Source organism: Hibiscus syriacus, unplaced genomic scaffold (assembly GCF_006381635.1).
Source record: "Hibiscus syriacus cultivar Baekdansim isolate YM2019G1 unplaced genomic scaffold, ASM638163v2 tig00111022_pilon, whole genome shotgun sequence".
NCBI lineage: Eukaryota > Viridiplantae > Streptophyta > Magnoliopsida > Malvales > Malvaceae > Hibiscus > Hibiscus syriacus.
The window spans coordinates 3516360-3660538 of NW_024062956.1; the positions used below are offsets into that span (position 1 = coordinate 3516360).

The window sequence follows — 144179 nt, forward strand, 5'->3', positions numbered from 1 at the left end:
GGACTCAACGTGTCAAAGCGAGTCTACCGACACAATTTGGGATCAAATGGATTCCGATTCTAAAGGCCAACGGTGGTTGATGATGACGAGAAGGTGTGGATGGGACGATGAGTGACAAAATAGGAGTAATTTGAAAGTTTAGTGACCAAATTGAAAAAATTAAAAGTATAATGAATAAAATAAGAAAGAGAGTAAAGTTAAATGAACGATTTATTTTAAACAAAAAGTGAACACATGATTGCCAGTGATTCTTTCTGACAACCGTGTTCTATATTGGAAAAATTTGACCTTTGCACGTTTTAACTCAACATGGCCAACCACAAGTCGATTGTATATATGTATGGCTCACAAGCTCATATAGATCACTCACAAGCGTAGAAAAAAGCTAAAAAGATTATGAAAATGAATGTTGTGTTTGTGTTTTATCTCACGATTCTTCTTCCTCTTGCTTTAGCGCAGCTAAAAGTAGGGTTTTACAGTGCTAGTTGTCCACGAGCTGAATCCATAGTTCAAGCCGCTGTCCGGAAACGGTTCAACACTGATAAATCCATCACTGCTGCTTTGCTTCGCATGCATTTTCATGATTGTTTTGTCAGAGTAAGATGCTTTAACATTTCCATATCCTTTCCTTTAAAGCTATTACGTACAGATTTGAATTGCGGTTTCGGTTACATTTTCGATTACGTTTGCTTATGAGATTCTACTTTTATGCAGGGATGCGATGCATCGATTGTCATAGATTCAGCAAGGCAAAACCAAACAGAGAAAGTGGCAGGCCCCAACTTGACGGTACGAGGGTATGAGCTCATCGACGAAGCAAAGAAAGCACTAGAATCGGTTTGCCCTTCCAAGGTCTCATGTGCAGACATTATAGCACTAGCCACCCGAGACTCTGTCGTTCTTTCCGGCGGACCGTTTTACGCTGTTCCGACAGGAAGAAGGGACGGTCGGGTCTCGAATCGCGATGAAGTTAACTTACCAGGCCCATCGTTGCCGGTTGCACAGGCTTTCCAATCATTTAGGAACAAAGGCATGACAATGGACGATATGGTTACACTGCTAGGTGCTCATACAGTTGGTGTGGCTCATTGTGTGTTTTTATCGGGTCGGATTAGTGGGAACGGTGACCCGACTATGGATCCGGCTTTGGTGGCTAAGATAAGGGGGATTTGCGGTGCAGCCGGTGGTTCGAACCCTGACCCTACTGTGTTTCTGGAGCAGGGCACTTCTTTCGGTTTCGATAACGAATTTTTCAGGCAGATTCGTTTGAAGAGAGGGGTGTTGAAGATTGATCAAGATCTGGCTAATGACAGATTATCGAGGAGATCCGTTTCGCGTTTTGCTTCAAATGCAACTTTGTTTGCAAACAGGTTTGCTCAGGCTATGGTGAAGATGGGAAACATTGAAGCTCTTGTGGGAAATGCTGGGGAGATCAGGAAAAATTGCAGAGCTATTAATTAATCCCTATTTTTTAAGTGTTTTTTTTATTTCATATAAGGGTGGTCGGAAAAAAAAGAGTTTGGACTAAATAAATGAGTCCAAACTTGAATCTTCAGAGTTTTGTTCCACATCCATTAGCTTTTAAAGAGTTTTCTTCCCTCTTTGTTCAAAGACTGTATTAATGTCTTATTTTCCTTGGTAGAACAACTGTAACGTGATTGGTTTAGTGACTTGGATTTTTTAAAGGTATTGTCTCATTTGTGATGATTTCCAGGTATATGAATATGAAATAAATAATAGACTAAAATACACAAATGGTCCATCGAATATATTATGTTGCTTTGTTAAGTCTTGCTTTGTTAAGTCACTCTACTATTAAAAGTTACAAAATGGTTTATCGACTATAGGGTGTTGCTCTGTTGAGTCCCTAACTATTAAAAATTATAAAATGGTCACCTAACTATTAATATATTCCAAACTCGCCATTTTCTGTTAAACAATTGACGATCGCCTGATTTAAATGATTATAGGATCATATGTTATCATATCCAGGCAGCAAGTTAACGTCTAGCTCAAACGACCGTCAATTTTATAGCAGAAAATGACGAGTTTGAAATATATGAATGATCAAGTGATCATTTTGTAACTTTTAATAGTCGAGGAACTCAACAAAACAATATCTTATAATCGATGGACATTCTATAACTTTTAATAGTGAAACAACACGACGCGTAGTCTATGAGTTATTTGTATATTTTATCCTATTTTTATTTACTTCAAAATACAACAATCAAAATGAACACTTAAGTTAATCTCTAATATGCCTCTTTTATTAAATAAATAAATAAATCAACTAGCTAGTTATGTTTATGGTTTATTTTAAACAAAAAGTGAACACATGAATCATGATTTCCGGTGATTAAATCTTTCTGAAAACCGTGTTTTATATTGGAAAATTTTGACCTTTGCACACGTCTCAACTCAACATGGCCAATCACAAGTCGATTATATATGTGTGTAGGGCTCACAAGCTCATATAGACCACTCACAAGCGTAGAAAAAAGCTAAAAAGATGATGAGAATGAAGGTTATGTTTGTGCTTTATCTCATGATTCTTCTTCCTCTTGCTTTAGCCCAGCTAAAAGCAGGATTTTACAGTGCTAGCTGTCCACGAGCTGAATCCATAGTTCAAGCCGCTGTCCGGAAACGGTTCAACACTGATAAATCCATCACTGCTGCTTTGCTTCGTATGCATTTTCATGATTGTTTTGTCAGAGTAAGATGCTTTAACATTTCCATACCCTTTTCTTTAAATCTATTAGGTACAGATTTGAATTGCAGTTATGATCGCATTTTCGATTACGTTTGTTAATGAGATTCTACTTTTATGTAGGGATGCGATGCATCGATTCTCATAGATTCAACGGGGCAAAACGTAACAGAGAAAGTGGCGAGTCCCAATTGTTGGTTTTTTTGGCAAAGTCTCACATTGGTTGTGTATAAGGAGGAGGGGAAATTCTTTTGTTATAAATAAAGTCATCCTCGTCCTTAGTTAAGTATCCAACAAATATAAGTCTTCTTCACTATTAAAGGCTATTTGTATTATTTCTCTCTTTGTAATAATATTATTTTACTAGTGTTCGAGGAGGTAGGCATAATTTTGGCCTAACCTCGTTAAATTTTGGTGTTCTCTTTATGTCTATTTAATAGCTATTGTCGGGTATAGTTGTTGTTAATTATTTCCTATTAAAATTACTTGTCTTGGTAGTTCTGTCTAAAGAAAGTGGATTTTAAGAGGGACCATTGTGACCCCTCCTCTTTCCTAGGAATCTATTTTGGTGTGATTTTTAGTACAATCGTTTTCACACTAGTCACCTAGATAATAGTTTTCAATGTGAATTTGTTATTATTGGTGGAAATTAACCCGAATTCCACAATAATTGGTATCAGAGCTCTTGGTTTATTTTAGTATGCTCTATGGTTGCGGCTTAGGCTGATCTTCCACATCAAAAAAATTTCCTTAGAATAATTGGCATTACGCATTGACAGCTATTAAATAGAATTTGTAGCAGAAATGGAAGACGCAACAAAAACATCCACATCGTCGTCAACAACTGTGACAAATGTTAGATTTGCAGTGGAGATTTTTGATGGCACCGGTCATTTCGGCATGTGGCAAAATGAGGTTCTAGATGCCCTATTTCAGTAGGGTCTAGACATTGTTATTGAAGGAGAGAAACCAGATGATGTTGAGGAGAAAGAATGGAAGAGGATTAATAGATTGGCATGTGGTACTATTCGATCGTGTCTTTCTAGAGAGCAGAAGTATGCATTTTTTAAAGAAACTTCTGCAAGTAAATTGTGGAAGGCACTAGAGGAGAAAATTTTAAAGAAAAGCGGTCAGAACAAGCTCTATATGAAAAAGAGATTGTTCCGCTTCAACTATGTACCAGGTACCACTATGAATGATCATATTACTAGCTTTAATCAGCTGGTGACTGATCTGATGAATATGGACTTGACTTTTGAAGACGAAGATCTGGCTCTGATGTTGATGGGATCATTTCCTGATGAGTTTGAGTATCTTGAAACTACTCTACTTCATGGGAAAGTTGATGTGTCTCTTAGTGAAGTAACTGCTGCCTTGTATAGTTATGAATTGAGAAAGAAAGACAAACAAGAAAAACAAGTGTCGAAGCAGAAGCTCTTGTTGTTAGAGGTTGTTCGAAGAGTCAGAATAAAGGAATGAAAGGGAGATCGAAGTCAAAGTCCAGATTGAGCAAAGATGAATGTGCCTTTTGTCGAGAAAAAAGGCACTGGAAGAATGAATGTCCCAGGCTAAAGAACAAAGGCAAACCTGAAAGGGGAAAGGCTGTCTCAGAATCAAATGTGGTCGAGTATGATGATGCTGATTCAGATTTGCATTCGCTGCTACGCCATCAACCAGCTGTTCCAGTTCATGGCTGTTAGATTCAGCTTGTAGCCACCATATGACCCCCAATAGAGAATGGTTCTTTGATTTTAAAGAACTAAAAGGTGGAATTGTCTACACAGTAAATAATTCCCCTCTTGACACACTTGGGATTGGTTCAATTCACTTGAGGAATCAGGATGGATAAATCAGAACCTTAACAGGTGTCCATTATGTACCAGATTTAATGAGAAATCTCATCTCTGTGGGAACCTTAGAGTCAAAAGGTTTAGAAGTGAGGGCAAAAGATGGGATTATGAGGATTATCTCTAGTGCACTGGTGATAATGAAGGGAATCCAGAAAAGAAACAATGTGTATTACTTTCTGGGTAGTACAATTGTTGGGACGGCAGCAGTGGCAACTTCTACTGATGAAAAGGAGTCAGAAGTAACCAGGTTATGGCATATGCGCTTGGGGCATGCTGGTGAAAAATCCTTGAAATTGCTGATAATCAAGGATTATTGAAGGGTGCTCGGGCTTACAAATTAGCTTTTTGTGAGCATTGAATCAAAGGGAAGAAGACGATGGTGAAATTTGGAACAGCAATCCATGATACTAAAGGTATTTTGGATTATGTTCATTCAGATGTATGGAGGTTTCCAAGACAACTTCATTGGGAGGAACACACTATTATGTCACCTTTGTTGATGATTTTTCCCGGAGAGTTTGGGTGTATACAATGAAGACAAATGATGAGGTGCTAGGATTTTTCCTTAAATGGAAAAAGATGGTGGAGACTCAAACAGGCAGAAAAATCAAACGTCTCCGTACAGACAATGGTGGAGAGTACAAAAATGATCCATTTATAAAAGACTGTGAAGAAGAAGGTATTGTCAGGCACTTCACTGTCAGATCTACACCACAACAAAATGGGGTGGCAGAGCGAATGAACCGGATATTAGTGGAGAAGGTTCGGTGTATGTTGTCTAATGCTGGGTTAGGCAAAGAATTTTGGGTGAGGCTTTGGTCTATGCTTGTCACCTTGTCAACCACTTACCATCGACTGCTATTGGTGGTAAAACACCATTAGAGAAATGGTTTGGAGTACCTGCTATAGATTATGATTCCTTACATGTGTTTGGTTTCACTGCATACTACCATGTTAAGGAGTCAAAGCTGGATCCAAGAGCAAAGTAGACGATCTTTATGGGGATTACCTCTGGTGTGAAAGGCTGTCGTCTTTGGTGTCCAGAAACAAAGAAAATAATCTTTAGCATGGATGTTACCTTTGATGAATCTACCATGTTGAGAAAGGTGACTTCAGAAAAATTGGAGCAGACAGATGGAACTCCCAAACAGGTGGAGTTTGAAGGAAGCAAAATTGACCCAGCCAGTAAAGAAACTGATGATGACTCTCCTATGGTAGAAAAGAGTCAGATGAAGAAGAGGTTCAGACCTAAGAACCTCCACAGCAACATGAATCAATTTCACTCAGAAAAGGAAAGAGGACCATTAGACAACCTGCTCGTTATGCTGATATGGTCTTTTTTGCATCACCAATTGCAATTGATGACGTTCCTGCCACTTTTAATGAAGCATTCCAAAGTTCAGAACATAAAAAGTGGAGGATCGCCATGAATGAAGAAATGTAATCCCTTCAAAAAATCAGACGTGGAAACTAGCTAGTCTTCTTAAGGGAAAGAAGGCAATTGGGTGCAAGTGGGTATATGCAAAGAAAGATGGATTTCCTGACAAGAATAACATCCGCTACAAAGCAAGATTGGTGGCTAAAGGCTACGCTCAAACGGAGGGAGTTGATTATAATGAAGTATTTTCTCCAGTTGTAAAACATTCCTCCATCAGAATATTGTTGGCTTTGGTAGCACAGTTGGATTTGGAACTAGTTCAGATGGATGTAAAAACTGCATTTTTACATGGAGACTTGGATGAGGAAATCTACATGACTCAGCCAGATGGATTCAAAGTTGCTGATAAAGAAGAGATGGTGTGCAAATTAGAAAAATGTTGTACGGATTAAAGCAATCTCCAAGGCATTGGTACAAGCGATTTGACAAGTTTATGATAGGGCAGAAGTACACAAGAAGCAAATATGATCATTGTGTGTATTTATGCAAGCTACAAGATGGATCATATATATATCTTCTTCTTTATGTTGATGATATGCTGATAGCTTCCAAGAGTCAGACAGAAATTGCAAAACTAAAGACTCAATTGAACAATGAGTTTGAGATGAAGGATCTTGGTGAAGCGAAGAAGATTCTAGGCATGGAGATATCAAGGGATAAGAAATTGGGGAGGCTTTGTTTGTCTCAGAAAGAATATCTGAGGAAGTACTAAAACGTTTTGGCATGAATGAGAAGTCAAAACCAGTTAGTACACCTCTTGCTCCTCATTTCAAGCTCGGTGCATCCATGTCACCTAAGGATGATACAGAACGAGAATACATGTCAAAGGTTCCGTATGCAAGTGTTGTTGGTACCTTGATGTATGCAATGGTGTGTACGAGACCCGATATTTCACAGGCAGTTGGGGTTGTGAGCAGGTATATGCATGATCCTGGAAAGGAGCATTGGCAAGCTGTGAAATGGATTCTGCGGTATATTCTAAACACCATAGATGTTGGTTTGGTCTTTCAGCAGGACAAACAAGATGGTCATTGTGTAGTTGGGTATTGTGATTCAGACTATGCAGGTGATTTGAACAAGCGTCGATCAACTACTGGTTATGTGTTTACATTTGCAAAGGCACCAGTCAGTTGGAAGTCCACCTTACAGTCAACAGTGGCTTTGTCTACTACAGAGGCAGAGTATATGGCAGTTACAGAGGTTGTGAAGGAGGCAATTTGGCTTCAAGGGTTGCTTGGTGAATTGAGAATGGAACAGAATCACATCAAAGTGCATTGTGACAGTCATAGTGCTATTCATTTAGCAAAGAACCAGGTTTACCATGCAAGGATGAAGCACATCGATGTTTGATATCACTTTGTACGAGATTTCTAGAAGAAGGTGGAGTCATAATCCAAAAGATTCGGACCATTGAGAATCCTGCTGATATGTTGACAAAAGTGGTAACTGCGGTCAAGTTTAAACATTGTTTAAACTTGGTCAATATTGTTACAAATTGAAAGATGAATTTGCAGACACTCTGAAGATTGATTTTTTGAGAGATGTGTGTGGAATTTGCCAAGGTGGAGATTTGTTGGTTTTTTTGGCAAAGTCCCACATTGGTTGTGTATAAGGAGGAGGGAAAATTCTTTTGTTATAAATAAAGCCATCCTCCTCCTTAGTTAAGTATCCCACAAATATAAGTCTTCTTCACTATTAAAGGTTATTTGTACTCTTTCTCTCTTTGTAATAAATATTATTTTAGTAGTGTTCGAGGAGGTAGGCATAATTTTGGCCTAACCTCGTTAAATTTTGGTGTTCTCTTTATGTCTATTTAATAGCTATTGTCGGGTATAGTTGTTGTTAATTATTGTCCTATTAAAATTACTTGTCTTGGTAGTTCTGTCTAAGGAAAGTGGGTTTTAAGAAGGACCATTGTGACCCCTCTTCTTTCCTGGGAATCTACCTTGGTGTGATTTTTAGTACAATCGTTTTCACACTAGTCACCTAGATAATAGTTTTCAAGGTGAATTTGTTATTATTGGTGGAAATTAACCCGAATTCCACAACACCAACTTGACGGTACGAGGGTTCGAGCTCATCGACGAAGCAAAGAGAGCACTAGAATCGGTTTTCCCTTCAAAGGTCTCATGTGCAGACATTATAGCACTAGCCACCCGAGACTCCGTTGTTCTTTCCGGCGGACAGTTTTACGTTGTTCCAACGGGAAGAAGGGACGGTCGGGTCTCGAACGTGGACCAAGTTACTTACCAGGTCCATCTTTGCCGGTTGCGCAGGCTTTCCAATCATTCAAGAATAAAGGCATGACAATGGACGATATGGTTACACTTCTAGGTGCTCATACAGTTGGTGTGTCTCATTGTGTGTTTTTATTGAATCGGATTAGTGGGGAGGATGACCCGACTGCGGATCCGGCTTTGGTGGCTAAGATAAAGGGGATTTGTGGCGCAGCCAATGATTCGAACCCTGACCCTACCGTGTTTCTGGACCAGGGCACTTCTTTCGCTTTTGATATCGAGTTCTTCAGGCAGGTTCGTTTGAAGAGAGGGGTGTTGAAGATTGATCATGAATTGGCTAAGGATAGATTATCGAGGAGATCCGTTTCGCGTTTTGCATCAAATGCAACTTTGTTTGCAAACAGGTTTGGTCAGGCCATGGTGAAGATGGGAAACATTGAAGTTCTTGTGGGAAATGCTGGGGAAATCAGGAAAAATTGCAGAGTTATTAATCCCTAATCATCATAAACTCTGATCTGTGTCGGTTTTGGAATTTTTATCTTCCTTTTTTTAATTTATTTCAAATAATGTTGTCCAAAAACAAAGAGTGTTGGACTAAATAAATGAGTTCAAACTCGAATCTCCAAAGTGTTGTTCCAATCCATTAGCTTTAAACATTATTCTTCCCTCTTTGTTCAAAGACTCTCACTTTCCTTGGTGGAACAACTGTAACGGATTGGTTGAGTGACTTGGATTTTTAAAGCTATTGTCTCATTTATTATGATTTCCTTGAATAGGAATATGAAATAAATAATAGGGTAAAGTATACAAATAATCTCCGACTATAGTGCGTTATTTTGTTGAGTACCCGACTATTAAAAGTTACAAAATGATTCTTTGATTATAAGGTGTTGCTTTGTTGAGTCTCCGACTATTAAAATTTAAAGTTACAAAATGGTAATCTGACTATTAATATGTTCCAAACTCGTATTTTTTCGTTTAAATTTGACGGTAGTCTGAGCTACAAGTTAATTTGCTGACTAAGATATGCTAAAATCTGATCTCAAAATCACAAACAAATATCATATCTCAGTTATATGTTATTGTCTAGCTTAAATGACTATAATTTTTTACCAAAAAATGACGAGTTTAAGACATGAATAATCAGATGACTATCTTGTAACTTTTAATAATCAAATGACTCAATAAAATAACATCATATAATCAAATAACATTTTATAACTTTTAATAGTCAAATGACTTATGATTACTTTATAGTATGGGGATTATTTGTGTAATTTATCCTAAATAATATAGTTTTGTAAATCAAAGCACGCTACATTAAACAAAGGAAAAATGTAAAGATTCCTTCATAAATGAAATGTGTACGGATTTTTTCAACGAATTTAATAAGTTAATAGTGAATTGTATATTACTTTAATTGATTCGATATTATACTCTAATTATATAATGAAAAGAGTGGGGACTCAAATTTTAATATGAAATGATTAAAACTTTTTGAATAAATAGTATTATGTATTTACTTTAAATTAATTAATTTAAAAAATGGTCAATCAAAGTACAATACATTAAACAAAAGAAAATGTGTATGGAAAGATTCCTGACATACAGAAAATGTGTACAAATTTAATAAGTTAATAGTTAATTGTATACTATTTTAAGGATAAACTATACATTCTTTCCTCAACTATCTTGTCTCTACTATTTTGGTCACTAAACTTTAAATGCTTTCAGTTTAATCATTCAACTTTTAGATTACTTCTATTTTAATCACTCTACAATGACATGGGATTTTTTATTAGTATTTTTCTATGACATGACATAATTTATCAATATTTTAATTCCATATAAGATTATAATAAAAAATAAAATTAAAAATCATAAATAACCCTCTTAAACTTTAAACTCGTACCCTAAACCTCCAAATCATACTCAAACCCTAAATTCCAAATTACAATTTCCACCTCACCCTCAACACCATTTCTTGATTCTTTCCCTTGACACTTTTGAATCCATATTTATCCAACAAAATTCTCAGTTTATTATTAGTAAATGAGAAACAATTATGGTGGAACAATGATACTGTAGCAAAGCAGCAGCCGACCAAATATGGGAATTCTCTTCAAACAATCTGAACATTCTTTGTTTTCTTTTAAACAACGACTTTGATTTTTGGATTGAAGATGAGCTCCCAAATCAGAAAAACAGTGTGTCTATGGCTAGCCTAAGGTATTCCAACAGCACGGTGACGAGCAGTGATGGTTCTCTTTACGATTTCATCATGTCTCCATGGAATGAGGCTTCTCCCCCACACCGAATCACCATGGATTATCACATTAGTACTTGATATTGATTTTGACCAAAATGGACTTATTGCGCCCATTTTAAGAGGTCATATTTGTTTATGGGTTGGAGATTATGAGAGTTGGTTTCGGTTTAGGTTATGGAGGGTGCCGCCAGTGAGACTCCTGTCGGTGAGAGTGTCGCCTATGAGAATGAAGATTAGCTTTGAGTTTTGTAAATTGCGGATTAAGATTTTATAAATTAGGGTTTGAGTTTGAGATTAGGATATTTTAAAAAAATAATTTTAAATCCTACATGACATAAAAATACCAATAAATTATGCCACATCATAGAAAAATACTAATAAAAAAGTCCATGCCATTGTAGGGTGACTAAACCAAAGCATGAGCAATCAAAAAGTTAAGTGAATAAATTGAAAAAAATTAAAGTTTAGTAACCGAATAGAATATAGAAGATAGTTGAGTGATGAATAGTATAGTTTTCCCTTATTTTAATGAGTTTGAATTATATAATGAAAAGAGGGATCAAGTCAGTTAGCACGGATCTCAAGAAGGAGACCGTGTTTGGCGTTGATATTTGTACCAACCCCAGATTCCGTTTGGGGTCGGCATCGACAACGGCTGCCTTCGCGCCACGCACACGTTCGCTAACCATAACCACTCTTGGTTACCGTTAACTTTCTTCAAGAACAATAATTACAATTATAATCCATCATTATAAATATCCAATTATATAATGAAGTTTTAACAATGATAATAATAATAATAACCTAAAAAGTTTATCGCACGATTTTCTTTATCTTTTAACGCTTTTTCGATTTTCTTTATAAGTCGTTTATTTGTTCTTTGAATTTAATTTTTTCAAAGTTGGATCTGATGTCATCTCATCGATAAGATGATACTTATTTTTTAATTATTTTTATATTGATATTTTCTGCTTTGGACTCTTTGATTGTATTTGGGTACGTAATTTCCGTTCGAATATAATTTTATCATGATATTCGACTCTGATTTGCAATTTTCAGTGGTATTTCAGTAGTTTGATATTCTTTTGTGATTCGTTTTTCAATCTAGTCAGATCTATTTGTATCTATCTTTTGTTCAAATTATTTGAATGAATTTTTAATATTTTCCTTATATGGTTCTTGTATGATATCAAATGGTTAATATATTGTGTTAATATTTATAGAAAAATATCCTAATTATATGTTTAGTTTATGTTTATGATTGTAAATATTCACTATAATTTTGAATATTTTTCTTTTATTAATAAAACTAACGACTTCTCTTTTTTTTTGGAAAGAAAAACTAATGACTTCTATTTGCATAAAAAATAACAAAAAGTATAATGTCAAAATTAATCTTTAATAATTATATAATTATTTTAGTATCTAATTTTTAATAAAATACCTTAGTCTTTGACATTTTATTTCGAATTTAAATGATTTTTTATAAAAATTATTAGTCAACTAATAATTAATATTTCTGACTAATTCGAAAAATTCATTTAAAATATAATATTAATGTAATACTTTTACATATGAATGATTGATAACTTAATATAATACTAAGTTAATAAAAATATTTATTAAATTGATTTTATATGATTAGTTTTTATTAAATGCTTAAAAATTATGGTAGATGAATATCATGTGAATTGGTGAAAGGGCATCATTTAAAAAGTTTTTTAGTACAAACCTTAAAAAAATTCTCTATAGCGAATTGCTTGGCGTTTTTTCTGAAAAATCATCGGTGACCGGTATATTTATCGATCTAACACCGGTCAGACTATATTTCCCGATCTAACACCCTTAGCAGTAAAGCACGCCCCCTGCACCGCGCTATATGTTGATTTGGCGGCACGTGGGGTAAGGTGCGCCCCCTGAAGCACGCCTTATGCTGACATGGATACTCGTGGATAAAGCGCGGGGTAGGTGTGTAATTACACCTAAGGCGCAGGGCAGGGGTCGCGCCTTTCCTGTGAATCTGACACGCGTCAGTAAGGCGCGGCCCCTGCGGCGCGCCTTAAGTGTAATTACACAACTACCCCGACTTCAATACCCCCAAATCTCCCTATAAATACATTCATCCTCAATCACTTTCATCACACCAAATTCTCTCAACTTCTCTCAAATACTCTTATAATTTCTTCTAAGGTATATTTTATTATATTTTTAATATTTTGTATTTAATTTATTTAAGTATTTAATTTATTTAATATTTTACTTATTTAATTTTTTTGAAGATATAAAATAGCAGACGATCTACTTCGCTTGGATGCAAATCATATATCTCGACACTTTGCTGATACGGTAACATTTTAATGTTTTAATTTAATTTAAATTATTAGTAATAATTTGTTGATTTATTTAATGCATGATTATTAGATTAAGAATTAATTTTTGTAATTATTTAATTTTAGGAGAATGATCGTGTATTAGATCCTTTTATTAGGAATCTTAAGTTAGTGATACCTAGCCGTGTCTTGCCGTATTTAGTAGAGGCTGGATTCGGTTATATAGGTAGATATCAGGGTCACTGTAAGATAGAGCCAGACCTGATTTCTGCCTTAGTAGACCGGTGGAGGCCGGAGACCCACACATTCCATCTTCAGTGCGGAGAGTGCACGATTACACTTGAGGATGTTTCTATGCACCTGGGGCTTTCGGTGGATGGAGATGTGATATCGGGGATTGCGCATGGTTCCTGGACTGCTTTGTGTCAGGATAATCTAGGACGTGTCCCGGAAAATTTTAACGGTGGTCGGATACCGTTAAATTGGTTAGATGCCAATTTTCGTCATTTGAGCGAGGACGCGTTTGAGGATGAAGTTAAAATGTATGCACGGGCATGTATACTGCAGCTGATAGGAGGGTTGTTGATGCCAGACAAATCGCGCAACCAAGTTCACTGCATGTGGTTGCGACACTTAGCGGCTTTCATCTGGCCGGATCACTCAGTTGGGCCTTGGCAGTTTTGGTTTTCCTGTACAGAGAGATGTGTCGAGCCATTGACTACAGGCGTAATGCTATCGGCAGATGTCTCATGCTGCTACAGTATTGGCATGGTATCGATTGCCCTTTTTATGTCCCGTTGTCAAGAACCCGTTCGTATTTCTACTACTATTGAGATAATTGTAAAACTGATTTGTATATTAATCATTTTATACAATGTATAATAATTTTTTCCCTCGAATATGTAGTCTACTGATAGGAAAAATCATAGGAGCTACCTGATGATTTAGAAAAAAATTAGGGTGCTTATCGATCAGCAAGCTGGCACACATGTATGAATTTTAATGTTTAAAAATCGATTTTAGATTATAGTTATATAATTAGATTATTATTTTAATAAAAATTATATATATTTGTTTTAGTTTGAATGGGTGTCATATTCTACTGATGATGTGATGACGCTGATCCCACCTGAGTTGAGGGGCTCATAAGATGTTTGGATGGCGATGGTCCCCTTGATCTGTTATGCGACCGTCGAGTGGCACTCCACTGATCTCGTGCTCCGGCAATTTGGTTGTTTTCAACCAATTCGGAAGCACCTTGCAATATGGACGAGTTGCATAGCACAGATAGACGCGGCAAGACAGATACAGATTGGCTGGTGAGGCATCATGCGTGGGTCATGTTGTGAGAGGATCGACATCGGCGCCTTCCCCGTAGAGAGCCCATTTTTGATGACCTCTTGATGGTTGCTGAGGGTTATTACGAGTGGTTCAATAGTAACGGGAAACCGTTTCTGCTTCCCAAGGATGCACGAGGGCAGACCTTTTCGTGACGTCGACAGAGACGTTCACCGACACAACACCATCGTCCCCCGACTCGTGGAAGGAGAGCAGATGCTTCTGGTTCATCCTCAGCCGCAGCAGCAGGACCTTCACAGCAACCACCGCAGACATATATGATGCCACCACGCCTTTCCATTACCAGATGTCGCCGTCGCCATTCCCTTACCCGATGTCACCGCCGCCACCATCACCTGGTTTTATGACCCCGTCGCCGCCACCGTCACAGATGACCCATCCTGGAGGCTATTATGGGTCTATGTTTGTAGATCTGACTTGGGGTTCATATATTGGATATTTGGCTAGTTCAGCCTCATCACCCATAGCCACAGCACAGACACCTCATGTACAGTTTTCACACTCAGCGATGTCTGAGTTTTATGAGTTTTCCCAGTTTTCGTAGGCCGGTGGGATAGTCAGTCATACACCTCTAGGTCCATATTCTATGGAGGTGCTTCATCGTCATCAGCTCCTCATGTACCTACTAAGGACGACGACGATGGTGATGGTGATGATAGCGAGGAGTCACAACCAGTGATACGAAGAAATCCTCCTCGAGACCGACAACCATCGCCATGCGGAACACATTCGCGTCGCAGGCATATAGATTTTGTTTTTTATTATATTTGTATTTAGTTTATTGTACTTTTTAATTGTAATTTTTTATTATTTCTCATTTAATACTTACTTTATTTTGTTAAATTTGTTGGACTTTTTTTAATGTATTTCAGTTAATTTTGTTTATTATCATTTAATATTAGTTATTTTAATTTGGTTATCATTTACCATTTAATACTTATTGTAAGTTTGTTTATTTAAAATTATTTTGAAATACCAAATTGTTATTAGTTTGATAAAATATAATGATTTTGTTCGATAACTTTCTTAAGTTTTACACTTATTATCTCTTTTATTATAATCACATATAACGCAAACGTTCAATCTCGTATTATTGTATCTTTTTTTTAATCTTCATCAGCGATTATCGAATAACATTAACTTGGAGTAAATGCAAATTGAAGTACAATAATTATTATTTGATAAACAAATACATCATTTCCTCATCAATTGTTACTTGATGGCAACAGAAGTAGACATGTTTTTCTAGTGTGTCTTGGGTTTCTACAATGCCCACATCTTCTGTCTTGTTTAGATCTTTCTTGAATATCCATATCGCAATGAATTTGATTGGATTTTGGATGACCATCATCCCTAAATAAACTCGGATTTGGTACAATCGGAATCCAATCTTGAACCTCATCAGGGTCTTTGTCATTACCTATGGGGGGAAACTCAAATCCGTATACCTTAAAAACTTCAGATAGTAGGTATACGGGATCCACAAAATGGTTATAGTCGTTACGTGTATGCGAGCAAGATGCTATCACATGAGAGCATGTATACTTCAGAGCTTGAAAAAACCCACAGTCTCACGTTCTGTCCCTTAGATTTACTCTTAACGACACAGCTTCAATCCCTTGAAGAGGTCGCGACAACTCTGTGACACGAAAGATTTCATTCATTCTAGAGAAGCTTCTTACAGACATTCCATTTGATGCAGAAATTTTTTTCTGTATATCTGCAACTAATTAGGGTGATAGACATAACAGCTTTGCATCCAGGTTTAAGCTTGTCCCCCGAGCTTCGCAAAAAGCCCCCCAAACGAAAATATGTAGTCTTTACCAAAGCCGCTACTGGTAAGTGACGTGCACCCTTTAAGGTTGAATTGATTGCCTCTGCCAAGTTGGTCGTCATGTGTCCATATCGATATCCACCATCATATGCGTTCGTCCACATTTCTTTATCGATGAGGCTGATATAATCGTATCATTCCTCATTCTTCGCCCGTAAATCTTGAAGTATTGATTCAAACGTTCGAGGAAGTAGTTCGTAACCTGATAAAAAAAAGTATAACTTACTAACTTGTTTTCTTTGCAAAATTAAAACAATCGAAACAAAACAAACTATATCATTTTCACTTACCCATGCGCACAATTAATTGACGCCATCATTCTTCTTGTACCTTCCATGGTAGTTCGCAGCAATGTGTCGGAGACAATACCTTGTTGGACAAAGGGTGGTTGCCACATTGGACCCAAAGAGTCCATTGTTGCTTTGATCCCAGCTCCGCAATCTGAAATGACACATAATTTTCCATCGTGATAACATGTACACGTAAATTTCGGAGGAAAAAAACCCAAGAATCTGTATCTTCTCCTTCGACAAGAGCTAAAGCAACTGGAAGAATGTTGAGATTATCATCTTGGACAACTGTCAATAATAAAACTTGCTTGTATTTTCCATACAAGAAAGTCCCATCGATCTGGACCAAAGGCTTGCAGTATTTGACAACATTAACGCACTGTGGGTAAGTCCAAAAAACCCGGTATAATTGACATCGATCGCGGAGAACTTGATCATTATGGTATGCATAGGATGTTTTGAAGTCCACAATTGTCCCAGGATTCAACCTCCACACCAGCCTAAACTAGCCTGGAAGTTCATGTAAGATGCATCACATTCGCCATGAAGTTTGACAATGGCATTTTGTTTTGCCAACCATGCTTTTTTATAGGAGACATTGTACCCATACTGCGATTGTATAGCTGAAATCAACACAACAACAACTATATGAGAGCTTGCTTTTACCATGGGCATGGTGGCTTGGCATATCACTTCAGAGTCCAAGTTGGGATGATCTTGGTTGACCCCTCCAACACAACATGTGTGAGGATCGTTGTATACTGTTAGTTCCCATCTGTTGTTTTTCCTCTTCCTTTTCGATACGCGAACCATCCAATTACATATGTTTTCGCGTCGGGCACAGTAGCGTACATATTTTTTCTGTCGTGGAGCGGTCGACTCTCGATTGAACTGAATTACAGATATTGTAATTTTTTATAGCCATCATCGCTTCTTCTTTGCTTGAAAACTCCATGCCTAAATATAACTCACCATTATTTATTGATGAGCAATATCCATAGTCACCGAGATGAGGCATATCCGCAAATTCTGGCCCATACATTGCACCATAATCAACTTCATACATGTGTGCTGGAGGGTCAGATTGTGTCATATTTGCTGGAACATCATCCACATCATCATCATCATCGGAGTTGAATTGCGGTGATTCTGGGTGAATGAATAGTCCAGTCTCAGCACCATCCGCACCAGGCTCACGAAGCGGTTCTTCTACATATTAAGGTCAAGCGGTTCTTCCACATTTAGGTCGAAGAACCTACTACTTGCACGCCTTCCCCTTGAACTGGAAGGCATATCGACATTCAGATCGAAAAAGCTCGCAATCGAATGCCTCCCCTTGGATCTTGAAGCCATCGTGTCAAATGGAAACTGCACAGATGGTAGCGTCGATGGTATCTACATATTAAGGTCAAACGGATTTGCAGATGAATGCCTTCCTCTTGAACTGGACGCGATGTTGCCAAACGGATTGTTCGTCGACCCACCTCAGTACATATCGTAAGGAGTTGCGGATGAATGTCTTCCCATTATGGCATTAAAATCATTACGCATTACTTTCGTCGGGGCTGTCAACTTGATCAACTTGTTCAGCCAGCCCATAGTGGGAGCTTAATGATTGACCCCGAACGGCACGCACTTAAATAAAATTTGCATACATCTCAATATCGGCGTCTGAATAATTACTTTGAGCTTCAACCATCATTTCAACATCATCATTGTTCAAAAGTTCGAATGCTATATAAGTTAATGGCAACAATGATGTTGGAAATCTGTAATGTAACGACGACATTCTTCTACTACTTCCAACATGAATCTTCCTCGAAATCTTCGTTATCAACTCTCAAGAGTTATGTTTCTCTTCAATGATATTTTAACACGCTTATTTGATATGAAAACAACATCGGTTTCATCTTCTCAAATTTCACCATCATAATAAACAATAGCAGTAGTTCACGCCATTCTTTGAGTTTAAAAGTGCGGCAATATTATATCTGCAAAAAAAACTGAAACAATGCTGATTAAATAAATAATATATGAACGAAAATATAACATAATAAAATTTTTACACATAAACGTAAATAATTTAAATAATATAATTTTATATAATTACCTGTACCGCAAAACTATTTCGACATATATTCCCGCTTTCTAATTTTACAAACACAGAAATTAATTGACAACAATTAGTATAATATTTTTTTTCAAATAATCATAATAAACAATAAATATAATAAAAACATTTATCACAAAATTACCTTATAACGAAAAATCGAACGAACTTCTGAATAAAATATGAGAAAATTGTCAGAATTATTGACTCGTTGACGGAATTGTTGTATTAATTTATAAGTTGAGAGGAGAGATATGAGGAGATGTGAGGAACTTAATCGGGGAGAAAGGTATTTATAGCCGGGAAAAGTTACAAGGCGCGGTACCTGTACTGCGCCTTATATAATTATATCAGTTAAAGGTATGGCGCGACCCCTGCCCCGCGTTATATATAAATCAGAATTAAAGGTAAGGCGCTGTCCCGCGCTATACCCCTACGTGGCGTAAGGCGCGCCCAGGGGTCGTGCTTTACACACATGTATCCCATGTCAGCATAAGGCGCGCTTCAGGGGGCACGCCTTACCCCACGTGGCGCCAAATGAGCATATAGCGCGGTGCAGGGGGCGCGCTTTACTGCTAAGGGTGTTAAATCGGGAAATATAGTCTGACCGGTGTTAGATCGGTAAATATACCGGTCACCAGTGATTTTTCGGGAAAAACGTCGAATTGTTTTATGTTTTTTTTAGTTTGGCAGATGACGGACATCAACATTGATGTTAGTTATCGATCATTGTATTTTTTATTTCTTTTATTGTATTTAGGAACATAGGGCCATTGGGGTTCAAAGGGCTCTCGACCTTTTGAAATTTATAAATTTAATTTGTAATCTAGTACAAGAATAGTTAAAAAATTGGATTAACTATAAGTTTAGTACCAAAACAATTATTTTTGTTTCATTTTGGTGCTTAAATTTTATTTTTTTTCCAAATCATATCTAACATTTAGTTTAAATTTCAATTTGATATTTGTCATTAAAGAAATCAATAGAATTGTTGATATGACCTTTTATTTTTTCAATGATGACACGATATTATCTTATGGTGACACATCAATATCATCGTTAATTTTTTAACGACGGAGTACCAAAATAAAACTTAAACTAAACGTTAGATATAGTTTTTAAAAAAAATAAAGTTTTGGTACCTAAACATAATAAAAGTTATAGTTTATATATTAAACGTGCAGTTTATCATAAAAATTGCAAAGATTTTTTCTTTCTAAAAACATAATATAATAAGTTGTAAAGTCTTTGTTCTTCCATCATAAAATATTATGATAGAAACATCAGTTCCACAACAAAAGTAAGCCCCTTCTATTATGATTGTTTGAATTTACTGAAGTGGTCTAAATTTAAATGAGTGTAAATTTATAAAGGTAAGTTATCAAGTAATATTATAATTTATTAATTAGAGTTGTTTGATCATTTATTTAATTTTAGTATATTTAGTACAATATCACTCGTGGATGCATTTCGAAATTTGAAGGAGCAACATGTTTTATTATGATTATGTGATAGTTATGTATTTGACACCTTTTAAAATCGTATATTTTTTATTATTTACTTTGATTTTATTTTTAATTTTTTACTTGTTATTTCATAGAAATAATAGAACCAATATGCATATTTAATGTTATCATTTATATTTTTTAAATAAATAAATAATAAAATTATGTATAAAATTTAAAGCCACTAAAAAGATTTGGCCTATGTTATAATTATGTTATGGCTTCGTCCCTTGATTGTATTATATCACATCTTGTTTTTTCTTTGTTTTGTATTTTAATTTTCAATAACTCTGCCTTTTGGCATATTTTTATTCATCTGATCATTTTTTCATTTACTTTTCTCATGTTTGGATTTGACGACTCTCGACTGATCAATATGACACTTATTCGTTATCATGTTGATACTCCCTGCTTTAGATCCTCGAATTGGATTTGGATACACGGTTTGCATTTGGAAATAATTTTCTCACGACGCTAGGCTCTGATTTGTGATTGTCGATGGTCTTTCAATAGTTCAATTGTTTGTTGTGGTTCATTTTTCAATGCAGTCACATATGGTTTTTTAGATGAGTTTTTTTTGATAAATCACTAATTTTATTCAAAATAGAAAATATCATAAATTATAATAAAAATTACAATCATAATCGTAAATTAAAGACATAATTAGAACAATTTCTTATAATAATTAAAATAAAACTAGCAACTTAAGATCACATAAGGACCATACAAGGAAATATTAAAATCTAACCAATAAAACTCAAACAAAGATATAAATATAAATAGAACTGATCGCATTGACAAACGAACCATAAAAGGGGATCAAGCTACTGAAAGACCACTGACAAACCATAAATCAGACTCAATTGATATGAAAAGCTATCCACGAACACATAACATGTATCGAAATCTATCCCGAGAGTCAAAAGTAGGGAAGATAAACAATATATCAGATAGACATCATATTGATTAGTCGTGGTGATGTCTAATCAATAGTTAGAAAAAGATAAATGAAAACAACGTTCAAACAATTAAAAAAGCGTACTAAAAGACATAAGAAAATGTGACATGAAGGCAAAGGAAAAACTTGTCATATAGGCAGACATATTAAAAAAACAAAAGAAATTAAAAAAGACAATAAAGAATACCAGCGGTCGGCAACCAACATTAAAATTGGTGTTGTCGCGATTAACAAAGACAAAAAGAAAAATAGATGAATGGCTTACCAATGAGAGAAATAATGTACTATTTTTTTAGATGAGTTTTTAACATTTTTTTTTATATGGCTCTTATATGATTTCAAATGCCTAATTTTTTGTGTTAATAGCTATAAAGATGTTCTAATTATATGATTTCAAATGACATTATCTTTTTTTAATAAAACTAATTGATTCTGTTTACATTAAAAAATATTAAATACTTAAAAATTAAAGAAATAAGGATGAAGTTTTAAAGAGACCCGAACCTTGGCAACAAAAAGAAAGAATGCTTAATTTTAACTACTGGATCAAATTATAAAATTAGAATATACATACACCGAATACAGGCAAAATCCTTCCTACTAAACTTGCCATTAATCCTCTAGTATTTGCTTATAAAGCCTGAATTTGACATCAACCTTATGGCTTTTCCATATTAAATTGAATTCAGCCACCCCCCCCCCCCACATTCATTATAAATGCACAATTTATCTCCTAGATTCAATTATCAATCTGAAAATTGCATATTAATCGTACATCAATAATATTTTTATTTTCAGGAATCAATACCACTTTCTCATATGTTAATTTTTTGCGTAAAGTACACAAATGATCCCGATTATAGGGTATAATTTTGTTGAGTCTCATAACTACTAAAAGTTATAAAATTATCATCTGACTATAGAGGATTATTTTGTTGAATCCTACAAACATTAAATGTTACAAAACGGTTGCCCGATTATTCGTATGTTCCAAATTTATCATTTTTCGTTAAAATTTGATGGTCTTTAGATTGTTGATTGAGATATGATAAAATCATATTTTAATGATGTCTATGGCACCATCATAATGTTTCGAGCACTGGACCGACGACATAATATTTCAAGCACTGGCTCAAAGGCATAATGTAAATAGAGAGTTGATACACAAAATGCAACTCACACGATTCTGATATCAAATTTTTTTCATGTCACAATTAGCATGCTAATGTCCCTCAGACGACTGTTAATTTTTAACGAAAAAAGACGAGTTTGGAATATATGAATAGTCGAATGATCATTTTGCAACTTTTAATAGTGAGAGAACTCAACAAAGTAACGTTCTATAACTAAGAGACAATTTATAATTTTTAATAGTTGGAACTCGCAACCATACTTTATACTTTTACCCCCTTTTCTTTTTGAAACAGCTAATCCTAACTACTCTGAAAAGAAAAGAAAAATAATCCTTGAGAAAACATTGGTTTTAGTATCAGATTCCATTCCACTTCCTTGCTTGACTATTCCATCATCCAACAACATTGCAAAATCAAATAAAAATGACCGTAAATATTGTAGAACTATCGATTTCAGTACCCTTTTTTCGTTTAAAAAACATGTTTTAAAGCTAACCTGTTAAAGGTGCACAGGCTGATTAGATCAAAGGTAAGCAGAGTGCGACGTCATTTTTACAAGCATTGGGAAGATGATGAAGTGAGTTACTATCATCTTCGTGACCAAACTATGGAGGGATTAAAGGGTTTTTTTTAATCATAAAATGGTTTATGGAAAGGCATTTAATGATGATCAAAATGAGTTTAAACCACATATTGTTGCATGATTAGGAATATATATTTGAAAACATTATGAAAGTTGTTTCAAAAAGTAATGAAATTTATGGTTTAATATTGAAATTGTATGAATGTATTATGGTATTTTGTTTGTCGACCGTATAGTTGTGAGAAAAAAAGAAGAAAGAAAAGCAATGATATAAACAATGGATAAGGTGTAGTCTAAAGAAATTTTCGGAATTGTACAATCAACTAATGATAAAGATGATGATATTATAAGAAAAAATCGCTTCATGTCTTTGATCAAGAATAAAGTCGAGACCAATTCGTCGAAAATTATGTCGGAAATTGATTGAAAATTTCAATGTCCAAAGTGTAATGAACTATAATAATTATGTTATTCCAGTATTGGTGTAAGTTTTGAGATCCTAATTTATCATATTCTTATTAATAGGTTAACGTCCAGCTCATACGACCATTATATTTTTTAGCAGAAAAGTATAAGTTTAGAATATATGAATAGTAAGGTGATCATTTTGTAACTTTTAATAATTGAGAAACTCAACAAAGTAACACCTTATAGTCTGAGGACCATTGTGTAACTTCTAATAGTCAGAGACACAACAAAGTAACATCTTATAGTAAAACAACACCCACTATACCCTAAAAAGATATCTATAATTTAAAATCAATTAACCCAACCGAATTAAACTAATTAAACTTCTGCTAACTAGAAATCATGATATTGTGCTTTATTTGGTTTTTTTTTTTAGAACTGAATTATCATCTATAATTCCAGCTGCTAACTAGTAAAATTATCCATACAAAAGAAATCAAATGCATTGGTAGCAGCTAACTAATATAAGATTATCAACAAAAAATAATTAAAATACATGTAAGCATGAGACTCTAGCATTCGTAAATTATTTAACTTTAAAAATTAAATTAGATTAAAAAATAATTAAACTAACCCCGTGAATATGTAATAAATTGAACTAGAAAAATCACCTATAAATAAACTTTACAATATTCAATTTAGATTAATTAATTAATTAATTAATTATTAGTAATTAAACTAAATATATATGCATTTATATTTTAACTTATTAATTATATAAATGCTACACTTAATTTGAGTTTAAACTTAAATTTAAATACAATCGAACCTAATTAAACTTGAGTAATTGAATTTGAATAAAAAAATTAATAATCAAATTTAATCATAACTCGATTATATCTCAATTATCAAATCAAAATCAAACTTATATTATAATGTTTTGTCAAACACAAGTCAAATATCGATAAACTTAATCTAAATTTGAATTGAGCTTAAATATAAACGAGTATAATCAAACTCGAGTAGTTGAATTCGAATAAAAAATTAATAATCAAATTTAATCAAATCCGAATGATTTAATTATATCTCGACTCGAATTCGAATAAAACCATGGTTTCTTCTACTATATACAGAGTTTTCAAAGGAAGAATTGATACATTGCTTACCTTGTCAGAGAAAATCATGTGCTCTCTTTGCCTTCTGCTTTGGATTCAACGGCATTGAAAGGATCTTTCTTCTCGAGTTTAATACCTAATGTTGCCCATATAGGACTCCTTGAAGCTTCATTTGGATCATCCATTCTTAGTGTTTTCGGAACCAGAACACACTTTTCCGGTTGCTCATCCTCGACGAAATTTGCTTCCCTGGAATGTTTGCCTAGTGTCGGTGAAACATTGCCAGAGCCGCAACAGTTGCTAGTCGAGGATGATGTGGACAGGCAACTATTGGAGCCATTGAATGATACAATTCCGCCGGGAGCGGTCCATAGAGGCATACAACCCCAATAGGCGGGCACAAACGGTAAGGGTATATTTGGTGGGCAAAATCCAGGAACAGCCACCAATGATGTAGGGCACCATTGAGGAACTGCATTGGAATTATTACTATTTGTTGCACTAATATGATCGGAAGAACACTGAAAGGTTGCCACAGGAGCTACGTTATTCGGTCCTTGATTCCAAGGCAAAATCCAGGGTGGAATGGGATAGCAGTGTGGCAGATGCTGTGTGTTATGCTCATTAGGTCCGGCCAAACCTATTCTCTCTCTTTGTATGACATGTCCGGGAAATTCATTCCCCTGTGTGCTGCAAGGTGTCACTGAAGATCCGCCGGAAAAGGGTTCCTCACGTATTTCTACGGAACCGACCGTTCCAGTCTGGACACATCTCTTCTGGTCTCCAAGGCTAAGGACAGTTTCCATGGATTCACAAAGGGGCGCTTCGGCACCGAATTTCAGAACTGTTCCATTCCCCATGGAAGGCCTAAAGGCAGTTGTAGATTCACGAGGAGATAGAAGCTGTTGATTAGCAGAGTCGGTGGTTTCGATCTGAGTCATTGGTACTCCATCAGAAGAAACTATTATCTGACGGTACTGCAAGGCCAAGTGTTTATTCTTCCTCCGACCTGCACCGATGGGAACATTCCGCATTGTTCCACCAGCAGTCCAATATCTCTGGCAATTCTTACAAAAGTGTCGAGGTTGGTTGACATTGTAGTTATTGAAGTAACAGAATTTCGTGTCTAAGCTGTTGCACCGCGGACATGGAAGGATCTTGTCTGGCTTCTTGAAAACTATCTCTTGATCGGTTCCATTTGTCTCCGGCTGTTCGTCTATTTGCGTCTCAGTCGATTTCGTACACGTTTGGTGTTCTTCCTTATCATTTTCCACCACAATGGACTTATCTGCCTCACCAGACGTGTTCGATTTCAAAGTTTCGATTTCCGGGTTGGTTACCTCACTACTTGAATCCTGAAATTCAAAACCAAAACAGCATTACAAACATGGAGGAAAGCATGACTGTAATAATTACAACACTTTATGCAAAAGAATCACCATGAACAGCTTCTAAGAAATCAAGCTAGACCAACTGGTTTTCCCTTCATCCAAATACAACAAAAAAATATATCTTTATAAAGCTCTTTTAAGATTCAGAAATCGTAAATACCAAAACAAAATGATCCAATGTGGTTTCAGGAAAACAATTTCATCAAAAGAAAACAACAGTCACTTGATTTTGTTACAATGACAAATCTACCTGATAAAAATGGAGTTTTTCTATGTAGAAATGTGCAAGAAAAAATCCAATAAAAGTTAAAGAAACATCAAATGAGTTCCCAAAGCAATCAAACTCTATACAGAAACATGTTTTAGAAAATTCCTGATAAATTATATAACCCATACAGCCAAAACCCCAAAATCATTTAAAAGAACTACAAAAAGATAAACATAATTTGCAAATGTTAAGGCATGAATAGTTCTTTTAAAACTACACAGTATAAAAAAACATGTGAAACCATTAACCATTTATACCTTAAAAGCAAACAGATTTAAAACCCATCACGCAAATACGATGGTTAAAGGGGATGCTATTCTCTATATAAACCCCGGGTTCAAGCAACTGCGTTTGCTACGTGAACGTTGTACAGATTCATTCCAAAATACAAAGTCAATAAATGCTCAATAAAACAAGAAAATATGAAACTTGAGACACCAAGAAAAAAACAAGTCTTTTAAGTCCTAAAGCTTCAACTTTGGGGGCCATAACAGAGCTTCAAAGCTTTACTATTTTTCCAAAAATCATAACAAAAAACCCATAAATATGAAGCCGAACAACAACAACTAAAATTTGCAGTAAACTTCAGGAGAAAGCATAAAAGGAGCAAAACAAAAACATTAAACCAATGTCTCAAAAGAAATGAAGTTTGAATATATGTAAGCTTACCCCAGAATGAATCTGAGGTTCAGACACAGGAATCTTCCTTCCAAAGAGCTTGAAAGCTGGATCTCCACCGTTCATTTTTACATAAAAGTTTTTATGTTTTTGCAAGAATGAAGAGCAAGAACCATAACTTTAAAAAAGAACGTGATTTTAGAATGAGTAGGAGGAAAAAGAAGACTCCTTCGGAGAAGAAAGGAAGCAACTTTTTATAGTGTATTTACTCCTTTTCTCTAAAATCCCAGAAAACCGCTTAAAACACCAAGTAAAAAGAAAGTTAATAAAAGAAAATATATTTTCCTCTCAGATAAACTGATAAAGCATAAAGAACGTGAAGGATCAGAGTACAATTTCTTAAGCTTTTCCACTTCATTTTACTACTATTATTTTGAAAGATAAGCATCAACACAAATAAAAAGAGTTTTAATATTTGAAAGAATAATGATTTAATATTTATTTATTTTTGATACTTTAACCTTGATGCTTTATTTTAGGTTATAAAAGATTTCTATTTTAAAAGTTATGTGTTAATTAATAGTTTTCATTTATAGAGGGAGTTTTATGTCCCAATGTGAAAGTTGAGTCTAAAATACTCTAAAAAAAAGAATATACGTCAAAATGACTATTTTGATAAACCTTAGGGGATTATTTTTAACATTATACCTTTTTTATTTATAAATTAGAGCTTTAAATATGAAAATTTATTTAATTATCATTTATTAAAGTTTAATAATATATTCAATCAAAAATTAATAATATATTATTAATTATCTATTGTTGTAACGAGAATAGATGTTAGATCTTTATATAAGATTAGATATGTACATTTTAATATTATGAATAAAAATAAGATTGAGAAGGTTATCTCTATAATAAAACTACTTTTATTATATTTGGTTCATATTAATTGATTAATAAATTAAATATCAATGATTATATTTAACAATATATTATTTTAAAACTAAACAAATATATTAATTATAATTTTTAAGATTTTAGTTAAAAATTATTGATAAATTCTTTAGAAATATATAATTTATAAAACTATCAAATATATAATTAATTGATTTAATATGTATATTTAGTAACAATTCAAAATTAATACATTGAATATGAAATGAATTTAAAATTTTATAATTTAATATTTTATTAATACATTGAATATCAAATAATGAATAAAGTTAATCTACATTCAGCAGCAGCAGCATTTAATACGTATAACACTATTAAATGATATATTACAAATGTTACCGATAATACCTGACATGGTGTTAAGGTGATATAAATAAATAAATGCTGTTTTTTATTTTAGTAAAATATCCGATGGAAAATTCGTCGAAATAATAAATAAATAACATTTAAAAAGTGTATTGAATAGAAATGTTTTATATATTTTACTTTTTGGCCCTCGGCGTGGTTATAAAATCTAGGCCATGTTATCTTATTGTTTACAATAAAATATTGGCCACCGATAATTTTATTTTTTGCAACTGGGTACGGATAAATTATTTTTAGAATCATTTTAGGATCTTGGAATTAAAAAAACACAAAATTGGAAATTTATATACGACATTTATATTTTGTGCTTGCTTTCCTTGTCTTAAAATTAGGATAAATTATATCCATAATTATTTAATTATGAGAAAAAATATTAAATTTTTAAATTTTCAATCAGGTCATTTGTACATTTAAATGATATTAATCAAATTACATATTAACATTCAACGGAGGAGTTAACAAGACAACTAATAAAATTGATATATTATACATTTGATTCTCATTACTTACACAATCTATCAATATAGATTATTGTGTAGGGTTATCAGGAATTGTGATATCGTTGTCGAATGAATTGCCACGATAAGTTCACTTATTCTGATATTAGACAGAGTTTCTTTGATGTCCTCCAACTATGTCTAACAAAAGACCTAAGATAGTTATGACACAATAATATATGTCTATATGAACCTTGATATGATTATCACCGTTTACGATCACTCCTTTTGATCACCTGAAACACTTCCTTATATATGTCTAAGGTAATTAGTTTTCACCAACTTTCGAATAATGAAAAATTATATTCAAACAATATCTTTCATGAACTTAGCTCTTTCAATACTAAGTAAATATATAAGAATTAAGCATTTATGCCTAAACTACTTAATTCACAATGAGACGCAAATAAACATCAAAATACCATGAACAATAGCATGCATTCACAAAACCATCAACCCGATAAGCCAAGGAAAAAAATCAGTTAATGGGTTGAGCAAATTATTCAAGTTTACAGAGCCAAACATCAAAATACGAAACCAGCAATATTTATATGTACGTGTGCAAAGAGTTGCATGTAATTAATAACTAAGATCCTTATAAAGTTTTAGTTTATTACTCAAAAAGTTGCCCGATAATTGTTATACTACACACTATTCTATTTTTTTTATAAATTTCTGCGGCTTCAACTCATCACAATTACTTTCTTAAACTTGTAGATAAGACTGAGCATACAATGAACCTTAAACCTATTGAGTAGAGTCATTTGTGAAGACTTTCATTTTCTCATACGCATTTAACTATCTTTCCGTGCCGGATTAGGATGGCAGTAAAGTGTCTCGGAATTTTTTTGCCTTCGACAATTTATTACAATTTTGTTCCCGCTAGAGCTAAATAGGCATCTCTAGCTTTTTTTTTCCTGCTAAAACCAGATAGGCACCTTTACGTTTTTTTAATAAGGAAAAAGAATTCTACTACTTGCTAAGTTTATTAAAGATTTAAAACATACAAATGTGTTCATATAATAGGCACAAATGCTTTCTCTAAGATTAGTTCTAAACTGCTCTTCAAATCTAAAGGATTTCAAAATTAAGTTACCATAGCAGTTATTATCATAGGACTTCATCAAATGCTCACATACTGTTCTGAGTTAAAAAATGTCATGGAAATGACAATTTTATTGAAAAGTTAAACTAAAATTAAAATGCATGGTGTTTACGCTAAGAACAACTCCCTCAAACTTGTTAGGAGCATTCACCTCAATGCATAAATTAATCTAAAGGCAATGCATGAAAACTAAAAAGTAAAGGAAGGGTACCTCCCCTAATCCATGGTCTTTATGTGAGGGTTCTTACCACCTCCAATTCAGAAAACAAACTTAATGTTGGTTTTTGATCAATGATGTTTGCCGTTGACTATTACGATGATGATGAGACGATTCACGATGTTGATGTCGCAATCTACGATGACTGGTGACTTGGTGGATGACATGGAAGATGAGCTAAATTGATTTTTTGGTTTTGTTCGAGTGTCAAATTGAATTTTCTAAAAAGTTCAGGGGCTTCTTTAATTTTCTAAAATATATTAAAATTATTTTAAATTTTAAATATAAAATATTCAAAATAAAAACTAAATTACTAAAAAATTAAATATATATATGTTAAAATACTAAAATATTATTAAAAAAATTAAAAATTAAATATATATCACAAGTTATAAAATGATAACTTATAAATTATTTAAAAATTTAAAAATATTTTAAAAAAGATATATTATGCATATTATATACATGTAACATATAGGTATATCATCAACACTTATACAATGGATTTTTATTGGGTTAATCGAGACTTACAAAATTTGAATTAGTCAAGACTTATAAATTTTGGATTAGTCAAAATGTATTATGTTTTCTAATTATATTTAGATACAAAATTTAAAAGTCTCGACTGATATATATATATATATATATATATATATATATTATATATATATATATATATATATTATTTTGTAATAATTTAATATTTTAATTTATTAGTAATTTTTAGTATTTTTATATTTAATTTCTTTTAAATATTTGAATATTTTTATATTTCAAATTTAAAAACAAATTTGTTTTTAAAAAAGTAAATAAGTCTATGCAATTTTTTAAAAGACCAATTCACTCTAGAATAAATCAAGAAATCAATTTAGCTTTCTATCACGTCATCTCTCATATCATCAATCGTAATCGATTACAACGTTAGTATCGTAAATCATCATATTAATACTGTAATAGTCAACAATAAAAAATATTAATCAAAATACCATATTAAATTTATTTTATAAGTTTCATAATTATATTAAATAACATATAATACGATAATTACATTGATTTTTTTATAAAAAAATAATGTAGGGCCATAAGGAGCCTTTTTCCCTAATATAAATAAAGTGATAAAACAATCATAAAACAATTTATTACATAGATGGGGTGGGTGTCAGCTGACATCCTAGTCAGCAAAAGAAGTAGGATCGAAGGGGTGGGCAACAGATGCAGTGGCTAAGAATGATGCTGACGTTAGGAAAACAAAAATAAAGGCAATAAAATGCTAAAAGAGCAAAGTTGTGGGCCCTTTTCGTAATAAAGGGAAACAACAAAATGTCACCAAATAAAATAAAATTAACACTTGCCTTTTACGCCGCCTTCAATGTCTTTGCCTTTCCCCTCCTTTTTCTCTGTTAGCTGACCTCGTTTTCATATATATATATATTGTGTATGGTTACATAAATTTATTTAAATTAGAATAAAATATTAACATAATATTGTAAATATTTCTAATTAAATTAAAAAAAGCTCGAACAACTCGACTCGACTTAAAAAAGTTCTAAATAAAATTTGAATTATAAAATAAGACTCGTCAACTCGAATTTTTTTACTTCACTCGAATTCTACTCGATCGAACTTTCACTCCTAACCATTTATATTCAAATTCATATTAATGTTTTTTTCCAACTTTATATGCTATTTTTATTTAATTTAAGTGGTTTAATAATATGAATAATTAAATTATTTGCCATATATTTAAAAAATAAATTTGATTTAGATAGCATAATTAGAAATTGAGAGGGTAAAGTACACAAATGTACTTTTGACTATAATATACTACTTTATTGAGTCATTCAAGTATTAAAAGTCATAAAATTATCACCTGATTATTCATTATGTTCCAAACTCGTTATTTTTCATTAAAAATTAATGGTCGTTTGTGTTAGAAATTAATATAATAATTAAGATATGATAGTCGTTTGAGATTATGATATCAAATTTTATCATATCTCAGTCAACAAGTTAATGTATAGCTCAGACTGTCATTAATTTTTTAACGGAAAAGGACGAGTTTAAAACGTAATGAATAGTAGGTAATCATTTTATAACTTTTAATAGTGAGGGACTCAACAAATCAACTTTCTCTAATCGGATAATCATTTTGTAACTTTTAACTCGATAAAACACTATTATATAATTGGAGGACAATGTGAATACTTATATGACGTGTTAGTCAAAAGGTGTACAAGAGATTTGTATATCCAGTAACAATTATATGTACACATGAGGGTGGGTATCATTATTGAAATGTTATTGAAATGAAATGATGATCGTGAAATGTGATGTGATTGTGACATGAACTTGAATATATTAAGAGTATTGTATATGACTAAAGATTATATTTGAAAAATGTTATAAACATGATAACGATGTATTAAAAAATAATTGTATAACATTATTTGGAATGAAAAATAACAATAGATTAATATAGCACATATAAAATATGAAAAATAACAATACATGCATGGAATGGAAGATATTTATGAAAAAAATCTATGAATACATGATTACACAAAAATTAACTATTATATATTTTTATATAAATAATTATCCAGAAAAACTATAAATACTTATAATTATATATTGTTAATTATATGAATAATGATACACTTGTTTAAAGCATCCAAAAAACTATGAAAAATTATTATACATATTCAATTATATAAATAGCGGTACATTTGCTTATATAAATTACTATCCAAAAACTATGAAAAGTTATTATGCATTTTCAATTATAGGGATAATATTATATTTCCTTATTCGAATAACTATCCAAAATAAATATTTCCAAATGTTATTATGTTTATATATTTTACTTGACTTTATATAAAATTTAAAATTTTAAACATGTTTTAAATTATACATAAAATTATCATGCGCATATTATTAATATGCAAATTAGTTTTAAAATTAAAATGGCCTACAAAATATGAATTGATTGAAAGAACATGTATCATAATTATGAGAGTATTTCTATTTTAATAATCTTACAAATAAAAAACTAATATAAGAATAAAATACTTAAATATTTTGATAAAAATATATAATTATATTTACTTTTTTTTTCATTTGATCAATTATCGTATTCAATCAATTTTTTATTTGAAAAATATATTACATGCTCAATTTGTCTTTAAATAATTTTATATTTATGTTTTTTTTTCTTTTTCAAATTTCTTAACAATATAACAATTTTGTAACTTTTACCCAACAGATAAATGTGAGTAGAAAATGAGAAAAATTATAAGAAATTAATCCAAAATCATTTGAAATAAGAAGATGAAAAATGTACCAAGAGCATAAAATAAAAACATATTACTTATTTATTTAATGTCCTTACTTACCAGAAAGCAACTGATAGTAAATACTATATATTCATATTTATAGGAACTTTAAATTTGAGCTGAGGCATAATGATTTAACAACATTATCGATTATAAGATTTGTAATCCTATTAATTATTAAGCTTGCAAGTCTTATAGCAGGAACTGGTGATGCTATTAATTTTTCCAGAATCTGCAACATAGAAAATGAAAAAATATTAAGAATGTTATATGGAGGAAAGAAATGAATATTAACTAAATGATGAGAATGAATGCAGTAAATATATACCAGTAGGATTGTAAGTGTTGAGCTTGCTCCTACTTCCATTCTCTTCCATGGCTATAAAAATGGCTATCCCTTGTTCCCATATGTAATGGGGTAAAGGGGAGGTAAGATAGTAGGCTGCTCAACACCAAGTTGAGAGCAACTCCGTAGAAGACCTCCGAATTATGAAATGCCCTCCGTGGGACTCTATCCCACGACCTCAAGATTAAGAACCTTGTGCTCTTCCATGGCTATAACATCTTCTAAATTCTGTATCAATTAAAACATTTTATTATACTTTCGTTCCAAACACACTATTATGGGTTAGGGTTTCACCGTAAAGCCCAACAATAGTATGGGTTTGGGGCTCCTCGATGGCAACAACAGGGACTGGAAGTTGGCAGAACATGAGAGGCACATGGATACTCAACACGAACGAAAACCAAAAGGAAACGAAATGATAGAGGACAAGAAAAAGTAGAGAGGCTGAGAAGCACCTACTACAATCAAACGTTAAGGGGGAAATGAGGAGCATAGCAGAGGAATAACCTTTGAAACTCAAGGGTATGATCTCACTCGGTACACGCTTTTGGTTACCAATGAAGAGATAAAAATATATAGGATTTGATCGGGACGACAAAGGGAGTGAAATGATGACGATTGTGAAATTCCCGGTGGCAACAATTAATTGAAGCAGTAAAAATAGAGAAAATTAAGGGGGGTTAACTGTTGGAGAAAACAAAGAAATGGAAAATAGGGCCAAAGAGCTGCGACAAAAAAAATGATCTTCTTCTTCATCTGCCACTTATATTTCACCTTTTTGTTGTTGGCTTTTATACTAACAAATAACAGTTTCATGTCCAATTTGGTTACACTTGTTACACTTGGCATATGATCTTCTCCGGCACTTGAAAAAAGGGTGATCTTTCTTATCGTAGTGTTGACATGGAGGATAATCCTTCTTTACTTATGGCCTTCTATTTCCAGTTTTATTTTTATTCTCAAATGCAAAGTTCTCTCCACTTGTATCGTAGTGTGAAATTTCTTCTTCCTTTGACCTCCTGTTCTTTTCATCATTTTCATGCTTAACTGGTTGTGCTTGCAAAACACTTAAGAGTTTCACCAAAGTAATCATTAACATATCTTTCGTATTCTCTAAGGTGGTGATGGTAGCCTTAAACCTTTCAGGTACTGTTACAAGGATTTTCTACACAATCCTTGAATTTGGTAGAGACGAACCTACCAGTTTGATCTTATTGACTATGCTAATGAGCCTCCCAAAACATTCCTTGAGTATCTCATTCTTGAGATAATCACATATCTCCTTTGTTGACTTTATATACATAATTCGGGAGAAAATAGTTAATGATACTGCAACAAACAAACATGCTTTTGCCTTTGATTTTCTTGTTTTTTTTTTCTTTTTATACTATGATTTATGCTATGATGAGATTGGTCGGCAACATAGGAATTTCATATTCTTCTTCCACTGCTTCTTAGAGATCTGCAACCTCTAGGTAAGTCTCCATATGTACTATTTAAACCTTAGAATTGTCTCCGTCAAACGTAGACGGTGAGATCGAAGAGACTTTTACGAGGTAGCAAACACTAACACAAGTCCCTTATGAAAAAAATTCTATTACTTGTTGGTATTTTAATGAAAAGAAAACTTAATTGATGAAGAAAATTAAACACATTTTATTCAATAACGTTCATAATTTAAACAAAATAAAATTAATAACCCTCTAACAATATGCTCATAAATTTAAAGTGTACACTTAAATTCAAATAAAAAATAAATTAAAAAATAGCAAACACTAACATCAGTCCTAAACACATTAACTAACACAAAGATTTGCATTTGCCAAAGTTATCTACAGTTGACTACACAGCTTCAAACTTAAGTTTGAGGTCATAGAGGTATGAATCAAAGACGATGATGGAAGACATCGCCTCTGTCTATTACTTACAGTCAGGGCCGGAGTTCAGTGAAGGAGGTATCCTGCTCGATTGGCTTCTCAACTTCAAAAAGTTGAGAGGAATAACAAAATGTCAATTTGAGTATAATTTATTTTTTTATAAACATAAAAAAAATTTAGATGAATAACATATTTTATTTGGCTACTAATAGATCTAAATAAAAAAATGTAGAATTGGATTCATTTATGGATTTTAAAAAAAATTGTTTATGGTACTTTAAGTTACTTCACTCATTTAAATATAAAATTTAAATTTTTATATCATAAAAATTAATATAAACTAAATAAAACTGAAAATTAATTAGGATTGATTTTTTTTTAAATTTAGAAACAAAGAATCAATCCAAACCAAATAATATTTGAATGAAACTAATTTAAAATTATTAAAACTTATTCGAAAGTAAATCAAATATTATAATTGAAATTGATTTTTTATTTTTTTTCGTCAGCATTGTTTTGTGCAATAAAATTTATATTCCATTTTCATTGACATCTTCGGTGTTTTTAAATTAAATTGGAAATGCTGTTTTTATAATAAATTTCTATAAGATTCGTTTAAATAAATTATTTAATAAATTTGATATCGTTGAACAATTTTTAAAGATTGATAATCCTAATATTTTGGAATCAAAATATGCTAAGTATTAATAGAGGTTGTTTTAAGTGATAAGTAACTTAATATCGTTTAAATCGTCAAAACTAGATGTGTGATCTAAGTCAATTCGGATTAATCAATACGAAACCCTGAGAATCGGAGGATAACCAAACAAAATACACTAAAAGTCACAGTTGATTAAATAAAACAATAACCCAAAACACAAACTTAGAAGGAAGAGAGATAATTATATCTTTATAAACAAGTGGACTGATGACAAAGGATAACACAAAGATAGTAATAATCAATATTTAAAATAACACAACACTTAAATTAAAATCACACCATAATGTTGAAATATATTGTGCAAAGAAGGCTAATTTTTGGAGCAATCAGTTGGCTTAAACGACACCGTCTGCTTTTCAGTATCATATCCAACCAAGAAATTCATCTGTGCTAAATTTCCATAGATTGCAAAATCATTGTTTGCAGTGAAAGTGAAGCATACGGTTGTATCAGATACCCTGACGAAGGTGTTCAATGGCTTCAGCTCGACATCGGCATTGGTGAAATGCACGGTGATAGCAGGAACTTCGATGTCGTTTTGAGCTTCGTAGCATAAACTCAGACCCTGAGGACCTTCAGCCCTTGTGGCATTAATCTGACTATCAACAGCCGACTCGAGGTCCGAGTAAAAATCCGATGGGAGTAACGTCAAAGTAGTGCCTGAATCGATGATTATGTTGCCTTCACCTGAACCGGGTGAGGAGCCGGTGAAATCGATTCTCTTGGTTCCGACACTGATGGCCTCAAGGGTCAAGTAGTAGAAAGTGTCGGGTGTGCTTTTGACCAATGGAGTCGAAACAACTCCAGCACCTGAAACTACTGCGTTGGAGCCAAAGTTCAATTTGGTGGACTTCCCTGTTTCAGAAATTGGCAACAAGCAGTAGGAGAATTTGCCTTCAATGGAAGTTCCCAATTGGGAAATAAGTGAAACTTTACCGCCTCCAAGGCCAATAATTCCGGAGGATTTCTCATTGAATGTTCCACCATTGTCGAGTCCACAACCGATGACTGTTTTAGGAACAGCCACAGGCCGACCGGTTGTCGAAGCCAAGTTGAGTGTATCGGCAGCAAGATTGCCTCTCGAAAAAGATTTATCGCCATAACCAACTGAATATTGGCAAGTATCATCAGTAGAACAAGAGCTCTGTTGAAAACTGCCACATTGACTTGCAGAGCAAGAAAGCTTCCTGTAAGTCGACGACTTACTAGGGTCAAATAGTGGAGCTTCCTGTGTGAAACACTGAGAACAAGGCTTGCATTGAGTCCAAATAAGATCACTTCCCGTATCAGCTATTGCAACGATATCGAAACCCGGGGTGCCAATCGATATATTCATCAGATATTCACCGGAATTGACGATAATATCAGCTTCCACCGTCTTTGTCGAGACAGAACTTGGCTTGAAGTGATTAACACGATTGAAGGAACGACGCAAGGCGTTGGTGATACGATCAGAGGCGGTTTCGGAAGGATTGTAAAAGGGAGATTTAACCGAGTCACGGTGGATTAACTCAACACTGAAACCACCATTATGAGCATCAATAAGGCAAAGGGATGATGAGAGAACAAGGATAGCAAACAGAAAAGACGCCATTGTTAGAGTATATTGGATTGAGTTGACAATGGGATGAGTTTATTTTATAGTGTTGAAAGGGAATGTGAACTGAAAGGAAAGAAATCATATTAAGATTCAGAAATTATTAATGGTGAGATAGAGTGACCCGACAGCCAATTAGTTTCCCTTTCACTAAGTATATGGATACATATAATTTGACAGATACATTTTGCGTTTATTTCCGTTTTAGTGTTTATTTCCATAATTTATTGAATTTTTAAGATTCTTTGAATCATAAAAAATTCAAAAGCAAAAGGAATAAAAAGTCCATTTGTTTTCCGACTTTAGTTGGGGACAGTCACTAATGGATAAATTACATGTTTAGCAACTCAACTATTACTTTTATTCTGTTTTGATCATTCAACTATTATTTTTTTTAAAATTCATGTCTAATGTTACATTTATGTTTCATTTTGGTCATCCACCATTAGAAAATCAATAGAACTATTAACAATGGCAGAGCCACATATTGTTGAGGGTGGGCACTAGAATCTAAATTTTTTTCGGTTAGTTACTTATTTTACTAATAACGTTCATCTTGAAATTTTATTTGTGTCTACCTCATCCAAAAATTTTGTATTATTAATATGTGTGTGTCCACCCTAAAAAAATGTATGGATCCGTCATTGACTATTGACGTGGCATTTTTAAAAAAAATTAATAACGATCATTGTTAATTTTTAATAGTGGGTGACCAAAATGACACTATGAAAAGTTGTAACCCCTAGACCGATACGGGTAACCCGATCCGATCTGGGTTGTCACATCAGGGCCACTGGAGCGACACACTGTAAAAATAGCGAAAAATTTAAAACTTTTTATCATAACATGTAAACTTATAAAATCATTTATCAGTATGCAGAAATAAAACAGATTTTCAGACTCGTATATATAAAACAAAATACAATTACGTGCCCCCTAATCACATGTACCGTACTCTGCAAACAACGTCGGAAAAACTCCCTTACTGATGTTAATAGCTGCACTGATACAATTCTTTTAACCTGCAATGTTGAGTAATAGAGTGAGCTTCGGAAAGCTCAGTAATAGAACTACCAGATGATGCTGAATAACGTGCAGATACAAATAAACATATGTTTTCTTATTGTTTCCGAACATGTACAGATTTTTATGCTAATCGGAGATCCTACTGATATTTTAGATGGTAACAGACAATGAGTTGTGTTCCATAACTTTTAAAGTAGTCCAATACCTATGCTTATTTGGATTCCTTAATTAATCCAAAACATTTACTTAATATAGGCCATAAGGGTATTTTGATCATTTTGGTGTTCAGTTTTATCCCAATCATTACAAAGCTTGAGGATATCCCATCATTCATGCTTGGTGATATTCTTGGGTCATTTCCATTATAGGGTATTCTGGTCATTTTACAGATCCAATGTATTACAATCATTTTCTTCCGTCCGATCTTATTATTGAATTCAAACTTATCATTTATTTCAGTCCCTTCGAACAATTCTGACAAAAGAACATCCCCAATAATTTGTTCTTCAGGTATTTACCCATAACTCGGATATTTTCGGGTCAAATACCTTCTCAGATTTTTACCAACGAAATATCAAGAATTTTTCTTCACTAAGTCAGGATCTTAACAATCAAATCCGTACTTAATCGAGTTAAATACGAATCCTCAAAGTACTTTCCCATTCAGAGTCAACTCAGACTATTTAACTCTCAAGGGCATTTTCATAATTTCTTAACCAAATAATTTCGATATTAGCTCTTAACGAAAATAATTATAATTTAAAGATCCTATGGTTAATTTATTTTCAGAACATTCTCAAATATTAAAAAGATTCCTTAACGGATTTCTAGTATCGTGCATAAACCCTCTTAGAGTTGAAAACCGATTATCCGAATTTCCTAAGCAAACTAGTATTTCTTATGCACATGTAGTTTTATCATATCAATATATCATTTCAGAGTTATAAATCAACTTCCAGGGACAATTCTTGACATATAACAACTTAAGGGTATTTTCGTAATTTTACCCTACCAGGGTATTCTCATAATTTCCCATCCAAGTACCTTTAACATTTGACCTTTGATGAAATAAATTTTAAGATACAGATCCAGGTTGATTTCTTTATTACCAAACACATAACTTGAAATTTAATTCTAACAATCCTCAATTTCTTATAAAAGTTCTCTGAACCATAATCAGTTACCAAATTTCTACTGTATTCGGATCAAGTGTAGAAATTCATTAACTACCCAAATGAGACCAACATTATTTATTCATGCATTTATCAATATTCACATGTTCCATAAAGCATAAAGAGGTAGTAAAGTATTACCTCGATTTCTGTGGCATATTGATCGACATATAAATTCCATTCGAACGTCTTTGATCTTGAAATCATCTTCCATTATTTCCTCGGATCCAAATTAATAGAAATTACATCAAAATTGAGCTAAATTCTGAAAAACGGATCGAATCAGATGATAAACCAGTGAAAAACAACTTACCGGTTCAAATTTGGTGAAAAGACTTCGGATTTGGATTCAGGACGTAGAAAGCATAAAATATGACTTTCCAAAAATTTGGAATTTCAGGTCAAAGTCAACGGGTTTGACTGGTAATTTCGAGACCTTCGGGTCCGAATTTCGAAAAACGGAATGCGAAATAGGATTTGGAATGTCGAAAAACATTAGGATATGTATACTCGATCAAAGTCAAAAGTCGTTTAATGTCCGGTCAACGCTAGTCAAAGTTCCGGTCAACTATGGTCAACACCGGTCAACGGTCAACGCAGGTCAACAGTCGACCATTTTACAAAATATTACTCTAACAGAAATTAATTACAAAATCAACCACTTTCTGTAAATATTTACGAAACTAACACCCGAATTTTACACAAATAGCACCCAAACAGAAATTAATTACAATCAGACGATGCCCACTCTCGGGAGTGGCGCGTGAACAGTAACAATATGTTGGAAAATTCTCGAAAAAATTTCTAAAAATTATTTTAAGGCATTTTGAGACACTTACCAAGCTCGGTTCACAATTTTGAATAACGAAGAGCTCGATTCCGAAACGTCAGAAACTTTGACGGTCTCACCCTTCCACGCGTCGGCGACGACAGAGAAACAAAGAACACCGGTGGACTCAGAACGATGCAAGGAACACGATGGTGCAGGAGGTGTCGTAAACGGATGACCAAATCGTCGTGAATCGATGAAAAACCAACTGAAATCGAGTTATTACCGACGATACTTCTGACTGAAATTAACGACGAACGGCGACGATTCATGACGAAAGGTTTGAGGGGTTTTGTTCCTCGATCGACAACGAATACGATGGTGGTTTGAGTTCATCGATCGAGGTCAGACGGCGAGTAGATCAAAGTTGAAAGGAGGGTTATTGGAGAAGAGAAAACTGAAAAATATGAGAACCTGCGCACGGGAAGGGTTTATAATTCAACTCATAATAAAATTGGGTAACCATGAGTTTAGTCACTGAACTTCCTGTACTTCTTAAAACAGTATTCCAACTTTACTATTTTACAATTTAATCCCTAATTTCTTCCAAAAATACCAATTAAATTCACCACTTTATAATTTCTTAAATTTAACCCCTAAATTGGGGTGTTACAAAAGTTATTATACATTTTAATTATATAAATAATATTATATTTCCTTATTTGAATAACTATCCAAAATAAATATTTCCAAATTTTATTATATATATATATATATATATATATATATATATATTTACTTGACTTTGTATAAATTTAAAATCTTATACATAAAATAATTCTGTGCATATTACTAATATTCAAATTAGTTTTAAAATTAAAATGACTTGCATAATATGAATTGATTGAAAGAAGAAGTAACATAATTATAATAATATTTCAATTTTAATAATAATAAAAATAAAAAGGCTAAAATAATAATGATTTGAATTTAATTCACATTTCTTTATTGGATCCATTATCGTATTCAATCATTTCCTTAATTGAAAAATATATTATATGGTCAGTTTATCCCGAAATAACTTTAAATTTATCTTTTTTTTTTCTTTTTCAAATTTTCAACAAATATAATAATTTTATAACTTTTACCCAACATATAAATGCGACAAAAAATTGATAGAATTTATAAGAAATTAATCCAAAAACATTTGACATAAGAAGATGAAAAATGTATCAATAGCACAAAATAAAAACACTTTTCTTATTTATTTAATGTCCTTACACGAACCTATCCAATTGAAGAAATACTTTATTTTTTAAAGATAAAAACGTTAATATAGAAATTTTATGATTCCATTTGTATTTATATTTTTTAGAATCAATTTAATATGGAATTTTTATCCAATCTTTTCTTTTCGATAATCTAATAGTAAAAAAATACTAAAGCTACTCATTTCTTATTTGCATCATTCTTAGTACGTTATATAATTTAGATACAATGATGTTTTTTACCATCAATTATTTAAAAAAATATTTTAATCCATTTTTTTTCTTTTTTAGTGTTTGAATATTTTGTTCGAATGATCCAAATGACTAAAAACACAACCTTCTTGTTTGGATTATATTTAAATTAAAATTATTTTATATTAAAATTTTATCATGTTTATGATTAATAAATAAATTTTATTAATATATGGCATTAAATTAAAATAATATATTTTTAAAAAAAATCGATAGTTTACCCACAATCTAGGAAAAAGTTGTCAATTGAAAGCTTTTAACCACTCACTAAGGGTGCTTTGATTTACGGAATGTAAGATTACTGACATGAATAAGATTACTGGGAATGTTGCATTATTGTGTTTGGTTCGTTTAGCAGGAATGTAAGATTAAAGTGTTTGGTTAAAGGAATAAAAGATTATTGGAATGTATATTTTACCAAATTATCCTTATTATATATTTTTTTAACAAATTGAATTCTACTATAATTTTTGTCGGAACCGTCTTTCGGTTAGGCCGAAATTGGGCTTCGACTTGGATTAAACGAATTGGAGTCGCCACCGATAATTTATTTTAAAGCAAATGGGTTGATCGGATACCCTATTTCTTACCTGATTTGCGTCTTTCAAAGATGTGTCAGATTCGAGAGTCGGTTACAGTCAAGGAAGTGTTACACCCTTGAACTGCCCTTTCGGTACTACGCAATTTCCAGTTGTCTTAAATTAAGAAAATTATAATTTAAAATTAAAAGGTAAAAATACGATCCCAATTACTTACCTTATATAATTTTAAAGGTGTACCCTTAAGAGAGTCAAGAAACGTGTTAGAAAAAAATGAAAATAAATAGAATAAAGAAAATAAAAAATGACCGAAATAAAGAATAAAAAAAGAGTGAAGATAAAAATGAATACGATAAAAAAAATAAAATGAGGAAAAAAATAATAATGATAATAATATATACATAATAAACAGGTAAATAAAAAATAAGAAGAAAATACAAATAAATAAATAAAATGTAAAGAAGATAAAAAAATAAATATAAGGAATAAAAATAAAAATAAAATAGAGGAAAAAAAGATAAATAGAAATAAATAAAATAGAATAATAATAATAATAATACTAATAATAATAAAAACAATAAGTAAAGAGTAATAAAAGAAAATAAAAATAGAAATGTATAAGAATAATAAATAAAATATAAGTATATATGTAATAATAAATATAATATTTGTAATAGATAAAAAATAAATGGAATATATATACTATAATAATAATAATACATATAGATAAATAATAGAGAGAAAAAATATAATAATGATAGAGAAATTATATAAAATAAGATAAAATATATAATGAATATGTATATAAATAAAATGTTTTAAATAATAATAATAAATAAATAAAATAAAATAAAAAATAAATATAGAATATAATAATGATAATGAAGTATATATAATAATAATAGTAAGAAAAAAAATATAAAAATTAAACTTTTTATAGCTCTTCATCTCCTCTTTTCAAATGTCCGAACGATTTTCAAAAAATAACCTTGGGGTTCTGTAGATCTAAAAAGTTAGTTTCGAAAAAATCCCCTCCGGACATCGGCATTTTGAGTTTTTGTGGTTTTACAAATCGAAAGCAAGAAACAAACGACACTTGCAAGTTTAACAACCGAAAAGGTAAGGTTTTTTTTATCTTTGTTGCCTTCAAAACTTTGCAAAAAAAATGCTTTGATTACTCTAAATTTTCTGTTCGTATTTCGTCTATAAATTGTGTGTTACAATAGTGAGTTACAATTGCTATTTATAATGCTTATGGATCCTATTTTTAGGAGTTTGAATCTTAGTAAAACTTTATCCTATTTTTAGGAGCTTGAATCATAGTAAAATTATCATATTTTTAGGAGTTTGAATAATAGTAAAACTTTAACGTTATGTTTGTTTTCTGAATCCACTAAATCTGGGTTGTTGAGAGTTTTGTACTCGGACGAAAATGTGTGTTGACAATTTTACTATAGTTAATTTATATATTTTCTTTAAAAAATTTAAATTCATAAAATTTATTTAATTTTTTTACAAAATTGAAAAGATAAATAGGTTTAATGAAAGGGTAAAATTTTATTTTAACCCATGAACTTCATATAAAATTCTAATTATGGATTTTTTGTAAATCTAAAATAGTTTAAGGATAAATTTGTTTTTTAAAATTTTTTAGGAGTTTGAATCCTAGTAAAACTTTAACGTTATGTTTGTTTTCTGAATCCACTAAATCGGGGTTGTTGAGAGTGTTGTACTCGGATGAAAAGGTGTGTTGACAATTTTACTATAGTTAATTTATATATTTTCTTTAAAAAATTTAAATTCATAAAGTTTATTTAATTTTTTTACAAAATTAAAAAGATAAATAGGTTTAATGAAAGGGTAAAATTTTATTTTAACCCATGAACTTTATATAAAATTCTAATTATGAATTTTTTTTGTAAATCTAAAATAGTTTAAGGATAAATTTATTTTTTAAAATTCGTAGAATTTTTTTATTTAACGACGGAAGGATGATATTTTTGAAAAAAAGTAAAGACATTTTAGTCCAAAACGCCGGGAATGTAACAATACCTTAGGGAACGGAGATAATCACATTCCCGGTAATATATCCTAAAAATACCACTGTTGGGAATAACTTATTTTCGAGATTGAGAATGTTTGTCAACCCAACGGGGGAATGACATTCTATTTCCTCGATAATCCAATATACCTAAACCAAACGCCTTTAAGAGTAAAATTTCCTTTATTCTCCCACGAATTATTACAAAAATTAGATAGTTTGTTATGTTAAACAATGGGAGTTGTTAAATAAAAATATAATAAAATTAGCCGTTATTGATTTTTATTAAGGAAACAAAAAGTAATTATCTCAATAATTGTAATTATAAAATTATTTTAATTAATTGTTGATAATAAAATTTTCAAGAATCTGTAGATTTTTTACCATTTAATTTCAAACAAGGACGAAATCAACAATCAATTATATTTCCAAAATTATGTTTTTTTTAATTTTGAATTTATAATTAAATCGTTAATATTTTATGGAATGTGTATATCAGATACTTTTAATTGGTAATAAATAATATGATATTATTAACACATTTATAGTCAATCAATACGTTTTTAAATAACATGATTTCAATTTTAATAAATAAATATTTCATTTATTTACTTGTAATACGAAAATTATTGAAAATCTAAATTAATTAAAAATATTTTTAATTCTATTTAGAATAAGAATAATGGTTTACCAACTATTGGTTGTCAGAAGATGAGGTGCTATGCACCTCAAATAATGTTCTGGATTTTGGTTTTGGCAGTGAATGAAGCGTTACTTCAAAGGATTAATTTTATAATATATCTTCATATTATATGATTTAGATTAATCAATTAATAAATTTAATATTGATTAATAAAAGTTGATTCAAGTTGTAATCAGCTTGATATTATTTAATTAGGTTTTGAATTTAAAATTTATATATATAAAAAGTTCTCGTTGGAAGATTCACCAGTAAAATTAGCATGTGACACACAAGTTTATATCAATTAGTCAAGTTAATCTTAGAGTGCCGTTACTTCATAGCAAGGTAACGAGAAGCACCTATAATTATCTTCTCCAACAAGCTCGTGAGAGATTGTCAGGTTGGAAAGGAAGAGCTTTGTCTTTGGTCAGATGTGTGGTCCGAGTTAAATCGGTACTCTCGGCGATTCCTGCCTGTGCTATGCAGTCTTGTTATCTTCCTACGGGATTTTGCAATGAGATGGTGCAACTAATTAGTATTTAGAGCCACTCTGATAATAAGCGAGACCTCAATTAAGTTCGATGGGAGGAGCTTCGCAAACCAAACAATATGGGAGGCTTAGGTGTACGTAAAGTGGATATTCAAAATGAACTTTTAGTAAATTTATAAACTTGAATTGATTTCGAGTTTAATTTTATAAACTTGATTCGACTATAAAATATTTGAAGTTTAAATTGATTTATAAAATATAACTCGAATAACTCAAATTTTTTAGTAATTATTTAATTGATTTTTAAGTTTGAGTTGAGTCTCTCGACTCTGAATGATATATGTATATCAAATATAAAAAAATATGAAGAAATATATATCTATTGTATATGATTATAAAAAAATCATTTAAATCATAATCAAATACAAACACAATATTATAAATATTTACAATTAAATTTAAACATAAATTCGAAAAATCAACTCAATTTGATTCGACTCAAAAATTTCAAATCAAGTTCGAGTTATAAAATAGGACTCGTCAGCTTGAATAACTCGAATATTTTTACTTGATTCGATCGAATGCTCACCTTTACTTTTGATTACAACATAAAATATTATTAACTTTTTAAATTAAACAAAATAACATTTTAAATTAAAAATCACTTTAAATTAATATTAAATTAAATACAATTACAACAGAAACTAAAAAAATTGACTTTACTCTACCCGAATTTTATAAACTCGACTCGACTAAAAAAAATTCAAAAGTTTGAGTTGTAAAATAGGACTCATCAACTCTAATAACTTTAAAAAAATTTACTCGACCGAACGCTTACCCTTATTTTTATTAGAATAAAAAATATTATAATTTTTATAATTTTAAAATAAAAAAATATTTTAAATTAAAAATCACTTTAAATTAATCTTAAATTAAATAGCAGTACAACATAAATACCCTAGAAAAGATAAAATAACGAGTGAATAACACAGTTAGTCGAGAAGGCGACGACGTGGAAAGTGGGACCCACAGCACATCGATTTTTGATCAGATTTGAATTAGTTTTGTTTGGTGGCCTAACCCAATAAATAAATATTAAAATAAAAAATTAAAAATTAAAAAATCTGATAAAGAAAATAGAAGCAAAACTGAGAAGACCTATGAGCCACTCGAAACAACCATATCTGTTATAGACCTTCGACCCTACGGATTTTTTATCCCATTTTTCCTTTTCTTCATAAAGTAAATAAATATTATGGTAAAATTAATAATATATTGCGGGTGAAAAAATCAAGAAAATATGGATGGTGAAAAATTATTTAAGATCTATAAAATTTCATATATTTAGTTATAAATTTTTCACGAACATGATAAATTTTGTAAAATTTAATTTTTTATTAAAATTCGTCATATATTTCCCTAATTTATTATAACAAATATTACATATCCTTAAATAATTTTTTACTAATCGTGTATCCCAAAATAGCTTTGATGGTTGTATTATTATGCTAAATTTGCAAATCAATATAAAGTACAATTACACATTCAGTTTAATGTATTTAGAATTTATTGGGTGATAATATTATTCTATAAAACAATAAATAAATTATATTTTCATGCTATAAAATATATTTTTAAAAAATAAATTACATAATTGTTTTATATTTTTGATTCTTTAGGTTTTTTCCTAATTAATTTAGATTGATTGATTTGTGTTGCATGCATAATTTTGGTAGATATGACTCTCAACAGAATTTTTTTTATATACACAAGAACCTCATTGATTAATCTTTTATATTAATATTTCATCCTTCATAAATTATAAAAATAAAAACCAAAATAAAGTTTTGAAGGTAGGAACAAAAGTTATTAATCACCCAAACAAATATCTAAAATTAAGATTTTTTAAGGTTTTATTAATCCCAAAAAAGGTTTTATGCTTCCTTTTTCTAAAAATATAAAATCGAGAAATTTGTAAGAAAATTGTGGAAGACAAGTTTCAAGTCCTACAGCCTCTTGTTTTGCTAAACGTTCTAATTTCCACACTATAGCATACGTCGTCTTCTTAGTTGTTCCATTTCCTCCTCCTTTAAGCTTTTATCTGCTAGTTTTTTTAGGTAAGCTCCTTTAAGTTTCTTTGTATAAACAATTTGCAGTTCTGGGTTTCATTGATTTATCGGATATTCATGAATGAGTGATAGATATATTAATATTTGATGTTTTACAAGCTTCGAAATATGAGTTTAATATTTTGTTATAGAAATAAAGAAGAAGAAGAACGGGTTAGTTTTCCATTTTTATATGTTTTTGTGAGAGAAAATCCTAACATTGTTTTACCCATTTCTGATTCAGATTGTCTTAAAGGAGATTTAGCCTACAAAAGGTCAATTTTTGTTGGACATGGTAGCCTAATGAATATACGGTTGTTTTGACTGGAGAAGACGCAGTATGATGGCAACAGCTGCTGTTATCGGGCTTACCACCGGAAAGAGGTTATTGAGTTCTTCATTTTGCTATTCTGATATCTCTGAGAAACTCTCATATGCTGGTGATTATGGTGGATTTTCTTATTATCTGACTGCTCCCACAAAAAGTACAATAGTTGCGAAGAAATCATCTAATTGTAGCCAAAGCTTGCCTTCGTCTGATCGACGTAGTAAGTCGATTAAAGCGCTTAAAGAGCATGTGGATACTGCCTCCATTGCTTCAACTGCAGACCCTTTGTTCGGGGGATCCGATGACTTGGAAGAAGAAAGCTACGATCTTGACTACTCTGTGGAGGCTCTTCTTTTGCTTCAGAAGTCTATGCTCGAAAAGCAATGGACTCTCTCGTTCGAATCACCGATTCGAAAAGCTGATGAGAAGGTACCTGTTACTTGTTCCGGGGTGTCAGCTCGGCAACGGAGAGTAAGTACTAGGAGGAAAATTCTGAGCCAATATAAACCGATGATGCAACCTAATGTCAAGCAGGTAAGATCATTGATCAGTCCAGAGTTGCTTCGGAGCCGTTCGAAAGGTTATGTGAAAGGTGTAGTAAGTGCAGAACTGCTAAGCCATACCGAAGTTGTTCGATTGTCGAAGAAAATCCAAGCAGGGCTTTCCTTGGAGGATCAGAGGTTTAGGTATAAGTATCTGATGTGTATTGGATGAATTGTTGTAATTGTTGTGATGAAATTCTGTTCTAATTGTTGTGATTAAATTGTAGATTGAAGGAGAGGCTCGGGTGCAAGCCGTCCGATGAACAGCTTGCAACTTCTTTGAAGATTTCTCGTACCGAGTTACGTTCAATATTGCTTGAATGTTCATTTGCAAGAGACAAGCTGGCCATGAGCAATGTTCGTTTGGTTATGTCCATAGCTCAAAGATACGATAACATGGGAGCTGAAATGCCTGATCTTATTCAGGTAATCCACCTTTGAATACCATATGCAATTGTTCAGTTTTACTGCATCGTGAACTTTTTTGTTTGATTTATGTGTAGGGTGGTTTGATTGGACTATTGCGTGGCATTGAAAAATTCGATTCTTCAAAGGGATATAAAATTTCAACTTACGTTTACTGGTGGATACGTCAGGTAATGTTCGTTCGAGTTCCTACGACTCGGGTGTGAGTGTCGAATATGAATATCTGCGAGAATATTAGTGTCTGTACGCTCTGAAACTTGTTTTGATCTCATTGTACAAGATGTAACATAGTTCACCCTTTTCTTCAGGGTGTATCAAGAGCATTAGTTGAGAACTCGAGAACATTAAGGTTGCCAACACACATGCATGAACGATTAGGATTAATCCGAAATGCAAAATCTAGACTCCAAGAGAAAGGAATTGTGCCGACTATTGATGTAAGTGGCATCCATTACTATTACAAGGATTAAGCTTCAACGAATTACAGTTAGTCCGACCGATGTTTAATATCTGCATCCGAGCCTTAATCGATTCTATTTTACTTGCAGAGGATTGCTGAGAGTCTGAACATGTCCCAGAAAAAAGTTCGTAATGCTACCGAGGTACTGTTACATTCCGGGTTAACGATTGCAGATGCATTTTCCAATCCTCAATCTATAATTACTTTGATGCAGGCAGTGAGTAAGGTCTTCTCGCTCGACCGCGATGCATTCCCCTCTATCAACGGTCTTCCAGGAGAGACTCATCACAGTGTAAGTTATACCACTAATATGAACCAACTCAACCTTGATGGTTATTTACTATTTAATCAAGTTTCGGTTTTATGTTTTCAGTACATTGCAGATAACCATGAAGAAAACAATCCATGGCATGGAGTAGATGAATGGGCACTTAAGGTAAAATGAATAGTTTAATTCACTGATTGAAGGCTCTTAATAATAATGTCTGTGCCACTTTCTACATCGTTTAGCTTGATCACTCTGTTTTACATTGTACTCGTAATCTTCATGAACATTAGATTTGCAGGATGAAGTGAACAGGCTCATCGATATAACACTCGGAGAACGAGAGAGGGAGATTATACGACTTTACCACGGTCTCGGAAAAGAGAGTCTTACATGGGAGGACATCAGTAAACGGTGAGTCTGTTCATCGTATTTTGGTTGCATTCATTTTTCATTCAACAGTTTCTCTTTGGTTTAACCTTTTTTTTTCTATTAATTCTTCAGCATTGGTTTGTCAAGAGAGAGAGTGCGGCAAATCGGCCTCATTGCGCTGGAGAAACTAAAAAACACTGCCAGGAAGAACGAAATGGAGACTATGTTATTGAAACAGTGATTTTCAATCCTTCAAACGTAGACATGGTAGAAATGACTATATATATATATATAAGCAAAATTGTATGTTCAAATACATATATTCATGAAAATTTTCTGTAATTATGATAGTAAACAAGTAGTTTGAATGCATATGGTGATATTAAATTTACAATATTTTGATTAGAGGCGATAATGGATAGTGCGTGTATATTTTCATGATAATGGATGATATATTTTCCAAATTTTTTAGTTATTGACAAAATATATATTATATAAACATAATTGGTCGAACTTGAGTTTGTGTAAACTCGGTCTTTTAAAGAGAATAATTTCCTTTTTTATCACCGAGACCATTTAATGAGTTCATTCTTGTAATATTTGGATTTGGATTTTTTTAATCCTCTTTTATCACTGAGACACTTAATAGATTCAAATTTTTGTAATATTTTGAATTTAGATTTTTTTAATTATAATTTGTAATCATTTAGAAAAGGTGAATATAAAACTTTGAATATTTATCATTAAAATTTGTTTTTATCTTTAGGATAACATATTTGATTAAAATTTACTATTTAAATCTGGTAAAAACTCTGAAATAATAGAATGATAAATTTTTTCTTCAGTAAATGCCCCCACAAATTTAAGCATAAAAAAAGATTGAAAAGAGGAGTTAAATATGTGAATAAAGAGATGAATGGATGATAGGAATCACAACAGTGACAATGAAAGTTGTGGATTGGCTCAAGAAAAAGATATAGAAAAGTTAAACTCAATCATGTAATTAACCGATGTCACAGTAAAAGATCAATGCGGTTAGTATTAACTCACGCTAGTGCTATATCTGTATATCCACATATGCAAATTTACTAAGTATGCTACGACAATTAGTCAGCTAGATCTCTCTACATTGAAACGTTGCTCTCGTAATCATTGATGCTCCGACAATGACAATCATCTCTCGATGTAATGAACTGAGAGAATATGTATCTCTATACTAAATGCCTTAATAAAAACTAAACAAACACCAATTGAATCAATGGACAAAATTAATTATACATGAACTTCATAAAATATATTTAAAAAAAACAAGCATTCAATGTTTAACAAATAAGCACAAATTAAGAGTATTTCAACTAAGCAAAAATAAAACCCCTTTTCTTGAATTTGTCTCATTATTGTTGTTCTTGATGCTCTCGCTGATCACCAGCCACCATCCTCTCAGTGTTGTGACTTTATATTTACGTCCAACTGCTACTTTCCCCCAAAGTTGCCTAAACAACCATGGTTGTTGCGTGAAGAAGAAAAGAATAAAATAAAACCTTAAAAGCTCTCCCTTGATTAAGTGTGGTCGTCTCTTTGCATATTATTTAAAAACTAAAAAGTAGAGTTCGAACCCGCATTAATTCATTAAGATTTCTTTATACTTTTCAATACTTTCCATAATAGAATTTTGTACAGCTGTCAATAGGTGTCAGCTGTCGCGGCAATTGCTACATTAGCGGTTCCACAATCCTACCTCATAGCAACTCTCAGCAACGTTTGCAACATCAGATAATGTCACAACATTAGAGTAGTAATTTCACAACAAGATATCATAATTAACCCAAAATACACCAAATCATTCCCAACAATGTATGTAATGCAAAATTAACTAAAAAAACTCTGAATATGATCCTAAAATGCTACAGTACATATATAAACCTAAGTAAAAAGACCTTAAATAATAACTCTTTTGGAGAGTTATTAGTTGGTTGAACAAAATCCAAACATCCCTTACTAGTGAATAGAAAATACGAAGAAATATCTAAACTATAGGGAAATTCAAAATTTATAGGTGGTGCGATTGCAACCTTTCAGTCCATCACTGAATTATGACATGTGTAATAAAATTTTAAAAATTTCATTTAAATAAAAAATTATTAATTTTTTTTAATTTTAAAAGTTTTCTAAAATTTTAAAAAACTTCAAACCTAAAAAATTTATAATTTCAAACCTCCATTATCATCGTCGGTCTTTTCCAACCATCACCATCGTCATCGAACTACTATCCACCCATCGCTGACAACCCAATGACCGTTAATCACCCTTGCAATTGTCTCAAACCCCTAAATTCTTAAATTACCAATACCCAAATCCCAAACCTTAATTGTAACATCCTCCATACCGGGTTAGTGATTAAAAATTAAAGTTTCAGAATTTGGTGATTAAAGTAGAATGATTGAAAAGTTTAATGACTTATTTGAGCTATATTGTGTAGGATCAATTAACAAAGAAGGAGGATTAGAAGGACAAAATTGTCTTTTCATAGCAAGATAATTATTTGGGCTAGTATTATATTAACTTACGTGGAAGTCTAGGAAACCAAAAACAAGTTTCCAGAGTTCTCATCTTCTTCATCTTCTTCGTACGTGAGACCCAAGCTAAAGGTAAGATCTCTTGTTAGTAATTTTCTTGATGAATTTATGGTTGATTTATGACCATTAGACAATAGCTAAGCTTAAAGGAAGTTTAATTTGTTTTAAAACCATAAGATGAGGAGTATATGAAGAATTAAAGAAATGAAGTAGAAAAGTGAAATCTTGGAATAGAGTTCATAATAAGAATTGGAAGTGAGTTTTGACTTGTCATCAAGCTAATTAAGGAATAGGAAGTGTTAGAATAGGAATTAGAACATGTTGGAATTTGAGTGAGATTATTAAATTCTATATGGAGGATTGGATTTTTAAGTTTTAGAGGTATTGAATGGATAATAATTAGTTTAAGTAAGTGTATGCAAGTTAGGGATATAAAAGGAGGTGAATTATGTAGTGTTGAGAGAATTAGGAAGGGATTTCGTGCTAAAAATAACATTCCTGAGTTATGTGCATCGATACACATTCAATGTGTACCGATGCACTCTCAAATAAATGAACATCGAATGCAATTAGTGCATCGATGCATAAGGAGTGCATCGATACACCCCCTTAAAAAGAAAACATTGAATGTAATTTGTGTACCGATGCACTGGTAGTGCATCGATGCACACATTAAGGAGTGCATCGATACACTGTAGAGTGCATCGATACATACCTTTATTAAGAGATGAAAATAACTTTTCTTTTAACTAAGAAATGATAGTTTAGAATATATTAATTAGTATACTGATAAGTATCAATGTATTACTATGTAGATACAGAGCCTATACAAGTTCCAGAACAATTGTCCAGTAAGATCGATCGAGGGAAAGGCAAAGAAATATAGGTGAGTGCATATGCATAACATGATTATCGTAGTGTATCCAGTTCTAGACTTGTAATAAGTCTAGATTCAATACATTGATGCATAATTCATCTCATATTATGAAACGTAATAGAAATTCATACTATGTGTATTATGTAGTATGTTTAAATGAATATGTATGCAAAGTTATATGAGCTATGTGATGAAGGTGAGTAATTTACATGTCTACGTGATATATTATGTAAGTTGAGAAAAGCCCATGTTATGTAGATGAGAACTATCGGTATAGTTGGCATGCCAAGAGTAGAGGGTCTACGCGGTCCTTTGGGGCATATATGTATTCCTTGGAACATGTGTGATGTCTTTTGAGACACATACTTGATCCTTAGCATATATATATGATTCTTAAGGAATTTTCTACGTGGTCCTTAGGGACATCTTATATGGCACTACGGTACAATTCTACGCGGCACTTCGGTGCAATTCTACGCGGCACTTCGGTGCAATTCTACGTAGCACTTCGGTGCATTTATACAAGCTGTGGTGACAGCATAGTGCACAACCTCACAGTACTCACATACCTTAGGTTCTTAGTATGGTATCATGGGCCAATAAACTTATTAATACGAATTCATGAATGTTAATGTAATATGCTTATAGGTAAGGAACATGGTGATATAACTGCATTGATTAAGTATATGAATTCATTTCATTTCATCTCATTATGGAATTTCCATTACAATTCATTGTTATTATTATTTTACCTCACTAAGTCGATGACTTAGCGTGTGAGTGTTTCACACGTAGGATCCGAGAAAGTAGACGAGACAAGTTAAGCAGATGGACAACATTCCTCTTGCAACTATCATATCAGAAGCAACTTAATCAGTAGGTCATTTTGTTATATAAATGAATGTTAGCATGTAATCAAATGGTCAAGTTGTGAATGCTCTGAGTATTTTGATGAACTTGTATTAACCTATTATATTATCGTATTTTAGTTATATAAGTCCAAATGTTTTATCATTTTTTTAAGAATATTGTTTTTGATAGTCAATGTGACATCCTGGACTCGTATTCGGGTCAGGTATGGGTTAAGGGTGTTACATTTAATAGTATCAGAGCTATGATTTAGCTGATTCTAGGCATAACCCAGAGTCTATAGAGTCTTTAAATGGAATACATGCCAACATATAGTGAGAACTTCTGATATGGTATAGTATGAGTATGCTGTTTTGCTAATAGAATGATATGTTTATTCTTATTAGATGTCCGAACATAGTAGTTCCGAGGTGAAGCGGGAGACGATAGGCCTACTGAAAGTAGTAATTCACCTACCCTGGCCAGGCAAGGTGAAGGACATGCATCTCAGGGAGTACCTATACAAGACCAAGACACTTTCTTTAGGACGTTGGACGCTATTCTGACGCGTCTTCAACCTCCTACCCCACCAACTCAAAGAATGAATGTAGCAAAAGAGTTGAGAAGTTTGGGAGCTCCCAAATTTAAGGGAGAATATGATAAAGGTCCGGTTGCGGCGGATCTTTGGTTAAATGATTAGAAAATCATGTTAGAAGAACGTCACCATGAGGATGTCAAGTGACTAGTTGACTTGGTCTTTGTTTTTAGAAGAATTTAAGAACAAGTATATTGGAGATCAATTCATTCAACAAATGAAGCAGGAGTTTATGAACTTGAAACAAATGAACCGCTCTGTATATGAGTATGAATATGAGTTCAACAAGCTGAGTCGGTTTGCATCTGAGCTTGTGCCTACTGAAAAAGATGCTTGTGATTGGTTTGTGGAGGGTTTACGCCCTAAATTGAAAGAGATGATGATAGTATTGAATTTTTCATCATTCCAAGAGGTTATTAATCATGCTAAAGCTCTTGAAAGAGCTCAGAATGAGAGATTTGGGGACTTAAGACATCAAAGAGGACGGGTGCTTCTTCCAGCTCAGCACCACCAAAAAGATGAAGAGATTCAGGATTTCGATCACAAGTTAGATCAGAATCAGTTACATCATCTACTATGGGAGCAAGTCAAGCGAGGCCTAGACAGGCACATTTAGTAGGATCTGGTGCTGGGAGATCCAATCAGGGTAAGACAGTGTCAGTATTGTGGAAAAACCATTTTGGGATATGTCGGATGACTTTCGGAGCTTGTTTTCGATGTGGAGATGCCATACATTTTATCCGAGATTGTCCATTAATGATTGGAGATTCTGCACCATCTAAGAGAGTTGGTTCTACCTCACAGAGAGGTCGGGGAAGAGGTAGAGGAAGAAACCAATCTGAATCCTCTGCCCAACTTGAAGTTCGGTCAACCGCACGGGTATACAATTTAAAGGCAAGTGAAGATCCTGATGATTCCGATATTATAACAGGTACTTTCCAGCTGTATGATAAATTAGTATTGGTACTGATTGATCCGTGTTCTAATTATTCTTACATTACAAGTAAATTAGTAAAGGAATTTAGGATCCCCTTAGAAGCTACAAAAAAGGAGATTATAATAACTAATCCTTTAGGGTATAGTGCTCAGGTGAACAAAGTCTGTAAGGGGTGTCCCATAAAGATTCAAGGAATTGAATTCCCTACTAATCTGATGAAATTACCCTTTGACGAGTTTGAAGTGATTTTGGGAATGGATTGGTTGTTTCGTTACTGTGGGAATGTTAATTGTAGATCGAAAAAGGTAACCCTGAAGAGCCCAGAAAGAATAGAAGTAAGTGTGATCAGTGAAATATTTAATCCTTTAAAAATGTAATATCAGTGATGTCTTCTAAGAAGCAATTGCTATAAGGATGTCAAGGTTTTCTTGCAAATGTGATAGATACAAGAGCTAAAGAGAAGGGGTTAGATGAGATTCCAATAGTTTGGGAATTCCCTGATGTTTTCCCTGCTGAGTTTCCAGGATTACCTCCAGATAGAGAGGTAGGATTTCAAATTGAAATAATGTCGGGAATAGCTCCGATTGCAATGACACCTTATCGAATGGCTCCGAAAGAATTGCAAGAATTAAAGAATCAATTGCAAGAGTTGTTAGAGAAGGGATTTATTCGACCAAGTGTGTCACATTGGGGAACTCTGGTGTTATTTGCTAAGAAAAAAGATGGGTCAATGCGTCTCTGCATTGACTATCGACAACTCAATAAAGTAACCATTAAGAATAAGTATCCCCTCCCGCACATTAACGACTTGTTTGATCAATTAAAAGGAGCTTCGGTATTCTCGAAGATCGATCTACGTTCAGGTTATCACCAATTGAAGATTCAGGAGAAGGACATTTCAAAGGCTGCTTTTAGAACGAGATATGACCATTATGAATTCATTGTAATGCCATTTGGAGTAACGAATGCACCTGCAACTTTCATGGATCTCATGAACAGAATTTTTCAACCTTATTTGGACCAGTTTGTGGTTATCTTTATTGATGACATACTGGTTTACTCGAAGTCCATGGAAGAGTATAACACACATTTGAGGATAGTTTTGTAAATTCTCAGAGATAAGAAGCTTTATGCGAAATTGTCCAAATGTGAGTTTTGGCTTAATGAAGTGGTTTTCCTAGGGCATGTAATTTTTGCAGATGGGATTCGGGTGGACCCTCAAAAGATAAAATCTATTTTAAATTGGGAGGTTCCAAAGAATGTATCGAAAGTCCGAAGCTTTCTTGGACTTGTCGGTTATTATCGAAGATTCTTTAAGAATTTTTTGATGATATTACTGCCTTTAACGAAATTGATGAGAAAAAATGTATCGTTTGTTTGGACTTCTGAATGTTAAGAAAGTTTTGAAGCTTTAAAGGGAATTTTGATAGAAGCTCCTGTATTGGTTCAACCAGAATCTAGCAAGAATTTTGTCGTATTTAGTAATGCGTCCCACAATGGGTTGGGTTGTGTTTTAATACAAGAAGGGAATGTGGTAGCGTATGCATCGAGACAGTTGAAACCACATGAAAGGAATTACCCCACCCATCATTTAGAAATGGATGCAGTGGTGTTCGCTCTCAAGATTTGGCGTCATTATCTATATGGAGAACGATGTTATTTGTATACGTACCATAAGAGCTTGAATTATCTGATGACTCAAAAAGAGCTTAATTTGAGGCAAAGGAGATGGGTTGAGTTCTTAAGAGATTATGATGTAATAATTTACTACCATCCCGGAAAGACTAATGTGGTAGCAGATGCTTTGAGCAGAAAAACGTTTGCAGCCTTACAAGCTATTAACGCAAGACTATCTTTAACTGGAGACGGCGGTTTATGTGCAAAGTTAAAGCTTAAACCAACATGGTTGGATCGAATTGGAGAATTACAAAGTAAAGATAAATTGTGTTTGAAAATAATAGAACAAGTAAAGAATAAAGAGATTAAGGATTTTGAGGTTAAGACGAATGGCAATTTTTATTATAGAGGAAGAATTGTGATACCAGACGATGAAGATTTAAAGAAAGATTTATTGAAAGAGGCTCATTGCAGTCCATTAACAATGCACCCGGGTGGAACCAAGATGTATATGGATTTAAAGGATCGGTATTGGTGGCCAGGGATAAAACGAAGCATCACATAATTTGTGTCTAAGTGCTTAATATGTCAACATGTTAAAGCTGAACATCAAGTTTCTTCTGGATTATTGCAACTGCTTTCCATTCCTCAATGGAAATGAGAAAATGTGATAATGGATTTTGTTTCAGGGTTACCATTGACTCCAAACAAAAGAAATTCAATCTGGGTAATTGTTGATCGATTGACCAAATCAGCACATTTCCTTTCCATCAGAACTGATTTCTCTATGGAAAAGTAAGTAGAACTGTATATTAGAGAAATTATTAGATTCTATGGAGTGCATGTTTCTATAGTTTCTGATCAAGACCCTCGATTCATCTCAAGATTCTGGAAATCATTGCATGGAGCGTTGGGGCCTCGTTTAAATTTTAGCACAGCCTTTCACCCCTAAACGGACGGACAATCAGAGAGGACTATTCAGATCTTGGAAGATATATTGAGAGCATGTGTTATAGAGTTCAAAGGTGCATGGAGAAATACTTACCACTGGCAGAGTTCGCTTACAACAATAGTTATCAGTCCAGTATTAAAATGGCTCCTTATGAGGCCCTATACGGGAGAAAGTGTCGTACACCTTTGAACTGGTATAAGCTTAAGGATCGAGAAGTTCTTGGTCCTGAGTTAATTCAGGAAGTGGAAGAAAATGTCAAAATAATTCAGAATAATCTCAAAGCTGTCGTAGATAGACATAAATTATATGCATATCTGAAAATGAAAGAAATTGAATTTTAAGTTGGTGATAAAGTATTCTTAAAAGTATCTCCATGGAAGAAGGTGTTGAGATTTGGTCGGAAAGGAAAGTTAAGTCCTCGGTTTATTGGACCATATGAGATTGTAAAAAGAGTGAGACCAGTAGCATACCAATTGGCTTTGCCACCAGGAATGAAAAAGATTCACAATGTATTCCATGTCTTAATGCTTTGGAGATATCAATCAGATCCCTCCCATATTGTAACCCTAGAAGAGATCGAGGTGCAACCAGATTTGACTTATGAGGAAGAACATGTTCAAATTTTAGCTCATGAAGTTAAGCAATTGAGGAACAAGGCTATCCCATTGGTTAAAATCTTATGGAAGAATCACAAGGTAGAGGAAGCAACATGGAAGCGTGAGGAGGATATGAGGAATCAATATCCCCATCTTTTTGCTTATTAAAAATTCGAGGATGAATTTTCTTAAGGGGAAGATTTGTAACATCCTCCATACCGGGTTAGTGATTAAATTGTAAAGTTTCAAAATTTGGTGATTAAAGTAGAATGATTGAAAAGTTCAATGACTTATTTGAGCTATATTGTGTATGATCAATTAACAAAGAAGGATGATTAGAAGGACAAAATTGTCTTTTCATAGCAAGATAATTATTTGGGCTAGTATTATATTAACCCACGTGGAAGTTTAGGAAATCAAAACCATGTTTCCAGAGTTCTCCTCTTCTTCATCTTCTTCATACGTGAGACCCAAGCTAAAGGTAAGATCTCTTGTTAGTAAATTTCTTGATGAATTTATGACCATTAGACAATAGCTAAGCTTAAAGGAAGTTTAATTTGTTTTAAAACCATAAGATGAGGAGTATATGAAGAATTAAAGAAATGAAGTAGAAAAGTGAAATCTTGGAATAGAGTCCATAATAAGAATTGGAAGTGGAATTTGACTTGTCATTAAGCTAATTAAGGAATATGAAGTGTTATAATAGGAATTAGAACATGTTGGAATTTGAGTGAGATTCTTAAATTCTATAAGGAAGATTGGATTTTTAAGTTTTAGAGGTATTGAATAGATAATAATTAGTTTAAGTAAGTGTATGCAAGTTAGGGATATAAAAGGAGGTGAATTATGTAGTGTTGAGAGGATTAGGAAGGGATTTCGTGCTAAAAATAACATTTTTGGGTTATGTGCATCGATACACATTCAATGTGTACCAATGCACTCTCAAATAAATGAACATCGAATACAATTAGTGCATCGATACATAAGGAGTGCATCGATGCACCCCCTTAAAAAGAAAACATCGAATGTAATTTGTGTACCGATGCACACATTAAAGAGTGCATCGATACACTGTAGAGTGCATCGATACATACCTTTATTAAGAGATGAAAATAACTTTTCTTTTAACCTAAGAAATGATAGTTTAGAATATATTAATTAGTATATTGATAAGTATCAATGTATTACTATGTAGATACAAAGCCTAAACAAGTTCCAGAACAACTGCCCAATAAGATCGATCGAGGAAAAGACAAAGAAATATAGGTGAGTGCATATGCATAACATGGTTATCGTAGTGTATCCAGTTCTAGACTTGTGATAAGTCTAGATTCAATACATTGATGCATAATTCATCTCATATTATGAAACGTAATAGGAATTCATACTATGTGTATTATGTAGTATGTTTAAATGAATATGTATGCAAAGTTATATGAGCTATTTGATGAAGGTGAGGAATTGACATGTCTACGAGATATATTATGTAAGTTGAGAAAAACCCATGTTATGTAGATGAGAACTAAAGGTATAGTTGGCATGCCAAGAGTAGAGGGTCTACGCGGTCCTTTGGGACATGTATGTATTCCTTGGAACATGTGTGATGTCTTTTGAGACACGTATTTGATCCTTAGCATATATATATGATTCTTAAGGAATTTTCTACGTGGTCCTCAGGGACATCTTATATGGCACTACGGTGTAATTCTACGGGGCACTTCGGTGCAATTCTACGTGGCACTTCAGTGCAATTCTACGTGGCACTTCGGTGCAATTCTACGTGGCACTTCGGTGCATTTATACGAGCTGTGGTGACAGCATAGTGCACAACCTCACAGTACTCACATACCTTAGGTTCTCAGTATGATATCATGGGCCAATAAACTTATTAATACGAATTCATGAATGCTAATGTAATATGCTTATAGGTAAGGAACATGGTGATATAACTGCATTGATTAAGTATATGACTTCATTTCATTTCATCTCATTATGGCATTTTCATTACAATTCCTTGTTATTATTATTATTTTGCCTTACTAAGTCGATGACTTAGCGTGTGAGTGTTTCACATGTAGGATCTGAGAAAGTAGACGAGACATGTTAAACAGCTGGACAACATTACTCCTATAACTATCAGATCAGAAGCAACTTAATGAGTAGGTCATTTTGTTATGTAAATGAATGTTGACATGTAATCAAATGGTCAAGTTGTGAATGCTCTGAGTATTTTGATGAACTTGCATTAACCTATGTATATTATCGTATTTTAGTTATATAAGTCCAAATGTTTTATCATTTTTAAAGAATATTGTTTTTAATAGTCAATGTGACATCCTGGACTCGTATCCAGGTCGGGTATGGGTTGAGGGTGTTACATTAATCCTTAAATCTTAAACCAAATCACAAACAATTGCTTGATGTTTGGCGTCACCATATCGTACCGAAGATATCTATAGAAACTAGCGACGATGATGATCATTCCCTCTTCCCTATTCGTTCGATGGAGACGATGACAACTGACGAGTTCGAAATAAGGATTTTATGGATTTAGAGTTTTTTTTTGTTTTTTTAAGAAATTTGGATTTTTTTTGTAAACTTTAATAATTATACTTTTTTAAAATATATTTTTTCAAATATTATTAACGTGACACATGTCACGTTTTTAGTGGTTGATATTCTTTTTAACGACCATGATAACCCAAACACTTCAAATGATAATGTTGGAAACGTTAAGCACATAATTTGACAAAAAAAAACTTTAGACACTTAAAGTGAAAAACACAGTTTAGACACTTATTTTTAAATTAAGCCTTTTATCAATAAGTTGGATTTGAAGTTGAAAAAAATAGAGTAAACTACATGTTTAATACCTAAACTATTGCTTTTGTTCCATTTTGATACCCAAACTTTATTTTCTAAAATCATATCTATTGTTTATTCTAGGTTCAATTTTGTACCCTTCTGTTAAAAAATTAACAAAATTATTGATGTAATATTTTTTTATTTTTTAATGATGAGGTGATATTTTCTTATGGTGACACGTCAAAATCACTGTTAAATTTTAATGGCGGTTACTAAAATGAAATTTAAACTAAATGTTAGGCATGATTTTGAAAAGAAATAAAGTTTTGGTACCAAAGCGGAATAAAAGTAATATTTAGATAATAAAAGTATAGTTTACCCAAAAAATATGTAGACGTTCAGGGTAAAAAGCGTATTAAATCAACAAAAATGGAAAACTTTTTCGAAGTCTCTTCAACGCTCCTCAGTTCGCTGCACTCCCTCGTTCGTTCTGCTTTAACTTTAAGCCGTCTTTTAAGAAAATAAAAATAAAAATAAGAAATCACTCTCTAAAATTATTATTTATAAATCATTTCCTTTCCTGAAATTAGTTTTTGAATTTCATTCTTAGAAAGCCCAAAACCCTCCCTTTCCCTTCGGGTTTTTTTTCATATAGAAGATCCTCTGTTTTTTTTCTTTTACTATTTTTAGTCATTTTCTCTTGTTTGGTTCGTACAGTTTCTAGGGTTTTTGTGGAGCATCATTTATAGTGGAAGAGATTGTAGTGTCGAGGCTTATTTTGTGGGGGTAAGTGAGATAGGGGAGTTCTTTCTTTTCCCGTTACTTGACGCCACTGTCGCAGCCTTTTATGGCACCGGATCTAAAGAAGAGGTTTGGTCTTTTCTTTTCCTTTTAAAAATATTACTCTTTATATATTTTGTTCAGTTTCCACTTCTTCACTCTTTAAGTGGGAATGAGTGGGTGGATGTGTTTGACTTGAAAGTGATTCTGTTTGGTTTCCAAGAAAGTATGGAAGGGTGTGGGAGATTTGGTTTGATACCATTTAATTTTACTGGGCATTTCCTTCAAAGTGGAGATATGTTTTGGAGACCAGGAGGACATGTGAGAATGCTTTATATATATATAATTTCTAGGGTTTAGTGGAGAGAAATATAGGTTTCTCTTGTTAAATTATGGCTTTAAATTTCTTTATGATTTACCTGCTAATGTGCGGAATTGGAATGATAATTTGGGAGGATGGAGGAAGGGGGAATGTGTGTGGGGATAAAACTAATTAAGGTTTTGAGTAAAAAAAGCTTTGTTTTTTGGGAAGTGGCATATGCTTGCCGGAGTGCATCGGTACACAATGAATGTGCATCGATGCACACAACCTAGAAATTCCAGTTAGAGCACGAAATTCACTTTCTTTTTAGCTAAACTCTTCATATTTCATCATCTTTTATATTCTTAACTCACATACACATATTCAAACTCATTTCTATTCATTAATCACCTCTTTAACATCAAAATCCTATTCTCCATATGTAATTCAAGAATTACACTAAATTTTCAACATGTTCCAAATTCAATTCTATTGTTTCTAACTTCTTAATTAGACCCTTGACAAGTCAAATTTGGTCTGAAAATCCCATAAATGTTTTTCTACCAATATTTCATTTATTCAGTTCATTCTTTTAATCCTTTCTATACCTTTCCTCTTATTGTTTTATGACAAATTAAGAGTCCCTTAAGCTTAAGAGTCACTTGATAATCAAAACCAAACTTAAAATTCAACAAGAAATCAATTAACCAGAAACTCACCTTTGCTCTTGGCTTCCACGTGAAGAAGAAAGAAAAATAAAAATAGAAAAAGAGAACTCTGGAGAAATCTCTCCCTTTCCACGTGGTTCCCTTATCTTATAAAGGAAAATAAAAATCTTACTTGTCAATTGACCATTTTACCCTTTAATTCATTCAATAATTACTAAACAACCTTCAACTATATTTCCAATAAGTCATTGAACTATTTAACTATTCTACTTTTATCACCAAATTTCAAAAATTCTCATTTTAGTCACTGACCCAGATTTTGGAATGTTACAAATCTCCCATCCTTTAAAGAAAATTCGTCCTCGAATTTTCACTGAACATATCAATAAGAAAATATCTTCTAATGTTCTCATGTTGCCTCATTTACTTAACATTTCCTTCCTTTATTTTTTTCAACTACTTTTTTTCCTTTATACATTCATTTACTATCACTTATCAATTAAACAACAACCAGTAACTTCAATCTATTTATGTCTTTTCTCTCATTCTATTATGTATTTTCCTTTGACCATTTCTAAAATTTCATATAATATCACTAATCACGTAGATAATAACATCAATTTTCATCACTTAACCTCATAAATCCATCTCTAATTACCTTATAACAATAACCAAACTCATTTTTCATCATCATTTGACCAAGAACACAACCTTAAATATTTTTTTTAAATATGATTAAACATACACTTTAAAGAATCTTTTCACATAACCTTGCATACTTCTCGTACTTCTATATCGAACTTATCATCTACACTTCCATATAACCTTCATCATATTTGATCCCTTAAACTCAATCATTTTTATTTCTTTATTCCATTATTCCTTTATTCATTCCAAATTGAAATCTCCTTATACATAAATCATATATTTCCTTTTATATTCATATACTCTTGTCCTATCACCTATACTCATCTCTATGTACCAATCTTCATTGCATCCTAGTAACTTTGATAACCCAATTTACTTATACAGAACTTCATTCTTTACCATCTCTTATACTTGTATTTTCCTTCCTTAAAACTCCATACAATTACTTTTCTCCTTGCCTACATCATAGTTATCTGATCAGAAATACACAACTATATTCAAATCTACATCATAATTGATTAATTTCGGTACATTTTTATCACAACTCTGGTTAGCTAACGCTAACTCTTTCCATCTTAACTGTAAATCCTTATCATATACACTCTTTCTTATACACAATACTATCCATTCATTTCAAACTCATAAGCTCTAACTTTATACATCTTATACACTTGTCACTAATACACTTATTCTTGAACTCTTCAACCAATTCTCACTACATCATTTGATCTTTTAACGCTATTATGGTGACACTTATTCACCATATTCTATCTTATCCACGAAATAACAAAACTACTCCATATCACTTTTCTACTTCAAAATAGTGAAAAAATTTCTATCCTTATTCAGATGTGATTTCAACTTTCTGAAATCAACATTTAATCTTATAAGACACTTTCTGAGGTTTTCACTCTTCATCCTGCCTGGCCAGGGCAGGTGAATTGCTATCACAATCAGATTTGTCAGCTATCGATTCACTTCAATAATTTCTATAATTCATTTCTACTATATCATACAAATCTTATTCTATTAGCAAGACAACATACTCCTTACCCTATAGATCAGAAATTTTCACTCTATGTTGGCATGCACACATTTTTTTAAAACTCTTTACCTTCGGTTTAAGCTAGAATCGGCTAAACCTTGCTCTTATACCATTAAATGTAATACCCCCAACCCGTACCCGACCTGGATACGAGTATGAGGTGTCACATTGACTTCTCAAAACATTTACTTTTACAAAATACCCAAGATTCAGTTTGATATTTCTAATAAAACCATTTACTTTTTATGATATAAAACATATGCTTTTACAAAACTGATCAGAGCGTATCTAATACAAATCTTTTAACTACATGCCAACTAGATTCTATATAACAAAATACATGTAATTCATTTATGTTCTGATCTGACCTTCAGTAAGGAGAAACTAACCTGTTGAAAACATTTTGATATTTTGATATAACAAATTAAGATAAATGAATTTTAAGATTTTCCAAAAAGATTTTCTAAGTATATTCAATATAATTATTCGAATATCAAAATATTACTCCAAATCTTTCAAAAGTCATTTTAATCCTTACTCAAGTGTAAAATTAAGTTTTAATCTTAAAATTATTTCAAAATAATTTTACAAAGTATTTCGAACCGTTTCAAAGCCAAAAATTCCAGAATGTCCGGAGGGAACCGATTCCCCCCAGGGGTACCGATTCCCCCCACTGTTCAACGGTCGAAATATTTGAATTTTACACTTAGGGAACCGATTCCCCATGAGGGGTACCGATTCCCCCCACGCTCCAAGTAGAAATATTAATTGTTTTCACACTTAAACGGCTCCAAAAACTTCATTAATGATCCCCAACTTTCAGAAGTGATTCAAAGTGTATTTAAGCAAGCTTAGAAGCCATTGATCAAAAACAAGAAACATCAAGCAACTAGAATCAAGAGAGAATCAAAGAGAAAGCATCAAACCTCAAGTTTGAGCATTTCAAGCCTATTTTTCATTCAATATTCATTTTGCTTTCAAGAACACTTATTGTGCTCAATTGTATTTATTCTTAAGTGTTCTTTCTTTGTTCTAGAATTGTGCAAACATATTTGCCTTGTGATGTTTTTCCTGTGAGTTTGCAATTCTCTTTGAGAAAAGAGTGTTCTCAAGAATTGGGGTATATTCTTGAGGGAGTTGTAAGGTTATCTCTTTATCCTCAAAAGAAAGAACAAATTAGTGAATTTGTTGGAAAATCCTTAGTGTGGATAGCTAAGGTAGTGGACGTAGACTTTGGTTGATAAAGTTGAACCACTCTAAATCGCTGTGCAATTACTTTCAATTTTCTACAAAAGCTTCCACAAATTTTTAATTGTCAATTTACCCCCTCTTGGCCGATTCCGTCAATCGATTAACTCAACAATTAGTATCAGAGCCTAACTAATTTGAAGGTTTAATCACCTCTTGAGTCGATTCGGAAAGAGTTACATCGATAATCAAAGTCATCAATGGCCTCTACTTTAAACTTCGACTCCGGTCTCGATTCGATGCCCGTCAACAAGCCTCATTTCTTCAATGGGGCTAACTATGCCTATTGGAAAAATAGGATGATGTAATTCATTCAAGCAAGTGACATGGGAGCATGGAATGTCGTAGAAGAATGATACATCAAGCCTCTCACTCATCCAAGATTATGGAGTGAAGGAGAGACAAAAATGTTCCAGCTCAAATCCAAAGCCATCCATATCATATTTTGTGCTCTTGGACCAGATGAATACGAAAGAGTTTCATCTTGTACAATCGCCAAAGAAATATGGGACAAACTTCAAGTCACTCATGAAGGTACCGATGAGGTTAAGAAATCTAAAATTAGTATTCTAACGCATAGCTATGAAAATTTCAGGATGAAACCAAATGAAGATATCAAAGCTATGATGGATAGATTTTCAACGATTGTCAATGGTCTCAAATCATATGGAGAGATCATTTCAAATGAAAAGCTTGTGAGGAAGTTAGTCTACTCCCTTCCAAAATCGTGGCAATCAAAGAAGACGACAATCATCGAGTCTAAGGACCTAACATCCTTAACTCTTGAAGAGCTAATCGGTTCACTCCTCACTCATGAAATGATGCTTGAAGATGAGGTGGAACTTGATAATATTGAAGAGAGACCAAAGGAGAATGAGAAGAAGAAAAACATTGGAGTTGCTCTCAAATCCACAAAAGATGAGAGTGATTCAGATGAAGATGACGATGATGAGGAAATGACTTTTTTTGCCAAACGGTTCAGAAAAATGATGAGACCTTACCGAGGGAGAAAATTCAAACGAAATCAAGGCCTCAAAAATGAACCAAAAGAGAAGGACCCAATCATTTGCTATGAATGCAAAAAGCCGGGGCATGTCAAATATGATTGCCCACAATTGAAGAGAAATGGTCAATCAAAGAATAAGCACAAGGCTCATGTGGCTACATGGAGCGATGAAGAAGGTTCCGATGAAGAGGAACAAGAAGTAGCAAACTTGTGCTTGATGGCATTCGGGGAAGATTCTAAGGTAACCTCTAACTTATCTGATTTTGATGATATATCCTATGATGAACTATTAGTGAAATATAATGGGTTGGCTTCGGATTATGAGAAATTATTTTTAAAATATAAAAATGATGTTTCAAAATTAAAAAATAAAAATAAACTCATATCCAAAACCAACAACGATCTTGAAAGTAAAATCAAAGATTTGCAAATCAAACTAGAAGAGTTTGAAAAGAAAATTTTGGATTTGCAAAATTTACTTTCAAAGGTCAATGATGATCATCAAAAGAAAATTAATGATCTTAAAGCTTCTTTTGATAAAGTTAGAACAAAACATTTTGAAAATGGAGAAAATTCAAAATCCAACTTTGTTAGAAAAAGTTTTAAAAACTACAATCATAGAGATCCCCAAAGAACCTCTAATGGAAAAATCGTTAGAAATATGTGGGTTCCTAAAGAGCTCATTACTACTAAAGATAAGGATATCCTACACAAATGGATACCTAAGGGGACTAGGATTTTGGAAACTAATGGATATGGACCCAAAAGAATTTGGGTACTAAAAATTAGAAATTAATCTATGTTTGTAGGAAAAGGAGCATTGCTACAAGGCACGGGAAACAAATCCAAATTCATGGTACTTTGATAGTGGATGCTCAAGACACATGACCGGAGACAAAAGCCAGTTCATTGAGCTTAACGCCAAAAATGGAGGAGAAGTAACTTTTGGTGATGATTCAAAAGGTCACATTGAAGTATTAGTACTATTGGTAATACCTCTTCCATACAAATTAAGAATATTTTTATATGTGAATGGATTAAAGCATAATCTATTGAGTATTAGTCAATTTTGTGATAAGGGATTCAATGTCATATTTGATATTAATGGTTGTAAAGTCATTGATATTGCATCTAATCGGGTTATGCTTGTTGGTCATAGAATAGGAAACATATACATGGTGCATTTAGATTCTATTAATATGACTAATTTGTGCCTAGTTGCTAAGGATGAGCATGACAGTTGGTTATGGCATAGGAGACTAGGACATGCTAGCATGAGTGTTTTGCAACGGTTAGTTCAAGGAGAATTGGTTCGAGGGCTGCCTAAACTAAAATTTGATAATGATAAAATCTGTGATGCTTGTACTAAAGGAAAACAAAAGCGAGTTTCTTTTAAATCCATTAATGACGTATCAACTAGTAGAGTATTACAATTGATCCATATAGATCTTTTTGGGCCAACTAGGACTACTAGCTTGGGTGGAAAACAATATGCATTTGTCTTGGTAGATGACTATTCTAGATATACTTGGGGTTCTATTTTTAAGTACTAAAGATGAAGCATTTAAACATTTCATCACATTTTCAAAAATAATCTAAAATGAAAAAGGTTACTTTATAACTAGTGTTAGGAGTGATCATGGCACTGAATTTGAAAATCTTGGATTTATTGAGTTTTGTAATTCTAATGGTATTAGCCATAATTTTTCAGCACCTAGAACCCCTCAACAAAATGGAGTTGTTGAGAGGAAAAATCGAACTTTAGAAGAAATGGCTAGAACCATGCTTTGTGAAAATAATTTGCCAAAATATTTTTGGGCGGAAGCCACAAATACCGCTTGTTATATTGTAAATCGAGTAATGATTAGGCCAATTTTAAAGAAAACTCTATATGAAATTTTCAAAAATAAAAAGCCTAACATTAGATATTTTCATCCTTTTGGATGTAAATGTTTTGAACAACGGTAAAGAAAACCTTGGCAAATTTGATGCTAAAAGTGATGAAGGAATTTTTCTGGGTTATTCCTTAAATTCTAAAGCTTATCGAGTATTTAATAAAAGAACTTTAGTTGTAGAAGAGTCTATACATGTTGTTTTCGATGATAATCCCCTTCCGAGGAAGGATTCTTGTGTGAAAGATGATGTATATGTATTATAAATACAAATGAAGTTAGATATGACGTTGAAAAACCATCATCAAAGGAATAAACAAAAGATGAGATAACTCATGATCCTCTTGAGAATCCAACCATTGAAGAAAGGGAAGTATCTTATCCAAGAGAGTACAACTATGTCAAGGATGGTGAGATTATAGGTGATCCATCCAAAGGGGTAACAACTCGATCTTCTCTTAGAAATATTTGTAATTATGTTGCATTTATTTCATGCCTAAGAATATTAAAGAAGCATTAAAAGATGAACATTGAATTATGGCTATGCAAGAAGAATTAAATCAATTTGAGAGAAGTAAAGTATGGACATTAGTTTAAAGGCCTAGTAATAAATCTACTGTAGGTACTAGATGGATGTTTAGGAATAAGCTTGATGAGAGTAGTAATATAGTGAGAAACAAGGCTAGACTTGTTGCTCAAGGGTATACTCAAGAATAGGGCATAGACTATGATGAAACATACGCTCCCATAGCTAGGATGGAAGCAATTAGAATGTTATTAGCATTTGCATGTTTTCATGAATTTAAACTATATCAAATGGATGTTAAAAGTGCATTTTTAAATGGTTTTATAAAAGAATAAGTGTATGTGGAACAACCTCCAGGTTTTGAAGATTCAAAATTTCCTGATCATGTTCTTAAATTGACAAAAACACTTTATGGTTTAAAACAAGCTCCTAGAGCTTGGTATGAAAGATTGTAAAAATTTTTAATTGAAAAGGGTTTTTCAAAAGGGAAGGTTGACACTACATTGTTTTTAAAGTATAAAGGTAAAGATTTATTAGTAGTTCAAATCTATGTTGATGATATAATATTTGGTTCTACTAATGATGTTCTTTGCCAAGAATTTTCTAAGCTAATGCAAAGCGAATTCGAAATGAGTATGATGGGGGAGCTCTCATTTTTCTTGGGACTCCAAATCAAGAAAAGAAAAGATGGCATCTTCATCAATCAAGCTAAGTACGTCAAAGATATGCTCAAGAAGTTTGGACTGGAAAATGGCAAACCTCATGACACTCCAATGAGCTCTTCAACAAAGCTTGACTTAGATGAAGGAGGTAAATGTGTAGATGTTAAATTATATAGGTCAATGATTGGATCTCTACTTTATCTAACTGCAAGTAGACCAAACATTATGTTTAGTGTTTGTTTATGTGCTAGATTTCAATCATGCCATAAGGAATCACATTTACTAGCTGTTAATAGAATCTTTAGATACCTTAAGAATACTCCTAGTTTAGGACTTTGGTATCCTAGAGACTCTAGCTTTAGCTTGCATGCCTTTTCTGATACGGATTATGGAGGATGCAAATTAGACAGGAAAAGCACCTCCGGTACTTGTCAAATCCTTGGAAATATGTTGATTTCTTGGTTTTCAAAGAAACAAAATTGTGTTGCATTATCTACCACTGAAGTCGAATACATTTCAGCTGGTAGTTGTTGTGCACAATTTTTATGGATGAAACAACAACTTTTTGATTATGGAATTGAAGTAGGTACCATTCCTATCAAGTGTGACAATACTAGTGTTATTTGTCTACTAAAAATCTCATCCAACACTCTAGAACTAAGCACATTGAAATAAGACATCACTTCATTAGAGACAATGTCACTAAGGAAGATGTAGTTCTAGAATTTGTTGATATTTTGCATCAATTAGCGGATATCTTTACAAAACCTTTAGACAAGAACGTTTTGGACACTTATGAGAGAATTAGGTTTAACTGACCTATCTTCACTTATTGTTTAAAATAAATTTAGCACTTTTAAGAATAAATGAAAAATGCTTATAATAATTTTTCATTGCATTCTTTGCTATTATTTAGGGGAGTTTATGATTTTTGACGAAAAATTAACTTTATGTTCAAATGTAGTTTAAGGATTAATTTGATTGATTGAACATAATTAATTTTTTATATATGAGTTGCCAATACCACTAGAAAAGATTAATATAGCATTTTTAGTGTTTAAAATACAAATTTTTGAATTATAAGGCAGAGGGAATCGATACCCCCTTGAAGGGGAACCTATTTCCCCTTTGAAGGGGAACCGATTCCCCTAGGGGAATCATTACCCCCTGGGGTTCTGGTTTTATCGGGCAGAACCCTTATTTTTGGCTCAAACCCTCTTTTCTTCTCTTCTTTGCCGTCGTTTCCCCTCTCTACTCTCCCTACCTCCATTTTTGCCTCAAATCAACATTTTTAAACGGAATTTTCTTCAAATATCATCTCCTAAACCTGCTAGCATCATTAAAATTGTGCAAACAACATCAAAATCCACTCAATATCATTTTTCAAGGTAAATTTTTCTAAACTCTCTATTTCATTGATTTTGAACATATGACTAGTTTTAATTAGTTCTAAATAGAAATAGTGATCGGGCATTGCTTATTAGTGTTTAGAAACTAAATTATTACAACTAATTTCATCAAAAACACAAGATTTTTCCAAAACTTTTGAAATTTTCGAAATAAAAAAAAATTGTGTTTTGATTGAATTACGTTGTTGTTATAAAAACTATACATTGATTTTCAAAATCTTATTTTTCAATAAGTTTTTCGAAAACTTTGCCCATTAGGATTGGTTTAGAGAACCTTGAAATATTGAGAACTCAATTGAGTTTTGGGATTAATTGAATTGAATACATGTGTTTTCTAAATTGCAGGTTATCCATTCTATTCTGATTTCCTAAACAATGTCCAATCCTAAACGTGCTAGGTCATCATCTAGTCGCTCAAACCGTCAACCAAATCCACCTCCAAATCCTCCTCCTATTCCTGAAATTCCAATTCCTAATCCTAATCCCATTGATCCTAATATGACTATCCAAAACTCGTGCTTCAATCATCCTGGTCCTAGAAATCATCGTTTTTGGTATTATCAATATTTTGACTCTTACAAAATTAGAGAAGAACGTATCCCTTCTCGTCAAGCTATGATAGATATCGATTTTAGATATCTTCCTCTTTTACAAGAGTGGAAATTTGATAAACTTTGTGACATTGAATCTATAGTTTACCATCAACTTGTTCGCATATTCTATTCTAATGTCGTTTGTATTAAGAACAGAGCTCAAACCAAAACCATAGCAGTTCGTTCCTATCTCCTAGGGCAATTCATCCATCTTGACTCGGCTTACATAGCTAATGAATTAGGATTAGATAATGATGGTATATCAAATGAAAAATAACTTTTAGGTTCTCGGTATAAAAGAAGGGATAGTGCGAGTGTCTTAGATCTTCATGATTGTTTTCTTCATCTAATGATTTCTTGGTGGTTTTGACCATCCGGAGGTCGTTACTCTACTCTTCGTGCTTTAGATCTTTGGTGGTTACATTGTTTCCAAAACAGTATTAAAATAAATCTTCCTGAGATTATTTTTGCTGAAATCGTTGAAACCGTAAACTTAGTGCCAAATAAGAAACTTTGTTCCTCTCTAGTTTATGGTTGCATTCTAAGTAATTTATTTTCTAAAGTCGGGCTTAGAGTAGGTATAGATGTCGTCTTTCCTCTCAAGAAACAAATTAATCTTCTTTCCTTAACGAGAGCGGGATGGATAAAGAATAAGGACACCGGTGAATGGGTTCAATCTTCTGAAGATACTCCGGGAGCTAGTTCTTCACGAGCTCCTCCAGCAGATGCCGATGATCCCGAACTTGAGCAATTAATGCAAGATATTGATGAAGTCGACGATGAGCTGGAACAACACGAGGAATAAGCTCAACAAGAATATCATGTGCCTCCATATTTTCAATCATTCGTGGAGACATTTGATTTCCGTTATGCATCCTTGGATTCTCGCTTCACTTCCAAAGAATCTCACTTCTCGACTATGGAAGCTCAACAATTGGAAATTCTCTGAGAGATGCGTGCAAACAATGAGGCAACCAATGCTCGTATTAATGAACTCACTCATGAAATGGCAGCTATGCGAGCTCATTTCCCACCTCCCGATCCTCCTACAGATGCTTGAACTTTAATCTTTGCTTTGCTTGTTTGGATTAAACTTGGATATTTGCATTATTGTTAAAACATTTTGAATGCTTTTGGATTGTTTATTTTTGGTTGTTCAAACTTATGTTTAATACATTTGATTTGGATTTTGTGTTTATTTTGCATCTTTAGACATATATGACCAATTATCCATTACATGTTTATGAATATTGATTATGGAACTAATATCTAACGTTTCTCTTGATTATGATCTTAGCAGCTTACGCTATATTTAGTTATCAATTGGCTAATTGTTTTTCAAAAACTTGTTTAAAATCTTTTAAAGGTCTTTTTGATTTAACAAAAAGGGGGAGAAATATTAAAGTGTTTTTAAAGGGGAGAAGTTTTAGAGTAAGGGGGAGTAATTTCAAAACTCGATTTCAAAATCTTAAAATTGCTAAAATGTTTTGTTATATCAAAAAGGGGAGATTGTTGAAAACATTTTGATATTTCGATATAACAAATTAAGATAAATGAATTTTAAGATTTTTCAAAAAGATTTTCTAAGTATATTCAATATAATTATTCGAATATCAAAATATTACTCCAAATCTTTCAAAAGTCATTTTTAATCCTTACTCAAGTGTAAAATTAAGTTTTAATCTTAAAATTATTTCAAAATAAATTTACAAAGTATTTCGAACCGTTTTAAAGCCAAAAATTCCAGAATGTCCAGAGGGAACCGATTCCCCCCTGAATGGTTTGGCTTCGAGAATTCCAGTATGCTCGAAGGGAACCGATTCCCCCCAAGGGTATCGATTTCCCCCACTGTTCAATGGTCGAAATATTTGAATTTTACACTTAGGAAACCGATTCCCCATGAGGGGTACCGATTCCCCCCACGCTTCAAGTAGAAATATTAATTTTTTTCACACTTAAACGGCTCCAAAAACTTCATTAATGATCCCCAATGTTCAGAAGTGATTCAAGGTGTATTTAAGCAAGCTTAGAAGCCATTGATCAAAAACAAGAAACATCAAGCAACTAGAATCAAGAGAGAATCAAAGAGAAAGCATCAAACCTCAAGTTTGAGCATTTCAAACTTATTTTTCATTTAATATTCATTTTGCTTTCAAGAACACTTATTGTGCTCAATTGTATTTATTCTTGAGTGTTCTTTCTTTGTTCTAGAATTGTGCAAACATATTTACCTTGTGAGGTTTTTCTTGTGAGTTTGCAAATTTGTAATCTTCTCTTTGAGAAAAGAGTGTTCTCAAGAATTGGGGTATATTCTTGAGGGAGTTGTAAGGTTATCTCTTTGGCCTCAAAAGAAAGAACAAATTAGTGAATTTGTTGGAAAATCCTTAGTGTGGATATCTAAGGTAGTGAACGTAGACTTTGGTTGATAAAGTCAAACCACTCTAAATCACTGTGCAATTACTTTCAATTTTCTGCAAAAGCTTCCACAAATTTTTAATTGCCAATTCACCCCCCTCTTGACCGATTTCGTCAATCGATTAACTCAACATAACCTATCTTGCTCCTCTTAGTTTCTATTCCTGCTTTCCTGAACCTACGTGTGAAACACTCACACGCTAAGTCATAGACTTAGTGAGACATATAAATACATATGTAAATTATCAAATGCATATACATATCATGTAATACAACGTCATACTTGTATACATACTTTTTCATGTAACAATTACATACACGCATGCATGTCATCATTTATATTTTCTCATACTCTTATATGATTATCCTTTCTATCTCTTATCTCTTGTTCATATGATTTCTTATTTTCATATTCTATATCTTATAACATGTTCTTATATCATCATATGAGTCATTGATAATCATTATATATATATATTAACATATATTCATGTACATCACATAACAAATGCCATAACCCATAACACACATTCTTTCATGTAACACATACACACATTCACATATATCCTCATATAAAACATGTAACACATTTCTCATTACTACTCACATTTTATTGTTATCCTTTTTGGTTAGTCCATGCACACTACTAAGAACTTAAGGTATGTGAGTACATAGAGGTTGTGCACTATGCTATCACCATAGCTCGTATAATTCCCACTAGGGGCGCGTAGAATTTATCCCGAAGGACCACACATAACACATATATCCCGAAGGACCACTACGTCCCGAAGGACCGCGTAGACCCTCGACTCTTGGCATGCCAACTATACCTATAGCTCTCATAACATATGACATGGGCATTATCGTTTACCTCATTACACATTCACATATTCATATCACATAGTTCTTTCACATAGCTCTCTATCACATTTCATATGATCACATAGTCACGTAGTTTACTTTCACGTAGCATTTTTCCATAAAATTCACATTATTCATCATTTTCACACATGGTCACATCACATAGTTCTTTATCACATTTCATATAATTCACATATACCTTTTTCTTATATGGATATAACATATTATTTCTTATCTTTTAACTTATATTACATATGTATAAAATCTTATGACTTATTATCAATATCTCATAGATCACTATCATACAACACATATCTCATAACATGTAATGCAATAAGGCATATTCACCTAGATCCCAAATATAGAGATGCAATTACATCTAAACATATGTATAGACTCGAATTTATCTGATCATCATATCACTACATGCTTACATATGGGTACTCATATTACCTAATATCAGAATTAGACTTCTCATAAGTCATAATTCCTTAACATAACTACACTTCATATCATGTACTCGCCCGATCACCAATAACACTACCAAGCTCTTTCTCTTTCTTGTGTATCTTACTCTGACGACCTATCTGAACTTTGCTTTCAATCGATGTCTACACAATCATGTATTAATACTTATCAGTATCCAATTGATATACTATAATCTATCAATTCTTAGACTGAAAGAAAGATTTATTCTATTTCCCATTGAAGTACATCGGTACATTCCACAGTGTATCGATGCATCCTTTAACATGTGCATCGATGCACTACCCAATGCATCGATACATAATTTATATTCGATGTTTCCATTTTAAGGGGTGTATCAATGCACTCCCTATGCATCGATGCACTCATTGCATTTGATGTTCATTTATTTGAGAGTGCATCGGTACACAATGAATATGCATCGATGCACACAACCCAGAAATTCCAGTTAAAACAACTCTTCATATTTCATCCTCTTTTATATTCTTAACTCACATACACATATTCAAACTCATTTTTATTCATTAATCACCTCCTTAACATCAAAATCTTATTCTCCATATGTAATTCAAGAATTACACTAAATTTCCAATGCATCGATACACAATTTATATTCGATGTTTCCATTTTAAGGGGTGTATCAATGCACTCCCTATGCATCGATGCACTCATTGCATTTGATGTTCATTTATTTGAGAGTGCATCGGTACACAATGAATGTGCATCGATGCACACAACCCAGAAATTCCAGTTAAAACACGAAATTCACTTTTTTTAGCTCAACTCTTCATATTTCATCCTCTTTTATATTCTTAACTCACATACACATATTCAAACTCATTTCTATTAATTAATCACCTCCTTAAAATCAAAATCTTATTCTCCATATGTAATTCAAGAATTACATTAAATTTTCAACATGTTCCAAATTCAATTCTATTGTTTCTAACTTCTTAATTAGACCATTGACAAGTCAAATTTGGTCTGGAAATCCCATAAATGTCTTTCTATCAAGATTTTATTTATTCACTTCATTCCTTTAATCCTTTCTATACCTTTCCTCTTATTGTTTTATGACAAATTAAGCTTCCCTTAAGCTTAAGAGTCACTTTATAATCAAAACCAAACTTAAAATTCCAAGTATAATGTGGGGATGAGTTCTATTGTTCTAGATGATAATATGCCCTCTAATGTGTCTTGGATTTGGAAAGGTGTTATTAATAACTTTCGGACTAATGATTCTTTTGGGTTATGCTTTCGGAATAATCTTTTGGCATGATTCATGGATTTCTAACTATTCTTTGAAGATTATGTTTACAAGAATCTTTGCACTGTCAGTTAATAAGGAAGGGGTTGTGGCTGATTTTGGGTGTATGTCTAATGGGAAGTGGTTGTGGGATTTACAACTTAGAAGGAACTTAATGGATAGTGAGTTTGAACATTGGTTGTAAATGATGGTATTGTTGGATAATTTTCAACCTCTGTTGAAGGGTGGAGACCGTTTGGCGTGGAAAGGTAGTGGGGATGGTGTGTTCTTGGTTCAAGCTTGCTCTAGATTAGTGTCAAGTTTATCAGACTCAGATAATTCGTGGTTGGAGATTGTGTGGAGGGATTTAGTTCCACCAAAAGTGGAGATTTTCCTTTGGCAAATTATTCATCAGAAGTTGGCTGTCAAAACTATTTTAATGAGTAGGGGAATAAAAAATATCGATTCCCCTCTATGTGTGTTCTGTGGAGTGGAACCAGAAATGGTTAATCATTTATTTTTTTCGTGCATCCAGGTTTGGCAGATTTGGGTCAAAATCCTCCGTTTGTGGAAAGTTATCTCAGTTCTTTCTAATAATCCAAAGGGCTTCTTACTTTCATGGGTGCATTTAAGACCTAACTCGGGTATTTGGAGATTTATTCCAGGAGCTGTTTTGTGGTCTATCTGGTTGTGTAGGAACCCGATTGTTTTCGAGAAATGCAATTTCGATAAAGCTAATTTGTTTTTCTTGGTGAGATATAGAGCGACTTCATGGTTTTTAGCTAAAAATAAGGATGTGTCTATCCAAGTGGACAACCTTGTGGGAGATCTTTCTTTGGCGGATTTGCATAAGTCCCCCTCCAACTTTCGATTGTCAATATTAAAATGGTGTCCTCCTCCTACATGGTATTTTAAGATAAATGTTGATGGGGCTGTTAGCTTTGATTGGAGAAGAAGTGGTGTTGGTGAAGTTCTTAAAGATGCTGATAAGAACAAGATGGTTTCTTTCTCTAGAGCATTAGGACCTTGTTCTCCTATTCTTACTGAGATTTTTGCTATTAAAGTGGGGTTAGCAGTGTTTTTTAAGTCAATTTGGAGGGATAAAGGTATTCTGATTTTGGAAAGTGACTCGTTCCTTGCTGTGAAGTGGATCAATAGCCCAAAAATTTATCCGGTTTACCTTGTTGATTTGATCTCAGAAATTAAGAAGACAGTTGTGAAGTCTGATATTATTATTAAGCATATCAGTAGATGTATTAATGTGGAAGCTGATTGTCTAGCTAAGTCAGGAATTGGTTAGAGAGTGAGGAGTTTGTTGTTTTGAGTAGTGGTTATGGTGCTTTATTTTGGTTATGTTACTACGTTAGGTAATTTTATGTAATGGTTGGTAATCTTATGTAATTATGGGTTATTAATATATTAAGGCACTCTTTTTCTCATTCCGCTATTTGTCTCTTTACAAGGCAACTATGAGGGAGGTTTTTAATAAAGACTTTTATTCCTATAAAAAATTCAACAAGAAATCAATTAACCAGAAACTCACCTTTGCTCTTAGCTTCCAAGTGAAGAAGAAAGAAAAATAAAAAGAGAAGAAGAGAACTTTGGAGAAATCTCTCCCTTTCCACGGTTCCCTTATCTTATAAAGGAAAATAAAAATCTTACTTGTCAATTGACCATTTTACTATTTAATTCATTCAATAATTACTAAACAACCTTCAACTATATTTCCAATAAGTCATTGAACTATTTAACTATTCAACTTTTATCACCAAATTTCAAAAATTCTCATTTTAGTCAATGACCCGGATTTCGGGATGTTACAGATTTACTACTTGAACTCTATTCTTTACCCTTTCAATGAACAAAAAAGGAGCTCTAAGCCTAGCCTAAAAGAAAAATCCTAAGTATAACATCTCATTTACATTTCAGTTACACATCTAGTTCCATCTTGTTGGTTGAGCATTATCATATTTTTGGTTGCACTAATGTTAAAAGTGATTGAGTAGGTTACAAAAGCTATCATATTTCCAGACTTTTAATGTCTCATTGTATTTTTATATATGACATATTTCATTTACCTATAATTATGTTTTGGCTTGGTCTTACCATTATTTGTTTGACACTTTTTCCTTAATTGTGCATAACATCACAGAGAGCACAAGCAGATCAGATCTTATGACATCTGCAAAATAATCCGGACATGTGGCTTCAAGTTGTGCACATACTGCAGCAGACAAAGAGCTTTGAATACCAAGTAATTTGCCTTACAGGTCAGTCAAACTGACTATTTTCTCTATGATCTACAATAACAATTACATCAAACTAGCTTGAAGGAACTCTAGTTGAAATTTGTATGTTGTGTGGTGCTTGTACCTACAATTTGGTCTTGCTCTTGTAGCTGGTTAGGTTTTTTTTATAAGGAATGGTAGGCCTCATTAAAAAACCCCTTCATGATTAATGGATCACCATATGCTCCTTAATCAGTGGAAGGAGGAAAAGAGTGCCTAAAAATTCATTAATAACCACAAGTTACATAAAACTTAAGAACAACCATACATACTTCCTTTACAACAAACCAACCCAAATCCTAAAAGATAACCTAAAAAAACCAAAACAGTATATCTAGACAATACCCTCATTTGTTAAACTGTCAGCCTCAACATTGGTTGAACTAGCAACCCATCTAATAATACCATTCAAACCTCTAAACTTATCGCTAATATCTGTCATTAAATCAATGTAGACATAGGGACAACATTCTTTGTTCTTGATCCAATCCACTACTAATTTACTGTCAGATTCAACGATTAAACTTTCCTTAAAACGTTGTTTCATCGAACCAGTAGCTGGTTAGTTGATTGATAGTTTACAGGAACTTTTTCCAATGAATGGCTAGACTCTTGAGCATTGCAAATTAGTGCTGGAATGTGAAGCCCTCCATTCAATATGATGATTTTGGGAGCTTTTGTTGTGCTTGTATACAGGTTCTTGAAGATGTTATCAAGTATAGGTGGAATGCATTGCCTTTTGAGCAGCGAGATGGAATGAAAAATTACATTTCTGAAGTCATTGTCCAGGTGAAATACATCTTTATGGCCGTTTTCTCTTTAGGACTGAGGAATCTAAATATTTTATACTTCCATCCCATTTCATGTCCTTTTCTCCTCTTTGGATTATCATTCTTACATGTCCTTTCTCCTTTGCTAGTTGTCAAGCAATGAGGCCTCATTTCGAGCAGAAAGGCTGTATGTCAACAAGCTTAATATCATATTGATTTAGGTATAACTTATTTGCCTTCCAAAAATGTATTTCTTAAAAGAGGACTGTCTAGCTTTAGAGTTCATTGAGTTTGTTACAAATTTGGAGGCATGGTGTTGGGGCTTCATTTGTCTCCCTTTTTTCTTTTTATTTATTTTTATCAATGACAATTTTTACTAGTTATAACTCCAAAAGTATTATTTTGATATTATTGATGGTTACCCTACCGGTGAGTTTCCATAAGCTTCTCATTTGAAGGTTTCACAAGTATTGCTTATGTAGTATGAGCGGGGAGTCCTTCATGTTACTATTGTAATATGGAGGGCAAGTCGAGGGTTTTTAACGAGGCCTAATACTCTATCAAAAAAAAGTATGAGCGGGGATTGATGATTACAATAATTTCATGTATATGGTAATTGTTGTCTAAAACATTATGTGCAGGTCTTAAAGCATGATTGGCCTACTAGGTGGAAAAGCTTCATTCCTGATCTTGTTGCAGCTGCAAACACTAGTGAAACAATATGCGAAAATTGCATGACAATGTTGAAAGTAAGTTTTGTATCAGCATTCTTTCTTAGTAGTACTAGTAGCAGAATCTGATCTTAACATGAGCTTTTCTGTGGTTAGCTTCTAAGTGAAGAAGTTTTTGATTTCTCAAGAGGTGAAATGACTCTACAAAAAATCAAAGAGCTAAAACAATCTTTGAACAGGTGAAAGTATTGATGTTATTCTGAGGTATCCGGGTCATACATTTTTGGATGTCAATTTTGAGATTTCCTTTTATGGTTTTGTTTCTATTTGATAAATTTTGTCATTATGTGCATTATTGGATCATCATCAGTTTGATCTCTGTAAGTTATTTGTTCCAATTGTTTAAAATTTCTATATTTATATTGAATTGGCTTATGTAAATCAGTGTTCGAAAGAGATTTCTGATTAAATTTCTAGCACATCTTTCTTCCCTCGGATATGTGCCACCTGAGTATCGTGTAACACCTATGATTTGTGGATGTGGCATGTTTTGGCGTGATGAACTCATAGATTGGGCAGTAAATTGGTAACACGATCTGAAATTAGCTTGAACTGCAATCGGAAAACTGATCTGAAAGTTTGTCCTTCCCCTCTAAGCTATGTATGTCCTGATAATTTTATTAATCTACATGTAAAAATCTGTTAAATGAACCGTAATCTAATGAAAATCAATTATTGCTGGTTAAAAAAATAAGGAAAAAAAAAAGAGAAGTGAGTTGAAGGTCTCTCCTTAACATTCTCTTATTAGTTCTTGATTCACCTTGCTGCTCCTTATCAAGCGATGTAAAGTCCTGCCAGTGTTAATTTTGTTCTTCCTAGCATGTATTGTATAATTCATCTTGCTGAATGTTTTATTTGTTTTCTGCAGTGAGTTTAAACTCATTCATGAGTTATGCTTATACATACTATCAGCTTCTCAGAGAACAGAGCTTATACGGGCTACGCTATCCACTTTGCATGCGTTTCTTTCATGGATTCCTCTGGGCTATATTTTCGAATCAACATTGGTAAATAATTCTTTCTTCCAAGTGACTTGGCTATCAATATGTTATGTATGTAACATTTTTGATGATGTTTTTATCATATGTTTCTTTGATGCTATTCATGTGTCTTACAGCTGGAAACACTCCTAAAATTATTCCCTGTGCCATCTTATCGGAATCTCACCCTCCAATGTCTAACAGAGGTATTTATTTATTTTAAAAATAAGTTTTCCTTAAATAAATAAAACTATATTGTTTTCACTCTAAGGAGGTGGATCTTTATTTTATATTTATGGTTGATTGCAGGTTGCAGCCTTGAATTTTGGGGACTATTATAATGTGCAGTATGTTAAGATGTACACTATATTCATTGCAGGTGTGTCAGCAGGTGCTTTATAAGTTAATTGAGATTTGCACTTAGAGCTTGGTTTTACAGATTCATTCATTTTCTTTTTGGGTTACAGTTTTATTTATTTATTTATTTATTGGGTTATATAGAATTGATGTTGCTTTTCTTCATTGTGTTTTTTCCCTTTTTGTTCTGTAGTTAATATATGTGGGTGTTTCTTGGTATGTTTTTAGACTATTCTGCCACCGACCACAAACATCCCTGAGGCTTATGCACATGGAAGCAGTGAGGAACAGGTATAGTTTCTGTTAGGTGGATCCTGTTTTACATTTTGGTGTACCTTAAATTTGTCTGGTAATAGTATTTTCTTATGTTATTACTCCAGGCATTCATTCAGAATTTGGCATTGTTCTTCACTTCATTCTACAAGGTAAGTTGCCTATGAATCACCAAAGCTCCTTATCATAAGGTGAAATATGGTTGACGAGTGACATTAATTTAGCACCGACCAAGTCCCAAGTCTGAGTTGGGTGGTGGTTTCCTATGCATTTTGATGCAAAGAATGATTCAAAATTTACAAATATTGTTGTTCAAATACATGATTTTTATTATATTCTTATTATTTTGGATTAAGCATATTGTTAAGATATTGATTTGATAATGCCTGAAATGTTTCCGACTTGTTGCAGTTAATGGTTTTGATGATTTATGTTACTAATTCTTGTTTTCAGTTTCACATTCGGGTGCTAGAGACTGCACAAGATAATATTGCTGTGCTATTAATTGGTCTGGAATACCTTATCAACATATCTTATGTGGATGATACTGAGGTCTTTAAGGTATAATGGGATTTCGATTTCCTTTATTTGTAAGATATTTCTCATATATGCTTGTTCCCTTTTTAACCTTTTTGAATTTGGTTTCTAAAAATGTCATCTGGTTCAATAGGTTTGCCTGGACTATTGGAACTCCTTGGTCTTGGGACTATTTGATGCGCACCATAACATGGATAATCCTGCAGTGACTGCAAGTATGATGGGACTGCAGGTATCATGATTGTTTATGTTACTTTTAGGCATTTGTTAAAAGTATTTGGAATGGTGAAAAATTAGTCTAAATCTCCATTATAGCTCAAGCGTTATCCGGTCTATGCTCAGCACATCTTGTAACTTTTATTTTAGCCCTTGTCACAATCACATCAACATCTTCCTTTTTTCTTCTTCTCTGGTTCTTGTCTAGGGACAGGGGCACACCTTTTATTGCCCTTAAATCTAGCAATTATATGTGCTAGAAAGTGTGAAAAAAATCATATTGAACCACTTGTTCTTGCATGTTTGGACAGATGACTTGTTAGATAAGATCTCTCTCTCTCTCTCTCTCTCTCTATATATATATATATATATATATATATATATATATATATCACAAATGTTTTGTACTTCCTGTGGAGATTGATATGAAATTGGTATTAATTCTAGATACCACTCTGGTAGTTTTTTATTATATTTTTAAATAGATGTTGGCTGTATTTTTAGTGGATATTGAACTACTACAAAATTTGCCATTTCTAGATTAATGCAAAAGGGTCACCAACTTTATGCTGGTACGATGTCAAAGTTGAGAATGCTCATGATCTGTCGTTTGGCTAAGCCTGAGGAGGTTCTGATAGTTGAAGATGAAAATGGCAATATTGTTCGAGAGACTATGAAAGATAATGATGTTCTTGTTCAGTATAAGGTGATAAATCTATAACTAACTTTCATGAAATCTAATTCCCACTTACATGGGCTTAATCTTTTATTCCCTTGACTAATTGTGGCCAATTGGATTGAAAGACGGGCTTTGGTCTCTTCTTAAGAAAGTTTTTATAAGCTTTCTTTTTGAAACTATTGGTATGCTTCGCCAGTAAGATATCTACTTGGCATATTTATCTTGTCTAAAGATGCCTGTAAATTAAATTCTCTTTTATCTTCCAAACATTATGTTGCAAGCTTTATTATACCAAGAGATAATGTTTTAGAAGTGTTTTTTTGTTATTATCTTATATATATATATATAGAAGTAGTTCCCTTCTGGTTTCTATTGTTACTGAAGTTATATGTTGCAGATTATGAGGGAGACTTTGATCTATTTATCTCACCTAGATCTTGAGGATACTGAAAAGCAGGTATGGTGCTATGAGACATTTATACTTTTCTGTTTTTTTTTATAGGAATAGGATGCCTCGTTAAAAACCTCCCTCTTAGTTGGCTCTTGTGAAATAGGTAACTAGCGGAAGGAGGAAAAGAGTGTCTCGTCTTATTGATAAACCATAATTACATAAGATACAGCTTACATGATAAACATCCCTAGATAAAATACAGAACAATAAAACTCAACACCTCAACCAATCCCCTCCTTAGCTAGCTTATCTGCTTCCCAATTATAACTCCTAGGAATCCAATTAATAATAATACCCCTAGCAGATACAAAGGCCCCAATTTCCTCAACCAAATAACTAAAAAACGTTGAGGCTGAAAAAGGCATCAAAATTCAATCCACTGCTTTTTTACAATCACTCTCAAGGATTAGTCTTCCCTTCAATGCCTTTGATAAGGTATATTCAAATTCATGTTGGCCTTGCCCAAATTAATTGTAATAAATGTTATCTTATTTAAATTTAATTGTAATATATTTTAATATTTTGTTACTTTTTAAAATAGCAAAATAGGTTGATCTGGTCATTGGGAATTGGTCTTGGACAAGGAAATTTAAATTTTGTGGGGGCTGCAGCCCAGCCTATGGTGCATCAGAGAAACAAAAAGGATCTCTCTCTAATTCTGAGAACCTAGGGAGACTGAACATGTCCACTATAGTTCAGTCTTGGATCTTACTATTTTTTCCTCTCTAGGCATCTAAAGCATTAACTATTTTCTATTCATTACTCTTCTCTGAAGCTCATGGAACATCAAATTATATGATTAAATTTGGGTTTGTTTCATTATCTATGTAATGCAGAAGCTAAAGAAATTGAGCAAGCAATTGACTGGTGAGGATTGGACTTGGAACAATTTGAACACATTATGCTGGGCAATAGGATCTATCTCTGGTTCTATGATGGAAGAGCAGGTGTCTTTTACACCAAGAAATGTTAAACGTTATACATGATGTGATTTGTCATATACGCATTTACTTGCTTGAGTTGCTTGCCGCTCCTACTTGCAACCTTAATGCTGATATATGTTAAAATATTTGGTTTTAATGGCAGGAAAACAGGTTTTTGGTTACTGTCATTCGTGATTTGCTGAGTTTGTGTGAAATCACTAAAGGGAAAGACAATAAAGCTATTATTGCTAGTAACATTATGTAAGATATATATTTTCAAGAGTTTGTATATTGTTACATAGCATCTGTAGACTGTTTCAAGCATGCTTCATTTCTTTTACAACCCATGCTTTTATTTGGATGGCATGGCTATTTTTGGTCAATTTTGCATGTGGTTATTGTTGATTTAGGGATTCTGAAGGATCTTATTTACTCTTTGTTTTCTGCATGCTATACTTCAAAGTATTGATTTAATATATGTCGGTTTTATTGCAGGTATGTTGTTGGACAATATCCAAGGTTTTTAAGGGCTCACTGGAAATTCCTGAAAACTGTTTTCAATAAGCTGTTCGAGTTCATGCATGAAACACATCCAGGAGTTCAGGTAAACTAATTGTAAAAAGAAATAATAGTTATCTTCTTAAATGTTTGATCAAATAATAATTCAATGGTGAGAATACTTTTAAGCTTAACATTGCTGATTTGCTTTTCATTCTAGTATATGTTTGTTATAGGTTATGATGTTTTGCAACAAAGTGTAACTGAAAGTATACCTGTAACATCCCAAACTATGGGTTAGTGACTAAATGGTAAAGTTTCAGAATTTGGTGATTAAAGTAGAAGAATGGATTAGTTCAATGATTTATCTGGAAATAAATTCTAAAAATTGTTAGTAATTATCAAATGAAGTAGAGGACAAAATGGTCATTTAACTAATAAATGAATTAAAAATAAATATGATAAGGATATATATGTTAGAGGGGATAAGGATGAAGAGATATTCTCTTCATCTTCTTCTTCTTCTTCATGTACGAGAGAAAGAAAGAGCCAAGCTTGCAAAGGTAAGATTCTTTGTTAGCTGATTATTTGTTAATTTTAAGAGTGGGTTTTGATTATTAGGTAATACTTAAGCTTATGGAAAGCTTAAGTTGTCCTAAAATCAAAAGATAAAGAAGTTATGAAAGATTAAAGAAAATGAGTTTCTTAAGGAAATTCTGGAAAAGAGTTAGTAAGTGAATTTTGAGAAGGAATTTGACTTGTCATCAATCTAAGTAAGAGATATGAAGTAATAGAATTGGATTTGAAACATGTTGCAAAATTGATGTAATTATTGAATTACATATGGAAGATAGGATTTTGAGGTTTAAGATGAAATAAATGAATATAGATTGGTTTAAGTATGTGTACTAGAATTAAGAATGAAAAAAGGGATGATATATGAAGTGTTTGAGAGGAAATGAAGTAATTTTCGTGCTGAAAAATGATTTCTGGGTTAGGGGGAATTGGTACCCATTCAAAGGGGTACCGATACCCTCTCAAACGACATAATTCCAGAATGTCATGAGGGTATCGATACCCCCAGTAGGGAATTGATACCCCCTAAAGGAAAAATGTGAATATTGGTTTAATAAGTTTGTTTAAGTTGCTAGTATCCAATTACAAAGTGTAGGTATCTAATGATTGCCTCCAAATGTACATTTATGTAGATTCTGCGCGTAAAGCAATTCCGGAACATTTGACAAGTAAGATCGATCAAGGGAAAGATAAGAGATTGGAATTGACTAGTGAGACCAAGGTGAGTGCATACTAGTGATATGTAGTGTTTAATGGAAATAAGACTTGCGATGAGTCTATTTCCTAGAGTAATATGCATGAAGTCATGGACATGATTATGTGTTGTTATAATTATATGTGATTATCTGTATTACATTGATTGTATGTATGCATGACTAAAGATAATGATATGCTTTGTATATGTTATGTGATTATTAATAGGTAGAAAGGAAACAAATGATGATATAAGAATCTATTATAAGATATATGATATGAAAATATGATAGTGAGCTATGTGAAAGAAGCTATATGATACGATCTATGTGATTACATGCAACATATGATATTAGATATATATTTACACATACATGTGGTATGTGACAGAAGAGAAGGAACATGTGATTATGAGATCAATGATTACACGTACATGTGATACGTGACTGAAAAGAAAAGATATGTGTTTATAAGAGAAAGAATATGAATAAGTAATGTGAATTGTTATAAATGATAATGCCCATGTTATGTGATATGAGAGCTAGGGGTATAGTTGGTATGCCAAGGGTCGAGGGTTTACCTATGTTCTTCGGGACATATGGACTGTTTACCTATGTTCTTCGGGACATATGGATTGTTTACCTATGTTCTTCGGGACATATGGACTGATTACCTAGGTTCTTCGGAATCTATGGACTGGTCCTTCGGGACATTGATCGAGCTGTGGTGACAGCATATGTGTGCACAACCTCAATGTACTCACATACCTTAAGTTCTCACTAGTATACATGGGCTAATAAAGTGATTAAACAAGCATACTGAAGGTGATATGTATACGATGGGTTTATAAATGGTTATCAAAGGTAAGTGGTTTGAAATGTGTTACATGAACCATATGATGTTATGTGTGTTTCTTAATGATAATGATGGTATATGTTTATGTATGCTTATGTTATATGAAATATTATATGTTTTATATGCCTCACTAAGTCAACGACTTAGCGTGTAATTGTTTCACACGTAGGTTTCGAGAAGAGTAAAGAGTAATGCGGGGCAAGACAGGTCAGTTCTCCTTACCAAATGTCAGATCAGAAAATATATGTACTGTATATAGAGTGTAGTTGGCATGTAGTCTAAAGATATAAATTGTATGAACTCTAATATATATTTGTAAACGTTTTGAATAAGTTAAATGTTATAAAAGTTTTTAAATTACTCACTATTTTATACGAATAAATGTTTGAAAAGTCAATGTGACACTTCGGACTCGTATCCGGGTTGGATACGGGTTGGAGGTGTTACATTTAATGGTATCAGAGCGACGGTTTAGCCGATTCTAGGCTAAAAATGAAGTCGAAAGTGTTTTAAAAAGTGTACATGCCAACACAAAGTGAAAAATTTTCTGATCTGATAGGGTAAGGAGTGTGATGTCTTGTTCATAGAGTTAAATTGTTATGTTATATAAGATAAGTGAATACTGAGAATGATTTATGAAATTTATATATATGTTTATATGATATGATGGATGATATGTGAACATATGCAATTGACATATGTTATATAATATGAATTGGATGAGCATATGCACACGTGATATCTGATAGAAGAAATGATATGAGCACATGAAAATATGAGAGTTTCCAAAGTGAAATACAAGACGATAGACCTGAAGGTAATAGCATTCACCTGCCCTGGCCAGGCAGGGAGAAGAGCGAAAACCTCAAGAAATGTCTGTATAAGATTAGAGAATGATTCATAATGTTGAATGATATTCCGATGTGTTTTTAATTGTATACTTCGTTAACTCATAGATTGAATGTATTGAAATAGTTAAAAGAGTTATGAGCACCCGATCTCAAGGGTGAATTTGAGGAAGGCTCTGTTGTTACAGACCTTTGGATATATGATATGAAGATAATGCTAGAAGATGTTCATTTCTCCATAGTGGAGAAATTAAATTGAGAAGTTTGTTATTATGTGGATAAGATGAAATATGGTGAACGAGTGTCACCATAAGGATGTTAAAAGATCAAGTGACGCGGTTATTATTTGTAAAAGAGTTTGTATTCTAGATGGAAAGAGTTAGCATTGGCTAACAAGAGTATGTGATGAAAATGTAATGGAATTATAATATATTGACAGGTTATGATAACCAAATATGAAGATGATTTGGATACAGTTGTATAGTTTGATCATAGTAAGGTGTTGTGGTGAAGAAGATAAAGATTTGTATGTTTGAAGGAAATACAAGTACAATAGATGATAAGAATGAGTAAAAGTTTGGATTGTGGTGAATTAATTATAAAATGAGGAAAGAAATCAATTGATTGATTTTTGATTTTGAGTGATAAGAATTGATGTTACTGTCTACAGGATAAGTAACATTATATGAATGAAATCAGAGTTACGAATTTGAAACAAAGGGATAGTATTGTGTATAAGAAAGAGTGTGGATATGATAAGGATTTGTACTTTAGAATGAAAGAGTTAGCGTTGACTAACAAGATTTTGTGATGAAATTGTATTGGATATAATTGTATATTTTGATTACGTAAATGTGATATAGTGAATGAAGTGAGGATTCGTATGGAAGTGTAAATGATAAGTTCGATATAGAAACACGAAACGTGTGCAAGGTGATGTGAAAATATTGTTTGACTCCTTAAAGTATATGTTTAATCACAATTGAAGAAGATTTAAAGTTGTGTTTTGGTCAAATGATGACGAAATACAAGTTTGGTATGGTTATAAGGTAATTAGAGAGTTATGAAAAAATATATGGATTTATGATATAAAGTGATGAGATGGATGTTACTGTCAATGTGATGAGTGACATTATATGGAATTTTAGAAAGGTCAAAGGAAAAATGCATAATCGAATGAGATAAAAGACAACAATGGATTGGTATTACTGGTCATTGTTTATATGATAAGCAACAGAAGATGAATGTATAAACGAAAAAGATAGTTGAAAAATTAAAGGATTGAAAAGTAAGTTTCTGATGATGACAAGAAAGAATAAGTCAGGGAAGCAACATAAGAACATTAGAAGATATGTTCTTATTAAGATGTGCAGTGAAAATTCGAGGACGAATTTTCTTATAAGGAGGGGAGAGTTGTAACATTCCAAACTATGGGTTAGTGACTAAATGGTAAAGTTTCAGAATTTGGTGATTAAAGTAGAAGAATAGATTAGTTTAATGATTTATCTGAAAATAAATCTTAAAAATTGTTAGTAATTATCAAATGAAGTAGAGGACAAAATGGTCATTTAACTAATAAATGAATTAAAAATAAATATGATAAGGATATATATGTTAGAGGGGATAAGGATGAAGAGATATTCTCTTCATCTTCTTCTTCTTCTTCATGTACGAGAGAAAGAAAGAGCCAAGCTTGCAAAGGTAAGATTCTTTGTTAGCTGATTATTTGTTAATTTTAAGAGTGGGTTTTGATCATTAGGTAATACTTAAGCTTATGGAAAGCTTAAGTTGTCCTAAAATCAAAAGATAAAGAAGTTATGAAAGATTAAAGAAAATGAGTTTCTTAAGGAAATTCTGGAAAAGAGTTAGTAAGTGAATTTTGAGAAGGAATTTGACTTGTCATCAATCTAAGTAAGAGATATGAAGTAATAGAATTGGATTTGAAACATGTTGCAAAATTGATGTAATTATTGAATTACATATGGAAGATAGGATTTTGAGGTTTAAGATGAAATAAATGAATATAGATTGGTTTAAGTATGTGTACTAGAGTTAAGAATGAAAAAGGGGATGATATATGAAGTGTTTGAGAGGAAATGAAGTAATTTTCGTGCTGAAAAATGATTTCTGGGTTAGGGGGAATCGGTACCCATTCAAAGGGGTACTGATACCCTCTCAAACGACATAATTCCAGAATGTTATGAGGGTATCGATACCCCCAGTAGGGAATCGATACCCCCCTAAAGGAAAAATGTGAATATTGGTTTAATAAGTTTGTTTAAGTTGCTAGTATCCAATTACAAGGTGTAGGTATCTAATGAATGCCTCCAAATGTACATTTATGTAGATTCTGCGCGTAAAGCAATTCCAGAACATTTGACAAGTAAGATCGATCAAGGGAAAGATAAGAGATTGGAATTGACTAGTGAGACCAAGGTGAGTGCATACTAGTAATATGTAGTGTTTAATGGAAATAAGACTTGCGATGAGTCTATTTCCTAGAGTAATATGCATGAAGTCATGGACATGATTATGTGTTGTTATAATTATATGTGATTATCTGTATTACATTGATTGTATGTATGCATGACTAAAGATAATGATATGCTTTGTATATGTTATGTGATTATTAATAGGTAGAAAGGAAACAAATGATGATATAAGAATCTATGATAAGATATATGATATGAAAATAAGATAGTGAGCTATGTGAAAGAAGTTATATGATACGATCTATGTGATTACATGCAACATATGATATTAGATATATGTTTACACATACATGTGGTATGTGACAGAAGAGAATGAACATGTGATTATGAGATCAATGATTACACGTACATGTGATACATGACTGAAAAGAAAAGATATGTGTTTATAAGAGAAAGAATATGAATAAGTAATGTGAATTGTTATAAATGATAATGCCCATGTTATGTGATATGAGAGCTAGGGGTATAGTTGGCATGCCAAGGGTCGAGGGTTTACCTATGTTATTCGGGACATATGGACTATTTACCTATGTTCTTCGGGACATATGGACTGTTTACCTATGTTCTTCGGGACATATGGACTGATTACCTAGGTTCTTCGGAATCTATGGATTGGTCTTTCGTGACATTGATCGAGCTGTGGTGACAACATATGTGTGCACAACCTCAATGTACTCACATACCTTAAGTTCTCACTAGTGTACATGGGCTAATAAAGTGATTAAACAAGCATACTGAAGGTGATATGTATACGATGGGTTTATAAATGGTTATCAAAGGTAAGTGGTTTGAAATGTGTTACGTGAACCATATGATGTTATGTGTGTTTCTTAATGATAATGATGGTATATGTTTATGTATGCTTTATGTTATATGAAATATTATATGTTTTATATGTCTCACTAAGTCAACGACTTAGCGTGTAATTGTTTCACACGTAGGTTTCGAGAAGAGTAAAGAGTAATGCGGGGCAAGACAGGTCAGTTCTCCTTACCAAATGTCAGATTAGAAAATATATGTACTGTATATAGAGTGTAGTTGGCATGTAGTCTAAAGATATAAATTGTATGAACTCTGATATATATTTGTAAACGTTTTGAATAAGTTAAATGTTATAAAAGTTTTAAAATTACTCACTATTTTATACGAATAAATGTTTGAAAAGTCAATGTGACACTTCGGACTCGTATCCGGGTTGGATACGGGTTGGGGGTGTTACAATACCAATAAGTTAAACATCACCTTTTATCTAAATGTGTTAATGATGATGTAATTATATTATGATTTGCTGCTGCTGCTGATAATACAAGATTTTGGCTATTAGTTTGTATTATTAGGTCCTAATATAACATGCTGGGTGCCTCAGGATATGGCCTGCGACACATTCTTGAAAATTGTTCAGAAATGCAAGCGAAAATTTGTTATTGTTCAGGTATTTTAGGCATTTTGCCTCTATAGTTATAACTTCTTATATGTGTGCGTGCGGATGCCATATTAAAACCAGTTATATTGATGAAAACTCTATCTTGTTAATTCAGGTTGGAGAAAATGAACCATTTGTGTCCGAACTTCTATCTGCTCTTGCAGCAACGGTTGCTGATCTAGAGCCTCATCATATTCATACCTTTTATGAATCCGTATGCCTTTTTTCTATGCCTGAACTGTTCAGATCCTTACATGTTTTTTCAGTTTCTGGTTGAGCTTATTTTCCTTTTAAATTTAAGGTTGGTCATATGATTCAAGCGGAACCTGATTCCTTTAAGAGAGATGAATACTTACAGAGACTGATGGCGCTCCCCAACCAGGTTTGTCATTGATAAGAGGAACAGTTTACCCTTTTTTATTCGCTCATGTGTGTCCATGATTCTGTGTCATTGCATTCAAATGTTCCGAGGTTGTTCTAGCGGTCTGTTTCTTAAGGTGTTGGTTGTTAAGCAGAAATTGGGTGAAATTATCGGGAAGTCACGTCAAAGCATTGATGCCCTTAAAGATCAGGATGTTATAAGAACTGTGCTAAACATACTGCATGTATTCTTATTTTATATGAAGTGTTTTCTTCATTTCTTCTGTTGCATTTTTATGGAGCATAGTTCACCTAGGTAACTTTTTCATATTGTTGGCAGGAATCTGCCTTTTGCTGAAGGATAAAAATATGCTTTTTCGTCTGTTTGTATGCATTCTTAAAAATTTGTCATTTGTATGGAGGGGAGGATTCTTAATTGCTATGATAAATTAATAGTTTTTGTCCATGTATCTGTTGATTGGATTCTTTGTTGGTGGATTAGAGCTTTTCTTTCCTTGTGGACTTGTTATTTGTGATGTATGCATGCTGTGGTTATAATTCAATGCTTATTGGGATTTCGTGGTACTTAACTCTTCACCTTGCAGACAAATACTAGCGTGGCCAGTTCACTTGGAACATACTTCTTATCTCAGATTTCTTTAATATTCCTGGACATGCTCAATGTATACAGGTAGATCTGTTTTAGTTGTTCAAAATGCAAGGTTGAGAGTGGAAATGCAATAATTTCTCTTGCTAATATGGGCAATATGTTGTAATTAATTGGACAGAATGTACAGTGAGCTTATATCAAGTAGTATTGTAGAAGGAGGACCCTTTGCTTCAAAAACATCCTATGTGAAACTTCTACGGTGAGGCCGACTTTTACAGACATCCTTATTTTTTCTTTGTTCCATCCAAAAATTTCTCGCTTATTTATTGTGGTTTATGAGGCAGATTCGTTAAGAGGGAGACTCTTAAGCTCACTGAGACATTTTTGGACAAGGCAGAAGATCAATCACAAATTGGGAAACAATTTGTGCCTCCAATGATGGATCCAGTTCTTGGTGACTATGCCAGGAATTTACCTGATGCTAGAGAATGTGAAGTTTTGTCACTTTTTGCTACTATAATAAACAAGTATGTTAACGATTTCATAGTCTTTCATATTTGTTTTTTTTATAAGTTTTGAAGGCCTCATTAAAAACCACCTTCTTGATTAATGGAGTTTATGTGTAAACTCCTTAATCAGCGGAAGATGAAAAAGAGTGCCTTAGAACTTTATTAAATAAAGTAGGAATTACAACCTAGAGAAAGAAAACCCAATAACCCTTACAAGTAGCCACTTGAAAAATCAAAATACATAAAATTCAGCCTATACCAGCCTTTGCTAAGGCATCAGCTTCCATATTAGCTGTCCTTGCAACCCGTCTAACAATTCTCCCACAAAACCTAAGTTTTACAACTATATCTTTAACAATAAAAGCATACACAGCTGGACAAGAATCAGCTTTAATAATCCAGTCCACTGCAACCCTGCTGTCACTCTCTACAATCAATCGAAAGTTTTCCTTCCCTTGGATAGAAGAGACGAAAACAATTCCCCTTTAAATAGTCTTGAGTTCCTTCAAAGTTGGAGGACTCGGACCCTCTTACTCTTGAAAAGTTCATAATATTGCACCAAGATGATCCCTTAAAATGCCTCCCAATCCACTTTTCTTCCAATCACTACTAGTGGCAGCATCCACATTTAGTTTAATGAAGCCTATAGGAGGAGGACACCAGGGAATAATAAAAGACTTCAGGAAGTTGTAGGACGAATGAAAATTTCCTAATAAAGGTTCCGAAATTAACGAGTCTTTAGGAATTGAGATATCTTTATACTTAGCTAGGAACCAAGATGCAAGCCTGACTCTTGCTAAAAAGAATAATTTAATCTAATCCAACTTTCCCCCTTCAAAAACAATAAAATTTATGGTTTTCCAAATGGTCCAAATAACAACCCCATGAATGAATGACCATATAGCAGAATTTGGCTTCAACTCTTCCCATCCTAATAGAAAAGTTTTAGCATCTTCATGAAGAACAGAACTAAAACTCCACAATTTTAAAAATTTATTCCATAATGCCACACAACCGAACAAGAAAAGAATAAATGTGAGGAAGACTCTTCAAACTTTTTACAAAGAGGACATAAAACATCATCAATTCCTTGAACTCCTCTTCTTGCCAATTCTGTTTTAACTGCAAGCTTTTGCTGCACAATTTGCCACAATAATGTTTCAACTCTTGGTGGTAGTAATCCTCTCCAAACAACCTTCATCCAGAATTGAACCTTTTCAGAACCAGTAACACACTTCTTAACACAAGAACTTACTGAAAACATACCATCCCCACTGCCTTTCCAAATCAAGCCATCACTGGATTCCTTAGACAAAGAAACAAAAGAAATAGTACTCATCAAGTTACACCATTGTTCCATCTCCCATTCATTTAAATTTCTTCTAACTTGAACATCCCAAATCCAACCCGATGGATGAAAATCTCCAAACTCACATAGTTTTCCTGATTTATTAGTAGCAATCAAGAACAATCTTGGAAAAAGGGCCTGTAACGGATAATCTGTTGCCCAAATGTCCTGCCAAAATTGAATGTGCCTTCCATTGCCAACTTGAAAGATACATAAGGAACAAAAATTAGAACCAAATGGATCTTGCTTGAAATAAATATTAACCACTGATCTTCATTGCCAAGAAGTACAAGCTGGGAGTTTACTGTCAAACAATAACCTAGAGGAATCAAAACTGTATTTAGAACAAATAAATCTCCTCCAAACAGAATTCCTCTCATTTTCAAATCTCCAGAACCATTTCCCTAGCAAAGCTCTGTTCATGAAATTCAGATTACGTACTCCCAACCCTCCCTCATTCTTAGGTTTACACACTTCAGCCCATTTAACCCAATGGATTTTCTTCTTACCATTGCCACCTCCCCATAGAAAATTAGACATAATAGAATTGAGGGCCTTAAGGATTGAAGCTGGAATCTTAAACATTGACATAAAATATGTGGGCAGTGAGCATAAGACAGATTTAATCAAAACCATTCTTCCAGCTAGTGATAAAGTCGCTGCCTTCCAAACTGTTAATTTTGAATGAAAATTTTGCACCATCGGTTCCCAAATAACTGAGGAATTCTTTGTTGCACCTAGAGGCAAGCCTAGATAATTAGAGGGAAAACTACCCACTGCACAGCCAATGGAATCTGCCCAAGTTTGAATCTCCTTTAGAGATATGTTTACTCCAAACAGTATGCTCTTCTTGAGATTTAGCTGCAACCCTGACATAACCTCAAACATTCTAAGCACTCTCTTCACATTCATAATCTACATCTTCGAAGCCCCACAAAAATGATTAAATCATCCGCAAATTGTAAGTGTGTAAAATTAAAAGACTCTTCCTTCTTACCAACTTTCAAACCATAAAATAATCCCTCTGAAACCGCCCTTAGGATTAGTAAATTCAACAATTCCCCTACTAGATTAAATAATAAGGGAAAGAGTGAACAACCCTATCTTAGCCCCTTTACCATTGGAAACTCCTCCACTGGAACCCCATTAACCAACACCAAAATCGAAGCTGTAGTAACACACCTTTTAATCCAACTGATCCAAGTAGAGCCGAATCCCAATTTTTCCATTACCTTGAACAAAATAGGTCAATCAATAGTATCATAAGCCTTTTTGAAATCAACTTTAAATACACAGCCCTTTAGCCCTTTCTTTGTCCAATAATCTATACCCTCGTTTGCAATTAGAGAGCAATCCAAAATCTGTCGACCGAGTATGAAAGCAAATTGAGTCGGGCTTATGATATCTCCTATACAACTTCTAAGCCTCCTTGAAAGACACTTGGGTAAAATTTTGTAAACTCCTCCCACTAAGCTTATGGGTCTAAAATCATCAAGGCACCCATTATTAGTCCCTTTATGAATAAGGGTGATAAAGGTATGGTTAATACCATGCTTCAATTCTTTCCCCAAAGAGAATTTTTGAAAAAAATTCATAATGTTATCCTTTAGCACAATTCAAAACCTTTTAAAGAAACCCAAGTTCAATCCGTCCGGTCCCAGAGCTTTGTTAATATCACAAGACTTTAAAGTCTCCCACACTTCCTCCTCGGAAAAAACCTTCTCTAAAAAACCTTTTTGTTCGGAAGAGATACTAGGAAAAGTCAACCCTATATCTTCAACCTCCAATGTAGACCTCTCGTTGAAAACTTTAAAAAAGTGATTTTTTACAGCAGCTTTAATAACATCTGGGTCTCGTGTAAAATTCCCATTCACTTTTAAAACAATCAATGCATTTTTTTTTCTCCTCACCGATGCACAAGTATGAAAGTATCTTGTGTTTCGATCTCCATCATTCACCCACCTTTGTCTAGACTTTTGATGCCAAATCTACTCCTCAATTCTATGAAGTCTCCACAATTCTCTTCTACACGCCTTTAACTCATCAACAATCTCCTGAATCGAACTGTCATGCCTTTGCTGTGCTACCTCCTCAAGCTTTTGATTTTTTTTTTAAATCAGAAATTGCAGCTCCCAGAAACTTGTTTTTCTTCCCTGCCCACTGTTTGATGGCTAATTTAGAGTTCTTCAAAATACTAAGAATTTTCGATTTTCTCTTGCGCTTTTTGCAATCTGTAATTGTTTGACAAACCATATCCTCAAAATCATCTTCCTCCGTCACATAATTGAAGAGTCTAAAAGGCTTATTTCCCCAATTAAAACCACCATTTTGTAACAATACGTGACAACTGTCGTTTTGTTGTCAAAATAATTCCTTATTCTCAATCAATAAATTAAGGAAATGCGTAGCAAAGAGAAATAAGGGTCGATTCCACAGGGACTTAGAAAATTATAAATTTCTGTTTGAATTATTTATGCCAGGCGGGAAACAGTAAAAATGAGGGGATTTTAGTAAAAGATAATAAAGTGATTAAATAAAAGTAATTAAAGTAAAAATAAGAAGATGAAGATTTTGAATAAATACGGTAAAAGTAGCCTCAAGCTTCGCTTTGATTCAATTTCTTTTAGAGCATCGAATAAGATTATCTCTTCGGGATTCACGTCGGTTACTTTGTCTACAAGGGCTATCCTTGTGACTCTATCTTGTATACCGAATACCCAAGGCAATCTTTGATTCCGGCTTCGGTAGTTGATTCTAACAACATCTATTGTCGTAGATCAAATACCGTTTAAGTTCGTGGCGACCGACTCGGATTGTTGTTTCTATAACCGTCAATTCCGATCTCAATTCCCTCTTGGCGAAACTATCTCGCCAAGTGTGTTCCCAGGAAGTCGAATGGCTTTCTATAAACCGAATCTTCCTCCCACACGTTTAATCGCAACAACTTCTTGACCAAAGTCAATCTTCGATTTTTGAAAACTGTTTTGATTTTGAAAAAATAAGCGCAGAGATTGAGAGAGAGATTCCAAAGATATTAAGGGACCGTTTCAATTCTCCCGTTGGAATTGAATCATCGCGATAGCTCTCGGCTTATGAAAAGTTTAGCTAAGCATGACAAAAGTCATACTTAGCATAAAAATAAAACTTGAAAATAAAGAAAAATAAAAAGAACTTGAAAAGGAAAAGAGAAAACTTTTATAAAAACTAGAGAGAAAAGAAGAATGTATTCTGAATGATGGTTTTAGGCTTACCCCAAGTGGGTATTTATAGCCTCTCAAAGCCTAAAGGATAAGCAAAGAAAATAATAAAATAATACAAAAGATAATTGTTTTTAAATTTAAATTCAAACTTAAACTAGTCTCCTAATGCAACTCTACTCGTCAATCTTCCAGAAGGCGTGCGGATGAAGTCTTTTAGAAACCGCCGCTGACTGGACTTTCTAGAAATTGCCACGTCATACCGCGTCGTGCCCAGAGTCGTGCCCATGTCTCCAGCCGTGATCAAATAATAAAAAAAATGCAGAATTCGCCCGTTTTGTCACAAATTCTGGAAAACAATGACCTGTACGAAAACAAGCACAACACGACCAAATCAACAGCAATAAATCCACAAAACCGAAGAAATAACGAGCAAATATTAACTATTCTGAACACTCATCAAATTCCCCCTCACTTATCTCATGCTTGTCCTCAAGTATGATTAACCAAATCAGTCAAAAACTTCATTAAACGTTCTTTCTCAAGTTTCACATATAGGGAAACAAGGTAGAGACCATAGTAACTATTCAAGTCAAGAAATCAATCAATTGAACATCACCAATTGGAACAAGTTAAGTGCAATTGTAATATCCATTCATTCATTAATTTCAATGTTCATAACTCAACACCTTACCGGGATTCACTCAAATCACTCAATGTGTTTGGGGTAAAGAAACGCTCAATGTCAGAATTGACACGATATTACCATAGGCCTGCAAGTAAATCAAATCTCCACTACTAATAAGAACAAGATGCATAAATCAAAGGGTCTTTTATTGGTTGTAACGGGGCTTCGGTAAAGGTGGGGAAACGGCTAAACATAGGGATAAATATTCAAGGCAAGGAACTAACAAATAATAATCTCAACTCCATCAAAACATTAAGCACAACAAGATAAAAAGACAACATATCAAACAACAAATTTCATTTTGAAATGCATTTTTTTTTCTTTGTTGTTTTCGTTTTCCATTTTTTACGTTTTTTTTTCCCGAATAGTTTTTTCTTTTCTTTTCGAACTGCTATTTTTTCCCGATGGAGAATACAATGGTAAAATTATTCACTTGCCCTGAAAAGGGTAGAAAAGAAGGATAAAATAAAAAAGGCTTGGGTTTATGAATATGGTGAACATAAAGAAGCGGGAATAGGCTCAAAAGTGGTTAACTAAGGAAAAATATGCATGGGTAGGCTATTTAGTGGGGAAACGAAATGGATAATCCTAAGGTGCCCAAATCATCTTTAAGCATCATGTTCATGTGTAATCTCGACAGTATTTAACATGCAGGTTCTAGAATACCAATGCCAAATTCGACATACTCAATCAAACAAAATGAGAGCGAAAATAATATGCTCGTAAAGGCTCAAATCTCACCAAATTGTTTCATGCATTGAGCTAATCACATTTCAACCAACGAAGTCATGGAATATCACAAAAACACCAACTTATCACAATTCATGCTTATCCATTATCAAGAATATCATAACCTAAACAATTATGTGTTCCCAAACAAGCATAGCATTCCAAAAATTTTCAACAAGATAAAGACAATCAATGAAATTTCTGACCAATTCAACCAACACACACTAGATTCAAAAGATAAGCAAAGAGAAATTCAATCCTACACTCTACTCCCCCTCACTTAAAGCGTTTTGCCTCAAAACGAAAAATTAAAGTGCAAGAGAAAGAATAAAGTACTCCCCGGATTTAATGTCGTCCACGGTCATGGTGGGAGGCGCAGGGGTGGAAACGTGGTTTGTCTGGGTTGATTCCATGAACTAGAAACATCATCAGGTGGTGTCTTTGGTGGAGAACCAACATCTAAATCCCCTGTAAAAATATAAACTTGATGAGTAATAATTGAATAGAAATAGGATTAAAATTTACCTCCGAAGTATTTGCTAAATCGCTGAATGCATCGAACAGGAGAGAGACGGTGAGTGCGAACAATGCTAGGTCCGGGACGGTGGGAGGCGGTGAGTGTGAACGCCGAACGATGTGGTCGGAGTGTTTGGTGCTAGCTTCGGCATCATCGTGTTGTTAGTTCCTCATGCGCACCATCGTGGATGGAGGGGATGAAACACGTTAGCAAGGCGTAGATGCCGCCGGTGGTGAGTAGAAGGAAGGCGATGGTTTCGTGCTTTGGGAGGGGAGTGATCGGGGATGGGTGAGATGAAGAGAGTTTGGTTAAGTTTGGCTCTGCCGTGCGTTGGGGGTGGGTGTTTGGGTTGGAATGAAATATGGGGTTTTTGTTTTTAATGATAAAGTGTTTTGAAAATTGAAAAAGGTAGATAAAAGGTGATAGGGTGGGGTCCACGGTATAGTAAAATAAAAAAAGGATGAGAAGGGATTGGGGTGATAGGTGGCAGGAAGATAACAAAAAGGGAAAAGAGAAAATTGAGGTTTTGCTAACGTGCGCCGGTCCCTTCTATGAGTTTTGCTAACGTGCGCCGTTAATGGAACGGTGCGCACAGCTGGGCTTCTCCTCTTTTCTTGCTTTGTTCGACTATTTACTGCTCAACAAACTCTGAAATTAGCACTGTTCGAATCATAATCTTGCAAATCCTCGTCGTTTAAGTTTGAATAAAAATATTTGATTCCTGCAAAATAAAAATAAAAATTAAATTAAACATGCTTGTATGAATAAAAATAAAATGAAACAAAAAGAAAAGATAAATAAAAAAAATATGACGAAATTGAAAACAATGGGTTTCCTCCCATGAAGCGCTTTATTTAACGTCATTAGCTCGACGACCTGGTTCAGACTACAGATTCTTCCAAGTTGAGATCTTCAATTAAGCAAACTTCACTATTCGCATAATATGGCTTAACCCCGTGTCCATTGACTTTAAACCGAGTGCCTGAATTATCTTCAATTTCGACTGCGCCATGAGGAAATATTCCAGTTACTGTATAAGGTCCGTTCCATTTTGACCGAAATTTACCTGCAAAAAGTTTTAATTTTGAGTTAAAAAGAAGAACTTTTTGCCTGATAGAAAAAGATTTAGAAACAATTTTTCGATCATGAAATTCTTTTGTTTTGTCCTTATATATTTTTGCGTTTTCGTAAGCATCTCTCCGAATTTCCTCAAGCTCTTGTATATGTAACTTCCGTGTTTCGCCAACCGCTTCTAGCTCCATATTGCACTGTTTTACGGCCCAATACGCCTTGTGTTCTAACTCGACAGGTAAATGGCACGGCTTACCGAACACAAGGCGGTATGGTGACATGCCAATAGGTCCTTTGTATGCAGTCCGATAAGCCCACAGAGCGTCAATCAATTTCAAGCTCCAATCCTTGCGATTTGACTTAACTATTTTCTCAAGAATCATCTTGATTTCTCGGTTTCAAACTTCCGTTTGTCCGTTCGTTTGCGGATGATAAGCCGTGGTAATTCTATGATTCACTCCATGCTTTCTCATAAGCACATCAATTACTCGATTGATGAAGTGTGTGCCACGATCGCTTATTATCGCTCTCGGTGTACCAAACCTGGAAAAAATACAATTCTTTAGAAATTGAACAGTAGTTTTAGCATCGTTGTTGCGAGTGGCCTTAGCCTCCACCCACTTCGAAACATAATCAACCGCAAGAATTATATAACAATTGCCAAAAGAAGAAACAAATGGACCCATATAGTCAAGTCCCCAAACATCGAATATTTTGTATATATGTATAGGATTAAGGGGCATTTCGTTTCTTCGACTCAAATTACCTGCACGTTGACAATTATCAAAAGTTTTGCAGAACAAGTAGGCATCACGGAAAATATGAGGCCAAAAGAATCCGCATTCCAAGATTTTATGAGCAGTTCGTTTCGGTCCAAAGTGTCCACCACACGAATAAGAATGACAAAAATTTAAGATTGAGCTTACCTCGCTTTCAGGAACACATCGACGAATTACCTGGTCTGAACAATGCTTCCAAAGATATGGATCATCCCAAATGAAGAAACGAGATTCTCTCTTAACGCGGTTTACTTCGGCTCTCGTTAAATCAGATGGTACATTCCCTGTAGCTAAGTAATTAACTATATCTGCGAACCAAGGTATTGATGTTTGCGCCATCATCAAGATTTCCTCCGGGAATTCTTCACGAATGGGAGAATCAACCGCAGTGATTGGAAGCCGACTTAAGTGATCGGCTACTAAGTTCTCACATCCTTTCTTGTCCTTGATTTCCAAATCAAACTCTTGGAGGAGTAAGATCCAACGGATTAGTCGTGGTTTCGCCTCCTTTTTGCTGAGCAAGTACTTCAAGGCTGCATGATCGGAGAAAACAATAACTTTAGTGCCAAGAAGATATGATCGAAATTTATCTAATGCAAAAATAATGGCAAGTAATTCTTTTTCGGTTGTTGAATAATTCCGTTATGCGGAATCCAGGGTGTGGGATGCATAAGCGATAACGTGAGGTTCTTTCCCGATCTTTTGTCCGAGCACAGCCCCAACGCTTCCATCCGAAGCATCACACATAACCTCGAAGGGAAAGTCCTAATTTGGCGGTTGGACTATGGGTGCCGACACTAACTTTTCCTTCAATACGTCGAACGATTGTTGGCATTTTTGGTCGAAATTAAAGATTTTATCCTTCTGTAATAGCTCGCACAATGGTTGCACCACTTTAGAGAAGTCCTTAATGAATCTACGGTAAAAACCTGCATGACCAAGGAAAGAACGAATTTCCCTCACCGAAGTGGGGTAAGGAAGTGAACGTATGATATCCGTTTTTGCCTTATCTACCGCAATACCTTTGGACGAAACAATATGTCCTAGAATCAAACTTTTATCAACCATAAAGTGACACTTTTCATAATTCAAAACAAGGTTAAATTCTAGGCACCGACGCAACACATTTTTCAAATTTAATAGACATTCCTTGAATGAATTACCGTAAACAGTGAAGTCGTCCATGAAGACCTCAATACATTTCTCAACAAAATCAGAAAAAATACTAATCATACACCTTTGGAATGTGGCAGGTGCATTGCAAAGTCCGAAAGGCATATGTCGGTAAGCGAAGGTACCGAAGGGGCACGTGAATGTCGTTTTTTCTTGATCTTCAGGTGCTACTGGAATTTGAAAGAAACCTGAAAATCCATCAAGACAACAATAATGAGATTTACCGGCTAATCGTTCTATCATTTGATCTATAAATGGAAGAGGAAAATGGCCTTTCCGAGTTAACGAATTCAACTTCCTGTAATCGATGCAGACTCTCCACCCATTTTGAACTCGTGTTGGTATAAGTTCTCCTTCAGAATTTTCAACCACAGTAACTCCAGTTGTTTTAGGAACTACATGTACCGGACTTACCCACTTGCTATCCAAAATTGGATATATAATATCTGCATCTAGGAGTTTTTGTATCTCCTTTTTTACCACTTCCATCATTGGTGGATTCAACCAGCGTTGACCCTCACGTGTTGGTTTTGCGCCTTCTTCGGTTTTAATTTTGTTCATACAAGTAGATGGACTCAAACCTTTTATGTCAGCGATGGTCCATCCTATAGCCCCCTTGTTTTGGCGCAAAACCGTGATCAAGTCTTTTTCCTCCTCCTCGGATAACCCTTTTGATATGATTACTGGCAGAGTGTTGTTTGGTCCGAGGAAGACGTATTTCAAGTGGTCAAGCAACTGTTTAAGTTCAACTTCGGGTGCCTACAGAACGAAAGGTAAGATTTTAGAAGAAATCAAATTCAATTCTGTATGATCATAATTCACGTTCTCATCATGACCCTCCAGCTCCCTGCATATATCAAAAGAGAAATTAGTCTTTAAAAATTCGTCAACCAAATGATCAATTGAATCGACAAAATTTAAACTTTCCACTTTATCAGGATATCTCATTGCCTTATATACGTCAAATTTAACGATCTCACCGTCAAACTCCATAGTTAAAATTCCGCTTCTCACGTCAATTTTGGTGTGTGCAGTGCTCAGGAAAGGGCGCCCCAAAAGAATATCGGACGATGTGTTCGTGCGTTCATTCTCCATGTCAATTATATAAAAATCGGCGGGAAATATCAAGTCGTTTACTTCCACCAATACATTCTCCAAGAGTCCTTCAGGATAGATTACTGATCTGTCGGCAAGCTGTATCGAAATCTTTGTATCCTTCAAAGGATCGTTAGTGACCATTTTATAGACAGATAGAGGCATTACATTAATTAATGCACCAAGGTCACACATAGCTCGTTTAATCTCAACCTTACCAATTTTACAAGGGATTGCAAACATACCTTGGTCCTTCAGTTTGGGTGGTAACTTTCGTTGGAAAACGGCTGAGACGTTCGCTCCTAAGCTTACTTTCTCGACTCTGGTAAGCTTCCTCTTTGTCGTACAGAGATCCTTCAAAAACCGGGCATACCTTGGAACTTTTCGGATAACCTCAAGGAGGTATATTAACCTCCACTTTCCGAAGTACGTCTAATATTTCCTTTTCTTCGGGTTTTTTATCCTTTTTAACTAACCTTGATGGAAAAAATGGTGGCACGTCATAGGGAGATGGCGTCGGATCGTCCACTTGTTCTTCTTCATTCTTATTCTGGGATCCTGCGTCATTGGTCTTCTTTTCTTTTTGGACTGCTTGGTCCGATGGGATAGGTGGCGCTACTACTGTACCACTCCGAAGGGTGATGGCGCTAACGTTTTCCCTCGGATTCACTTCAGTTTGAGACGGAAGTTTACCTTGTGACTCTAATCTCCCAACGGTTTGAGCCAGTTGGCTCAATTGCTTGTCCATCTCTTGGAAGTGGGCTTCAGTTCGGGTCTGGAATTTCTCCTGGGATAGTGCTAACCTTTCGACAATCGATTCTAGTAATGTCTTCTGCGGCTGTTGTTGTGGTGGAGGTCTCGCTTGATAGCTTTGATTCGGTCTCAGGTTCTGCGCGTAACTGAAGTTCATATGATCCCTCCATGCTGGGTTGTATGTATTACCGTAAGGATTATAAGCTTTTTAGGGAGGTCCCGGGAAGTTTCCGACTACGTTGACTTGAGCTGTTGCATCGTCTTAAATCAGTGGACAACCGTCTGTTGGATGATCAGGTAGTGCACATATTCCACATAATCGGTTTTGTCATGTCTTTCCTGCAACAAGAGAGTTTACGACTTCAGTTAACTTATCTATTTTACTTTCCAAGGAAGATGAACTTATCTCATGAACCCTTCGAGAAAGTTCATTATTTGCGCGGAACTGTTGGGAATTTGTAGCCATCATCGATATTAAGTCTCTAGCCTCGGTAGGAGTCATATTCACCAAGGCTCCACCGCTAGCAGTATCGATCATCTTCATTTCCAGGGGAGATAATCCTTCATAGAAGTATTGAATGAGTGTTTGTTCGGTTAGCCCATGTTGTGGGCAACTAGAACATAACTTCTTAAACCGCTCCCAGTAGTCGTAGAGCGACTCTCCATCAAGTTGCTTGATTCCAAGTATTCTCCTTCGTAGTTCACTTACTTTTACTACAGGGAAAAACCTGTCAAGAAAAAGACGAGTCATATTAGCCCATGTAGTAACAGAATTAGGAGGAAGATAAAATAACCACTCATTAGCCGAGTCGGCTAAGGAAAAAGGGAAAGCTCTAAGTTTTATTTGGTCCTCGGTTACTCCCTGTGGTGTCATGCTAGAGCATACCATGTGAAATTCTTTGAGATGTTTGTGTGGATCCTCGTTTGTCAATCTGCGGAATATAGGGAGGAGATGAATAAGGCCGGTTTTCAACTGGTATGGAGTTTTGCCTTGGGGAAAATTAATGCACATATGTCCTTGTTCAGTGGGTGCTGCGGCTAACTCCCGAATAGTAGGTTCGGCCATCGGATTTGTATTACCTGAATTTGATCTTTATTCTGGATCTAATTGTTGTCTCCTTCTTTCCCGAAGTGTCTGTGCGTGGAGTCTCTTAGCTTCAGCTTCGATCTCCTGGTTGTATTCCACTAATGTGCCCGGATTAGTCCTGGTCATAAATCAAAAACAAACAAAAATTAGTAACTTTGGCGAAGTCCCCGGCAACGGCGCCAATTTGACAGCTGTCGTTTTGTTGTCAAAATAATTCCTTATTCTCAATCAATAAATTAAGGAAATGCGTAGCAAAGAGAAGTAAGGGTCAATTCCACAGGGACTTAGAAAATTATAAATTTCTGTCTGAATTATTTATGCCAGGCGTGAAACAGTAAAAATGGGGGGATTTTAGTAAAAGATAATAAAGTGATTAAATAAAAGTAATTAAAGTAAAAATAAGAAGATGAAGATTTTGAATAAATACGGTAAAAGTAGCCTCAAGCTTCGCTTTGATTCAATTTCCTTTAGATCATCGAATAAGATTTTCTCTTCGGGATTCACGTCGGTTACTTTGTCTACAAGGGCTATCCTTGTGACTCTATCTTGTATACCGAATACCCAAGGCAATCTTTGATTCCAACTTCGGTAGTTGATTCTAACAACATCTATTGTCGTAGATCAAATACCGTTTAAGTTCGTGGCGACCGACTCGGATTGTTGTTTCTATAACCGTCAATTCCGATCTCAATTCCCTCTTGGCGAAGCTATCTCGCCAAGTGTGTTCCCAGGAAGTCGAATGGCTTTCTATAAATCGAATCTTCCTCCCACACGTTTAATCGTAACAACTTCTTGACCAAAGTCAATCTTCAATTTTTGAAAACTGTTTTGATTTTGAAAAAATAAGCGCAGAGATTGAGAGAGAGATTCCGAAGATATTAAGGGACCGTTTCAATTCTCCCGTTGGAATTGAATCATCGCGACAGCTCTCGGCTTATGAAAAGTTTAGCTAAGCATGACAAAAGTCATACTTAGCATAAAAATAAAACTTGAAAATAAAGAAAAATAAAAAGAACTTGAAAAGGAAAAGAGAAAACTTTTATAAAAACTAGAGAGAAAAGAAGAATGTATTCTGAATGATGATTTTAGGCTTACCCCAAGTGGGTATTTATAGCCTCTCAAAGCATAAAGGATAAGCAAAGAAAATAATAAAATAATACAAAAGATAATTATTTTTAAATTTAAATTCAAACTTAAACTAGTCTCCTAATGCAACTCTACTCGTCAATCTTCCAGAAGGCGTGCGGAAGAAGTCTTCTAGAAACCGCCGCTGACTGGAATTTCTAGAAACTGCCACGTCATACCGCGTCGTGCCCAGAGTCGTGCCCATGTCTCCAGCCGTGATCAAATAATAAAAAAAATGCAGAATTCGCCCGTTTTGTCACAAATTCTGGAAAACAATGACCTGTACGAAAACAAGCACAACACGACCAAATCAACAGCAATAAATCCACAAAACCGAAGAAATAACGAGCAAATATTAACTATTATGAACACTCATCAATACGACATTGTGATCTAAGATGGACTTAGGAATAAGAGACTGAATAATCTTAGGAAAAGAAACCAAGAATTGTCCATCCACCAATAATCTATCCAATCTAACAAAAGTGGGATCATCTTGGTTATTACTCCAAGTGAACCTTCCCCCCTCCATAGATATATTGATTAATCCTACAGACTGAATAAAGTGAGAGAAAATCCTCATTGAGACTCTATTATGAGCTCTGCCCATCTTCTCATCTTTACACAAGTAAACATTGAAATCCCCTCCAACACAAACCGGTAGATTCTGTCCCGAAATGAACTGACTAAGTTCTTCAAAGAAGCTTTCTTTTTTCTCCTCCACAGAAGGCCCATACACATTAATGAGGATGCTTCTGAACTGATTAAATCTGAATTTTCCTGTAACTGCAATGAATCTTCTGTTTATGAAATGATCTTCCCTCTCAAAAACTTTATCATCCCAGCAACATAATAACTCCCTGAAGAACCAATAGCTGGCGATTCAACAACCCATTGAAAACCATTTAACCCGTTTCTTCTTAGAAAAGTCCTTTGTATCTTCTCTGTTTTGGTTTCTTGTAACCAAAGAAAAGAAGGATGAGAGTTTGCAACTAATCTCTGCACCGCTCTCTGTTTTCCTTTTTACCCAAACCCCTTATATTCCATGTAATTATGGCTAAGTTTTCCTTCATGAATAATAACAGAACAATCTCAAAACCCCGATATGACTCACAATTAGCCATATTACAGCCTTTCTCTAAGTTAATTATTTTTTCCAAAAAAGCTTCCTTTCCCTGCTTGAAGAAAACCCCCAAAATCTGACTAACTTGCCATGTAGCAACTGCTTCATCTAAGAGGTCTGAGAAGACTGAAGAAACTGCTGTAGAAATACTGACTTGATCTATAACTTCCCTAAACAATAATCTTTTAACTCTTCTACTTGTCAAACGGGAATTGGAGAGAAAATGTTGTTTATCCAAATCACATCCTACAGACTCTCCATCTAAACCTCCACCACCAGGTTCCAGGACTGAATTTGGATCCTCACAATCTAGTAAATTAAGCCCTGCTGTATTAGAAATCTGCTGAAAAGATGAGAAAAAAATTATCTTCTACCATTTTTGAATCTGAAACAACCTCATTAACAATATTTCCTTTATGTTCATTCCCATGCTAGTAATTCCTCTCCCTACTTCTTCTGTAAACTCTACTATAACATAGCATTCTCCTCTTCTCTATAGGCACACTCTTGGAAGAATGCGAGCTTCTATGCACTGTCAACGACCAACCTCTGGAATGGCCTTTTAATAATTCTGAATTAGAAACTAACAACAATGACTTAGTTTCTTTAGCCTCACTGTCTTCACTGCCAAATAAATCAGACTTTTTAATGAAACCCTTTTAACTATTTCATATCACTGCTCTTATTTGCTATTCTTCTATTTTCAACCAGTTTACCCAACTTGTTAATTGTGTAAGTTGGCCCAGAAGGAATTATTTTATAACAATCCAGTCCAGACAGCTCATAATCATCTGATTGGGCCTGTGATCCATTAGCCGAAATATTTGAATTCCTGATACCCAAACCTGCAAACTCTCCTCCTCTGTTATTCCCAACGTTCTGTGAACCTGACAATTCTTTTCTAATTCTCTTCGCATGTTTGGTAAATCTTGGAGAATGTGTTTCCCCTTCAGTTTCTGTAAAACCATAAAGAACTCCCTCATCTATCCAAAAGTCAACCTTTTATCTGCATTTCTATGCTGATTTGATAGAACTCTCCTCAAATTCTGACATATCCCTATCTTCCTCGTCCTCAAACCTCAGCTCACCACAATTTCCTCTAACTACTCCGACCACTGGAGAATTTTTGAAAAAAGGCTTTGAATCATCATAAACCGATCCAATCTTGATGATGACTCTGAACGATCTCCCATAGGATCCAAGAGTAATAAATTCTGGCACATCAAAACGGGCTAACAACTCTCAGAAGAATCCTCAAAGAAGTGAGATCTTCCCTGTTCTTGGTGGAATCATGAATTTCCACCATATTTCCCCATCTCCCAACTATTCGTTCTAAGAAGGATTCGTTCCAGCATAACAGAGGAATCCCGAATATTTCAACCTGATAAAAACCATAGGAACTCCATCCTCGTTCAATAAAGGAGTCAATCTTTCAAACCACAAGCTTATCACATCTTTCTTCTTTGTCCATGCTTCCATCATATCTTTGTGGGATTTAAAAGAGATAACACAAGAATTCCTGGCATAACCCCAGCCAGCAATCTGAACTTCAAAACCTTCATTATCAAAGAAATCCTTAACTGACTTAAAATCCAAGGAAAGCTTAACAATCCCCGTTAAAGAACTTTTGACCCAACTCGAGCTCTTAGACGGAATATGCATTTCCAGAACATTCTTCCTTGCTTTCTCCCTGTGACTCCCTTCAGAATGAAGCTCCGAATACCCCATTGCATTATTTCTCATACTTACAGACAATAAAGCATCTTTATACGATCTTTCATCCCAAATATTCCTGCTGGTAAAATCTGTCGCTTTCAACTTTGAAGGTCCTGCTGCAGTCAAATCTGGGGCCGGAATTACTGGACTGATCTTCCCTGCTATCCTTGGACGAACATCATTGTATTTTGCAACTCCAACTGAAATCCTTTTCCCATCTATCAATGATCCATTTAACATATCTATCGCTCGCTTTAAACCAGATTCCCGCTCAAACTGAACAAATGCAAAAGTCGAAAATCTATATTTAGGATAAAAACTCTCTCCACTGCTCCCTGAGCCGAAAAAATTTCCCTTAGTACACGTCTAGATACTCTCCTACTGAGATTGTCAACAAACACCTTCCAAACCTCACCGGAATCTATCTTGCCTTTCAACTTTTCTCTCACCCGTTTTTGTTATCTTAACCATATGTCTTTCATATTTGTTAATGTACTATTTAACATTAGTCAACAACTTGTTGAGTACATGAAGCACTTCTTGATCCTTCAGGGATTAAGATTAGGATGCATTTATTAATAAGTGCTTATTATCAATCGTTTATGTCTGCTTTTCATTTTTCTTCTAAGATCCAGCTAAAAAGTGATGTTGGAAGCTCTTGTTATCTTTGTACAGTAATCTTTCTAATGATGGCGCCCTTGGAATTGCCATCCTTTTCTTATTCCCTTAGTGCTAATAGTTTTATTTTTTATGTTGGTGTTTTATTCACATATACTCTGACCTTTTTCATTGGTGTATTGGAACTCTTCTAAGCTTTATTTAGATGTTAAATTATTTAAGGCTAAGTGCAACGTGCCCAAAGCATCACAAAATTTACCCTGTATTTATCATAGTATTTTTTTTTGTTTTGTTCTCAATTTTAGTATGAGAACTTGCATATCTTATATTTTGGTTCTGTTATTTGTGCATGCAGGTACAAAGCTGCAATGATAGATGATGTTCCCCGTATCTTTGAAGTTGTTTTCCAGTGCACACTGGAGGTGAGTCTTTTATTTATATATTTATATTTTTTTTTTTTGCATCTTGAAAAGGAATTCTAATATTTTTTTATAGGAATTATAAGCCTCGTTAAAAACCCTCTTCTTGATTAATTGAGGTGTTAGAAGTTCCTTAATCAGTGGAAGGGGGAAAAGAGTACCTTTAGATTTCATTAAACTTGAAAATACCAAAGATACAACCATAAAAACAACCCCATAAAAAAAACACAAAACACCCTTAAACAGCAATAACAAAGACTAACTTAACCAAATCCAACTTAGCTAAGGCAAGATAAATAGACAAAAGGCCGTAACTATCAACCAATCCCCTCCTTAACTAATTTATCTGCCTCCATGTTACAGCTCCTAGGAATCAAGAAGCCCTTCTCAAACCTAGAAGTCCCAATTTCCTTCACCAGATCATTGAAAAACGACGGTGCAGTCATGAGAGACTATCAGATCAAGCATGTCAAGAAGTAATAAAATGCTGTATAAAACGAAGCTACCTCAAAAACTGTATTATGTTATTTTATTTTTTTAATGGTGGGATTTTTCTAGATAATTTTCTCATTTACTTGAGATTTGACAAAATCTGGGGTCTTTCTATTTGAAGTTGCGTGATATTCAACATGTCATAAATGCAATATTTGATAATATTCTTGCTGAAAGTCTGATGCTGATGGCCAGTTAAAGCTAGTTTGGTCTTATGTTACTACAATTCGGGGTGAGTGTCAGATACTCTTATGCTCAATTTCCCTAAGTTTTCTACATATATGGGAGATTGTAGCCCAATACCCATGTTTGAATAGTTTTGGACACTGTTCTTCATGGAAGATGAAGAGCCGATGTAGCATAGGTTTATGCTTAAGTTGCTTTGCCTTTAATTTCATGTTACCATGACCTGCAGATGATAACCAAAAATTTTGAAGATTACCCAGAACATCGCCTCAAATTCTTTTCATTGCTTCGTTCCATTGCCACACATTGTTTCCCTGCACTTTTTCAGTTGTCAAGTCAGGTTGGTGATGTATTCTCCGTTTTGCAGATTACTACGGCTATCCTTTAATTAAAAACATGAAATATTTCTTGAACTTTCTTTTCTGAGCTTTAATTTAAAGCCAAGAATGGATAATGTAATTCTGCTGTTGTTCTGTTGGATGCTTGAAAGAGTTTCAATGCAACTGTTGTTTATTACTAATTTTTGTTTTTCATGCATCTTCCTCAGCAACTAAAACTCGTTATGGATTCAATCATTTGGGCTTTTCGGCACACGGAGAGGAATATTGCAGAAACTGGTTTAAATCTACTATTGGAGATGCTGAAAAACTTTCAGGTCTGCTAGTGGTGCTGTTTTTCGTATTTGATGACTGGGTTGATAAATGGGGAAGATGCTGAGTTTTTGGCTTTAACAACTTGGCAGGCTTCTGAATTTTGTAACCAGTTCTACCGAACATACTTCTTGACAATTGAGCAGGAAAGTTTTGCTGTCTTGACTGACACATTTCACAAACCTGGCTTCAAGTTGCAGGTCTTGATTTTACAGCAGCTGTTCTGCCTGGTTAAGTATCTTACTTTGCCACAATTACTTTGGTTTTGGATCCATGTTACTTTTTAGTTATTTGAGTTATTTTCAGGTTGAGAGTGGTTCATTGACCGAGCCCTGTGGGATGCCGCTACGGTTCCATATCAGTATCCAAATAATGAAATTTTTGTTGGTGAGCACACGATAAAACTTCTTAGTACATCATTCCCTAACATGACTGCAGCTGAGGTAAAATAACAGGTTCATATGCAATCAAGTTAGTGTTTCATCTACCAAGTTGATGATCAGATCTATGCGGGTTTCAGGTCACTCAATTTGTGAATGGACTATTCGAGTCGAGAAATGACTTGTCAACATTTAAGAATCACATACGGGACTTTCTTGTGCAATCAAAAGAATTTTCAGCTCAGGTAAAAGCTTGATTGGGGGGGGGGGGGGGGGGAGATTATTGGCTTAAAACCTTAAAGATTTATGTTATTCATAGTGGAGTTAAAAATTAACGTAGTTCAATAAATTTCCAACCTCTATGTGGTTTGCTTTTGATGACGGAGCTGATAATTGAGCTGTACATTCTTCAGGACAATAAAGATCTTTACGCAGAAGAGGCTGCAGTACAGAGGGAAAAAGAGAGACAAAGGATGCTTTCAATCCCGGGGCTCATTGCCCCAAATGAGATACAAGACGAGATGTTGGATTCATAGATGTGGCTGATTTTGCCTTGGAAGGTAAATTGTTTAAATTTTGACATGGGAGGTTGTGCTTTTGACAACACTCATATCCCTGAATGTTAACAGACTCCATTTTCACCCATTATTACTCATATTTTGTCAAAAATGGTGAATCACGAAGTCGCCATAGCCCACAAGTGCGGCTGCCGGAGATGCTGCCTGTATGTCAGCCAAATGGCAACATGAAGAATATTTAGGTAGGATGCATATATTACCAAATCCAAGTCGTATTACAAGAGTTATGTGGGGTCTGGGCTTGATATTTGTACCGTTTAGATGACATGTTTTTGATAGTTTCATACAAGGTTAACAGGGAATACGGACCTCAGAAAGTTGTGCATGATTTTTGGGTTTGATTTAAGTAGAATGCCAATATTATGGGGTTTCAGTTTCAGTGGTTGACTATCAACTTTAGTTTCCAAGTGAAGAAATGTACTTTTTGTTACTTGGTGGTTATAATATATTAATTTAGTGTTTTATACATCTTGGGTTTCTCTTGTGAAAAGATCGAGTTGGCATTGATTTCGTATGCCAAGCTAGAAAGGAATAGGGATGGATGAGCAAAAGACTAATTTTTTTATAATAGTATTTTTTATTTTAATAGTGAATAATATAATATTATATAAAAATATTATTTATTTTTATTAAGCTTTAAAATTATTTTTCTATCGGTGAACTGAATTAAAATAAAATTTTCAAAAATCTTAGAGACCTGATAAAAATAAAGTCTGTCTCAACCCTTAAATAAACGAGAATTTGGGTTTTGGATAAACAAAAAAGACATAAAAATATACAGTGGTATAAAAGTAAGGAATGATAAATCCTTTCGACGTTAAGTTTGATAGTCTACTACTTGTAACATTTGAAGAGGGCGAATAAAAATATTTACGACAGTTTGGGGAAAATAAAAAAGATTGAATATAAGAATTTTAAGTAATTCGACTTTTAAATTAAGTTTGTGTCAACTACCTTAATTATTTATACTAAAGATTTTATAAACTTATTTATTTGTAGCAACGATAAAATGTAATTTTACAAACTCTTTCAAGAATTATACCTCAAATTCTTGATACTCTTTTAAAAAAATACTAGTCTTAAATATTGGTACTACATGTATTAAATAAAAAATATAACTATTGGGAAGGATAATATCAATACTATTTCATGTGGTATCAATACTCCTAAAATACCAATATAATTTTTGTATACTAAAATTATGAGTTTTAAAAAACATAAGAAAAATATTGATACTCTTATTATAAGTAGTCAGTATTAGATGAAGTATCAATACAATTTTAGTATTTTAGAATTTAAAAACAATAGGTAGTATCAGTACTACCTTGTGTAGTATCGATACTGCTTGATGATTTTAAATTCTTTAGCATCAATACCATAGGAATACTATCGGTATTCTAATGCTTAAAAAACATTTTCGATTAGATTAAAGTTTGAAATTCTTCAAAAAAAAAATGTTTTAAAAAATTGTTCTAAAATTATTTCTCGTATTTGAGAAAAACTTTCAAATATTTAAAGAGAAAGATGGATTTTTTAGCTTAGTTAATTTTATATTTGAATAAATGTATCAAATATAGTTTTAAAATTTACTTAAAATCACTAATTATTTTTGGTATATTAAAATATCAAAGTATGTTCAACATATGCAAATATCGTTAATTTATGACAGCATCCGGGTACACAACCAGAACATTATCTCTGAGTTTGGTTCATCTCAGGCTGCAAATTTAGGATCTCCTTGCAATTCACTTGTAGTAACAGTAGCATTGTCGACAGCAGGTTCATACGCAATTGGGTTGATTATCTCAGTTGAACTAGTATGGTTATTTTAATGGATGAAAAAAAATTTCTGACCGTGAAAAAAACCTAATTTGATACCGTATTATAATCTAAGAGAATAAATTGAGAGAGAAGGAAAGAACAATGGAGCTAACGCAAGAAAAAAAATATATGATTTATGAAGTAAAAGATTACAAGAGTTTTAAATAGACTTAGCCGCTGACTTCTAATAGGACTTTAAAGATAAACTTCTATAATTACAAAGACTCGTAAGATTTATCTTTATTATCATAAAGAACTCTTACACAAATGAGACTACCACTACTAATAAGGCGGCTGCTACTACTACTACATTGGGTTGTCTATAGAAGGTTAATCGTATCATTTAGTCTAAAAGGTCGGTTAACTGTTATAACAGTGACAATATTTTTCTAACTGTAACCTAACCGTTAAAAAATGATTAACTGTTATTAACGATTCAATTATAGATTAACGTTCACCTATTACAATTATTTTTTAAAAAAAATAACATTTAAAGTTTCATAATTCATACTACAAAACAGTGTAGTACTTAACATATACTTACATCGGTGTAAGTGAATAAAATAAAAAAATGTAACACTTAACACATTCTTACACCGATGTAAATATATACATTTCGTAATATAATTATAAACTTAATTTATTATCAATTAACCGTTTATCAAAATTCACAACCTTAACTTTAACCTTAACCGTTAACCATTACTATTAGTGGTTCGATTAAGCTAAACCGTTTAGTATTAACTGTTCATTTAATTAACATGTTAAATGTAATGATTATATCGATTACCGGTTAGACTTTTTTGAACACCCCTACTACTACATGGTTGCTTCTGACACATCCTTTTCTTCAAAGAGAAAAAAAATTGATGCAACATTTAGGTAAAAAGTCAATTAATTTGTATCTCATGGATTAACCTTAAGAAAGTACTTCAAGAAATATATATTTCTAAAAATCCATTTTGCCACTTGCTTTGATACAAATGTTATCAATTCTCTCTTTTTAGAAGCTTCTCCGGCTTTGTCTTCATCACTTACTACCAAAGGTTGCACTGAACTATATTACTCGAACTTAGAACAAGATCTAAGCATATGATGATTTTGAAGGCACAATTCCATTCGATGTCATCTTTTATATGTATAAACAAAATAATATACTAACATCAAATATTGAGTCAAATCTTAGAAAATTAAATAAACTTCAATTTCAGCTTGCTACAATGTTTAAAAGAACCCTACTTGGACCAACCGAAATGACTTGTAATAATCCAAGGCAAGCAAAAACTTTTGTAAAATTCTATGCAATTAAATTTGAAGGTGAGATAAATGAAGCAGTCAATGCATGAGGTGAAATACATGGTATATCAAAGTTAAAAGAAATGAACCCATCAAGTGATCTCATTGGTAAAAGATAATGTTAATCTTCTTAAAGGTCCTGGGTTTGAACAGCAGCCTCTGCAAGGTGTGTGTGCCTTGTAGGTTAAGAAAATTCTAATGAGACTATTCAAAAAAAAAACCATCGAAAAGCAGAGTCATTCAACTTGAGAGCAATACTAACGTTTTCTCCTACGCTGCTACCAGCTCTGATTCCTCTTGACGGTTCTCAGAGGGAAGCAATAAAGAGTATCTTTCAGCATCAGCCGTTCGAAGAGAGTTAGCTTTCACTTTAGAGTTTCCATTCAACCACAAGGCCGTCAAATAGAATAGATCGAATAAACCCGGGTACCTAAACCCAAACCTAAACAATGAAGGATAGTAATTGGTAAGAGCAACCATCGATATAAAATGGGACAAAAATGAAAGTAAACAAACAATTACAGAAAAATAAAAATTCCAAACCTGCACTGCAGATAAGAAAACCTCATGTTATTTTACCAATAGAAAAGAACAAAAAACACAGATTCTAAAATTCAGATCTCCGCCCATTATTAGATCTCGTAAAATATCTTGATTCTGTTTCTATTTAGAACAAAAGTAGAATGACATCCTCACCATATCTTCAAGAATTACAACACTCAAGCAGTTCAATGGAGCAGATTTTAATTGATTTGCTTAAGCTAATGTAACACTGTTCAGATGTGGTCATTAAGGTGAGATCTGGAGGCATTTAACTGGTATATCTTCTGTCCGCTGGAAGCTGAATTTGAGATATTTATATAAGAAATTGATTGAAAAATTAGAGTGATTTTCAACGTCAAACATGCACAACAAGAGCAAATGAACAATTCACCAAATCTTCATTTCATCACAGCATGCAGTAAAGTTATCAGCCATAGAAACACAAATAATAATAATTTAGGCTGACAAACAATTAGCCTGGATCCATATTGTTCCAACTCATTTTTTGCTTAACATGAAATAGCCATATGAACCAATTAATGGGGAAAACCACAAGAACACACACACACGCACACACATATATAATATGTATATACAAATGCATAAATATATAATATCTGATGCAGGAAAAGGAAAACACAGAGAAAGGCAATAACCTGGTAAATCATGGCCTTCTTCCAAGAAAAAAGCTAGGTCTCAGGCTAGAAATGAAGATACTTTCCAAATGTGAAGCATTGTACCAAAATGATACTGTTAAAGATCAAAGGGTTTTCATCTTGGATCCTACTTTGAGGTTTTCCAAAAATGGGATCCCAAAATTATTCATGGAATCCTGAATACTTTGAGCTTCAGATTCCTTTCCTGCATACTTGTAAAAATGCACAGCTGCACTCATGATATACCTATCTGGTTTTGCAGTATCCTTGATCTGCTCAAAAAAGCTTATGCCTTCTTCCACCAATCCATAGTCAAAATAACATCTTATCATGGTTCGGTAACATGCCTGGTCAGGACTTATACCAGTTGTAATTAGTTCCTTATAAACTCTTTCTGCTTCCCTCGTCATCCCTCCTTTTGCAAAAGCATACAATAAAAGATTAAAATGAGCACAAGTTGGCAGGATGCCCATTTTTCTCATAGAAGCTATAGTTAGCTCCGCTTCTGCATATTTCAAACACTCAGTATAAGCCTGAAGAAGGGAAAGATAGGTGGACGAGTCAGGTGAGGGACCATCCCTATGCATGGCTTCAATAAGTTTCTCAACTTCATCACATAGACCTGCACTGGCATATATGTTGATCATAATTTTGTAGCTTACCTGCATTTCCCCAGAAGGCAACAGTAGCACCAAATGAGTATATCAATAGTTCAAGTATAACTTTTGTTTAAAACTGAGAGTTAACAGATTAAAAAGATTTTTCTACGTATGGATAAGTGTTATTAAAATAATAATGTGTAGCGCTAAATACCAAATCATATATGCAAACATAGATAACAACACACACTAGCATATTTTTATGTGGTGTCCCATGCTTCAATCAGGGTTCTGAATAGCAAAAGGAGTTAGTGTATCAACAAAGGCTATCATAAAAAATACCCATATACATTATTCACAACCAAATGGTACTCAAGCTTCTTCATACTTATTTAACAGTGAGATAAGCATACCATTCCGGGATCTATCCCCTCTTCTAGCATTTTAGCAAACAATGAGGCAGCTTCATCCCTTTTACCTGCAAAACAATTAAATTATTGACGACGATGTAACAAGGAAATCTAACTGTTGTCTAGATCATCTAGCAGGCATACATCATCAATAATCCCATTCAGGGTAAATTTGGTCAGCAGTTCCTTTAAGCCTTGACAGCAATAATGTTCAGCAGCTAGTTTTTCCATAATGTTTCTATAAGCAGCTAAAGAGTGGACAAAATGCTGGAAATATTGATATTAGCATCAGCTTCCTTCTTGTCATAAAAACATAGCAAACTAGGAAGAAGCCAATAAATAAAATGCACAATCTACTTCAACTGCAATATGTGCATTTTAAAATGCATGATATTCATATGGTTACTACATAAGCATATGAAATACATACAAGTTACAAATACATATACTATGGCTATAAATATGAATCAAGTCAATCAAATTTAAGATAATTCTACCAGTGTATAGGAAGACTGATAAAAAACCATAAGCAGCACCTAATTAGTAATTTCCCTCTTAAATGACAATAAATTGACAGCAAGAATGAAAGAAGTAAAAGGACAGAGGCAGTTATAAAAGAGAGAGAAATGAAGTTTGGGAGATACGAAAAGAAGAGAAAAAAAAGAATTCATGAGAATTTCACAATTATTTGATTCTTTCAAGCAATTTTTCCTTTTTCACTTATACAGATCCATATAGAAGGTATGACCCTAGAGCCTTGAAACTTACAGGGTTTAGGATTTAGAAGTTAAAATTATAGGGATAGAGTTTCAAGGAAAACCTAAAGAGCCATTGGTATAATATTGCTATTTTGTTTGCTAGAGTATACAATTGCTAATTAATATTCTCAATTTTTTTCACAGAGAAGAGATCGAACATTACCAGCCTTCCCATAATAGCAAATAAGATTCATATATGCCTTCTCATCCAGAGTCATGCCCAAGCTGCGAGCAAGGTTGAATATCTCCACTGCCTTGTCCAGCTTGTGACCTCGTCCATACACACTGCACGAGTAAGCTGCAACTGTCACATCAACATTCAATTATAGACAAATAATTTCTTGGTGCTCAACTTCTTACCTAATCAAAGTGTTATAAGTCTGAATTGATGGACCAACTCCCTTGGAAAGCATATGCTCATAAATGCTGGTTGCAAAATGTAATTTACCTATAAAATTTGAACTAATTATTGTGAACTTTAACCTGTGGGATCATTAGTATGTAGTGAACAAAGAATGTTTTAAGCAACCTGCTTCTAAAGCTGCCTTGATGAATGTATTGTATGCTACAGTATCAAGTTCCAAATTGTTCTGAAAACAAAAGTGTATCATCTCTTCAGCCTCTTGATGTTTTCCTGGAGAAAGATTAATATTGTTACTCACTGAAAGAGATGCAGTATATCAGTAACAACAGCAAATTAAACAGAGACGCATATAAAACCATAAGGTTGCTTGACATTTTAGATTAGCACACCAGCACACTATCATGACATCACAATTTCTATAAACAAATAGGCAGTAAAGGATAAAAAAAAACCTAAAGTCTTAACAATTTTTTGACAACAAAAAAGGATTTCTCTACAAAATATTCCAACCACTATTACACTCTTAAACTTTAGAAGCTAAATTCCAATGATTGTTAGGTTTAGCTCTTATGTTAAATCATTGAAGAATTTTATAAGCAATCTACCAAAACTTCACGGATGTTATAAGCAATAAACATTAAAGACATCACAAGTAATGAACTTCGAGCCCTGATTATTTAATTACTCTGGAGATTTTCACATAAACCATATGCTATAACTTGATGATCCCTCGTAAATACTATAAATGTTTTGTATGTTTGCAGAATTATATAAACAAATACCAAAATTAGTCAATGAGTTGACAACTTTGCTGATGGCAATGGCACCTAGATCATGCCCCTTTTTGAATGCTTCTTTATATAATGAATATCCCGCCTCAGGTTTACTGCATTTAACATATGCATCAATCATTGAGTTATATATCAATTTCCCACAAGTGGGAGAATTTGCAACTGCAGCGAAGACATATTCGGCCTGTTCTAGCTTCTGGTCCCTTCCATATAAACCAATAATAGATGCAATTGTTGCATCATTCACACTGCAACCTAGCCTGACAACTTGGTCATTAAGAGCTTTCACTTTGGATATATCACCTAATTCAAGAAATCAAAATCAAAACTCAAGTGAAACGCACCACACTAAGTTGTGGCTTCAATCACACAAGATGAACAAATAAACAAATAAATTTTAAAATATATTTCTTTAATTCAATGAAAAATATATTTATTACAATAGTGAACAAAAAATTACCTTCTTTCAGAAAGTTGCTAAGAAGTTGAGTTAATACAGACATGCTATCAGCAGTCTCAAGCAACAACTTTAATACTTTTTCCAAATTATTCAAATCCTTACATTCCAGATACAGCCTGAGCAAATACCCAAGAGCCGTGGAATCAAGTTTGTCGGAGGTCCCATTGCCTTTGACTTTCTGATGTCCAAGGGATTCTCCGCATATGGCTTTAAAAAATGTTTGAATAAACTTGTTATATTTATATGAATCATCACTAACCATCTCTTTTGTCAGTTGTTCAATGTCTTCTCTCATTCCCTCCTTGCAATATATTTTTACAACTGTCCTATAAAGCTCCTCATCAAAAGCTACTTGATCTTTCTTTATCTGCACAATAAATTTCTTGGCCCTTTCTGTCAAGTTAAGTTTAATATACAGTCTGAGCATGTCATTGCATGAACCAGAATCGGGAAGTCCAGTCTTGGCTAAAGCCTGTAATGTCACTTCAGCAGAGTCCAGATTTTCACTCATGACATAACATTGCAAAGAAACAATATAAGCAAATCTTGAGAACCAAACGTCTCTAGATTTCATCATTTGAATAATATCAAGAGCCTTCTTAGGATTGCCTGAATTAAGATGGACTTGCGCCATTGCTAAATATGTTTTCTCATCACTTAGTTGGCCAATCCGATCAATCTCTTCAAATGTTTTTTGGGCATCCTCATAAAGCCCAAGTTTTCCATATATTCTAATTAGCAAGCCATATAACTTCATCAACAGCAATTTTATTTCTTTCCATCTCAGTAAAAAGAGATAGAGCTTGTGAATAATCTTCTTTCTTATAATACAGAGTTAAAAGTGAAGCACATGTGTAGTTGCTTGGAACTATTCCCCTGGATCTCATATCTTCGTATAATCTTAGTGCATCCTTCCAGTTACTATCTTTAGTGTGAGAACTAATAAGCAGGCTATAAGTTGCTTCCTCAGGCACAAAGTCAAGTTTCTTCATCTCATCAAAAGACTTATAAGCCTCTTCACAAAGACCCCCTTTAACAAGTGAGCTGATTACTACTGTATAAGTGAACCTGTTAGGTGCCACCCCTTTATGAACCATTTGCCTCCATAAATCAATGACCTTTTCATGGAGTGATTTCTTTTGCAAAGAAGACAGCATAAAATTGTAAACAGAAGTTGACAATTTGATGCCCCTTTCTTCCACGGCAGAATAAAATGATTGCATAGCCTTGTGTCGTCCCCATCTAGCATATGTACACAACATGGTACCACAAGCTACTTCATCGGGTTCACATCCCGCTTCAAGCATCTCCAGGAAGGTCTGCTCAGTTAGTTTGATTTTCCCCACTTGCCCATAAGCTCGCAAAACAATTGTATAAACAATAACACTCGGGTGATAGCACAACTGTTCAAGCACAAATCTATAATTATAATCTATTAATGTTCAATGTTTCTTAACATAGCAACATAATTACTTTGCATCTCTTTGCGAAAGCTAAACATAACACAATTAGAAGTAAAAAGGCAAACAATGTATTTAGATAGAAACATAAAATATAGAGTTTAACCTTCTCTAGTAGAAAAACACACTGTTTTACTTGTATAGGAAACAACATATGTATCAAGGCAGGTAAATTTGCTCATTGGAACATGCTAAATGGTACGATTCCGAACACAAAGACTTAAAAATAAGGACATTGCGTGTAATATAAATGATAAATTTCAACAGAAAAGATTAAACATCTCTTATCCGGACTACCCCTACATATGTTTAACATTTACAGTGTTAAATTCAAGCAAATATGATTTCGGGGGAAAAAAACAAATACTAATACTAAAAACTGCACGAAGCATACAAGTATCAGAAAAACTAATTAAAACAACATACCTGCAACTTCATCCAAGCAAAGAAATCCCTAACTTGCCTCCAATTTTTTTGTTCTTTCAAAACGACACACATTTCCCTAAAGCTCAACTTCCCAACAAAACTCCCCATCACTCTTCTCACATCAACTTCCCCTTCTTTTCTCTGCCCCATCGCTCTAACAGCCTTTATCGCCGCCACTACGTGCTTCCCATACAACTCCCCGTTCCTCTCATCTTCCAAGTACTTCACCATCTGCTCCGGAGTTCTCTTTATCCATTTCGGAGTCATGGCGCGTGAACCTTGGTTACGCCTCAACGCGCTCAAGTATTGAGCCTTCTTCTTTATGATTCGACGCGCGTTGTCGTCTGAGAGTGGGTTTTTGGGGTTTTTAGATTTGGGTCTGGGTTTTGCGGGGTTGCCGTCGCTGAGGGAAAATGGGTCTGGGCGGACTGAGGAATGAATGCGAAGTTTGCGGTTCGTGGAGGGTGGTTTAGAGAGAGGAAAGGAAGGGTAGAGATGGATTGTACTGGAGAGGAAGGTAGAGTTGAGGGAGTCCATGTATTCAGTGTTCTTTCAGGGAAAATGGAGGCAATGCTATCTTCCGTTCGTTTCCAGTGAAAATTAAACTGTTTTCACCTTTCAGTCAGTTGAGTGAATCCATTGTGATTAAAAGGGGTAAATTATAAATTTAGTAACTGAACTATCTTTCTTCTCCTATTAAACTCGCTTGATTTTATTCACTAAATTTTATTCAATTGTTTTTTAGTCACTCTATAACGATATTGACTATGTTATTATTATTTTATTATGACAATGCAAATTTATTAATTCTTAATTCTAAATATATTTTAAAATAATAATTAAAATGTCTAAAACACCTAAATCTAAGGTGTTTTTACCAAAATATCACCCTTAGACCCAATAATTACCTGTCAGGCACTCTATCTCCAAATATTACCGATCTAGCACTTTTTTAACACGGTGATAATAAAACGAGGGGTTCTGTCAGAACTGGTGCCACGTAAGGGGGAGGTGCGGTTCGTCACCCGCGCCTTCGCGAGTTTCTGACACGTACGGAAGGCACAGATCATTATCCGTAATTGGAAGGTAAGTGGAAGAGGAAGCTTATTCAGAAAGCTTTACGGGATATGTGGGAGGAATTTTATAGTTTGGACTATGAGGATACAATTGGAGACTTGAAAGCAAGATTTAATATGTCAAGATCAAACCTAATAGATATGGGTTGAAACCTAGTGAGACATTGGCTTTGGACGAGAAAGAGTTGAATCGATATGTTTCTTTGAAGAAGCTTGCTCCGTATACGGACAAGGAATGGAAGGTGGCCAATAGTAAGAGGTACCAGCAGAAATAGAGGATTAAGGAGCTTCTCAGGGAAAAGCGAAATGGTCAAAAGTTTGGTAAGAAAAGGTCAAGAGACTCTGTTGAGCAATTGAACGAAGAAAAGAACACAAAATTGGAGGATTCAAATGGTGACATGAAGAATGTATTTGAGCAGGGGAAGAAAAAGCATCGTCAAGCAACCAACATATCAGAGTCGAGGTGAAAAGCATATGGAATGATTTCTTCTGGACAAAAAAAAAGAACAAACACATGCATTAACAAACAATAATAGTTTGGTACGTAAAGATTTTAATTTCCTGTAACTTGTGTTTAAATTTTATCTTATGTCTTAAGACTTTTTTATTCGAATATATAGAGAAATAATAATTACTGTAACACCCCAACCCGTATCCGACCCGGATACGAGTCCGAAGTGTCACATTGACTTTTCAAACATTTATTCGTATAAAATAGTGAGTAATTTAAAAACTTTTATAACATTTAACTTATTCAAAACATTTACAAAACTATTCAGAGCTTATACAATATATTCTTTTGATTACATGCCAACTAGAACTTTATATATAAAAAATACATATTATTCACCTCTCTTCTGATCTGACATTCGGTAAGGAGAACTGACATGTCTTGTTCCTCTTTACTTCTCTTTTCGCTTTCCAAACCTACGTGTGAAACAATCACACGCTAAGTCGATGACTTAGTGAGGCATATAAAACATATAATATTTCATATAACATAAAGCATACATAAACATATACCATCATTATCATAATCTCTATCATTATCATTAAGAAACACACATAACATCATATGGTTCATGAAACACATTTCAAATCACTTATAAACCCATCGTATACATATCACATTCAGTATGTTTGTTTATTATCTTTATTAGCCCATGTACACTAGTGAGAACTTAAGGTATGTGAGTACATTGAGGTTGTGCACACATATACTGTCACCACAGCTCGATCAATGTCCCGAAGGACCTATCCAGAGGTCATAAAGATCCTCGGTAACTATCCAGAGGTCATAAAGATCCTCGGTAACTGTCCAGAGGTCCCGAAGAACCTAGGTAAACTATCCATATGTTCCCTTAGAACATAGGTATACTGTCCATATGTCTCGAAAGACATAGGTAGTTCTTTGACTCTTGGCATGCCAACTATACCTACAGGTTCTCATAACTCATAACATGGGCATTATCATTATGAATACATTTCTCATCACTTGTTCTTTCTCTTCTGTCACATACCACATGTATGTGTAACCATGTATTTCATATCATATATTTTATAATAGATTCTTATATCATTATTTGTTTCATTCCTACCTATTCACAATCACACTAACATGTAATGCAAGCAAGATGTATTAATACATACATGTAATCACATAACTTATATCATATCATTTCTCTTATAAACACATATCTCTTCTTTTCTGTCACGTATCACATATACGTGTAATCATTGATCTTATAATCTCATGTTCCTTCTCTTCTGTCACATACCCTATGTTTGTGTAAACATATATCTCATAAACATATATTTATGAATCTCATATCGTATCACATATTCACATAAACATGTAATCCACTTTCACATAGCTTGTCACATAGGCATGTATTCTCATATATTATAATTTCATATAGTTCAATATCACATATCACATATACATGTAATCATGTACTCATACACACATAAGCATCATATCAGTCACAAATCAAATAACATTTTAGGAGTCACTTCTTACCATAGTAACTCCATCACTGGCTCATCACAAGCCAATGTTTATTCGATAACATAAGTACAATTAAATTGCACTCACCTTAGCTTTGCTTTGATTCGATTCTAATCCTTCAATTGTTTCTGAATGGGATCACGTTCTATATCTACATAATCATTCATAGATCTATATCAGTATTATAACTAATATACTCTAATGGTTCACTCCTTAGACTAAGAAAAATGCCAATTTCATCTTTCAATGAAAGTATGCATCGATGCACTACTGATGCATCGGTGCATAAAATGCATTCGATGTTGTATTATCACTGGGATGCATCGATGCATGCCTTATGCATCGATGCATGCCTTATGCATCGATGCACTAATTGCATTCGATGTTTCTATTTTAAAAGAGTGCATCGATGCACTACCTATGCATCGATACACCTTCAAACAAAATTCTGGGTTTTAACCTTGATGCATCGATGCACTATGAATGTGCATCGATGCACTCTGCCCAGAACCTCTTTTTGAACCCGAAAATCATCAACTCTTCACTCAAATGCTTCATATTTCATCCCCTTTCATAATCCTAACTTTCATATACATGTTTAAACTCACTTATAATCATTTATCCCATCTTTAACCTTAATATCCTCTCCTTTTTAGGAACTTCAAGAATCATACCCTATTTTCCACATGTTTCAAATCCAGTTCTAACATTTAATACTTCTTAATTTAGCTGATGACAAGTCAAATTTAGTTCCCAATTCAACTTATCATCTCTTTTTCCAAAGATTCACTTAAAAACCCATTTTTTTTTTAATCTTTCATAACTCCTTTATCTTTTGATTTTAAGATAACTTAAGCTTTCCTTAAGCTTAGTTATCCTCTAATGATCAAAACCCAACCTTTAATTCAACAAATAATCAAGAAATCAGAAACTCACCTTTGCTTAGCTTCCACGGGGAGGAGGAAGAAGAAATGAAGAAGAAGATGAAAATGTTTTCATCTTCCACGTTTTCATCTCTTATAAAAAGGATAAAATATCTTTAATATCAAATGACCATTTTACCCTTTAATTCCTTTAATAATTACTAACAACTTTTAGGAAATATTTTCAAACAAATCACTGAACTAATCCATTCTTCTACTTTAGTCACCAAATTCTAAAACTTTACAATTTGGTCACTAACCCATAGTTTGGGATGTTACAATTACTGTTTGAATCGGTACAATCTCTATGGTGAGGAAAACATATTCATGAAACTGTTTCTTTAATGTTATGTTATAAATGTATATTTTGTAAAGTAACTGATGAAATGTGATTGGTTCCTTACCTTATTTTGTAGTTTCTTTAATGGCATGTTGAAAGAATGGTGAGGAAAGAAAGGAATTGGAATTTTAGCTGGCATTGTATTGTATGTTGTAATCTTTCCATACCTTGTTTGATATCCTTGAATGGCTTAAAACTAGTCATCTTAAAGGTCTCACGTCTTCGTGACATGTAAATACACAGCATGTTTCTTGTTTGTGAGAGTTGTGGCTGCGTTGAAATCATCCCATCCCCTATAGGTGTGCTCTAAAATAGTTTATTTTGGTTGTGAATTACTCAGTTTGTGCTTTCGTTCTCATGAACGGCATTCCCTATTATTTCTACGGCAAATGCTACGGTGTTAGAGAACTTGTCATTCTCTCGTGACGAGCTTTCCTTGATATTATTTTTTATTGGCCTTGGTCATGTGAAGGTGACCGTTGAGTTTGAGAATTATAGTTGGTATGACTGTTTGATATATTAAATTTTTAATTTTGAAATTTGGAATTCGTCATTCTTTCATGACGAGCTCGAACAGTTATAATGGTTTTTTTAAAATGTATATAAATAGGAGTTGGTAGTTTAAATGTTTATGTAAAAAGAGGAAAATAGAAAGATATATGAGGTTCAGAAAATGAATCCTTGGGAAAGAAATTGTATCTGATTAGGAGAATGGTGTTTATAGATTCTACGACTTCGATGATTCAAACTCGTTTTTAGATGATAAGTTGATATATTGTTCAATTATTTCGAGGCATCGAAAGCAAAGGAAAATGAAAGAAGTGGAAGAGGAGCTTAAAAATTCTAAGGAGCTCGAGAAGACGAAAGAAAATTTGAAAACTTGTAAATCTACTTAGAGGGGAAAAATATGTTGCGGATATAGTGGTAGGATAAATGTAACAAATTAGAGCGAAGGGATTTAGTTTTTAGGGTTTAAATATATGTACGGGAATGCCATTAATAATGAAGTAATTATTGTTTTAAGGGATGTTATATATGAATAGTTGCAACTATCGACATATAATAATGATTTAAAGTGCATGTGTAAAAAATATAAGCTTAAAAACACACAACCATAAAATAGAAACTTTTTTAAAATACATAAACACATCTATATAAAAATATGCCAACAATTCAAAAAAATAAAGTGAAATATATTAATATAGAAAACTAAATAAGGATTAATCGACGAATTCAATAACTTGGAATATTCAGACAATGTTTTGGTTGTCTCCTTCACCTCTACAATACCCAGAAAACTATTATAGGCCTGTGACCATATTTTCTTAAAGATTTCGGATGCGAATTTAAAAATCTAAAATTTAAAACGATTATTAAATTAATAAAATTAAAAGATTAAAAATAAAAATAAATAAAATTTTATATAAATGATGATAATTTTTTTATGATTTTACAGTGTTAGAATTAGATTATATAAAAAAATATTGAACGAGAACGAAATTAGATTTATCATAATTAATTAAAAATTAAAATTAAATTGAGTTTATTTTAATTATTAGGTTTTTAAATTTTAGACTTAGATGTTTAATTAATAAAATTAAATAAATAAAATTCAAATTCAATAAATAATTAAAATAATATATATGTGTGTGTGAGAGTGTGTTTGTTTTGGGTTTCGAATCAAGTTTAAGTCTATGTCAAGTCACGGGTTGAATTTCAACTATTTTTGTGATATATATATATTTTTGAATAGTTTAAGATGATTACAATGACATGATGTCCTATAGGGAGAATAACATTTCCTTTTAATTTATCACTCAAGCAACTCAATGAATTGTTTGTGATTTTATATTTTTTTAATAATATGAGAGGATTACAAGGACTCAAGTCCATTAAAACAACATTCATTTTTATCAATAATTTATTAGTGATTTTATATTTTATTATATTTAGTATTAAAACGGTTACTTTTTTTAATAGTTTGTAATGATTATAAGATTGTATATGTTTAAAACTTTCTAACATATTGACGATGTGCATGCACTTCACAGATGCAACTGTTTGAGTCTATGACCTCTAAAAAAAATAACATTCTCTTTTACCACTAAAGTCATTTGATAGGTTCATTAAGATGAGTTAATTAAACCCTTGGTGGGATGACAAAAAAATATATATTTAAACGAAGATTTGATTGAATATAACAATGACTTGATTGAATGAAGGTCGTATGTTCAATTCTTGTATAATCCCTTAACTTGGAAGAAAAATTGTGAGACAAATACATACACACGTGTACTCTAATTATATGATATTATTTTATTGAGTTATTTAACTATCAAAAGTTACAAAATGTTCACCCGATTATTTATTATGTTTCAAACTTATCTTTTTTTGGTTAAAAAATTAACGACGGTCTGAGCTAGCCGTTAACCTGCTGACTGAGATATGATAAAATATGATCTCATAATCTCAAACGACTATCATATCTCAGTCAGCATGTTAATGTCCAACTCAGACGATTGTTTATTTTTTAACTGAAGAAGACGAGTTTTAAACATAATGTATAATTAGGTGATCATTTTATAACTTTTAATAATCACGAAACTAAAAAAATTAACTTTTTATAGTCGAGGGACTTAACAAATCAACTCTCTATAATCAATGGATCATTTTGTAACTTTTAATAGTTGAGGATTCAACAAAATATTAGATCATTTGTGTACTTTAACCAAAATAATAATCCATAAATAAGGGACATGAATTAAGCAGGCAGCAAAGAGCAAATAAGAACCAGTCATGTCATCAAACCATCAATATGATAGCCAATAGCCATACACATAACAAATCCAAGTATGTATTTTACGGAACAACAAATGCGAAAGAAAAATCTGTGTTCGTCCCCAGTTTTTGATTCCAAAAAATGCCTACAATGACCCGACACAGGCCTTCTGTCATAAACTATGGAATGGAGTTGAGTATCAATCAGAGTGTGATTAGATCGTCTTTAGTTCCTTGCTGCTTCTTTGAATCTTCGGATGAACCTCCACCTTTCTTACCAAAAATCATTTCATCGAGATCGTCCATCATGTCGTCATTGCTTCCCCCGTTAGTCCCTTGTCGTGTACCTGCTGGTTTTCTAATCAATGCATCTTCTCTCGCATGATGGGGTGAATCATCACGCGCGACAGCCACGGGAATCATAGCAGGTTCTGGCTCACTACGAACCGCTGATGGCATATTCAATTCTTCATACTTTGAAAGAGCTTTCTGGATCTCATCGTTCACATTCAAAGCTTCGAAAAGCAGGGCTGAGTTGGCTCCAGCAGTATCGATGATTCTTAGAACAGTGGATTGGGACTGTCGACATTGCTGGACAAGCGTAGTTGTCAAATCATCCTGCCAACAAAGTAACGAAAATTACAGTGGATTCAAATCAGTACATAAGGCATTAAAAGAAAACCCTTGAACTCGGCACCTACTTATTTTTGCAACTTCTTTTTATTTTATTTGTTTTCTTTTCCGAGCATGGACATATCGAAAGATTAAAAATATGTTAAATCTAATTCGATGACATGTCAACCATCACCACAAAGCATCTCTTTCAATATACACTTCTAGCGGAGCATGCATGCATAACAAGTCGTAGACATTGACTTCAATCTCTATGGGAAAACTTGATACAGCTATTGTGATCTGAATTCTCACCAATATTCATTGTTGAAGGTAATGTCGTAAAAAGATTGAAAAACTCTAAACCGAAAGTAAATTCCTCGAAAAGTAGAGCAATATGAAAATTTATTGAAAAACAAGATGATCTTTGCACGTTATAAGGCTCACTACATGCAACAATGTTCCGATCATTCATTGATATACATGGACAAAACACATTAACGACTCATACGGCCAAGACTTGGATTTTTAAGGCTTGACTCGGCACCATAGAAGGAGGCATACTTCACTGGTCATTTTTATGAGCTAGAAACTAAGAAGTGCTAGAAAAGACAATAATACCTCAAGAGTATCTTGTTGTGGTGATGAGGATAACACAGTTGAAAGAAGCTCGATGCTGTTTCTTGCTACATCAAATGCTTCCTCAGTCTGTTCGACGGTAAAGGTTTGGAGAGGAGCATCATGCTGAAGCTGCATGTCATGTTGAAACTGATTTGCAAGACTAGCATCTACTTCTGCTGCAGAAACTGAACGAGGAGGGGTAAAAATAGGTGCCAAGCTCTCGTTATCACGACCAGGAAAGCGAATACCCCTTGATTTTAAGCTCTACAACAGAGAAAAGGATTATTTGAGAAATCTCAAAAGTCAAAAGATAAAGATAAAGATAAGGGTTCATCTTAGTAGCAACACCGCACCATGCGTTTGGGATGCATATTTAATCCTATTGCAATTCAGAGCAAAAATAATTCAAGAGACGTTGATGTACCAAAACGTTCTAGTCAAGAATTCAATTGTTCGAGAAAGCTTATATGCAGACTTCCTAAATTGATCTTATGATTGCAATGAACTGAACTAAACAAATAAGTTGAAACATTTCGCTCTTTTTTATTGGAAATTTTTTCGTCCTCTGATTGTGTGAGGATTTGTAGGATATATTAACCACAATTCCAAGACTGTAAAGCAACTGAAAGAAAGTTCAAAAATTAAACTAAAGCTAGACAACTTTGAATCATAAACACATCAGGAAAACTGAAAAACAAAATTAAATGATCATGTTTCTGTAACTCGTCTCAACAACTACACAAAACATGAAAAATATGTTTTTACCTTGTAAGTCTCTTCATAAATAGGTAAATAGCGGAGCTCATCGGTTGATTCCCCCCATGATTCAATAAGCATCAAAGCCTTGTTCTGGTTATTAACTACAGTCTGAGGATCGTCAATAAGCTTAACCATCTCATCAAGAACCCCCTCAGCTGCCACCTCGAAAAATGCCTTCTCGCAATTCTTGACACAAGTTTCAAGCAACACCAGGGACAAATACTGAACCCTAGGGTTCTTTAACATCATCCTCCGCTTTATGCCACGAATCAATTCAACACCGCTAATTTTTTCATGGTTGATCATGTCGCAGATATCGAGAAACAAGGCCCAATCAGGCTCATCAAGGGCCTCTGAGGTGGCATCGTCAACAAGCTTATCAGCAGGGTTCGGGCCTTGGAAGAGCTCCTTCACCTTAAAGCTCATCGAGCTCATGCCAGCGCTCATCTTTCTGCCCACCTCGGCTCCTTCAGTCTTGAGGAGTTCACCAAAGGCAGTAACTTTGTCCATCAAATTCTTGTCCATTTTCACCAAACCTTCACAACAATGATACCGCCCATTTTAACCACAGTCCCATTTTTGCAATCAGATATTATAACCCTAATGGGTCTAGGGTTTTTATCAATCAAAATGAATGAAAATGTTATGATGCTTCGTTTCTCTCTAGATCTATTCTTCCTTCAATGTCTTCACCCTGCTTGTAACACCCCCAACCCGTATCCGACCCGGATACGAGTCCGAAGTGTCACATTGACTTTTCAAACCTTGACTCTTAAGAAAAATCCCGGGAAATTTAAAACTTTATTTAAAACAAAATACAGACTTTATCAGAGTGCTCGTACTTAATGACTTATTACATGCCAACACTTTATACATAACCAAAAACATACTTTATCAAATATTTCTGATCTGATCTTTTGGTAAGGAAAACTGACCTGTCTTGCTCCGCATCACTCCTTACTCTTCTCGAAACCTACGTGTGAAACAATCACACGCTAAGTCGAAGACTTAGTGAGGCATAACCACTTATAATGCACTTTAAAACATATATTGATACATGCATGTTCTGTTCTATCATGTTATAGCAATTCCAGGCATTTTTCATATCGTATAGAATCATATCAGATTAATCGTAGTAAATTCATACATACACATAATTCATCATTCACATGTTATCATATAATCACATACTTTTTCAATCAAACACTATACACACAACATCATATAATTTCTATAGCATTTATCATACCACTAACTTATATTTGTTCATATCTCTGGATTAGCCCATGTATATATGTGAGAACTATCGATATGTGAGTCTATAGAGGTTGTGCACTATGCTGTCACCACAGCTCGTATAAATGCACCGAAGTGCCCCGTAGAATTGCACCGAAGTGCCCGTAGAATTGCACCGTAGTGCCCGTAGAATGATGTCCATAAGGACCACGTAGAATTCCTTAAGAATCATATACATATACTATGGATCAAGTATGTGTCTTTCAAGACTTCACACAGGTTCCAAAGGATATACATATGTCCTAAAGAACCGAATAAACCCTCGACTCTTGGCATGCCAACTATACCCCTAGCTCTCATGACACATAACATGGGCGTTATCATTTATTTCATTTCAAATATTCACATAAACTTGTAATTCACTTTCACTTATCACGTATCACATAGCTTCTTTTCATATGATCACATAGTCCCGTAGTTCACTTGCACGTAGATCATTTCCATATAATTCACATGTCACATATGTCATGTTTTCATATAATTTCTATCATTTCTCACCCAATCACCTTTATTCATATAAACATACTTATCATATCTTGTTCACATAAGATCATATACTTCATATAATATATCGAAACACCTAGAACACTTTCACGTAGCTTATAGTCATAAGTTTTATCTCATAACCTATACTTGTTTTCACATATATATATTTCATAGCATTTCTTATACCATCACATAATTCCTTTAACATACATAACATATCATGTAACATTATAATAGCAATACTTATAAGTCATATTGCTTATATCTTAATCTTATGCCTTCTCTTAAACATATATATATATATATATATATATATATATATATATATATATATATATATATTCACATGTTCAGGTAATTCACCATTTCATCACATAATTGTGTATTCATATAACTCATTTCATTTCATTTCATATCTATCTATATATATCTATATCCTCAAGATTATCCTAATATAAATCATATAGCACTCTTATATTTCGTATTCATCTAGGGCAGACTTATAAACATATCTCACTTCTATTATTTCTATATATAATCTAATCTGTTACTTAATTCAATTTCATATCACTCTTATAATCTTCTCATATAACTTCACAAATTTCTATCATTCAACCCATGTTATAGTTTTATTTAAACCTATGAATCTTTCCCATCTAGCTTATCTTATACGTTCATCTTATCATTTATGTTCAAATCCCCTAGTTAGTGTACTATTTTCACTTCATCCTATAGATCAATATTATCCAGCTTATTTCACTTATCATATAATAATATAATTATATTTTACTATGATCACATAGTTTATATCTCATACTTTGCTTTCTCATGTTCACCTATATCATGTCATATGGCTCATATCTTTCTCATGCAGTCACATAGTTCAGTTTCACATATGTATATATATATACATTATATAGCACATACTTCTCATAACATTACATTCAAAAGCATGTCAACACATATATTCATGCATACATACAATTCATGTCATTCATATACGTATAATCATATATTCATGCATTCTAACATAGGAAATAGACTTGTCGCAAGTCTTGTTTCCATTTAGCACCATAAACTAACTAATATGCACTCACCTGGCCTCACTAGCCAATTCCAATCTCTTATCTTTCCCTTGATCGATCTTACTTGCCAAACGTTCCGGAATTGCTTTATGCGTAGAATCTACATAATTGTACATTTCGAGACCATCATTAGGTACCTACACCTTGTAATTAGATACTAGCAACTTAAACTAACTTATTAAACCCATATTCTCAATTTTCCTTTAGGGGGAATCGGTTCCCCCCTATGGGGGTATCGGTTCCCCCATGACATACTGGAAATTCTTGTTCGTTTGAAGGGGTATCGGTTCCCCTTGAATGGGTACCGATTCCCCTTGCCCAGAAATCATATTTTGAGCTCGAAAATCCTTCATTTTCAGCTCAACACATCATACTTCATTCCCTTTAATATTCCTAACTTTCATACACATACTTAAACTCATTTCTACTCCATAATCACTTCTTTAAACTCAAAATTCTATCTTCCATATAAGATTCAAAAATCATACCAAATTTTCAATGTGTTCTAATTCTCATTCTATCACTTCATATCTCTTAATTTAATCCTTGACAAGTCAAATTCAACTTCACAATCTATTAACTCCTTCCATATCAAAAATTCACTTAAAAACTCATTTTTCTTAATTTCTCATAACTTGTTAATCTTTGAGGTTTAAGCCCCCTAAAGCTTTCCTTAATCTTTCTTAATATCCCAAGAATCAAAACAAGCTTTAAAACGAAAGAATTAACCAACTAAAGACTCACTTACCTTATACCAAGCTTCACGGTGGAGAGGAGGAAGAAGAAGACTGAAGAATGCTCTGGACTCTTCTTCATACGTGCTTATTACCCTTAAAAAAAATTATAAAAAATCTTTCTGGTCAAATGACCATAATACCCTTAATTTCCTTTAATAATTACCAAATACCCTTCAATATATATTCAAATAATCATTGAATTCTTTCATTCTTCTACTTTAGTCACCAAATTCTGAAACTTTACAATTTGGTCACTAACCCGGTATTGCGGATGTTACACTGCTTCTGTTCTTCAAATTCTTCCTAATATTCATCAATTCTTAGTTTAATCTCTATCAAACAAATCGGTATCGTTGAATAAACATCCGAAGAAATGGAAAAGTGCAAAGAAATAGTGCCTAAATGCATTCATCCTTGGGTTATAATCATTAACATAAAAGTTCTTCCCAGTAAACCTCCATGGAAAAATAAACTCCCACTCAAAATTACAAGAATGCAATAAAATAATCAAACAGGAATAACTATAATTTGCCTCACCATCGTTAACTAGAATGATCAAAAGTCTGGTTTTGCTTCTTTTTTTCACTGAAGTACCAGCAGAACCTAATTCAAATCTAAAAATTTATGTGAATAATAATCAACAGCATCAAAATTCTTTAAATCCAAAAATGAATAAAACCCTAGTTCCCAAATCTTCAGGGGAAAGTATAATTATCAAAATACCAACTTCAAAACCTCCAAAAATTGAACAAGTTACTGAATAAAAAAAGAAACTAATATAACGCAAATAAATAAAGTATTTAAAAGTAAATATCAAATTCTCTCCTATTATAGCAGCAATTGCAGAATACAAATATAAGGGCATGATATATAACTTCCAAACCTTTGAAACCTTCAGAAAACTCTAAACTTGAACAAGATCACCACCAAATAGCTAAAGGCCTTGCTTAGCTACTAAGAATTATAAGGAAAAAATTGTCCAAAATCAGGTTCATTAAGTCAACTGCTGGGTCAGCTAAACCTAGATTCTAAATACATCAAATTCAGAATCAGGGAAAAAAAAGAGACGATCAATTTCTTCACCTTTGAAAATTGAAATCAAACTGTAAAGTTAGAGTTTTTGATCTGTCATTGGAGTTCCAAACTCGGTCTTTCTTCATATACGTCGCTAAAAGACGATTTCTTTCGTTTTAAATTTCTTTATCGCTTTTTTTTCAAATTAATTAATAATAAATATTGCGTATATGTAAAGGTTGTTGCCGTAATTCCAATGGTTATTTGAAAAAAATAAGTAAACGACACCGTCCCATTTATTAATGCAGCTTTTACCTCCTATATTCTTAGAATATTAGGATGCATTTTATTCAAGAGAAAATAATCTCAGTGACCAAAAATACCTTATAATATATGATTTTAATCAAATTTTTTTGGATTTGCCAAAATGACCAACTAAATCGCAATGCGATCGATAATTCGCAACGCGATCTCTGGTATCGCAAATCAGTTTCCAGAATCGCAACGCGATTCTGACTATCGCATTGCGATTTTCCAAATTCGCGTTGCGATTTTCCGAAATCGCAATGCGAATATGTAAATCGCAATGCGATTTTGACTATCGCAACGCGATTCTTACTATCAACGCAATTCTGACTGTCGCAACACTGAATTTCAAATTCGCAACAGGTTTTAGTTTCGCAACACAAATGTTTTGGGTATATAACTACGCAGCAGAAGCAACTCATAACCTAAATCCCTAAATCGCAACTCATTCCATCTCCATCTATCACTCTCTCCGGCGACATCCGTTCCTATATCCAACGACATCCTTCCCCATCCGGCAACAGGTTTTAGTTTCGCAGCTCGTTTGTTTAGTAAATTAATTTACAATAATGAAATCATCTAATGTTGATCATGTTTGGATAGATTTGTGTTTTGGAGGGTCATGGGAGAATGTTCATGGTGTTTTACAATATATGCCTTTACCCATGAATCTTCAACTAAAACTGTCATTAAAAAAAGTTAACTTATGAAACTCTAATGTTACGTGTTGCAAATAAATTGAATTTAGAGCCCTTAAGTGGATTTAGGTTATCTTATCAGAGAAAATGTAAAGTTTATTTGTTAACCGACAATGAAGATGTTGAACGATTCATTGCTTACATTAGTGTTTCGCAAGATGATGTTACATTGTATGTTGTTGAACCTAGAAGTAGTGAAGTTGGGTCAGTAGCGGGTAGTAATCAACTAAGTTTTTCAACCCTAGTTTATGGTGCTTAAAATTTAATGGTTCCACCACAATTTCATCACCAATCAAATTTTGTTTCACCACATTTCCAATACCAAACACAATCTCAAAACCCACAACATTTCCCTAATCCAAATCCCAATCAACTTTCAGCACCAAATTCCGATTTACGTATTAACCAGTTAGACGATGATGAGCCAACAGAAAAAATTGTGAGTACTAGTCGGTATTCAAAATTTGATCTTGGTCAATACCCAGTCTTTGATCTTGGTCAATACTCAGATTTTGATGATGTTTCAGAAGAAGAAACAAACCCTGCGTGTAATGATTTTGATATTGGTCAATACCCGAATTTTGATGATGAAACAGCCGCTGTCGAGGAAGATGTTGTTGATGATAATGAGGAGGAAGTTACGACTGTGAATGAACATGTTGAACATCCACTCTGTAATTCATATAACCCTGAAGAAGAAAAAGAAGAAAAAATCCCCGAAGAAAAGTCCCCGAAGAAAATGTCACAGGAGTATAACTGGAATATGCCAGAATTACTTCAGATACCGGAAGAATAGTTGGTAAAAATAGCAGTTGATTGTTACACAAAATTATTCGTATCAAGAAAGATGATTGTTTTGATACAAAGGAAGACTTAAAGATAGCTTTGTATACGAAATGTGTGGAAGATGGCTATCAACTAAAAGTTAACAAATCAAGCAAAGATCGTTTCGAAACAAGGTGTATGATTGACAAAAACTGTACGTGGCGTATGATTGCAAAGAGGATAAAAGATTGCGAAATGTTTCAAGTTAGGACTTTTATTGATAAATATACATGTTCAAGAACCCAAGTTTTTCCTCACCATCGACAGGCAAACAAAAAGGTGTTGGGTGGTTTTCTGGCTGAGTTAATGTTTTTGAATGGCAGGGTATATCGGGGACATGAAATTATGACTGATATGAATACTCGGTTCAAGATTAGAATCTCATATTCTCAAGATTGGAGAGCCAAATGTTATGCCTTGGAATTGTTGAGGGGGTCGCCAGAAGCATCGTTTGCCCAACTGCCGGCTTATTGTCACAATTTAAAGCTAAAAAATCCTAGGTCGGTAACTCATATCAAAACAGATAGAGATGAACACTTTGAGTTGCTGTTTATCGCCATTGGTGTTGCGGTTAATAAATCAATATAATTTTGTTGACTCATTTTTGTTAGTTGCATGCATTTCACATTTAAATGATTATATTTCTTGTGTATATGATTTTGTAGATTCGTTCGTTTATTACTTGCATGCGCCCAGTTATTATAGTTGACGGAGCACATTTAAAAGGTCGATACCTTGGAGTAAACATATTAGCAGTAGCCATGGATGCTAACAATGGGATACTGCCAATAGCTTACGGGGTTGGCAAATCTGAAACCTCTGATTCATGAACATGGTTTATGGGGGCATCTTAGGGATTGCATAGGTCCTATTAGCAATCTGACAATCATATCCGATAGGGCAAACTCAATTGACAACGCTGTTAGAAGGTGTTTCCCAGATGCTTTTCATGGACTTTGTGGTGTTCATTTATATAGAAATCTAAAATCAAGGTCTGTTGGTATAAAAATCACAAATGGACATACTGGAAGGCTATAAAAGTTTATCGGGAAGTGGATTTTAATAAGCATATAAATTGTTTAAGACGTGTTTTGCCTCAGTGTGCTCTAATACTAGAAGATGTCGGGTTTGAAAGATGGTCAAGAGTACATCAACTTGGAGCAAGATATGGTTACATGATGTCTAATAGTGCAGAATCAATCAACGCTCTAAGTCGTCATTCCCGGAAATTACCCATTACTATGTTAATGGAGTTTTTTCGAGCCTCTATTCAATAGTGGTACTACAAGAAAAGAAACCATGCATGTATTATTTCTTTAAATTCGTAACTTATCATATATTTTACTAAGTATTATTTATTTAAATTTACAGGAACATTGGAACATCGTGTTACACCATGGACTGAAAAAAGACAACGAAACGTGTTATGAAGTCAACGTCATAGAGAGTTGAATCATGTTCAAACACTTTGTTTGAAGTACTGGATAATAAATTAAATGGGCTTATCGATCTAAATGCAAAGACGTGTAGTTGTATGAAATGGCAAACATCTGGTTATCCGCGTGGGCATGTTATAAAAGTTGCTCTTCATCTAAACCAAGATAATTCAAGCGCATACGCTATGGATTGCTACACTACAAAAGTATATCGACAGACTTATGCCGAGATTATCTACCCTATTCCACATCATTCTGAGTGGGACATACCAGATGACTTACAAACAGTTTTGCCACCAGTCATGGACAGAAAGCTACCTGGCCGACCAAAAAGTCACGATCGTATACCGTCTAAGGGTGAAGAGAAGAAGAGATCGACATGTAGTCGGTGCAAGGAAAGTGGTCATACAAGGTTGACATGTGGATCACCAGTGCCATCACAATCATCTTTTCCTCTACCAAAATATGGATCCTCATCAAAATCCAAAGCTCATAAGGTGTCAAGAAAAAGGCAATCAAAATCGCAATCAAAATCAAAATCCCAATCACAACCGACTTCACCTTTTGGGACTATTAACTTAGGTGATTTTTAAATGCAAACGTTGTATTATGTGTAAACTTTTAACATTTTCAGTTAGGCATGTATTAGTAACTTGAGTTTGAACATTGCTATGATTTGTTCAGTTGTTATCACTTATTACACATTCATTTGAATATCGCAACGCGAATTTGACTATTATGTGTATTTTATGTGTAAACTTTTAACATTTTCAGTTAGGCATGTATTAGTAACTTGAGTTTGAACATTACTATGATATGTTCAGTTGTTATCACTTATTACACATTCATTTGAATATCGCAACGCGAATTTGACTATCGCAACGCGAATTTGATTATCGCAACTCAAAAATCGTAACGCGAATTTGACTATCGCAACACGAATATGACTACCGCAACGTAAAAATCGCAACGTGAATTTGTCTATCGCAACGCGAATTTGACTATCGCAACGCGAATTTGATTATCGCAACTGGTATTTGATTATCGCAATGAGAAAATCGCAACGCGAATTTGACTATCGCAACGCGAATTTGATTATCGCAACGGGTATTTGACTATCGCAACTAGAAAATTGCAAAGTGTATTAGACTATTGCAACGCGAATTGACTTTCGCTTTGCGCTTTTGTCTTTCGCATTGCGATTTTGAGTTTAGCGTTGCGAAAGTGTACCTCCAACAGGTCTTTTGCCTTCAATATGATACAGATTGAAATCAACAAATCAACTTTTACATTTCAATCAATTAAACAAGCGCAAATAAGAATTATTTACACATCAATATTAAACAAATCAACTTTTACAAATCATTTTTATAAATCAATTAAACAAGCAAAAAATGATAATAATTCTTATTTTCCTCATCAATTAAACAAATCAAACTTTTAAGAATCAATTAAACAATAAAAAAAAGTGTACCCCAGACAGTTGTTTATGCACCCATACATCAATTTCACGCAGCTCACTTCAGGATTAACCTGCAGAAGCCAAACATTTGCTTAAATAACACTTTCTACACATCTAAAACCAACAAACAACAAATTATTATTGAATTCTAGGTACTTAACAACACTTGCATTTGACTTATAAATTGTTTATGGACACTTTAATAACGCGGATGCAGGTAAGCAGCGTCTCGCATATATCGCTCTAGCCATAAAATGCCGAAACCACAAGCCTACTGCACCTCTATCTCTATCGGTGGGAGGTAGAAACTGTGTACTTCCTGTCATCAAACGCTCCAAGCACATACATACGAGAGGACCACAATCCCCTCTGACTTCCGGCGTTTGTTGTGGTGTGGTCTCGTCTCTGATAACTGTAACATTGAACTTCTTTGGCTTCTTATTTCCAGAATAAGTCCAATAATTAATCACATCCAAGAATTTAGCCAAATGAGAGCTCCATCCCTTAATAATATCTCTCAAATCAGACAATGATATGTAATTTATCATGTTGTCATATACTATTGTCTTTAGGGATGGGAGATGAAGCTCGACGAGAAGCCAATGAGTACGTTCCAAAACAGAGATAAACATCTGCATCGGAATGTAATAATTCAAATTGCGCACTTATTTATGAACACCTTTAAAATATTTAAACAAATAAATACTAACCTTATCGACCTCCCACCATGCAGGATAGTGTTTAGCTTGTCCATTAGCCAACACATATGATTCCTGTCGTTGATTCTTCAAGTGAACTACGTGAAAAGACGTCGGCATAATTGTATATCGCGTATTTTTTCTTCAATTTCCTTTTTCTAGAAGACGTGACACCCATGCATCAATATGTTATTTTAAAAAAAATACATATATTAGTGAATTACATAAATTTAAAAAAATTAATCAAAATAAAATATAAGAAGAAATATAAGACTTACCCCCCATCAAAATAACCATTATCTTCAACCCCTAATAACACACCCCACTAAGACCGTTCAATCAACAAATACATATCATCGTTGAGTTTGTATATGTCAGCGTAAAATCCTTGGCTCCGCTCATGTAGATAAAAATCAACTGCGGTCTTAGCCCAAAGGGTATTATCCAGAAATGTTTCCGGTAGTTGTTTCCTCTCCACTTCATCTGCCGGAATGGTACTGGCCGGTAACTTATACGAAAGCCAACAGGCATCCATCATGTCCGGCACGTGAGGGGGTTTCTCAATAATTCGATATATTACGCCGTGTGAATCAGGGTCAAGAATGTTAGGAGAGACCTCTTCAACGATTACAGTGGCCTCTTGAACGGTGGGAGGGGACTCTTGAGGGATGATAGGGGCCTCTTGAACGATAGGGGAGGCCTCTTGAACGATGACAGGTGAGTCGGGCTTTTTCTTACGGATTCTACGCACTATTGGTTAAACGGAGACGTAATGGCACGTGCACGCCGTCTGATGCGTAAACTCTGTCTTGCAAGAAAAACCCGACGTAGAGCATCCACCTTAGCGGGCCACTAAAAATAAATTAATACAAAAATCAGTAAATAAACAGA

The 144179-nt window shown here is 33.6% G+C and overlaps 6 protein-coding genes and 2 pseudogenes across 7 annotated transcripts; 4 read left to right on the forward strand and 4 right to left on the reverse strand.

The window, feature by feature from the left end:
* Nucleotides 1–362: 362 nt before the first annotated feature.
* On the forward strand, nt 363–27015 carry LOC120150468 (annotated as a pseudogene).
* LOC120150466 (peroxidase 44-like) lies at nt 383–1477 on the forward strand. Its single transcript, XM_039163158.1, has 2 exons — nt 383–597; nt 715–1477. The coding sequence occupies exons 1-2, from the start codon at nt 397–399 to the stop codon at nt 1459–1461; spliced, it is 948 nt and encodes a 315-aa protein (XP_039019089.1). The 5' UTR covers nt 383–396; the 3' UTR covers nt 1462–1477.
* On the reverse strand, nt 24195–26687 carry LOC120150606 (cyclic dof factor 2-like). Its single transcript, XM_039163256.1, has 2 exons — nt 26458–26687; nt 24195–25484 (listed from the first exon to the last, which is right to left on the reverse strand). The coding sequence occupies exons 1-2, from the start codon at nt 26530–26532 to the stop codon at nt 24195–24197; spliced, it is 1365 nt and encodes a 454-aa protein (XP_039019187.1). The 5' UTR covers nt 26533–26687.
* Nucleotides 27016–36129: 9114 nt separating the features above from the next.
* On the reverse strand, nt 36130–37418 carry LOC120150358 (aspartic proteinase CDR1). The gene has a single exon (XM_039163049.1). It carries the CDS (start codon nt 37416–37418, stop codon nt 36135–36137), a length of 1284 nt encoding a protein of 427 aa, XP_039018980.1. The 3' UTR covers nt 36130–36134.
* Nucleotides 37419–47683: 10265 nt separating this feature from the next.
* On the forward strand, nt 47684–50552 carry LOC120150369 (RNA polymerase sigma factor sigA-like). Its single transcript, XM_039163059.1, has 10 exons — nt 47684–47777; nt 48013–48782; nt 48866–49064; nt 49142–49234; nt 49373–49501; nt 49613–49666; nt 49739–49816; nt 49898–49960; nt 50091–50203; nt 50294–50552. Exons 2-10 carry the CDS (start codon nt 48109–48111, stop codon nt 50400–50402), a joined length of 1512 nt encoding a protein of 503 aa, XP_039018990.1. The 5' UTR covers nt 47684–47777; nt 48013–48108; the 3' UTR covers nt 50403–50552.
* Nucleotides 50553–55634: 5082 nt separating this feature from the next.
* Nucleotides 55635–114534, forward strand: LOC120150607 (annotated as a pseudogene).
* A 3218-nt stretch (nt 114535–117752) lies between these two features.
* Nucleotides 117753–124764, reverse strand: LOC120150471 (pentatricopeptide repeat-containing protein At5g27270-like). The gene is given in 10 exon segments (XM_039163162.1): nt 117753–118091; nt 118861–119522; nt 119873–119937; nt 120791–120912; nt 120988–121075; nt 121157–121261; nt 121774–122085; nt 122243–122988; nt 122990–123645; nt 124129–124764. Coding segments are annotated over 9 exon segments (3189 nt in total). The 5' UTR covers nt 124666–124764; the 3' UTR covers nt 117753–118091; nt 118861–118964.
* A 6508-nt stretch (nt 124765–131272) lies between these two features.
* On the reverse strand, nt 131273–138062 carry LOC120150378 (TOM1-like protein 1). Of its 2 annotated transcripts, none has more exons than XM_039163065.1 (4): nt 137933–138062; nt 133252–133781; nt 132487–132750; nt 131273–131871 (listed from the first exon to the last, which is right to left on the reverse strand). In XM_039163065.1, exons 2-4 carry the CDS (start codon nt 133768–133770, stop codon nt 131458–131460), a joined length of 1197 nt encoding a protein of 398 aa, XP_039018996.1. In that variant the 5' UTR covers nt 133771–133781; nt 137933–138062; the 3' UTR covers nt 131273–131457. The 2 variants fall into 2 exon arrangements, with proteins under 2 accessions (XP_039018996.1, XP_039018997.1); XM_039163066.1 differs by lacking the exon at nt 137933–138062 and adding an exon at nt 137733–137886.
* Between the last annotated feature and the right edge of the window lie 6117 nt (nt 138063–144179).

Coding starts and splice junctions, on each gene's coding strand:
- LOC120150466 (XM_039163158.1), top strand. CDS start 397: ATGAAAATGAATGTTGTGTTTGTGTTTTATCTCACGATTCTTCTTCCT. Junction 598..714: donor TTCATGATTGTTTTGTCAGA/GTAAGATGCTTT, acceptor ACTTTTATGCAG/GGATGCGATGCATCGATTGT.
- LOC120150606 (XM_039163256.1), bottom strand. CDS start 26,532: ATGAACGGTGGAGATCCAGCTTTCAAGCTCTTTGGAAGGAAGATTCCT. Junction 25,485..26,457: donor AACCTCAGATTCATTCTGGG/GTAAGCTTACAT, acceptor TTTGAATTTCAG/GATTCAAGTAGTGAGGTAAC.
- LOC120150358 (XM_039163049.1), bottom strand. CDS start 37,418: ATGGCGTCTTTTCTGTTTGCTATCCTTGTTCTCTCATCATCCCTTTGC.
- LOC120150369 (XM_039163059.1), top strand. CDS start 48,109: ATGATGGCAACAGCTGCTGTTATCGGGCTTACCACCGGAAAGAGGTTA. Junction 49,502..49,612: donor GAATTGTGCCGACTATTGAT/GTAAGTGGCATC, acceptor TTTTACTTGCAG/AGGATTGCTGAGAGTCTGAA. Junction 50,204..50,293: donor TGGGAGGACATCAGTAAACG/GTGAGTCTGTTC, acceptor TTAATTCTTCAG/CATTGGTTTGTCAAGAGAGA.
- LOC120150378 (XM_039163065.1), bottom strand. CDS start 133,770: ATGGACAAGAATTTGATGGACAAAGTTACTGCCTTTGGTGAACTCCTC. Junction 132,751..133,251: donor TTTATGAAGAGACTTACAAG/GTAAAAACATAT, acceptor TCTCTGTTGTAG/AGCTTAAAATCAAGGGGTAT. Junction 131,872..132,486: donor CACAACAAGATACTCTTGAG/GTATTATTGTCT, acceptor CTTTGTTGGCAG/GATGATTTGACAACTACGCT.